Source organism: Folsomia candida, unplaced genomic scaffold, assembly GCF_002217175.1.
Source record: "Folsomia candida strain VU population unplaced genomic scaffold, ASM221717v1 Fcan01_Sc004, whole genome shotgun sequence".
NCBI lineage: Eukaryota > Metazoa > Arthropoda > Collembola > Entomobryomorpha > Isotomidae > Folsomia > Folsomia candida.
The window spans coordinates 4,477,537-4,598,656 of record NW_019091196.1 but is presented as its reverse complement, the minus strand read 5'-3'; the positions used below and the strand labels follow the sequence as shown (position 1 = coordinate 4,598,656).

Below are 121,120 nucleotides of genomic sequence, written 5' to 3'. Positions count from 1 at the left end.
ACTTTCACCATCTAATATTCATCAATATACGTACATATTTGTACCTCTGTCAAATAATGCAAGTACTTTCTCGTCATCCTCTTGTTATTGTCCTCATACGCATAATTTTTGTCCATTTTCGTTAACAAGAAGGAGAATAAAACACTGTAGCAATTCACGCAGCCCTTGGTAACTTTAAAAAATCCGTGGATTTTCGGATTTTGTAGCATAATTTTACAAACTTGTACAAAATAAACTTAAATAAAGAGACACCCTTCATCTGATCCTCGGAGATTTTTGTAAAATTTTGTAAAAGTTTACGGATTTTACAAAGTTACCAAGCATTGCGTGAATTACTTAAAGACGAAATGAGACGTTATCGAACAACCTGTAACCAGACATTAATTAAGCAAATTTACATCACATTATTTTTTATACGACATTATTTAAATATGCTCGTGGTTGGATTGTTTTAAGATTAATTTGTACTTATTAAGCTTTTAGGATAACAAGGCTACCATGAATTTTCCTTATCTAATTTGCAGTTAAAACTACATTATGAGGAAACTTTATTCTTATCGGCGTCAAATTGCAGAATTTCCTAAAAATCTGCTACAAATTTATAATTATTCCCATCCCCCAATTTTTGACGTTATGAAACCCATAGAAAAAGAATTACCTAAATGCTGCACTCGTTTTATGTTGAGTCAATTTTACACAAAATTTTCCAAATTACTTACAAATCAAGATACAAATCTTGAAGAAATTTGTGCAAATAAAAATCATGAAGATTGACATTTTTTTACGGAAGTTCTTTGAAATCTGGTTAAAAAATGGCATAAACTTTTTTACCTAAAAAGATGCATATGTAAGTAGCAAAATATGTACACACATGAAAAATAATCACATTGCGAGCATTAGTAGTTGTAAATCTATATTTATATCAAGTTTTCATCAACTTTTTAAAATCTGGTTTCTGGAATAAAAACGTGACAAAATTTTTCAAACCGTTTTTATAACAAGATTTAAAACTTAATTTTCATTTGATAAGAATTTAATCCGTAAATTTTCCTACCGCCTTTTTGACAAATTATGTTGCCCTCCTCGGTTAAACATTCCATGCACCACGACGAGGACACTGAGGCAATTCACACGGATCTTACTAACTTTATAAAATCCGTAAATTTCCTCAACTTACAATGCGATGGTATGAAGTGTAACCCTCCGATTTGGATGAAATTTCGAAATTACGTGGTTCATGTCAATACAACCAACGTTTCTTCCGGCATTTTGTGCGATGGTCAGAATTTGTCAAAATATTTAAGGGCAAAGTTGAAAAACGGGCGATTTTTTACCAGGCAGAGGTAGCAAACTCAACTTCCATTCTCTTCCCGTGCTAAAAATCGCCCATTTTTCAACTTTGACCTCAAATATTTTGACAAAGTCTGACCATCGCACAAACTGCCTCAAGAAACGTTGGTTGTATTGACATGGACCACATGATTTCGAAATTTTATCCAAATCGGAGGGTTACACTTCACACCATCGCATTGTTAGAGAATTTTATAAATATTTCTCATGAAAATTAGCTTCTAAATTTTGTAAGCTTGCTCAGATCAAGGGCGTCTCTTGATTTTATAAAAGTATGCAAATTTATTTTACAAAACTAATTTAAGGATTTTACAAAGTTCCCAGGGCCTGCTTGAACTGCCTCAATATTTGAATGGCTTGACTAATATATTTATTACCGCACCCGGTAATAAGAACGACATCCTCTGCTCAACCATATCTCCTCTATCCTTTGATCGATCCATTGATTTAAAACGCTTCATAAATAAAACAAACATTCGTTGCATTGAATAATGCAAATATTTATTTCAATATTTGTCTCCATGTTATGGTTTCATTTTCATTTTAATTCCATAAGTCAACAGAATTGGGTATGCAAACAGAAACAGTGTTTCAAAATGCTCAAATCTGCATGAAATCGCTTAATTTACTGCCAATCTTTTCCTTCATATGTTAAAAAATTCGGGGAAAAAATGATTTCATAAAATCGTATGTAAAACGCTCAGCTTTTCAGAATTTCATTCCGATATGGGGAACAAAAAATTGCAAATTAACATGTTTAATAAAATTGGAAAAGTTTATGAAAAGTTTATGAAAACAACGGAAAAAGTATTTCTGTAAGTTAAATTGAATTATTTAAGCACCATGTTTATAAGTCAATCTTGGAATTTTTTGTCAATTCATAAGCACGAAAAGCTGACAAGTACAAATTTCAAGGATTAATAACTCAATGCGTTTGAAAATTTCGATATTTTTTTTAAATAATTTGGGAATTTTGAAATCGCTTAATCCCGTGAAATTTCTAACAAGCGAAATTTTTTAGATGTGTCTGAGGGGTCAATTAATTTGAACACAATTTACTTATGGATGCAGCCACTGACAACTGGATAATCTGTAAAACATTTCCATAATTAAATTTTTTTCTTAGGTGAGGCATAGTAACCATTATCACATGAAAAAGTGCATGGTTACGGCGAAGCCTTAGTATGCAAACAGACCCCCCCTCCAAATATTCTGCCAAAGATTGCGGCAAAACGGCTAATCGTACCAAAATGGTGTAAAAGGCAATCGTGCAGACCTTGCTGGGTAGATGATGCCCGTCAGGTCTAGAGACATGACAATCTTCTTTTAACCCATTTAAAATCGATTCTAAACTTTCAAATGGCTGGCAAATTCACTTTTGCCATGCAATGGTAGTGTCGACCCCGATATTAAATGCGCGGAAATTGATAACGCGTCATTTAAAACAAACCCGAGCGAAATCGGATAAGAAATGAAGGACTTTTCTTGGTGGCATCTGCAACCAGTTACGTTACGTATATCAGTCCTCCATTACTTATCATACCTACCTAAATACGAGGTTTCCATTAGTAACCAGCATAAGAAAAACAATTGAGACCTGCACTGACGTATGTAAATATGTGTATTTACATACGTGTATATCTAACTTTGAGTCCACACCCACAACTAATTTGGTACACTTTTAGAAATAAAATAATACCGATCGGTATTCATACACGACTCTATAAAACTGGCATTGATAAGTAACATAATAGCTTGACAGCAAAATTTTACTGACCGGTATAATTTTAATACAAAGGACTAGTAACTGTTATACCAAGAAATCAGTACTTGCGTGACTATACCAGATTTCTACAGTGTATGCATTCACATTTATAGGGGAATTAATATGGTATGCAACGCATCTGCACCCACTCCCACAGGTTGTAATCATATTATATTATATGACTTATATTATATAACTCTATGGTTGTAATTAATTTGCAATGCAGTGCATCTATACCCTAGGGATATAGTAAATTTGGGAAAGACTCTTAGTTATTTGTAGACTTAAAAATAAAAAATAAATTAATTCTTAAAAAAAGCTTAGGTGAGGCTTGCTTAAAAGGGGAAAACAAGCTGTTATCATCGTGTACTAAAATAATGTGGTGCATTAGTGTTCATCCCAGAATTTATAATTTTCGGTAAATATCCCAACAAATGATATGCATTAGGGACCATTTGCCTCACCGTGGGCCGTTTTGTAATACAAAGAATTGAAGGAATTGTAAATTGTAAATTTTTTTACTGTTTACCGCATGCAAACATGCGATATAAAATGATACTGGATTTAGTCTTCCGAAATTTTCCAGTCTTTTACAAAGTCAACAACTTATACCAATTTTGTTGCCCATATTTTGTTATATTGCTGTGCGTACCTAATTTTCATTGAGTAAGAGTCATCGAATTTCGTAATCTATAATTGATTAATGATCAAACTTATGATCAATATATCCCATTACAAAAGGCCTAAATTTTTATAAAATTTTGTAAAAGTTCGAGACTTTGCAGAATGTACGGAGTTTACACTTCGTGAATAATTATAAGCCTAAAATTTCGTATAAAATACATATGTTAAACGAAAGTTTAGACGAAATATGTAATCAATTTCAAAGTATCGCCGTGAAAGTATGGAAATTTAAATTTTAGAACAAGAACAAATTCGAATCTGAACAGTAAATTTTAGAAAATGTTCATACTAGCCTTTAATAATATTAAATAACATTATAATCAAACAGTGACTAGGTTTAATTATTCTCAATTTGTCATATCAATATATGACCATCAAAGGTATATTTGTATTAAACAATTGATCACGGCCCACGGTGAGGCAAATGGTCCCTAATGCATATTATTTGTTGGGATATTTACCGAAAATTATAAATTCTGGGATGAACACTAATGCACCACATTATTTTAGTACACGATGATAACAGCTTGTTTTCCCCTTTTAAGCAAGCCTCACCTAAGCTTTTTTTTAAGAATTAATTTATTTTATTAAAGCGTTTTTAATGGCAGTTCTACACATTTTCATAACTTTTCGTGCAACTCAAATTAATTAAAAATGGTTCTGCTGGGAGATGGAAAAAAATACGAAAACTAGTTTTTTCGCAAATTTTCATAGGAATATAGACAAGATGAACGCTTACTTGAATTTACAAATTGATTATTTCCAGTTTGAGTTTACTGTTTTGGGTTTCCGTTTTAAAAAAACTTTTTTTAAATGTTTTTTTTTCAAGCTCAAATCCTAAATTACATGGTTCCGGGAAGTAATTTACTTATTAGAAATTTGCTTATTTAGCTACTTTACCCAAAATTTGGTACAAATCTTTCCATAAAAAAATAAATTCCCAAATTTTCCTTCAGATTTTAAATTGGACATTAATTTTTTCTACGACGCGGTAATAGACGGAACCATGTCAAATCCTTGTAATTACAAAATAAATTCATAAATTTCCCTTTGGATTTATAATTTTTCGACCTAATTGGACATCAATCTTTTCTACCAGGCGGTAATAAACGGAACCCTGTTGCCCGGAGAAAGCCAGACAGAGAGGGGAAAGCCAGACAGAGAGGGGAAAGCATTCTAATAAAAGAGGCGCTGTTCGTAAACTTCGTAACGCTGGCTAACCATGGGAAGATAGGGAAAAATCCCTATCTTCCTATGGTTAGCCAGCGTTACGAAGTTTACGAACAGCGCCAGAGATAGAAGAACCCAACCACCACCACCAATCCTCTTATCGCAGGATGGATATTATCCATCCATCCATGTAGCGTGTCCCAGTTTAAAGTGGTCATAGCTCGTAAGTCGCTTGTTGTGAGCCTGTCATGCTGCAGGATTATTGCGTGACAATGATCGAATCAGGGGTGGGGTGGCATTTGGGGGACATTTGCAAATAGGACGTCAACATTTCACCCTTCATTGTAACATGCTCTTTTTTTGTAAATGAAGTATTCTAATAAAATTGTTGGTAACGATTTACCGAGGATTTAACCCGTGACATTATTATTTGTTAGTGATTCCATCCAACTTAACTTGGTTACGTACAAATTTGAATTTCCTATCCAATTATTTAGCATAAAAGATCCGAAGATCGTTACAAAAAAATAATCGGATAGGTGAAAACATGGGTAACTCGGTAATAATATTTTTACCACGACCAGAAAATCTGAACTAATTTTTTACCACGACCAGTAACTCGGTAATAATTTCTTTTACCACGACCAGTAACTCTGAAAGTTTTCCTAGCCACGACCGGTAACTCGGTAATAATTTTTGTTACAACGAACAGTAACTCCATAATATTTTTTTTACCAAGACCAATAACTCAGTAATAATTTTAATTTTATTTACCACGACCACTTACAATTTCACATTACCAATTTTCATTCACATATTACCAAAAAATAATAAATATTCTGCCCATAATATATGGACGCCTCTGAAAAAAGCGATGCACGCCATAATAAATCCTATCGTGTCAGTTTACTTTACCTTTTACTCCACCAACTTTCTCTCTTATTCTAAAATCTGCAGTCTCGGACACAAAATGACCAAACCGACAAGAAAATAGGATCAATACTTGAATCAGAGAAAAGCTTTATTTAAAATTGTTGGCAGGTGGGCAGACCAACACGAAATATTCATACCCGAATTCAACACAAATACATACATATCGTCGCCAGGTATCCTTCAAATCAATCAATATTTACAATACCCGTTCCCTCCCTGCCTGCCAAGAACAAAACGACGACGGACGAGACGATGAGTGCACTCACGTGTATTTAGATGTTGGAGTGGGTCCGATTAAAAGTAGAATTTATTTCAGCCCGACATATCTAAATGGCGATGAGGACGATGTATTTTGTATGTACGACAAAGGATAAATGGGTTTAAAATGGAGGAATTAGACAGTGGACGCTGCAGAAAGGATGGGATCGGTCTTTTAGAGAGGAAATTGTAACGTGGACAAAATGGGTGAAAATATTCAAAAAATTGGGATGGAAATCTGGTTTAGTCACGTAGGTATTGATTTCTGGGTTTTAAAGTTGTTATTTACCCCCTGGTATTAAAATTATTCGTAAAAATTCGTAAAAATTTGGTACCGATATGGTAAAACTTACTACACGGTATTACTTATCAATACCGGTTGGTATTATTTTAATACTGGATTTCTTAGAGTGCACTCACGTGTATTTAGATGTTGAAGTGGGTCCGATTAAAAGTAGAATTTATTTCAGCCCGACATATCTAATGACGACGAGAACGACGTATTTTGTACGTACGACAAAGGATAAATGGTTTTAAAATGGAGGAATTAGTGGACACTGCAGAAACGATAGGGTCGGTTTTTTATCGAGTAAATTATAACGTGGGATTTGTGGGTGAAAAAAAATTGAGATGACACACTGTTGGAAATCTGGTATAGTCACGTACGTATTGATTTCTTGTTTTTAAAGTTGCTATTTACCGTCTGTCTGGTATTAAAATTATACCGATCCGTAAATATTTGATACCGAAAACTTTAATGCTAAGGAGCTATACTACACGGTATTACTTATCAATACCGGTTTGCTAGGTCATACATGTATGAATGAATGAATATACCCCCTGGTATTAAATTGGTATTTATTTTAATGTTGGATTTCCAAAAGTATATTCACGTATATTCATTCACGATTGAAACTAGAATTTATTTCGACCCGACAATGGCGACGATACAACAAAAGATAAATGATTTTAAAATGGAGGAATTAGTGGAGTGGAGGGACCCTGCAGAAAGGATGGGATCGATTTGACGGCGAAAAGAGGCAATTCGCCAACTCATTTCTAGGGATTGTTTGACGCCAATTTTTATAAGATTAAGGATTTGTTGGCGTGATTAAAACAAAGGTACGTCGTATTTGTTGATTTTATTAAATTAGAAAATTTACATTAGAGCAATTCACGTAGTCATTGATAACTTTGTAAAATGTGTAAATTTTATAAAATAATTTACAAAAGTTTTTACAAAATAAAGGGATCTGAGCAAATTTACAAAAATTTGTGAGCTAATTTTCCTTCAAAATATATGTAAAATTTTGAAGTTTACGGATTTCCAGGGGAGGAATTCAATTGTAATATGCTTAAGCATGTTTTTTGCTTAGGCAATGCTCAGCGTAAATTTTGCTTAGCAAAAAATGCGATTCAATTCATTTTGTGACATACGCATGCCTATTTCAAACATTTGCGTATTCTTGATTTCTTTTGCTTAGCTCTGCGTAACTTTTCCTAAAGGTCAACAAATTTCATTCGCGCGAGTTTTATTGTTGTGTTATTGTCTTTACCACATTCTGCTCATTTATTTAATTAATTCAAGTCATTAATTGACTTGATAATGGATCCAGTGGATTTGAAGATGGAGGATAAAATAAGTAAGTAAATGAGGAAACAAAAATTTGTCCGTATTATTCCTTATAAGGATTTGTTTAAAAAACCTACAGTGCCGACTCCATATAGCCCGAGTCAGGGACATAGACCCTGACTCAATAAGTCAGAGCCCGCTTCTAATTTTTTTTCCGAATTGACCGACATAATATCACCAACTTCCGCGTTGTGGATGGTTAAAAGTTTGTTAGATAGTTTCACTTTTTCAGCCTCCATATCAAATTTCAGCTCGATATAACGATTTTTAAAAATCAGTATGGGTCACCCCATAGGGTCGCTCCAGATAATAATTTTACCAATATCATATCATAGTCTTTCATTAAAACCCATAAACAACCTCTCCACCAAATTTCAGTTCGATATGATGATTTTTTAAAGTCGGTATGGGTCACCCCATAGGGTCACTCAAGATGAAAATTTTTCCAACTTGAAGTCATTTTTATCTAGTAGGAGCCATTAGCAACCTCTGTACCAAATTTCAGCTCTCTACTCCAGTTTTGAAATTTTGGTGCATAATACCCCACCCACTCCGATGACCCCCACCGGTCAACCGCTGGACCGATTTCGCTCATCTTCGAACTCGTTTCCTAAATTTGTCCAATATGCATATGGTAAAAATTTCAAGTCAATCGGTTCAGCCGTTTTGGCTCTCTCGTGCCGGACAGACAGACGGACAGACAGACAGACGGACGGACATGACGGTTCTATAAGCCCTGACTCGGGCTAAAAATTGTTATTTACCTCTTTTTCTCAGAAAGTAAATGACGGCCAAATTTCTCGGTTCGAGAATGTGACGCTCTTGTGGAGGCTGTTGGATTGCATTACGACGCAGTGTATAGCAAGTTCAGTTCGAGTTTGACGAACGAACGGAAAACGAGGCTTGGGCACCTCGTCGCCCAAAAAGTCAACGCAGTGACCTTGGCGCGCCCACCTCGTGACCTCGTGGAACTGAAAAAGAAGTTGCGATCATTGAAGTCCACAGTCAAGAAAGTGGAAATAACAAAAATGAAATGAGTGACTGGCGGAGGAACGGCAAACTTGCAAACTTTAGATCGGAAGAACCCAAGAGCAGTTAATACTTTTGATTTAGAAACAAAATTTAGCCTAGAAAATAGTTACGCTAAAGATAAAAGTGGTCCGGAGCACTTTTAAAGATAAGACAGTTCTGAGCATATTTTTTCGTAATTGAATTGTAATTTTTGCTTAAGTGTTTTCCTAAGTCTACTTTTAATTGAATCGCAACTTTCGCTCGCTGAGCAAAATCTGTGCTTACGCCTTGCCTATTTACCAATTGAATTCCTCCCCAGGACTGTGTGAATTGCATTGCCTCTCAAAAAATTGAGATAACATTTTTTATTTGTGCACTTTTGTAGTGAAAAATATGGTCAATATGTAAAATATGTAAATATGTAAATTATGAATAGAAAGTTTTGTCCGGGTTCGTATAGAACGGTTCTAATTGGCGTCCGTTGTCCGTGTTGGTCGGTGGAAATTACGTATTTAGTGTGTAAAAATATTCAGTCAGTTCACGAAGTCTTTGTAAACTTTGTAAATTGGGTTAGTTTGTAAAAAAAAAAGTTTACAAGGTTTTACAAAATAAAGAAACGCCGTTGATCGGAGGTCGTTTATAAAAATTTGGTATCTAAATAAGTTTTGTTCGAAATTTATAAAATTTTGTGAAAGTTTACAGAATTTACGGATCTTACAATGTTACCAACGCTTGCGTTAATTGATTTCGGGTTTTTTTTATTTGTTACCCGTGTTTTTTTTATTTAAAAATGTTAAATTATAGTTAATTTAACATCATCCTTTTTGTTTGCATTCTTCCAAAATTACTTTTCCCTAAAACTCATCGAAACAAACTGGTTCGAAAAACCTACGTTATTTTTTAGGTTTAAGCATTCTTTTAAATTTCTGTTGCGGAATTGAAAATGTGCAAATTGTGATTGCAGCCAAGAAACAAAAGTTACCAAGGCCTGCGTGAATTGACTCAATGTTTTAGGAAACATAAGAGAAAGTTGTGTACGTATTTATAAATACGTAAAAAGATTCGTTAAAAGAGTAAAAATTGGTAAAAATGTGATAATAAAAAAATGGCAGTTCACCATTTTCGTGATCAATTTGAATTTTTGTAACACAAAAATTGACACGAGAATAGGTTTCAAAATTTTGTAAATTTTTGTTGGATTTATACGCCATTATATTTTGTTGAATATGTCGGCAATCTTATTAATTACTAGATTGTAAAAATCTGTATAAATAAATCTTTTTTCTACAATATGTGTAAAACAATTTCTGAAATCATTTTTCGAAATAAAAAGACAAAATACGCAAGTAAAATTTGATTTTCAAAATTTTATAAAATTTTTGTTGGATTTTTGTATATGCCATTTTTTAATGTTTAGCATATCGTCGATATCATTCTAAATAGATTAACAATTTCCAAAACTATTTTTCGAAATTGAAAGAAAAACTTTGCAAGTATTCAGATTTTATTTTCAGAATTTTGTAAGTTTTTGCTGGATTTATACGTCATTATTTATAAAATGTTGAATATGTCGTCGATATAATCAGTAACCAGATCTTGTAACTGCTTTTTCATTCAGATTGTAAAACAATTTGTAAAATATTTTTTTGAAATAAAAAGTTTGAAGGTAGATTTTACTTTCAATATTTTGTAAAATTAAGGCAAAATACCAAAGAGGATTTAATTTTTTTTTATTTTGGTTTGATTCAAAATTAAAATATAATTTCTAAGCTTGTTCGTTGGATTTGAACGCCATTACAAAATTTTGAACATGTCGTTAAAGTTGATAGTAAGTAGATCTTGTCGTATTTCTTCTGTAATATAAATCAATTTTTGAAATTATTTTTCAAAATAAAAATACAAAGTTTGTAAGTACATAAATTTTATTTTCAAAATTTTGTAACCTTTTGTTAGATTTATACGCCATATTTTTAAAATGCTGAATATATCGTTAATCTTATTAGTAAACAGGTGTTTCGAGTTTCTCTTGCAATATAAACCAAATTTTAAAATTGTTTGTTTAGCTGAAAGACAAAATTTGCAAAAATAATTTATTTTCAAAATTTTGTAAATTTTCGTTGTTAATTTATACGCCATTGTAAAATGTTCAACATGTCTTCGACGTAATCAGTAATTACCTAGGTTTTGATTCACTGTATAGGAATTTCTAAAATAATTTTTGGAAATAGAAAAGCAAAATTTGCAAGTTGACTTTTGAAAATTTACGGATTTTACGGTGTTCAAATCCGTAAATTCGGATTTTACAATGAGGCAATTCGTACACCACCACCGTAAAATCCGTAAATTTTGTAAACTTATTTTTTTTCTTGAACGATCTAGATGCTATTGTTCAAGGATACAAATTTAAGAATTTTAAAATTCTCTGTAAATCAGATATATTAGATTCGATGTACATACATACATATTTATCAGTTTTCTGCTCAATCTGAAAAAACACAAGAGATTTTGGTATTAAATACATAACTGCAGCATTTTTGCATCTCTAAGATTTTGCAAACTTCAAAACAACTGTTAAAATTTTATTTTATTTCTAAACTAGTTTTTCATACTTGCATCATTTCTGCTTATGCAGGCTACAACATAAAATGTAGACAAGTTTGTAAAAAAAATCGTCAAATTAGTCAAATTTTCAGTAAATTTCGAAATACTTATTAAACTACACCTTTATTTCTACTCGATTGAGACTTTAGTACTGCATACATAAATTCACTATTTTTGGGTCTCCTAGAATTCGTAAAGGTCACAACTTTCCCCAAATTTACCCAATTTGCAAACTAAATAGTTTCCAAACTACCATCATTTCTGATTACAAAATACATGAAATGTAGCCAAATTAATTCATGTCAAAATAAAATAATTAATTGGCATATTGCTTCACTTTCTCCATAAATTCATTTATTCCATTCATTATTCGGATCTCTGTTTATTTTTAGAACTAAATCTTTTCTTTTCTTTGCTTTGCTTTCTCTCTCTTGAGGAGATGAAGTGGAGTGTGCCCGTCTCCACCAAATATTATCCTTTGTCCTTCACAAGGATTATGCAAGACGGAGAAAATCCCTACATTTTACAGGGTTGCGAAACACGCAGGCCTTGGTAACTTTGTAAAATGAGTAAGTTTTGTAAAATAATGGTACAAATTTTTACAAAATAAAGAGACGCCCTTGATCTGAGTAAGTTTACAAAAATCTGGGAGCTAAGTTTCCTTCGAAATTTTTGTGAAATTTTGTGAAAGTTTGTACTTACATAAGTTTACAGAATTTAGGGATTTTACAATGTTATCAAGCACTGGTAACTGGGTGAATTGCCTCAGTGGGTTTTCGGCTTTTTTGAATGTGTTACTGTTTTTTTTTAAATTTAGCTTAGAAATTGTTACAAAATTTTGAGTTATAATTTTTAGTTTCAAACCGTACTTTTTGAGTCATAAAAATACATGCAGTTTTTTGTGTTTATTATTTTTCAAAAAGGCCTTCGACACCTACTTACGTGCCTTGTTGGTTTCAGCATCTTTCTAAATTTCCTTTATGGCATTAAAAGTATGCAAAATTTGATCGAAAAATTAAGTAGAAAAATAAATATTTTCATTAAGCAGGAATATTTTCTCGAGCAAAAATTTCCTAAAATTTGTCTAAAATCTGAAATTTGTAATAAAAAATTCGCTATGCATAACATATTTCTTAATTTACTATCAATAATCCCAGCAGTTTTCCAAAATTTCTATTCATAGCATCCTTACAAAGTTCGAAGTCACCTACCTATATGCTTTTTCTTATTAAGCATTTGTCTAAATTTTTGTTACGGAAGTAAAGTTATGCATATTAAATTATGCATAATAAAATAAGAATACAGTCAAGCAACTAAAGTACGAAAAATGTTTTCATTTACCGGTATTTTTTCTTGTAAAATTTCTTGGGTCTAAAATCTGATCTTACCCAAAACACCTAAATTGTCAAATATCTACGTAATTTCTCTAATTTAGAATTTTTCTAAATTTCTGTTACGGAATTTAAAATATGCAAAACGAGATTGCCGTTAAACAACAAAAAATTGACAATAAAAATAAATGTTTTCAAAGTGCAGGTGCATTTCAAAATTGTCTAAATCTGATATTTTTATTCCAAATTCATAACATAGCGCTTAATTTTCTACACAATCTCAGCATTTTTTCGAAAATTTCTGTTTCCTAATTCAAAGCATTCAAAAAGTAGCGGAGGTGAACCTACTTAATTTTTATTGTTTAATTTTTTTTGCGAATTTCTTTTACGGAATTAAAGTTACGCAAAATGAGCTTGAAGTTAAAGAATTAAAAATTAGGTACAAAAAAATAAGTCTTTTCATTAACCAGGTATACTTTCTCATGTAAAAATGTCCCAAAATTTGTCTAAAATCTGATATTTTACAACCCAAAATTTCCACTATGTTTTCAAGCATATCGTTAAATTTATAATAAATATGACAAGACTTATATTTTCCAAATTTCACACTAAAAAAACAATTCATACATAGTGCAAAAAATACAATTTCTCAAAAAACCCATGATGTCTCAGTCACCCTGTTTTCTCCCCTCTTGGAGAAAGTTTTGGGGTGAAAGTCGTATAACAATAAGCATATTATTGTGAAATAGGTATTATTCTGTATTTCAATCCGCTCTGCTCTTCTACCCACGCTGCACAAAATAATGATCTTCTCCTTCTTCCACCTCCATTATAATTTATATGCTGACGATGAGCAAACATATGCACATAAATATTTAATTCGACTAATGAGTAGAAGAACAAGACTTGTTCCAGAACATGAAAGATTTCACGTCCCCTCAGGATAATTCACATGTTTCACACAAAATAAGCCTAAATTCAGCTTATAATAATTTGTATCTTTCTATGAACAAATTTAGTGATGCATGGTAAGTTATTAAGGTGCTATAGGATGAAGTATTGAAGCGTAATAGATTTTTAATCTCATTTTACCCCGGATTTTTAAATGAAAATTTCTAAAATGGCATTAGTTTCATGAGTTTTGAGATGAATGTAACTTTTCAAGCTTTTATTTAAACTTAATTTTTGCTAGTAGAAAACTATCGATTTGAAAAAAATTGTATTTCATTTGCTATTTTTTCATAATAAATGTCCTCAAGAATGTTTTTTTTTTTCAAATCATAGTTTAATAGGGGAAAAATTACCTTAGCATGAAACTATGAAAAGTTGCATTTATCTCAAAACTCAAGAAATTGATGTCATTTAACAAATTTTCATCTATCCCAAATAAAATTGTCATCCTATAGCACCTTAAGATGCTAAGATGTAAAAATAAGTTTCTATTTTCAGGGCATCTAAAGAACAATAAAGAAAACGGGTCAAGTTACCTGTTGCGTATCGGATTTCACTTCACTGCCACCTCGTCAATCGGGTGGTGACGCCACGGCCAGTACAAAAATTCGGTCGATTTTTTCACCCCCATTGCTGAGTTGGAGACGAGGCCATAAAGAAAGTCTAGTGACTCGCTGTTTCGTCTTTAATTTTAAAACAATCAAATCACTAGTCTTCCAGATGGACGGGTCTCTCACAAGAAAATCGGGACACCTTTCGTTTCACGACCCCCAAATTCCACGGGTTTTCTTCTCCTCGTCAAATCCTGGCAATAAAATCAAACCCAAAATTTACTAAAAAAAATTTATACTATGCAAAAATTTGTAAATTTTGATAAAGAAAATTTAGCCACATTTATCTCACCCGATTTTTCTGTGGCTAAAAATTGGTTGCACAATTTCATTTATAGATACCAAAACTTATATACACAATTTTTAATGGCCCCTTAAGTTTTTTAGTAACAATTTTATCTGTGTAAAATTCTCGTAATTTTTTACAATCTCGAAAATTTACCCACAATTATCTCACCCGGTTTTTTTGTAGCTACATAAAATCGTCACAAAATCTTCTTTACAATGGTTGATGGTACCAAAATTTTGCAAAATTTGTATGTACTTTAATCACCCCTCAATTTTTGTAGTATCAATTTTCTCTGTGTAAAATTGTCACTAATTTTTAGGTAGCCACCATTATCTTACCCTGTTTTTTTTTGCAGCTACATAAAATTATGGCACAATTTTATTTACAAAGATACCAAAATTTACATATACCCATTTTAGGAACGCTACAATTTTTGCAGTAACAATTTTATCTTCTGTGTAGATAAAATTGTCACAATTTTTACCCATAAAAAAACCGGGTGCGAGATAAATGGCACGCCACATCCAGTCGGGAAAGTGGCTCGTCGTCTAATGAACCGTCGTCCTGCTCTGTTTTACGTATTTATTTCTACAGCCGAAGAAGCAAACAAGTGGACACGGGACAAATGACTAACGGGGGACAAATTGCATGAGAGGGGTGAACAAATACCCGCATAAACACGCATATCGGTACGTTATGCACTTGCGGGTAGTCTATACTACCCGCAAATACACAATTATTCATGTAGGGCCGGCCCGTTGCCAGAGAGAGCGAGGCACATCACACCAAAAATGACCACCACCACCACCACGAGCTTTCTCTCCTTATCATATCTCCGAATTGTCCACTGACTGACGGACACGGAGACAAGATACCTGTGTCCAGAAATAGAAAATACGGGCGTTACCACCATTACCACCACCGCGAATACGGTTGACGGTTACTTTTACTAGGACAGAATTACTAGGTACATAAATGCACGGTTGAAGGAGTCTTGGACGTGTCATGATTGATTAGCTAATTTGCATAATATGCTAATTATTTACATAACGCCCTTGGGAACCACGTCCCCCTTAAAATTCGAAATCACCGTCGACCACCATGTCGCAAACGTGAGTCGCAAGCGTGGCGTCAGTGGTTACGTTAAAATGGACCACCCAACGGTCCAGCATGCACGCCTCAGTCAAGGTTTGAATCTTGGAAGTGTCCATGAGTCATGATTGATCAGCTAAGTAGTAATTTGCATAATATGCTAATTATCTGCATAACCCCCTTGGCAACCACACCTACTCAAAATTCGACACCCCTGTTCCTCCAAACGCAAATCTTAATCGTCCGCGATTACGGAAACCATGAGTCACCCTGTTAATCCTCCACCTCCCCCTAAGGGAAATAATGCCCCTGAAATTACTCTCACTACCGCGATTGATGACGATAATCCAGTCTCAACGTCCGGTATTGTCATCGTCAAGCCAAGCAGTCTTCCAGATATTCATATCACTGGTAAATAAATAAACCCTTACAAACGAATATAAAAAAGTAGCGTCAGAACGATCGAAATTTTCTTAAAAATTACATCATATCTGACAATTATATATTTTTGACCCCTGACCTCGTCCTCATGGTCATGAGGTCAAAAATATTAACGTCCTTGAAATCGGGGTCAAATTTCCTTTAAAATGACACCCCATATGACAATTAAGTATCTTTTTGACCTGTGACCTCGTCCACAAGGTCATGAGGTCAAAAATATTAACGTCATTGAAATCGCGGTCAAATTTCCTTTAAAATTACACCCCATATGAAAATTAACGTGAATTTAATTTTGGACCACACCCCCTGGCGCTGTGGGGGGTGGTCCGATTGACCCCATTTTCGAACTCGACCGAGAACTAAAAATTAGAAGAATAATGGCGAAAACAGGGTTCGATTATGTTAACTCGTTCTGGAGATATCCTGCTTACGGACGGACGGACGGACAGACGGACAGACGGACGGACAAAACGATCACAATAAGTAGCTGACGCTACTTAATAAAGATCTTGTCAAATTCCCTGATTTTGACCCGTGCGTGACCTTTGACCTTTGTCGTCTTTTTACAGGGAAAGAGACCGACCAGGATCTCGTGGATCGGTTCAATGAGTACTATCGACGCCACAAAAGGCACGCCGTGGCGGTTGGCGATTCACTCAGCTCTACTGCCGTGACACATTCGGGACTTTTGAGAAGTCGGGAATGTCGTCGAGTCACGATGAGAAGGATTCTCATATTTATCTCCCTCTTCCTCTGGGTAGGAACAAATTGATAAATTTCTGAAATTAATTTCTGAATTTTCTATGCAAAAAAAAATATAAAAAAACAAATCGTTCCCCACTAAAAATTATCTTGCACGAAGGACAGAAGGATAGCTTTCTCCATTTTTGCAAAATCAGCTTGTAGTTTGCAAATTCCGTGCAAATTTCAAATATTCAAATGCAATTTTTTAATTTTTCTAAAAAATATAATGCAATTAATTAAATGTACAAAATATCGTTCCCCAAAAAAACTTCAAAATGAATTTTCTCCATTTCTATCAAATTAATAGACAATGTTATCTCCATTATATACGGATTTTATACCGATTCGGTATAACTCCTCCCGGAAAAAGTTCACAAATTTGCGGATTTTGTTTTTTAAAAAGTGCTGTAATTATCTAATTTTTTTTGCAAAATCAGCTCGAAATATGCGCCCTAACGAAGCCTACTTACTAAAATATCCACTCTGATAACCCGTCTCCCTTATCATTTCTTAGGGCATAACCTTGCTCGAGGCGGCCCTCTGGTTTGAACTAATTTACCGTTGGCCCCGTCACTTTGCCGTGAACGACTACGCGAAGGAATTCTACGGCGTGGACATCGACGACCCCGGAATTCACTTCCCCATGCTAGGCATCATCGTCCTACAAAGCTACGTCGTCGGCTCGTGGGGCTATCTTTCTGCGACCAGCGCGCAAGATCGCGTTCTTAAGCGGGTACGTATTTACATACATAAAATTCAAACTCTGGCGACATTTGCATAATTATTATTTTCGCATTTTACGCCAAAACGGTGAGCAAGAAATCTGGTACAGTAACGCAGATATTGATCTTCCTGTATTAAAGTTGCTACGGTTTGGTATTAAAATCGTACGAGTCCTTAAAAATTTGCTACCGATATGGTAAGTTTTACCGTAAAACTTTAATACCGACCTATTACTACACGGTATCAACTTATCAATACGACTTTGATGGAGTCATAGATGTATGATTACCACTTGGTATTATATTACCGGTAATAGATATGTCCTTATCTTAATCTTGATAATTTAGTTCATGCTGACGGCCCCCTGGTTTCTCCCGGTGTCGCTGGCGTGCGGCTTTTCCGCCATCACGTTCGTGGGTGACCTCTCCCAGCAGAAGTTGCAGAGGACGATGCTGCACCATCAAGCGTTTTACCACCACCCCCGGGCCGACAATCTTTCACGGGATGGCTGGGATCTCCTCCAGCTTTATGTATGTAAAATGTAAATAAAAATAGGAGATGAAATTTGGTGAAATTTTTCATGAAAATTTTCACAATTCAGTGTCGATTCCATTTAAATTTTTAAAATGTTAGAGATCAGATAAAAGTTGCATGACGTTTTTTGCAAAGTCAATATATGTATGTCCTAAAATTTGTGGAAATTTTAAATCAAAATTGACACAGAACAGTCAATTCGTTACAATTTTATATAGAATGTTAGAGATCAGATGAAAATTATTCATGACATTTTTAGCATGGAAATGTAGGCACTCCAATTTGGTGAAATTTTACATGAAAATTGAGTCTGTCAATTCCTTCCAATTTTTGAAGTGTTAGATATCAGATTCTTTCATGAAATTTTTCATGAATTTTTTTGCATGGAAATGATTTCTTGCAAATTCCACTTTCTCTCTCTCTCTCTCTAACTATTAAGTTACGCTGCTGTGGCGTTGACTCGCCGGATGAGTGGGTCAATATAAATTACGACGGAGAGGATAAAGTGCCGTGGAGTTGTTGCCAAAATTCGCACGGGAGGCGGCAGGTAAATATGTCTAAGCTATATTTGCGCCAGTGTTATACTTTAACTATGGCGCAAGTTACCAAGAGTATGTATAAACCTACCTATGTATATTTCTTTGCTACTAGTCGAACTTAACCCTCGTCGCGCAATGCACAAGAGACATCGACCTCCACGACGTGTTCAAAGCGGGGTGCAAAGAACGCATCTTTGAGTTCCTCACTTATGCCGGCGCCGGCGTCACGGCGCTCTTCTCCGTCGTCACGTTACTTATCGTAAATGCAAAAAATCGCAATGTGTAAAGTAATTGCACACAAATCTACACATTCTTTCCATCCTCAATTTCCTCTAGATCTTCGCGACAATGGTTTCCCACAAGTTTTACGTTTTGAAAAAGTACGTGAACTTTGACCTTTCCTAGCGTAACCTTGACCTCTGACCTCTCATCTATCTCAGGAAAGCCCGCCTCGGCCATTACCGCTACCCTTTGAAGGAATACCTCATCGATTTCTTCTACCTGCGCAGTTGTTTCACCTGTTTCCGCCGGAGGAAAAAGTTGAAGCGCGCCCAGGCTCGCAGAAAGAACAGCGCAACAGTCGCGACAGGAGGTGCGGTTAGTCTGGGTGGAGGCAGCATTGGGGGCAGCGCCTCGACCCTCGATGAAGACGACTACGCCGCCATGGAGAAGAAAGTCCGCGCCGAGGAGAAAGAAGCGGAAATCTTGCAGGCCAAAGAAGACCAACATTTGGCTGAATTGGAGAGAAAACGGGTCAGCCACGTGTCGCACAGACCAAGTCAACGTTTCAGCATTAGAGAACCGGTTGAAAGGATGTCGATAAGTCAGGATCCTCATCATCATCATCACCACCACGACGATAACGTCAAGAAGAAGACGAAGAAAAAGGAAGATGTCAATCTTTTGTATAAGAATCCAAATACAGGAGGAGGACTTGACATGGCGACGACGACGACGATACGGCCGGCACAGAACCCGGTCGAAGTCAAGAGGAGTGTCCAAATTTTTGAAGGAATTGTCCCCGAGAGCAAAATGCCAGCTCCAGCTCCACCACCGGAAAAAAGTAGTGGCAAGAAGGACAAGGGACACGATAAGGTGTAGATAAGCCATCATCGATAAGGTTAGATTTTTCATCTAGTTAACTACTTGCATATTTCGAGCAGGCAGAATTTTACTTTACTAAAAATAAATAAATAAAATAAGTTTTAAATCCGCAAAAAATTAAAATATAGAATTTATTGAATCAAATTATAAAATAATAGTTGTTAACAAGAGGTGGAAAAGCAGGTTGAAAATTGTTCTAATTTTTTGATAAGCACTTACATAAGTCGTGCAAAATTATACAAATTTACAAGTTTACAAATTTATAAACTACTTATAATTTTGATAAGTACAAATCGTGCAAATGACTCTTTTAAGGAACTTTTTGGCAGCAGTATTTAAAATGGAGTATTATTCTTATCTTATCGAGAGATCGCACCTCATGGAATCACAGCTTGTTCACTTTCTTTCATCACGGCGCTGGCACCACTACTTCCGGTTCCATTGTTTCTCCCATCGTGACGACGGGGAGAGCTTTAATCTTCTCCCATAAATCCGGCATGGCGACGGGGTCCCAGTTCTCGGAGGCGAAGACATCCTTCTCGTCCCAGGAAGTAACTTGATATCCGGATATCTTGGCGTAGTCTTCGTTAAAGAAGAACATCCCACGGAAACTTGTCCCCTAAATAAAGTACAATTCGTAATTTCGCAATTTAAAAAAAATGCAGGGTTTTTGTCAGGATATTTACATACCTTGAAAAAGAGGGGGTACCAGATCCTGTCATCCGGCCACATAAAGTCGTACGGGACATCGGCCTTGTCCCACCATTTGGGGGCCATCTCCTCACTCTCGACCAGTTCACCGGAGAAAGTTTTCGTTCCAAAAACATGAACCTCGTGGACGCGGGGATTGCCCTGATAGAGAAAGTGGATCAGGCCGAACTGCTGGAGATCAGTGGAGCTCACAGTCAACCCACATTCTTCATTCAGCTCCCTATTTACAAAATACGTTAATTAAATTAGATTGATATTCACAAGATTTATGGAACAAACTGACACAAAATTAAACGAGGCATGAAAATTGCAGAGATTTTTGTAAACTATGTATGTAACTTTACAAAGACTGAAATTTGCAATTTCGCAAACTTGCATACAAGTAAACCTTGTCAAGTTTGAGAAATTACATACAAAAAACTGTACCTAGCTTACAAATCTTGCCATACCTTATGATAAAGAGATAGTATCTCTATGGCTTATCTATTTCCTCACCTTGCCGCCGCATCCCTCACATTTTCTCCGGCCTCGACTTTTCCCCCAAATCCGTTCCACCTTCCATGACCGAACCCCCTCTTTTTCATTCCGAGCAGGACTTGATCCCCTTTTTCGACAAAGGCGAGGGTCAATACTTGTCTGAAGGCCATTCCTCCTCCTGCTCCCGCCGTCGCCATGATTTCTCCTCCTTCTCCTAAACCAAGTATGCAATGCATGCTTATCAATCAGTCAAATCTGAAAAGTCAGGCAGATGATGAAATTCAATGAAATGAATGACCTCACCTTATCTCTCCCCCAACTCTTCTTCTCTTGACTACTTGGCTTCTTACTTGGGTGATGGAGAGTAGTTGTTGCAGAGAGAGAGACACCACGGCGTCAACTAATCCGAAAAACCGAGCCGACGTCTAAAATCTAAAAGCGAAAGGAGTGTTTGCCTTTCTTTCTGCTGCTACTGCGGACGGATCGATGGTCGTCTCTCAGCAGCACTTGACTTGCAGGCCTCTTCTGCCGCAGTCCGAAAATACCCGAATTCGGAGAAAGAAAAAGAGCAGGGTACCCACCAGACCACTCTACAACACAACAAAGCAGAGCAGACAGACTACCCGGCAAGCAAAAAACAATGCTCGAATTTTCTCCCGTTTTTTCTCACTCGTTCTTCTCTCTCGCTCGCTCCAAAATCTGATCTCGATTGCCCCGAAGGTTGCCAAACTCAAATGGAAAAAGAGACGAAATTTCGTCGCTCGGTTTTGTTCTCACGTGGGATTCGGATTTAGTTTGGGGTTTGAAATTCGACAAGGTTTTCGACAAGGTTTCGACAAGGTTTTTGGTAAGGTGTTCGACACGGTTTTCGGCAAGGCAAGTATCCAAATTCAAAAGTAAGTTTGACCTTTTAACTCCTCAATTTTATTATCAAAATCAAGTTTAATTTTAATCTTGAATGATGAATTGTTCGTTAAAATTTGAAATTGATTTGATTTCCTGTTTTCCAGAAACTATCCATAATCTGGCGGAACTTGACCTCATCAATCATGGACGCCAACCTCCCCAAAGAAATTCCAGTCGCCCTCGAAATGCCGAACATATCGGAAAAGATGTCGAATCTCACCGCCACCACGTCGACATCAACGTCGTCTAGTGACCCTGAAGCTGCCGCCATGCTCGACTCCGCCGCCGCCGCTGCTGCTGATCACAACGGTCCTATTGTTCTTATCGTTGTCGGGATGGCCGGCTCGGGAAAGACGACGCTCACTCAACGCCTCACGGCAGAATGTATCCAGCGGAAGTCTCCTCCCTACATAATCAATTTAGACCCAGCCTGTCATAATCCGCCTTATCCGGTCAACATTGGTGGGTAGTGGATAATTGATAATTGACCTTTATCTTTAAGTATTAATGATAATTAAATATGATAGATATTCGGGACACGGTTAATTATAAGAAGGTCATGCAAGTTTACAACCTCGGACCAAACGGAGCCATCGTCACGTCCCTTAATCTCTTTGCGACAAAGTTTAACCAGGTTGAGCTCATTAGGCTAAAAAATTATCGATATTTGTTTCACTAAATTCATTTTCTTAAATTTTCCTTACTCCATAAATTTCCTAAAAATTCAAAATTGAATTTACGACTTCTTTTTATCCAGGTTTTATCCCTCCTCCTAGAAAAGAAGAAGAAGCATCAATACATAATTATCGACACTCCCGGACAGATCGAAGTCTTCATGTGGTCCGCGTCCGGTAGCATTATCACCGAATCGCTGGCCGCCCTCTTTCCCACTGTGTTAATCTACGTCACCGACCTCATCACCAACAAAAACCCGGTCACATTCATCTCCAATATGACGTACGCATGTTCAATCCTTTACAAGACCAAGCTTCCACTTGTCATCACGCTCAACAAGGTGAAAGAAAATTTGCGAAAAATTTCTCCAATTTCGTGTGTTACTAATTTACCTTTCCACAGCGCGACCAGGTCGACCCCTCCTACGCAACGGCCTGGATAACCGACTTCGAAGCGTTCGAAGATGCTGTAAGAAAGCGGGACGACTACTCGGCAAACCTCGCCTCCTCCCTCGCCCTCAGCATGGAAGAGTTTTACAAAAATATCGACTTCACCATTGTCTCCGCCGCGGATGGATTCGGAATGGACGAATTTTTCAATTCTGTACAAAAAGCTGTCACCGATTATGAAACGTAACCTAAATTTTTAACTAAAAAAATACTATCGCATGGGTCATCATTAATTTTAATCATTAATTTTAATTTTAAACACAACTTTCAGCGTGTATCGCCCCATGTACCAGAAAATGCAGGAAGACCGCATCGCCGCACAAGAAAAGAGGAAAGCGAAACAGATGCAGAAATTGAGGACGGATTTATCTTCGTCAGCACGTAGTACTAGTGACGACGCTGCTGAAGAACCGTCCTGTTTCATTCGTTCTGGACATGACGCCGGGGCAGGATTGTCACTCAGATTGGATGATGAAGATGAAGACACGAGTGACGAGGATGCCGAGAAGGAAGATAATTTAGGGCTTCTTAAGAGTAATTGATTAATTATCAATTAAAGATTAACCAGGTTGTTACTAATTTTTTTTGCTGCACAGGAGATGCAGACCAGGATGAGGAAACATTTGGCGAAACTTTTACGCGACATGTGGAGAGTAAAAAGGACGCAGCATTGACAAAAGATCCCACTATGGGGAAGAAGTAAATGAGAACGACGGTAATAAATCCTGAAGAAACTCGATTTAATTTTTGTATACAGAATAATTAAAATTAATTAAATACATATTTTGTAAAATTACTTGATAAAAACGTTTATAAAAGAATTACTTTATATATAAAAAACGTTTATCCTTGATTAATGTGGCGCTGAATGGCTATTAATTCCTTGCGAAGAAGTCGGCATCGTTGGCCCGGTCACATTTGGGTTCTGCTGAGGGTGACCTTGACCTTGTTGACCTGCCGCAGCTGCGGCGGCGGCCGCTGCTGCTGCCATTCTTTGCCTCTGTAAAAAGAAAAATGTTCTTATCGTACTTATTTCTTGTTGGCGACCTTATCTTAATATTTTCTTACCGCAGCCAATCCAGCCGCAACGAACATGTGATTCCTCCCCCTCTCCAACTCGATGACCTTCGATCTCATATGTTCACTTCTATGCCAGGCCATTTGTAAAGTCTTCTGCGCCGCGTAACTCGACCCTTCGTGCGCCTGACCGGTCGAAACTTGCGTCAAATAGTTGATATGCTTACCCAAATCTAATTCCACGGTGTTTAACGTTTTGATAAATACGTTCGTGTGTATGTCCACTTGCTTCTGGGAGGGCTTATCTTTACTCATTTCCGTCAAGACTTGTCCTGCACGAGAAGGACAATTTTAAAATTTCAGATTAAAGTTTTGTAAACTAAGTTAGTAATGTTACCTGCACTTTGAAGACAGCTTAGAATATCGTTTTCCACTTTCTCCAGGCCGGCAAGTCTTTCCATCGCCATGATGATGATAACTACTTATCGTAAAAATGGCAAATTTATAAATTACAAATAATTGCAAACTTTACGCTTCTTCTTCTACTTCTGGTTCTGATCAAGTTGCCCACTAAAAGTCAAAACATTGAACAAGTTTTGCCGGCGTGTCTCATTTTCCACGTGAGTCAGTCAAAATTTCTGAAAAATCGTGTCAAAATTTCGAAATTTCTCCCACGATGGATCTCCAGTACAGTCTCGTGTGGGAGGAGGAGAACAGTCTGGTCAGAAAATTGTATCGAAACGTGACAAACACAACCCAACTTAGGAAACTCATCTTCTCCGCAAAATTGCCATTTACTCTGTTGAATCCAAAACTGGTAAGTAAATAAATATCTTATCTTTTACTCCTTATCATCACATTGATTATCTCAGATCGTCGACCAATTCCAAGTCTCCGTCGCCGTGACCAAGGCTCTCTTCAACGTGAAAGAAGCCACAATGACGACGCGATCCTTCCCCACGGAAATCCTTTATTCTCTCAGCCCCTCAAAAAACGTAAGTTTTCCGCAAAACTACAGTTTTTCTTGAAATAACTAACCAATTAAATATCCCTCAGATTTCCGAATCGCTCAACCTCTTCAGCGCGCAAGACGGCGACACGGACATTCTCATCATTGGAGAAAAAGCGCTCTGGGCCAAAGTCGGGGAACAAATTCTGGGCGAAGAAGTCAATCTGGACCAACTCTCGACCTTCACAGATATTCCCCTGGTCAAAAAAGTGTATCAAGTCGGGGAGGAGGAACTCGCTTCGTCAAGTCTCCTCGATGCGGTCGTTACTCGAATGGCGTGCAAAGAATGGACGTCCAGCGCCGTCACGATGTCGTCAAAGCCAAACGCCAACAACAACAATAAGTCGACCCCTTCTTAACGTTCACTACTCGCCAATTTTTTTTTTACCATGCAACTTTTTTTCTCAAAATAAATCAAACCATCAATCCTTCAATTTTGTATGCTGCTGCTTTAGTAAAGACCTCGACCTTTGACTTGACCACCATAATTAATTACCTCTCCAGGCTGGTCAAAGATCTCGGCATTTTTATTTTATTTCTGATCAAGTTTTTTCACATTCAAATTCACAAAGTAGGTTTTACACATACTTTTTTTTAAATTTTACAACATTTATCACTTACTTCTTAGTTTTTCATTAGTACACAGAGGACACGCAATATGTATGTATATAAGTAAGTAATAACAATTTATTTATTTTAACGAGATGATTTTTCATGATGACATTTCACATGACATGACCTTTGACATGTCATTCTCCTTCGTTTACTTCATCTTTTTTCTTCTTCTTTCTTCTAGCTAAGAAACATCAATTCAACGACAACAATTATTCAATGACGACGAGGACGACGGTCCCCGTAGAGAGAGAGAGAGACACAGGATTTGCGGGTGGCAAGGGAATACGACGACAACGAATAATAGTCGCGCGCACCGTCGTCATCAATTTGACTGACAATTTAAGCGACTCACAACGACAACGGTGGGTGGGGATGATGTAAATGAGGGGTTACGTACGTTTACACTTTTTTTTCTTCTTCTTCTCACCAAGACGAACATTGACGAAAACATTTTTTAGACGAAGACACGACTCAGCGAGAACTTCTTGTACTTTGGCGAAGGTTTTGGTGACCAAAAAAATTAAATATTAGGCGGAGATGAAGATGAAGACGAAGAAAAACTAAATTAATGTTAAAAAGTACTCCGTGTCCAAATTATTAATTAATAATTAATTAATTATCTACTACTTTTTTGACTAAAGTAAACTTTCTAAACTAACTCGAACGAAGACATAAAGTTTTTTTTAAGTACGTTTCAGTTTCATAGTTATTTTCTTTCTCAAAATAATTAATTTAGTCAGTTTTCGGTTTCGTTTCGTTAAGTACATAAACAAAATGCGATTGGATTTTAACTCGAAGTTTACGAATTTTAATATAAATCCGTGTTTAAATTTTCCTTTAAAAAGTTCAACAAAAATAATTACAAATATGTACGATTAGAATAAGAAGACGGTCAAATTATCAAGGTCAAGAGGTCACCGCTAACCACCACCAAGTAAAGTACGGCATATTATGAAACAGTTCAGTTTAGTAGATAACCGATGATTGATGACGAAGAGAAGTTATCTTTGATGAGATCCTGTTTCACACTTGATTTATGACTCGATGAGTGGCGAGAAGGTGAGATTCTCCCTTCCTCCACTGCCCGGGGGAGATTGTCCCCCATCCGCCACACCCATCAACGTCTTTAGTCTCGTCTGCTGAGGTTGTTGCTGCTGTTGATGACAGTATTGTTGCTGTTGTTGTTGTTGTTGCTGTTCTTGTTGCTGCTGTTGGAGTTGAAGTTGCGAAATGCAGGACAGATTTTGCTGTTGTTGCCGCATCACGTTGACGTGTTGATTGTGATGGTTGTGGTTTAAATGGTTGTGATTAGCGTTTTGTTGATGTTGCTGCTGCTGTTGGGCGTGATGCGAGGTGTAATCCGATACGGCGAGGAGTTCGACGTACTTGGACCGGATTTCTTCCAAGTCTTCCTCCTTCACTTTTAGCAAAGTGTCCCTGCAAAACAAATTCATATAATTTCAGTAAAAATTTGGCAAGGATTATACTTCTATCATCGTATTTACCTTATCGAGAGCTGTCTTCTCGCTTCGCCCAGGGCGGAAAAGAGATCCAATTTCAGTCGCGTTTCAGCCCCCAGACTCGACTCGAGGTGAGCGTTCTGATCTTGCAGTGCGGACAGGAGAGAGAGTAGCTTGGCCGTCTCGGCAGAAGACTGAAAAAAATCATATCATTATCCTATCTAATTTTCACCTTATTTTTTTTAATTTGATAAGCACCTCCTTATTTTTCTGTTCCAACATCAACGTTGACTTGACATTTTGAAGCTCACGTTCCAAGCGGATCGTTTTATCTTCAGAGATTTTCAAGTCCCTTCGCAACCCGTCCTTCTCCCTATCAGCGTCGCGCAGTTTCCGTTTGCAATCACCGGAACATTCAAGCGATGCCTAACAAGAATGTTAGTTTAGTTAATTGGTCGATCTATTAATTAATATTTACCAACCTTGGTCTGCTTCTTGATTGCGCTGTCCTTCTGACGACGCTCTTCCAGCAACTTTTTCTCATAACTTTGCCTCTCCTCCTGACTCTTTGACTGTAAAGCTGCGTACCAAAAATAACAATTTATTTTTCTAATTAGCATTTCTCCCCTCATTTATATCAATTAAACATTAATATCTGCTAACCTGAGTATTTTAGTTGAAGGGCTTCGTGTTCTCCCTGCATAAACAAACAAACCGGACGTTAATTTACGTATGTCCAATTAATTTACATCAGTATTCACCTGAAGGAGTGCCACGTCCCCCCTGAGATTCCTTTCCGACGTTTGCACCGCACTGATCTGCCCCCTCAAGTCGGATTCAACGGAACGAACACTGTGCAGATCGCTTCTCAGCCTTCGAACTTCAGACTCCAGCCTAAGCACGAAAAAATAACAAAATTATGTATCTCTTTTTCAGTCACAAATTCAGAAAATGAATAAATTATCAACTGCAATCGTACAAAATTAGTTTAATAACTAATTAGTTAATTAATTTGCTCCACTCACTTAATACAACACTCCTCCTTCTTCTTCTTTGGCGCTAACAACGCCGCCGCACAGGTCGGACACGGGCTCGCGTACTGAGAAGACGAAGACGCCATGTGATGACTGCTGTTGCTGAGTGGAGACGCTGCCGATGAATTATTTGCCGCTGTTGCTGCACTACTCTGCGAGCTGGCTGCTCCAGAAGACGACGACAAATTCGAATTAGAAGAAGCGTTGTTGTTATTCACATGGTTGTGGTGATTGTTGTGATGATGAGAATGAGAAGACTGCTGCTGCTCCCGTGGCGAAGACGACGACGCCATAGCGGCCGCCACGCCGTTGCTGTTGACATGTTTCGTCGTCGTCGTTGTTCCCCCGTTGAGGAGAGACGTTGACGAGGAGGATGGCGACGGTGATGGCGATGCGTTATGGTGGTGATGGTGGTTATGATCCATGAGAGATAATGGCGATAAAATGTCCCCATTTTCAAATGATTTCCGCCTTGCCGTGGTCGGGGAGACTTTTCCCTTCACTAATACTGCCGACCCGTTCACCACGTTCTCATTGTTGTTGACGATGGCGGGTGACGACGTCGTCATTATGGTGAGAGGAGGTGGCGGTGATGGCGACGGAAGCTGCAAAGGTGGCGCCAGGTTCGGAAGAGCGTCCCATAGGATGGAAAATAGCATGTCGTTCTGTCGCCCGACATCATTTCGGGTGCGCTGTTTTAACTTTGTGCCGAGAAAAGACTTCACCGCGAAGCCGAGTGAGACCAAGGGGAAGCCCACGCTGAAGAAAAGGAAGTTAAAATTTTAATGATGATAATTAAATCTTATTATTAAATTAGTAGGTTTCCTCACCAGTGGGCGGCAAGAGGACTAATTGGTTGTGTAGGGAGCGGTCTTATGCTCTTCCCGTCCAGATAAATGAGCGTGGGGATGAGGAGGAAGGGGCCCAGAGGTGTTAAACTCCACCCCACTTGACCCCACACTGCCAACGACCCCAGCAAAAAGAGCCACGCCGGCGGAATAGCGCCCAAACATATGACATCCACCGAAACCACGATGCACACGAGGAGGAGAGCGAATGCCTAATTAAATTAATTAATTACTTTCACATTTAATTAATCAACTAATCACTCACCACTCCTTGAAACTTGTACGCCTCGTACGCATTGTGGACCAGAAGATAAATAGGGTAAAGATATTCCAAGCGGAACTCGAGGAGGAAGTCACCCCCCATCACGGCAACCCAGAGAAGGACCAACTTTACGTAAACAACCAACCTAAACCACCAAATTTCCATATTAATTAGTTCCCCTTAATTAATTACCATCATCAATTAACTCTCAATTTTCTTTCACTCACCCCGTGTAAAAACCGTCATACAATTTAGGAATCTTTTTAACAGGTCGGCGCGTCTTGGTCGCGTCAACATTCCGTCGCTTCATCCCGAACACGGGCGAAAATTTTCGCTCATTGACAATCACCTTTCACACCACACTTCCGGTTTTACGACTTCAAAAATATACACTTTCAAAAAAAGACGATTCTTAAATATTTCTCTTAAAAATAATTAGAGTTCTTCTCTCCCTCTTCTTCAACCAATAAATATTGCACCGAGATAAAAAAAACGTATAATATCACAACAATAATTAATTAACTTTTCGATAACCACCAATCCACGTTTTTCAATTAATTGTCAAAGTTAAAAGAACAACAAACAAGAAATAAATTCTTCGCAATTAAATATAATTAATTACTTTGACCAAGTCAAGAAGAACCAGGTTCGTGTCGATTTCGTCGACGTGTCCGAGTGGCGAAAAATAATTGTCCCACTGTTCGGAACAGGAAAAGAACATTATTTCATTATTGCAATCCTTCGCTTCGTGGTGGTGATGTCGACGACGACGGAAATATGGTGTTGCTAGATCTCGTATCGTATGGTTTTTGGTTGGTGGAGACAAAATCGATCGATGATTCTTGGGCTGCTGCTGCTACTGAGAAGGGGACGGACATAAATGATGGGGATAAAGTTGGGCACGATCTTGATATATTTTTAGGATAAAGTTAAATTATGTAAGTTTTTATGTACTCTTTAACAAATAATTAATTGTTCATCTGAACCTATTTAGAACGTATTTAAAACTTATGAGTTTATAATCTCAGCAAAATAAAAATTTCGCTTAAGTTTTTATGCAGTGAAATTTTCAGTTCTAAAATAGGGAAGTAAAGTAGGAAACGTGTAAATTGAGAATTTATGCTGGCCTTCATCTACTCTGTTATTACGCTTAAAAAATGTGAGAAATTTTAAAATTTTAAAAATTTTACAAGCTGAGCAGAAAGCTTTACTCGTAAATTCAGAATCTATGATGCAACTTCTACTCATTTATTATGCTTATCCTTAAAGTGCATTACAAAATTGACAAATTTTCCAAATTTTTGAAATCTTCCTAGAATTTTTTTGACCAAATCACACGTCTCCCTGCTTTTATAAACTGCGGCTTTTAAAAGGATATAATATACATTCATCACCACGCTTAAACGATGTTCGTATCGATAAGTGAGGTTATCTGACGGAGGATATGAGGGTGTTTTTTCCTATCGTAATTTTTGTACAGTCCTTTCGTGTGCAGTTGAGACGAGAGAGACCCGACAAATCGAAGCGGCAAGAGTGGTGGTATTCTCAACAGAATAATAACAAAGACAACTACACGAGGAATTGTGGTATGTTTTTTTGGATAAGAAGAGCTCGATAAGGGGTAGAAATTTGACTTATCGAGTGGTTAAGTCAGGACAAGCCAGTTCGTCAGGTCACGGGACGATTGTGCGGTCGTGCCAAGTAAAAGAATTGTAAACCTGACCTGTTGCTGACTGATTGATTGAGCCGGTCGAGTGTCGAGAAGACTGACAGTCCTTGCCTGGTTTTAGATAAGTGGAAGGTCGATAAGGATAAGACTTGACAAGCGGATAACTCGGAGGTACCGACTTTTTGTGGTGTGGGTCAGATTTCGCAAAATATTTTGCATGAAATGATTGATTGCTAAATATTTTACTGTTTAGATCTGACCAAAGAAAAAATGGTTTCTGGAAACTATGCCATTGACGGAATGCCACTTCCGGTCCGTGTCTTCCACCGTGAAGTCGGTCGGGCGAGAAAGCAGGTCCCCGCGATGAGGGGAGGAGGTCCAGTCGTGTCATTTTTCGGTGAGTAGTTCTAAACGTTCTAAATTATTCCTCTTGATAACCAACTTATCTTCTTTTTTCAGACGTCATGCAGAATTCAATGTCCTCACTTTCCTACACGTCCGACCAGACTCAACTCGTCCAACCAGATTCGACTCCCACTGGCCAAATCCCGATTTACTGTCTCGCCAAGTATGGCCCCACCTCGACCTGCCTGCTCATCGGGGATGAAGCTGGTGACCTTCATCTCATCAAAAATTGGTTCAATCTAACGCCACCGAGTATAAATTATGTCGACTACACGCCAACGTCGCTGCATATCGCGCAGAACTCTGGCGTCACGACGATACGATGCGTAAGGGACAAGATCTTGGTAGGAACGGGGTCCGGCCACATGGGCGTTTTGGCCATTTCCAATGATTCAGAGTTCGTCGTCCTTAACAAATTTCAAGCTCATTTCAAAGCCGTCAAAAAAGTGGATTCGTTTTATGGAGGTAATTGACTGGTTATCGATTTTTGAACGGGCTTAATTTTAATTGATTTCTATTAATAATTTTAATTGTTTTTTTTCAGACGTTATCGTCTCGTGCAGCAAGGATAACAAAATTTGCGTTTACGACATTCGCATGAAGACTGGAAATCCGGTCAACATTGTTCATGAGGTGCACTCAGTTCCAACTCAATCATCCACCGAGGGAACAAGTCCGTCTTCTGCGGGTGCTCGTGGGAGGGGACGGCCTTCGAACAGGGCGATCAAACAGAAGGAAACCACGTCCAGCTCAGTCTCAGATTTCGTCTTTTTGGACGAACACAGAATTATTTCCGCCGGAACGTCGGACGGGTAACGAAATATTCAAAGCTTTTTTTAAAAAATTCTGGATTTTCAATTTGTAAACATTTTTTTAAAACGATTTTCAGTCGCTTGAAAGAGTGGGATCTCCGCCTGAGTTACAAACAGTTCAAGAAATGTCACCCCGTCCAAATCATTGAGTATCCTAGTCTCTCCAATGTCCGTGGGTATAGCTGCCTTCATCTCGCCGGCTCCAAACTCTACGCATCCTCCGCCCACTTTGACATCTTCAAGTTTGACATCCCCAGAATGGAGTGTGGTACGTGACATGAAGGCAGAATTGTCCATTAATTATCAAATTTTAATTAATTAACTATTTATTTTCAGACATGACGTTTACTTCGCCCACAAAAATCTCAAACTATACCAAGATCGATGTCAGTCATGACGGAAACTTTTTAGCCTGCGGATCAGACGAACCTCTCGTTCACCTTTTTTCCACCCGTCCTCAAAAACAAGAAGGGGAAATTTTGCCATTTAAATCGCTAAATCACGCTGCCATCTTCTCCGGCACGCTTTCCGGCGTATGCTGTCCGCTCTTTAGTCCATTTGATGATTACTCGGTAATATGTGTTACTTAATTAAAATTAATTAATTAATTCTGAAACAAATTAACTGCCTAATTGTCTCATTTTCATAAGTAATGGCAATTCGTTCAGTATTTGTTTCATTATAATTTTTTTTCGTCTTCTAGTTGACCACTGGTGGTGACGCCTGCATCGTGACGAAATGGACCCCCACAATCTATGTCCAATCATCCCGCGAGCTTGAGAAGGAGGCCCGCAAGCAAGAATTAGAACAAGAAAGTGACCAACGTCGAGCCCCCATCAAGACAGAATTCCTTCCCATAACTCGACCTCTTGTTCCCATCGCCAAAAATATCGACAAGGAAAACTCCACTCTACCACCACCACCACTTCCTCCTTCTCCCGTCAAACGTGAACGCGTCTGTTTCGCCAAACTCGACTCCTTTCCAAACTATGTCGTCGATGGGATGCGTCTCCCACACGTTTGCCCTCCCAAGCTCAGAATCAAGTTGAAACCAAGGGGTGACACTGCTCTCACCAAGTGGACTTTGACTCCCATCGCGCCACTCAAGGTCTCCACCGATAACGATGCTACAACCCCGCTGCCCCAAGAAACAAAGGCGACAGACACGGTCGCGTCGCAACTAAAACTGCAAACTGCCAAGGATAAGACGCCCACGCGAAGTAGTACCACTAACAAATCTTCAGCTTCACGAAAACGCAAAAAGTTCTGTGATGAGACGCTCTCACCGAAAATCATCACGTTCTTTTCACCCATCGCAAAATCACAGGAAGCCTCGTCGACAACCTCACCAACAACTTCCACGTTGGAGAGAGTACAAAATGACACGCTGACCTCACCGGTCACCTCGCGTAAAATTCAAAAGACTGACGACGACAATAATGATGTCGGAAAATCATCGTCATCAGAATAATAATTTCCGAGCTTAGTTAATTCAGCTTTACTTAAATACTCGTCATAGAATGGCATCCTTGTTTTTTCGTCGCTTAAAAAAATCTCACATTTTCATGTTTCCTTTCTCTTTAATTGCTTGATTTTTGAACTGCTCTTAATTGTGAACAGTTATTTATTACTAATTTAATACCTTTTGAATGCGACAAGCCTGTAATTTGTATAGTTTGTTTTGAGTTGTGACGTCGTAACCTGAATGATAACTAAGATGCTTATTATCTAAACAAATACCTGTTATTTATGTACAATTTCATTTAATTTCAGATTAAATACAAATCTATGGTTGAAAATTTTTCTAATGTCCCCTCAGAAATTTTCATTAACAATATGTATCCATAATTTCAGCTTGATAAATATCATTATTTCGAAATTTTGGTGCGGATTACTTCACCCACCTAAATAACCCCCCACTGGTCAACTACAGATGTTGCCCAATTTCGAACTCATTCAAGCCCTTGTTGAGATACGTCTTTTAACACCAAGTTGGTCAAAACTTGGTTCAGTGGTTCGTCCAATGACAGACACACACAGACATACGGGTTCCATAAGCCCTGACTCGGGCTAAAATAAAACGTGTGTATCATTCATTGTACAATTACAATTATTTATTCATCTCATCAGTCATAATAATTTCCCACATTACATATACAAAGTTATAGTCAATATTTGCAAATATATGTAGCTTTTCCTAAAATAAATATCTTGCACTAATTTACTTATTAGACACGTATCACATTATTTCAGAATAACAGGAACAAAGACTCCTAATTAATTTTCGGTCATACACAAAAATACATTTCACATTCATCCCCACTTTTAGATTTGAACACGGTCAAAATCTGCGTCACTCATTTGCGAACTTTGTACGACTTTGTAAACTAGCTAATTCCCTAAAATTTACAAAGATTGACATGCTTTTCGTCCACTCAAATCCCGAACGACCTTACATGACTAAAACCTCCATTTCCACCGGTCCCCCCATTTCTGGTTCCCTCTTCGTCATCATCCTCCAACTCAACCACCGTTTTTAACGCATCTTCCTCAAACATTTCAAAGATGACAGTGGTCCCATCATTAAAGGAGAACGACAACCCTCCATCAATCACCATGCAGGCATCGAAGCACCTCGACTTGACCTCCATCCTCTGGGCGAACGATCTCGGCTGAATTTCAGATGCACACGGCAGCGTTGAATGTGACACGGGGTCACGAATTGTGTACAGCATCTTGCCCGATTCTGGAGGAAAGGTTAACGCTTGGTTGTACGCGTGTGTTATCTTGTCAACCATGCCTTCATTGGAGAGGGACGTTTGCATGGAGGCGATCTGACCTAACACGGGATTTGCCTGCATCGCCGCGAGGTCACCTTTTAATTCGTGATCGACCAAATTTAACACTTCTTGCACCGTTTGGCGAGAGATTTTTGAAATATTGTGACTCCACGAGGTCGACCCGGTCCCAGTCGCGATGCAGATGCCGGCATTCTTTGTTTTTATCCTCTCTCCGTGTGGTGTCGTGTCGGTGGAGACTTCAAAATAGGAAACGCGAGCGGAGACGCATTCGCCTAAAGAGAAAAAAATATAAAAGTTAGTAATATATTTCTGCCCCTTTTTTATAAAACATGTGGAGATTTTTGGAATCATCGTAATTTTACGGAGTTTATACAGCGAATAATTTTAATCTGTGAGCGTACCGAGGTAAACCTCGTTGAGTGCAAGGACGGGGAGGGTACGAGTTTTTAGTTTGGAGTTTTTGAACTGTTCGTCCCCCACGGTGAGCGGGGTGGTAGGAACGGCTTCTTGGAGGCATTCGAAAAAGCGGTACTCGGGTTGTGATAGCTGCTGATCGTGCAATTCAACGGGAGAGTCGTACACAGATTCGCCTAAAGAGATAATTAAAACGTCAAAATTTGCACAACTTGCCAAAAAATATCATTTCTCTTACCAATCATCGTGATCCTCATCCTCTTTCTTAGCGTCCATTTGAACTTGTTTTGAAATAGTTTATTCACCGCGTCCTGCACGTTTATGGAGTACTTTTTGGCGAGACAGAGATAACCGATGGATCGTGTGGGGTCCGTATTAAAGCCAACAATGGGCTTTTGTCGATCCTGAATTCGACACGCGGCCATCAAAAATGTTCCGTCTCCTCCCGTCGTCACGATTAGATCGGCCCAGTCTATGTTCTCCTGGGTATAGTTGAACCTACGACGGCAAGAAATTTAATTACATCAATTTTGCACACTTTGCAAACGCAATTTACGCCACGTATCAACGCCAAAGTTTGTAATCTGTGTGTAAATTTTTACAAAATTTGCTATCGACCTCGTGCTAAATTTAACAAAATTGCACACAAAACTTAACAGATTTTCGACAAATCTTCTAAAATTTTCCGTAAAATTTACACACTAAACGTTGATTTTATTTACCTGCTGACCAGTCTTGTCTGCACGCCAAAGTCTTGGAACGCTTTGACGACACGGAATTCACACCCTTTGTGGATATAGTGATGATAAAGGAGCGTGTTGTAGTCAGAACCTCGCTTTTTCAAGAGTTGTTCCAACTCATGCTCGTTGGCGAGGTCGGGATGTCGCAGTTTTTCAAACTCGTAGCGACTCAGCTTTGTCAAAATGAGGACGCGCTTCGGGTTAAAATTGATCTCCGTGGAGGCATCGCGTGGGGATGGCGGCGGCGGCGTCGTCGTCGTAGAATAAAAACGTGTCGGCATTCGGAACCTCGTCGCACGACAGTTCGACAGCGCCGAAACAAGCGTTGAGACGAATTGAAGTCGCATATTTTTTGAGCACTTTTGAATACTTTCCAAAGATTTTAACACGAATTTAGAGTCGCTTAGAATCTGGAAAAAAAGTTTAAGTGTGAAAATTTTTGAACTTCGCGATAAAATTTGCATTATTGAGTGAGCTACCTTTCTTCGTCTTTTTTCCTAACTTATCAACCTTCTTATCCTTAGTTTTGCTGGACAAAAGGAACACAGCGAGGCTCGTTCTCCTTTGCGTTAACATCATTTTCCAAAGTATATTTTTTCCAAAGTTAAACAGGGAAACGGTACCAAAAATATCCCCCACTTGAAAATATACACCTTCTTAGGATTAGCTCTCCTATTTAATCAATAATTAAGAAAAAATAATTAATTTCTTTTAAAAAAATCCGATCCAGTCCTGTCCTGCAGATGATTGAATTGTGAATGAAAATTTACATTCATTAAATTAAATGTCAACTTCTTGTCAAGAAATTGCAACATAACCAACAAATTGCTCACCAATGATTACTTAAATATCATCATATTTCATTCCTTGATTAATGGCTGGATGGAATTCTGGACTCTCTGATGTGGTAATTAATTTACTCTCTGGTCCAGCGAGCGAGGGGTGACCTCTGACCCTGCACCCGTCCGTCCACCCCAAGAATTAAGAAAAAGACGTAATCCTTCCTTAATTTACATGTTGATTAGTTAATCGCTCGATTATCTAGAGAGTCACTTCCTTCACATCTTCCAGAAACAAAATGAAAAAATTAAAATCAAATACTTCAATTAACAAATAAATCGTTTTTAAAACTATTTAATTAAACTTACAAATTAATTATATCCGTAATTGTTTTTTTAAAAAACTTGATTAATTAGTTAAGTGCCACAAAAGTTTACCAAACATCTAATAAATATTTTTGAAATATAAAATCTGTTCAGATTCACTTGTTGACATCAACCTCGTCTTCAAGTTTGGTTGCAGTCGTCTCATTTTATTTTTTTCTCAAAATGTGCAAGTTTCCATTCCATTTAATGATACATTTTTTCTCATAATCTTCATAATTAAATCGTAATTTAACTTTATCTGTAACTCCTAGTCAGGTAGGTATTATGGACCAATTGTTTCCCAACTTTTTCAGAAATTTCAATTCAAAATTTCTCAGACAGATTGATATACCGGTCTCATTTTTACCTCATTTCTTGGTGGCAAGTGGCAAGCAAATGTCTCACTTTGCAAGCTGATTGATTCACTGGTTGGAAATTTAATTACAAATTATTCAAAGTAATTAATTGACAAGTTGTTCTCGGCAAGTTTTTAATTGTACCCACATGGAACTTCCCGACATATTCTACGACCGACCGGCCTACGTCGAAACGGTAACGGGATCGAATTCAAAAACTTCAATATTTCTTGTTAAAATCTTAATTACTTATTTTCAGGCCTCTGGGAACAAAGTCAGTCGAAACACGGTGCTTTGTGGGTCACAAAATATTGTCATCAATGGAAAATCAATCGTTCGAGAGGGGGTAATTATTCGTGGAGATTTAGCCAACGTTCGAATCGGGAGACAGTGCGTTATCAATAAGGAAGTCGTTATTCGGCCCCCTTTCAAGAAATTTAGTAAAGGGTGAGTTATATAAGTAAACAACCCCCCAATTAATTATGCAAAATTGGAACTTTTGTAAAAATAAATCGCAGCACAAAATCTGTAAAATTTCGGAAATATTGCCAAAATTTGCTATATAACTTGGTCAAATTTAATGACTAATTTTCTACACAGGGTCGCCTTTTTTCCCTTGCACATTGGCGACAACGCGTACATCGGAGAGGGTTCCATCGTCAATGCTGCCGTCGTTGGGTCGTACACTTACATCGGGAAGAATTGCATTATTGTAAGAAACAAAAAATAATGTCGCCATTCCCGATTTTCTTTCCTGATTAACGACTTTTTTTCTTATCAGGGTCGTCGCTGCGTACTGAAGGACTGCGCCATGATTGCGGATAATACCGTCCTCGCCCCGGAAACGGTGGTCCCTTCGTTTTCCATTTATTCTGGATCGCCCGGCCTGCACACGGGCGACCAGCCCGATTGTACGCAGGATTTAATGATTGAATTCACCAAAAGTTATTATCAACACTTCAACCCCAACAAGTGATATACTAGTCAGTGGGATAATTAATTAAGTAAATAATTAACTAATTTTAGTGGGCGAGGTGCTTCCGGATAATTAAGTATCTACAAATATTTCGCAATTTTGTACACTTTTCTCTAAATCTTCTTGTTCAAAAAGTATGCATAGACTTTTTCAATCTTTTTTTGGGGGAAATTTTGACCAAAATTTACATAAATAATTCTATCATAAAGTTACATTGGTTAGGTAATTAGTTAATTAATTAGAAATAATTAAGATTTTCATCGTACTGCCCAATTTTATTTATTCGTTCTCATTTTGTTTACAATATTTTTCTGTTTGTAAATGATACCAAGTTTGTCGAAAATATACCAATTTTTCCTAATTTTTCTGAAAAATGTGTCCAAATTCATGCATTTAGAAGAAATATTTTTGTATAAACGTGGACCCATCCGCCCCCACGAATTGGGGGGAATAATTGTAAATCAGATATTTATTCTCTTCCTCTACCGTGGCGAATTTGTGCGTGTTTCGTCTCGCTAAAGTGGGGAGAAAAAATAGAATCTTCATTATTAATTAGTCACCTCTTATTAAAAAAATAGCATCTCATTTTATGATTTAGTTTACAAATAACTGATTATATTACATTATGCACTGATCAAAAGCTCATAAAATAATCTGAGTACACTTTTAATTACTCAAATTAAAAATCATTTTTCGGGGTAAACATTTTACACCCAAAATTTTGAATTTCTCTAATCATTTTTAACGCAAACTTCTAAAATCTTGATAAAATTTATGAAAAAATCAAGAATATTCACGCAATATTTTTGATCCACGCATAAAACTATGAACTTTCAGGTTTTTTTGGTGCATTATAATTTTTAATTCAACTCCATGAATTGCTTTGTACTCTAATATTTTTTAACTTTTACGTCTATTCTTGTCAACATTTTTGGAAATTTTTTTATGGGGGGGGAATTTTGATTGTTGTTTAATTTTCATTGTGGAAATTCTACAACGACTCGAGGGAAACCTAATTGTACTTGAATATTGCTGAATATTTGAAAATTAGTTTGCAGGAGTAAACACTTGAAAATTATTCAAATTATTCAAATCATGTTTAACGCAAAAATTTAAGTCTTCCTATTTCAGGAACAGTTGAATCCCAAAATTTTAATTTTAAAGCTCACTTATTTCGCTGCCCTGTTTCGAATTTTATGAATTATAAAATTCTAAAATTTTTGCGAAATTTTACAATTTGTCAAGTTAGTACGCCAGCAAAGCAATTTTCAAATATTGAAAAATTAACAAGCACAATTAGATGGGTTAGCTCTCTCTGGTGGTTATTACAGATTATTGCGAATCGCAATGTAAAAATTAATTACAGGACTGAGATAATTGAAAACTTTGCAACTTTTCAATTTTTGCGGAAACAAATTCCTTCACGTCGAAATTAATCCTTATTGCAAACTTGCGCCTATAATGCAAAAATTTTCAGCTATGGCGCAAGTCTAAAAAGCTTTACCTTGGGCGATGAAAAAATTGGCGAAATATTGTCCCACCGCGATCGCTTTGGCGGAATGGGGCAATTTTTCTTTTGTCGTCCACTCATAAATATTTTTCTCTGGGTGGAACTGCACCGCGTAAAATGGGTAGTGACGATGGGCCACGGTCGAAATGTAGGTCAAATTCGAGGTCGAGTCGTAATTGATGCTTAACGCCGAGTACGACTTGGACAACCCGAACGTCGTAAAGTTCTCGGGCGTGAGGCACAATCGGTGAAAGTTGGCTGTCAGTGGGAGCGACGATAACGAGTTTACGATCGCCTTTGGCGCAGAGGAAAATAGGTTGGAGGTCATCGTTTCTGAGTGGGATACAAAATCAATAGTTTTCAAAATTTGCAAAAATATTGTCGCAAATTTTTTACACAAGCTATCTTAATTTTTTAAAGGCATTTTTGTAAAGAGTTTCTCAAGTTTTGGATTATCTTACATATTGTTGAAAATTTCCTATTTCGTACAATTTTTGTGCAATTAATTACAATAAAAATTTGGAATACAATTTGATTACAATAATTTATGTACATTTTCATTCTTATATGTCAAAAATTGCACAAAATTTCGTACCTTAAAAATCTACACATTTAAAAAATTTACATTAATTTTGGTACATTTTAACTCACGTTTCATATTTCAAAAATTCTACAATTTTTGTCAATTTTACATTTTCATCTGCCTCTACATTCCCTGAAATTTCCCGTTAATTTTTTCAAAACTTATCTCCTCTAATTTCCTCATTAAAAAATGCCCAATTTCATAACATTTTTTGCTCAAGTTGTTTTCTTTCCTAATGTTTTCCAATTTTCAAAATATTTACCTTTCGTAAATTTCAGTTTTTCCACGACATTCCACGCGCCACAGGTCGCTCGTGGGTCGACGCCACCGTCCGCGTCGAGATACATCATCAACTCAAAGCCGAGACAGGTCCCCCAAACGGGAAAATAATCCCCCGCGTCGTTCGCCTCTTTCGCCAACTTGTACAAAAGACGCCCCGTGTCGACATAGCCCCCAGTTCCGTTCGTTGGGGAAAAGTATACCCCACCCCCAGGAAAAAGGACGCTATATTTTGTGCAGAAAAAATTCAAAATTTTTTCACAGTAATATTTTTGCCCCATAATGTGTACCAATTTTTGAAAAAAATACCCATTAATTTTGGAGAAAATATCTCGTACGTAAGACTCATTGCGGTTTACGCTATTTAGAAAAAAAGTTTCAAATTAGATAAGTAATTCAAGCTTTTGCAAAATTGTAATTTTTAAATCAGGGTAAAAATTAATTTGAGCTTTAATATTTTTTTACCAAAATCAAATTTGCAATATGTTGATTTTTTTAAATCATGTCTAAAATATTATTTGAAATTGTATAATAATCTAAAAATCCCTGCGTAGAGTAGCCTCATCTTTAAGAATTTATAAATAATGTGAAAATTCCAAATAATTCTGATTTGTCGTTCACATTTTACATTGTTTTACAAATTTGATTCCGATACATTTTGGAATAAAATAATTTACAATTTAAAAATAGTTATTTAAAATTTAGATTATTTTAAACAGTTGGCAGTAAAATTATTTTTTTTTACAAAATCAAATTTGCAATGTAAGTTCTACGTTGATTTTTTTTAAATCGTGAATTTCACCTTTAGCAATTTCTAAATGATGTGAAAATTCGAAAAAATTCTGATCTGCCGTTCACATTTTACATTTTTTTGCAAGTTTTAGAAAGTAAGTGAATAATTCGGTAAAATGTTCTTCATAAGTTTATTTTTTATCTTACAAACTGTTCCAGATAAAATAGTGCGCTCCATGATAATACTAAAATTTTAAGATTCTAAAATTTTAAAAATTTAACTAAAATTAAAAATGTTAATATATTTTTTTTAATTTTTAAATTTTAATACGAAGCATGTAAACTTATCTTTTTAAATTTAAACATTTGTAAATAGATCATTTTACCGAATTAATAATATCCGTGTGAGTTAATTTCTATAAATTTCTTACAAAATGGGGACCACTTGCGCTCCAGCACCTTCCACAAATTTCACGTACGAAGCCGCAATATACGTCTGATTAGAATTAGAATCTGCCGACAATTCCTGTGCTAGGATTCCTGCGAAACACAATTTCAGAAATGTCAATCTAAAAAGAAATTTCTAACTGAAATTTTTGAAGAGAAATTAAAATAAACATTGAGAAGTAAATATTTAATTTTAATTGCTCAATTTTTACAGTGGCGTTTAAACAATTGTGGAAATATTGTCAAGATTTTTATATGTATATAAAAATCTTTTATATGAAAATATGTAAATATCGAGGAAATACGTATTTAAATAATACGTGAATGTTTATCAAAGTACGTAGAAAGAATGAATTTTTCCCAAAAATTACCTTGTGAGTAGTAATTTACTAGTGTGTGTGCATATATATGTCAAAATTGCTAAAAACAGAAATTTCGACGCCAAATTAGCTTAATTTAAAATTTTAATTTCGCCTTTATAGTTGTAGAGATCGGTTAACCAAAATTTCGACCATTTCAGGAAAAAGCACATCGTAAAAATAACAAGAAGTCCAAATAAAAAGAATTTCGGTATTCATGATTTGTCTCAATTTTTATTAAACTTGATATTTTTGAAGTAAAATTAAAATTGAAATTATTTAAAAGCACACTTTGAGAAGCAGATATAAAAAACAAAATTAAATGCTCAATTTTTTAGCGTAATTTTAATTTTAAAACAATTATGGAAATATTTACTAGATTTTTGTATTTATACAAAATTGATGAAATATTTAGTTAGAGGTTTACCAAAAATACGATAAATATTAATAAATAGTTTCCAAAATCACTTTGTAATTTTTTATTAACGTCAAATCTCGACGCCAGATTAAGTTATTTAACCTTAAAATGCTTTTAATTGTAATTTTTTATTAAGGCTGCCTGGGAGCCAGGCACAAAAATAATTTCTTAAAAATGATGTTTAGGCCTCATTTTTGGACAGAATGGAAAACGGATCGGTAATTCTGTGGAGAAACCCAGTCCCCACAAAATTACCGATCCGTTTTCCATTCTCTCCAAAAATGAGCCCTAAACATCATTTTTAAGAAATTCACTCTCCCAGGCACGGTTAACGTCAAATCTCGACGCCAGATTAAGTTATTTAACCTTAAAATGCTTTTAATCCTCAATGAGTAAAGGTGATCTTGTTTCAATTTCCGAATTTTGAAAAAAAACTCACCATTTATTTTATGCCTTACATATTTTTTAAATTTTCAAAATTTCCATACGTACCAATAATCGGTCTCTCATTTACAACCCACTCCGTCTGAAGGCATGTTCCACATTCTATAAAAACTGAAATAATAATTTGAACCACCAAAAAAATTGAAAACTGAAAATTTCTACACTTCATAATTCTCTTTAAAAAGTTAAAACTTCTTTTTCACCACAAAACAAATCAACTTAAACGTCCAGAACGAAAACTAAAGTGTAAGAAATCTTCAACTTTAATGAGTCAACATTTCTCTTAATTTTAATCTTAACTAGCAAACGTTCAGTTAACTAAATATCTAAATATTTAATTATAGTGTCCAGTTTAAAAGTCCAGTTAAACTGGATTATTAAAAATCACGTGATCTTTGAGCATGTTTAACTACTGATAAATAATTCACGTTATAAACTTTCTGGAATTGATTACACTTTTAACTCAAGTACATAGAATCGATCAAAAGACACGATTTTTACTTCACCATGTTATTATTTACGACGCCTTTGTTGCTGCAAGCTTGTCCATGAATTTAATATGGAAATATCAGTTTTCATGAAACTGTTCATTTCATGGGAATTCAGTTAAAAAATAATTTCTTCAGATTTTGCTGCTTTCCGTTTTAAAGTAAATTTTAAATTAAATCCTTAACTGTACACCCAAAGCATATAACCTAAACGAAGATTTAATTATTCAACTCTAAAAAAAGCTTTATCTGGGATGAAAACATGACAAAAATTTCCAAACCGCTGTTTTATTTATTTACATATATTACTTAAACCGAAATTCTTATATTACAAATCTTGTAGTAGTTATTTGTAATTAATACAATTTTATGATGTTTTAAAAATTAATTTACTACTTGAAATCGAAAATGATAATTTACACTTATTACAAACATCCCGAGCGATGAAAAATATATAGTAATAATTTGATTAACCCAGACATTAAATTGTATGCAATCTAAATTACGAAAATATCAAAAAAAATTAAGTAGGTTTACAAAAATTTAAAAGTTTTCTGTCAGACAGTAACATCCAAGTTACATAATTAAACCTGAAACCTAGTACAATGTCTTGCTTTTCCTTACTGGCGTTTCATAAAACGAAACTGTTACAAATTATCATGAAAAATTTTCAAAGTATATAGTGCATCCAAAATCGGACGATTTTCTCAATCCCTATTTTACCAAACACCAGTTTAAAAAATCAGAATTTCCTACAATTTTTTTAAAACTGTAAATATACTTATACTCAGGTGGAATTTAAAACGATAAGAATTGAACCACAAAATTTGAAGAAATAACAAACAAATTTAACAAAATAAATAATTATTTTAGAGTTATTTCAAAGAGTTAACATGATTAGTAAAATTGTCAAGTATATTTTTAAATTCTTCAGAATTTTGCAAATGGCACGGACAAGTCTTTTTATTATAAATAAATTTAACTCTTCAGAGCAAAAAAAACATTACAAATTTTGTGACGAAGTAAATTATTTTCCCCATAATGTATACCAATTTAAGAAAAAATATCCGTTAATTCTGGAGAAAATATGTCGCACGTAATATTTACAAAGCAAGTTTATAACCAAGTTTGTAACGCTGTAATATTTTATAAATAAGACGAACAATGTGTTTAAAAATTAGTTTTAACTAAATTTATTCTTTTTGCAGTACAAGTTGTACGCAAATTTAAAAAAATGTTTAAAATGCTTAAAATAAACTTAAGAACGTTGGTCCTTACGTATGTCCAACTAATTGTAAGTTGTAAATCGATGATCATTTTGATTAGTTTTTTTTACGACTTTGCAAAAAAATATGTCTTAATATATAAATATTTATAAAAAAACGTTGGAAAACTCAATATCTAAACTTTGAGGTTTGAAGAACATATAACCGGAATTTTCCATCTTCATATATTTCTAAATAATGTGAAAAGTCGAAACTATTCTGATTCGTCGTTCATATTTTTCTAATTTGATTCTACTGAATTGTAGAACAAAATTTTAAAACACGTTAAACACAATAATTCTGAACTGTTGTTCCGATAAATACAGCTATTTTAAACTTGTCTTAATTCGAACACCGTTATTTTTTTAGCAGGGATAATAAAATTGTCAAGTGTATTTTGGGAGTAGGAATTAATATGAGCTAAAGCCTTGACAAATTTTGCATGAAAGTGCAAAATTTGTCAATTTTACAGCGTGTTTTCTCCTCTTCGGATGGAAATATCTCTGTCAAACATGAGCATTGGTAAACTAGTCTCAATCGATGACAAACTTAATTAGTATGAAATTTGCAAAAAACATGATCTCCCAATAGGCACGTTTAGCAGAGATTTTTGCGCCCGAAGAGGAAAAAACGCGTCTTAAAAAGTTTACACTTTCAAAATTTACTGGATGTTTTCCCCTCTTCGGATGCAAATATCTAGGCTAAACGTAGCCATTGGGAGATCGTGTCTTTTGCAAATTTCATACTAATTAAGTTTGTCATCGATTAAGACTAGTTTCGCTAAAATCCGTGAGCATACGTTGGAGACCTCCATTGTCAGATGATATTAAAGATCCATGTGGATTCAGTAAAATGGACACATTTCTGTCATAATAGGCGAAATAGATGAAATGAAAATAAAGGACAGTAAAATATTTTGAAAATTGTAATTCCCCTTTTTAAACAAAAATTTATTCCCCAATTTACTTTTAAAAAATGTCCACGTTAAACGCCGGTTATCGATAATGGATTTTATTTAATTGGCCAATTACGACTTAGACGACTTAGATTTAGTTGTCCCTTGGTCAAATATTAAATTTTGCTAAATTTTCACTTTCAAACTTGCTTTGGATTTGCCCTTTGCTCTTTGCCCCAAAACATCATGGAAACATGGAAAACTTCCTGATATAAAAAAATATGTAATTTCGTGCTTGAAACAAAATAATCCTTTGATTTCCAGATATTGAGACAATTCACGCAGTCATTGGTAACTTTATAAATCCGTACGCTTTGTAAAACAATTTTATAAACTTTTCACAAAATAACATAAAGATCGAAGCAAGTTAACAAAAATTTGCAAATTTAAATTTCTTCGAAATATTTGTAAAAGCTTCTAAATTTACAGAATGTACGGATTTTACAAAGTTGCCAAGATCTACGTGAATTACCTCAATAATTTATTTCTTTCAATAAATATTTGAAATTTAAATTTGTGTCCAAAATTTCTTCTGACTCAAATTTCGTATTTTTAAATTTTATCCGTAATAGCTTCGCCAACCTGTAAATTATTGCAAAATGAGTATTTTTAGAGTTTAGAGAAGCTAATCAAATCCCAAACTTTTCCAAAGTTACATAAATCTGCAATAACTTTTTCAACCCTTATTTTCTACTTAACAAAAAAAATATTACCAAAATAGGTAAACAAAAATACTTATTTTGTTAGTATTTTTTTAGATTTAGGCTAAAATCTTAAGCTAAAACGACGCGATGGATATTTTTCGGGAAGTTAATTCATAATGATTTTTAAAACAGATAAAGCACGCCTGAGAGGAAATCGGTTATAATTTATTTAAATTTACTTCAAAAAATACAGCGAAGGTTAAATTTACGATAACCTTCGTAAATTTACGTAGTTACGGGCTTACGAAGGTTGACGTGAGTTGCCTCTTTGTGCAATAATTTTTACAAACTTTTCACAAAATAACATAAAGACACCCTTGATCCGAGCAAGATCACAAAAATTTGTAATTTAGTTTTCTTCGAAATATTTGTGAAAGTTTGTAAGTTTACAGAATTTACAAAGTTAGCAGGGAGTGCGTGAATTCTATTAAATTAAAAAATTCTCACATGCCATTAAAACCTCGTTAAAATATTAGTAACTCCTTCACACAAAATTTTATACAGTAAAAAAATCCAATTTTATCTTCTTCCTCTCTTTTGTTAAGTAATTATTACAAAATAATAATAACTAACGAGCCCCTTAACACATCATGATTGTAAAAATACAAAGGAAAATTACACATCCTTCTCATGATTATTATTACCGTGATCATGAATGTGGCAAAAATTCGAGTCAAGATTGGTGTCAAGTTCTCCATTCTTAAAAAACAAGACGCACTCATCTTCTTCTTTTTTTTAGGAGGGGGAAGGTCGCTGTTCAAATTTTAATCCAAACTTCAACTCATTAAAATCCTATTCAGTCACAGATTAATTACCAATATGTCAAACTTTAATCGATAAGAGAGATTTTGAGGGGGGTGCGGAATGGATGTCATCAATTTCTTATAATGGTATGGATGCCTCCCAGCGTATGCTCTCAGATTTTTGGCCAAATTGATCATAAATTTATAAGTATGAAATTTGAAAGAAGACAAGGAGGCAATTCACGCAGACCTTGGTAAAATTGTAAAATTCGTAAATTCTGTAAATTTACAAAATTTTACTCATATTTCGAAGGAAAATTAGCTAATAAATTTTTGTAAACTTGCTCAGATCAAAGGCGTCTCTTTATTTTGTACAAGTTTGTACAAAAGATTATTCTATGAATTCGAGTCATACAGAATTTTAAAATTTGAAACTTTGATTCTTTCTGAGCAATTTAAAAGAAAAACAGAAAGTTTGCAAAATTATTTTATAAAACGCATGGATTTCACGAGTTATCAATTAAATTATCAACTGAATTAAATTGGCTATTAATAAATGATAATCAGTTTACAAAAGTTACACAGATTGCAAAGGTTTTTTTTTCATGATAACTTTGTACCTGAATTTGGAAAAGTTTAATGTATTACAAAAATGTTAAAACATTTTTTTTTAGTTTTGTTAAACCTAAAACCTAAAACTAATTTTATAAATTAGTGACACCACCAGTGGGATAGATGGGACCAAGATAGATCAATGGGGGGGGGGGGTTGAAGAAAGTATGAGGCGGATTAACGCCAACTTTATGTTTTTCGGAAACCTTGCAAAATTATCAATACTAATTTTACAGATAATATTGAGGTGATTTCGAATTTTTAAACAAAATAATCAGTCATTCGAATATAAAAACATGCATACACCGATTTACAAAGGTTTTACAATTACAAAGGTTTTAACGAATTTTTTAATATTTCACACTAAAAAATGAATTTACAAATATTACCTGAATTATTTAAAATAATTGCTTATAACGTTTAAATCTTGTCTTTCATAAATTTCCAAAATTAATTTATATTAAAATATGACGGAATTTAACGCCAGTTTTATTTACTGAAAAATTTATATGGAACAAAGTTCTTAGATAACGATAAATTTATTTTTTATGATTAAATTCATATACAGTTTTTAACATAGCAAAATTTTCCTGAATTGTTTTACAAATAAAAAATAATCGCCCATTAAAAACGTTCCGATTAAAAAAATATACCAGTTTATACACTGGTTGGATAGTTTTGACTTTTGAGCAAAATTGATTTATATGACGAAATTTAACGCCGATTTTCATTTTACCGACAATGTTTTAGGAAACGAATTTTCAATATTATGTAGGGTAACTAGATTTTATTTTTATATTGAAATTTATAAAATATTAATTAGTAAATGCAAACTTTCCAGAATTAAAAAATAATAATGCCTGAAAAGCGTTTTTTCTAATATTTCGAAAGAAGAATTACGTAGCATTTAAATTTTTGTAAACTTGCTCCGATCAAGGTGTCTCTTTATTTTGTAAAACTGTGAAAAATTATTTTGTAAAGGTTACACATTTTACGAATTACATACAAATGACTGCGTGAATTGCCTAGCAACTCCCAATGCAAACGCCTCTGTCAAACTTCCGCATTGGGAGATCGTGTCTTTTGCAAATTTCATACTAATTAAATTTGCGATTGATTGGCACTGATTTGGTCAAAATCGGAGAGCATACGCGGGGAGACGTCCCTTGTGAGAGATAGCTCTTTTCCAGAAAATCTGGTGTACCCTCTCAATTTTTTACTGCATCCTTCATCAAATGTTTTTAACTAGTATCGCATCATCATTAAATAATTCGTACTAAATTCACACACTAAAAAAACGACTCCTTCCAAGAAGTCCAAACTCAAGTGCATAACTGAAGGTCTGAATTCAGCCACGTGACGTGGCCAAAAACTTATATATATTTCTCAAAATCGGGATAAATTCATGTAAAATCCTACGCAAAAATTGTTCGGTTAGAAATAAATAATTAGTAAAAAAAAGTATACATGATTTAATTTCGAAGGAATTTATTTAGCGTGTGAATTTAACCCAAAAATAATTATTTATTTACATAAATTGTACAAAATTGTTGCTTCTTTTCGTTTAATTAATCAAAATTCCTCGCTTAAAATCTACAAGAAGCTAATGATTAACTTGAAATTTTTTCAAATTAATTTTCGTCGTTAGGTTTAGTCGAATTATACAAATGATTATTGTGAAATGGTTAAAGTTAAAATACAACATTCTCGGGCAATATTATCTATTTCATAATTAATTTCCGGATTAAAATTTATATCATAATCATTCCGGCGTTTTACTCTTACCTTAAATTTGTTCAACTCGAATTCAAAATAAATATTTAGTTAAAATGAAAATATACGAGATTTTATTTCGAAATAATTTTGCGTGTAAATTTATATTAAGAATAATTAATTAGCTAAATAAATTATAAATTGTATAAAATTGTTGTTCCTTTCCGTTCAATTAATAAAAATTCCTCTCGTAAAATGTACAAGACGAAATTGCATCTTTTTTTTTTACATATACTTATTTCTGGGGAACCAGATTTTATGATTTGATATGATTTTATTTGTATGATCCATTTATGATATATATATTTCATCAGGGGAAATTAAAAAAATCTTTTTTGTTCGTTTTAGTGTAATTTAAATATGTAAATGGCTTGGTTTGTAATAATTAAAATGAAGTCAAGAGCTTGAGACATATATTTCTATAAATCTTGATTAAAATTTATATAAAAGTCCATCCTGCCGGTTTGGCTCTACGATGAAATTGTTCGACTCGAACCAATTTTTAAAAAAATACAGGGTTTTAATTTCAAGGAATTTTACGCGTAAATTAAAATTAAAATTTTAAATCAGGAAAACAAATTCTGTATTTTAATTTTAAATGTATTTTAAACTTGCCGTTGTTTGTTAAATTAATAAAAGTTGCTCTTTCGTAGAATTAACAAGAACATGAAATTGTATGCTTTTATGCTTAACTAGGGAAATTTTTAAAATCCGTTTTCATAAATTTATGTAAATATGGTTTGTGTAACAATTAAAGTAAAATAGGTCAAGTGAATCTCTTCAATTTATGATCTACTTATTTTATTGGGGGATAAAATTTTTATAAAAATACATTCGGTCGTTTTACCTCTACGATAAAATTGAGCAGTTAGAAATATTACTGTTTAAAAAATATGGGATTTAATTTCAAAGAAATTTTGTACATAAATTTAAGCTAAGAATATTTAATTATTTAAATAAATTATTGAACATACGTAAATTGTATTTAAACTTGTGTTTTTTTGTTTAATTAATAAAAATTTCTCATAAAATCCACAAGAAGATGAAATTGTATTTTTTTATGAAATTTTGTAATCGATTTTCATTGTTAGAATAACTATTACAAAGCAGTTCCAAATCGCTGATCTAATTCTTTGCATTGGGATAAAATTGATATAAAAATCCATTTGGTCATTTCAGCTTTACATAAAAATTATTCAGTTCGAAATAAATAATTAGTAAAAAAATAGGGAATTTAATTACAAAGGAAGTTTGTATATACATAGTCCGACCATAAGTTCCCGTGAATGCATTTCCGGTGATAAAGCCCAAAGTATTAGAGCTATCTGATAGAAATTTTTGTGGATGAACAAGGTATTAATCTTGTTTAGAAATCATAACTTCGTTTTCACAATTTCCTCCACGGGCTTGTACACAAGACATAAGTCGTGGCGAAAACTGCTCGATCGCGGCACGCACGGATTTCCAGGGAAAAGCGCCAGATCTTCAGTAAGTGCGACCTCAGCCCTTCCACACTTGGGTGAAATTTAGAGCATACTTGTACCTATAATTTTGACCACCAGTCATAATTTAGGGGATTAAGGTCTGCAGATACTGAGCACCGTTCTACGGATGAAAAAAAGTCATGAAAATTCGTCTGAAGCCAGTTTTGGACAATTTTGCACCTTGCGCAGGAACAGGGTCTTGTTAAAAGGTCCAATGTCGATTTTCGGAGGGTCCAGGGTTCAGGTTATTAACGTTTGGCTTTAGGACACTCTGAAAATAATTCTTGGCTTCAACTTGTACCCTTTGCGGTAAAAAACAGAGATTTCATTTCTCCAGCCAACTTGCTCCCATGCACACCACGGTGATGACTTCGTATTGACTTCCGCATACTTAAACGGATGTCAGACTTCTGTACAACAAATATCTGGCCTTTTTTCTATTAAATTTTTTGCCAACGGTGAAAAGTCTGAAATACTTTTTGCACGAAAATTGGCGCGTACCACGATCAACCTGTGGCCGTCACGAGTTATGTCTTGTCTAATTGCCCGTGGACGAAATCTTGACAAAGAAGTTATGATTTCTAAACAATATTAATACCTTGTTAATCCATAAAAATTTCGAACAGATAGCTCTAATACTTTGGGATTTATTACCGGAAATGCATTCACGAGAACTTATGACCCCACTATGTAAGTTTGACATCAGAATATTTAATTAATTACATAAATTATTGACTATAAATTATACTTTTTCGATCAAGTAATAAAAATTTCTCTCATAAAATCTACAAGAAGCTGAAATTGTATTTTTTCATGAAAGAAGGGTACCTATTTTCATGGTCATTTTGGCCAAGCGTTTGCAAACCGCTAGAACCCCAATTTTTGCACCATTGCATAGTACAACTATCCATGTTGAGATCACGAAAAAAATAGCCTGATCCCTATCACCATATTTTTCCAATTGGCATTCGCATGAGCACGATTTCGCCCATTTTTGGGTCGAAATTGGGGGTTAAATGATCACTTTAAAAAAACAAGCGTTTGCATGATCTCATTTCGATGATGTTAATTTTGCTGCATAAATCAACTATCCGAGTATTTGGTATGAAAAAATAAAGATGATCCCTGTCACCGATTTGCCACAAAGTCGACTGGAGTTGGGTAACTTTGGGTTTGTGTAAAAATCGGTGCACAAATTCTTAAAATAAGGCATATTTTTGTTGTCATCAGTGATTAAATGACCAAAAAACAAAATAACAAACAAAAGCGGATGGTTTTCAACCAATGTTTACATATATATTTACATCTGCTTGGACATTCGCAAATTCCGTTGCGACAAGATTTCGTCATTCTTGAGTCCCAGCTTATCAACTCAACTCTCTTCTCAACAAATTCTTGTCGGAGAGCCTTTCGCCCGTGTCGACGCCACCGCGCAGCGTAAACCAGCAACAACGACCACCGGAAAACTTGTTTACCAGCACTGTCGCGGAGTTGGTCACTGTCAACTTAACAAGAGGTAAACGCGATGCAAATTATATTCGCCAGTCGTGATCATAATGTTTATGTTTTTAGAACGTCCACCGTGGCACGGCCTTCACGAGTCTGGACCAATGGGGAAAAATCGAAGACTGCGAACTTTAAATGGGAGAAAAAGGCGAGTGGACCTTTCCCATGTTAAGAGCGCCACCATTACACGTAGACGTCGAAGTCCACACATTGATGTCACTCTGAGAAGCATTAGATTTTATAATTATTTATATAAGTATCTACTTATTTTTTAATTTTAGGCCCATGAAGTGCACCGCAGTGGACATGGAAAATGTAGCTGTTGTGAGAGACGGATTTCTTCGAACCAATGGAGCAGAGCGATTGGGGGAGTTGGTCCCAACGAGAAATTGCTGTGGGACATCGTGACGATGAAGCTTGGTCACACTGGGAAAAGTTTTACCCCCACCGACCTTATTTGCAAATCCTGCCACGCAAGACTGCGCTTTGATTACGAAAGGAACGGTTTTCAGGATTATCGAACTGCACTATCCAAATCTTCACGATTAGCTGTTCCAACCGTCTCTGATTTATGCGTAGCCGATACCTGCAGCACGATTGAGGAATCGCAGGAGCCAAGCAGCGTGGCGTCGACATCTCAATCCTCTTTGGACTCCAGTTTAACAGTCAATAGTCAGACCTCCCTGTCCATCAGCTTTTCATCTACCCAATCGGTTTGTAGTACACTATTTTACTTAAGCTCGATTATTAAAGATCAGTAATGATTTTGACTAATTATACTGCAGATATCCCTACTCAGCAATCATGCCAAAATTGATATCCCAACCGTGTCAAAAAGTGAACGGAGATGCTTCATTTGCAAGTCAGTTACTGGAAGGAAACGTGTGCCAGATTCAGCCAATCTTCAAGTACTACAACGTCACTATATTTTCATCCCTCCCAAAAATAGGACTTGTGCATCTCATCTCGAGAATAACCAATTCACAAATGAAGCGCTCATTCAAATAACTGCAGACAAGCAAAGTTTTGAATTATCTGGTCCAGATATAACAAAATGGATAGCTCAACTCCTCAAGCACATTGATAACAAGGTCACCATCCTGGATTTTGGGAAAAATTCTCACATCAAACCAGAAGATTACCATCTACTTCTTGGTGTAACTCGTGACCAATTTTTGGAATTATTAGAAATATGTCGACATCACATCCATTCCAGCAGCAACAGAAGCGTTGAGAATGCACTGGCATTGTTTCTGATGAAGATGCGTCTCGATTTACCACAGAAAGTTTTGGCACTACTGTTTGGAATCGATGGGCAGCAGCGAGTAAGTGAAACAATTACCCGTGTCGCCGAAGTCTTGGATCGCGAGTTTGTTCCATACAATCTTGGATGCGGTGAAATGCATCTAAACAGAGAAATGGCAGAAAGTCACGATTCCGAGTTTTACCATCGTATTCTGGACACTCCACCGAAATCCTTGCACGTTACCTGTGATGCAACCTATTTGAATATACAAAAGCCATCGAATTTTGAAGTCCAGAGGAAGACATTCTCACTCCACAAGTTCAGGAATTTAGTCAAGCCCATGCTTATTGTCTTTGCTGATGGATATATTTTGGACGCCGATGGACCCTGGTTTTCAGATTTCAAAAATAACGACGCAAATATTTTAGAGAAGATCGTTAATCGTGCAGGGGCGGGTACACTTCTCATTCTTCTTCAGCCGGGCGACGTATTTATCCTTGACAGAGGATTTCGAGACTTTGTGGAGAAATTGAGGGCTCTCGGCTTCAAGGTGTACATGCCGGAATTACTTAAAGGGAAGACTCAATTCTCAGCAGACGAAGCGAACCAGTCAAGAAAAGTGACAATGCTCCGGTTAATCGTGGAGGTAGTCAATGGTCAAATTAAGCTTCGCTTCCGGTTCTTCGACTCCATTATTCAAGCCACCTACCTGCCAAAAATAGCAATGTTTTTTCGAATTGCTTGTGCCATCCACAACAAATACGGGACTAGGTTTAGAAAGTCCCCAGAAAATGAAGACTACATAATCAATGAAGTAATTGGTGAAATGGATCGAGCCAACACGTTAGAGATGCTGATCAAGGACAACGGCCTGCTCAGAAAACAAATTATTTGGACTGCACCAACTGAAGCTGATTTGGCGAACTTTCCAATTTTGTCTATTGATGATCTTAAGAAGATAACACTTGGGACCTTCCAGATCCGAATGGCTGACAGCTATACAAATCAGCATCTCCAAGAAGAAGGTGAATATCGTCTTTTCATTCACAAAGAAAACTCGTCCCTATTTCGTGTAAAGCTGCAAAGCCGATTCAATCGACGAGCGACCCATCAGGTTTGGATTCAGGTTGATATCGGAGAACATGGACACAAAGCGATCGACTCCTACTACTGCACATGTAAAACGGGATCCAGGACATTGGGATGTTGTTCGCATGTTTGTAGTGTAAGTTTTAATACTATTAAATTAATTGCATGGTCACAGTAATTATTCCGTTTAACATGCATTTTTGTTAATTAATTAACAGGTGTTTAAGTATTGCGGATATGATCGCCACCAACCACCAAGTACCCAGAGGAACCATCGAGCCTATTCCTTCCTCGACGCTGCCGTGGACATTGCGGGGGAGGAGGACGACGATGAATAATAATGTGCATTTTTATTTAAATTCTGTGTGGAGTGTTAAAGTTACCAGTTTTATAAGTTTTTATAATAATGTTGTGCATTTCATGTGTAAGTGTTGAGTGCCAGTTTAAAATTCATAGTTATATGCATTCCTTCCTCTCTGTAATCTTTTTCAATATTGTCACCTTCGTTAAATTCTCCATTCGTCATTACAATGTAACCTGTTCGTTGCACATATATTCATATACAGGGTGGTTAAAATGTCACGCCACAATGGAAAATTTTTCAATGTATATGAGAAGAGCAGAGAATAAATATTTTTTTTGATATTTAAAATTATTTCCCCAAGTTACAAGTTACTATGCATGCCAAAGTTCCCCAAAATTGCGAATTTTACCAGTGGCCCAGGAATTATAATTAAAATCAAGGGGGCGTGGCCCAGGGGACCATCGAAACCAGGTACCCTTCTTTTGTTCTGTTTTCGTCATTAAAATGCTATATTGCTAGGAACCATGAATCAATTTCTTTATATCGGGATAAAATTTATACAACAATCAATTTTGTCGTTTCAGCTTTACGTAAAAAAATATTAATAAATAATTATTTTTAAAAAATAGGAAATTTGATTTTTTAAATCAAACCAATAAAAATTATTCCTCAAAACTCCCCAAAAAAGTTTCCCATTATGTAATAATTTTGTAAAAACACTCTTTACTAATTAAAACCTAGATATTAATAATTTTACACTAGCGTTAATTAATTATGAATAACACATTAATTAGGCGCCTAATAATCTAAATTAATTATTAATGAAGTAATTCATGCTTCATTAATAACATTAACATTATAAAACCCATAAACTTTTACAAATATTTCAAAGGATAATTGGCTCCCAAATATTTGTAAACTTGCTCATGGTCAGATCAAGGACGTCTATTTGTAAAAGTTTCTAAATTATTTTCAAAACGCACCGATTTTACAAAGCTACCAAGGACTGTACAAATTTCCTCCATGATAAATTGCATAAAAACGTGAAATAAAAATTGTGACAACCTATTCACACACCAATTTTTAAAAAATATACGCATAAATATCAACTTTTTTTATAAATGTCCAAAACCCATGGTAAAATTACTAACTTCCGAAGTAAGAAGTATGGATTTCCAAATATTACTCTATCCCTGATGGTGACACGAGATGAGCAGTGTCGAAGGCTTGAAAAGAAATTAATTTTCTTCCTTCAATCATGTCGTCCGATTTAAATTCAGAAGTTACCTATTTATTTATTATGCATTAAAATTTAGAAAAAAATAAATTTCGTCGCTTTACTTTGCAAACCTCGTTAAAATCCATCTCATCTTTTTCGCACTGCCCTCCATTTTGCAAAAATATCCATCCATGCAAATTCCTCTCTACCCCACCACGCACTATTACATATGCAGAAATCAATTAAAAGATCTTTGTCTCATAGAATAGATAATTGCACGACGCTTGCTTATAAATAAATTCATTTCGCAGTAACCTTGGCCTTTGCGCAACATTTCATCTCCTCCTGAGAACCGGTCACTTACTTTCCTTGCCATTTATTTTGCAAACACAAATATTACCACGTGCAAAAAAAACCAGGGCTTGGTCCCAGCCAGCTAAAGAAGAAGACACCACCAGACGAAGATGAGCCAACTTGTCGACCTTGAGCAGGTGAACATATGTATGTTTCTGCGTCTATTCATCCATCATCCAGCCCATCACGTTGCAAATATGCTGTTAATAATTTGCAAAAAATTACCATATTTTTCCATTGTGCAAATATTCCCACAACACAAAAGCCACCACAACGAGCGTCACGGTGGTCAAAGTTAGTCTTCTCCTTTAAATTAAATGAAGACGATAATGAGACTGAAGGACGACGAAGATGATGCTGAATTGACACAGGCGTTCATTTATCGTGGTCGATGGACAATTACCAATTCAATCCGTACACAAAGAATGGCACACAAAAGGACGGCATACTTGAAATGATTGGGAAAAAATTGATGGCATTTTCTTAATGCCAAGTATTACACGATTTATTTTTGGTTGAATTGAAATGTGGTAAGACACGCATGCAAGTTTTTTAAAGGGGATGAGGAACGACGTGCAGAAAATATGTGGTGTTTTATAGTATCTAATTCGGATCCGGAAGTGCTTAATGGTTCTATTTTTTTACTGCTGAAAATGAATTTCGTTTTTTTTGGTTTAAAAAATACGAAAAATATTATATAATTCCTGTTCTAGTAAATATCAAGCGAATTCACCCAGTCATTAGTAACTTTGTAAAATCCGTAAAGTTATAAAATAATTCGACAAACTTTTACAAGATACAAAGACGCCAACAAAAATTGTGAGCTAATTTTCCTCAGAACTATTTTTTTTTATTAGTAAACATTTACAGAATTTACAATGTTGCTATTAATTGTTCTCAAAATCAACGAATACCCAAACTTCACAATCTAAACCTCTAAACTAATGTTCAAAATTCACAAATTTCTACAAAAGGCGTTTCATTCTGTCTAAATCTACAAACTAAATGTAAAAATTTTTTTTTATTAGTAAACATTTACAGAATTTACAATGTTGCTATTAATTGTTCTCAAAATCAACGAATACCCAAACTTCACAATCTAAACCTCTAAACTAATGTTCAAAATTCACAAATTTCTACAAAAGGCGTTTCATTCTGTCTAAATCTACAAACTAAATGTAAAAATTTATTGAAATCTAGATTTTGAGCTAGACTTTGGAGGTAAAAAATTTCTCATAATTTTTTAAAGTGAAGCAAGGTATTCACGCAGTTATTAGTAACTTTGTAAAATTGGTAAAATCATTTTTTTGCTAACTTTTACAAAATCAGGAGACGCCCTCGATCTGACTGAAGAATGTTACGAAAATTTGTACGCTAATTTTCCCTTGAAATATGAGTAAAGTTTTGTAAAAGTTTGTAAAATTTTACGAAATTTATGGATTTTACAAAGTTACCAAGGCCTGCGTGAATTACGTCATTGAATAATCATTTCAAATATCATTTCTGCACGGGGTTTACAACTCGCTGGAATATTTTATCTTGTGTTTCGTAACAGTTTTTCAGACATAAATTAACCACTCTTTTGTCATGCGATCTGTGTACTTAACCAATTCTGGGTATGTTCCTATACAGTAAATAATTCTGTTATTTACTCGTTAAACCGTAACTTCCTGTCGTGTGTGTCGTACATATTTACTTATACGAGACACAAATTGATTAAAAGCAGATCCTTCTCAGAATTTCTTAACTTGTCGCCTCACCTCATTTAGTGTATTTATCTTAAGAAAACAATGCCACGAACCAAAATTTCCATGTTACACAAAAGAAACCAAAAATACCTACGTATCCGCTTAAAATCACGAGAATTATTTCCAATACGTAATTTCCTATCCAGTTTTTGCACAAAATTTGTACAAAAAAAAAGCATAAATTTTACGCGACAAAATTCAATCTGTAAGTAAATATCCGCTTAAGTTCATAAAATCACGATAATTATTTCCAGTACGTAATTTCAATTTCCTATAAACTTTACACGAAATTTGGGACAAAAAAATTTGGAAATTCAATCTGTAAATATCCGCTTAAGTACATAAAATTACGATAATTATTTCCAATACATACCTAATTTTTCATTCTTCCCACTTTACACACGTCCCACGGAACAAATCCATTAAATCAGTTATCTTCTTCTTATCAATGCACTTTGTTCTTATCAATTTCTCAAAATATCCTGTACATAAATGCGTTTCATAAATACTCAAATTCTCCATTATGTATTTAACATCTTACTTAATTGTTCCTTAATTGTTCGAATTGTTAGCATCACAAATAATTAATGGCTTAACATCGTCAGATGCATTTTGTTCTTATCAATTTCTCAAAATATCCTGCACGTACATTTCATACCAAAATTATCCATTATTTCACATCTTAATTGTTCCTCCACGATTCATAAATACTTACTTACCAGAGTAGCTCGACTCAATTTGTTCGCATCACAAATAATTAATGACTTTACATCGTCATTGATCTTCTTCAAGATAATAATGCTAAGAAATAATCGTCGTCACGATCATCGCTGAATTAACAAAGGTCTCTTCTCAACAATATCCACCTTTGTCTCTCATCTCATCTCATCCCTACTAAAACTAACCTTGCCTCAAGTACAATTAAATAAATACGTAGCGATAACTAACATAAATAAATAACTAATTACCAATTCAATAACTTCTTATGGCGAGGTAACTACTAAACAAGGAATGGAACGAGACACACCGCAGGGATGGATGCACAATTAACTATATAATCGTTAAGACGTCGGCTGTTTACAATTAGTGAATAACTACCCATAAATAATGATCATCATCGCTACTAACAATTTATAATAATAATCATCATCATCACACTATACGGATGACTCGATCAATACAATTTTGAGGGTTGTGCATTCAAAAATTGCATTTATTTCACTTTTACATGTCAACTCGTACATATGAAAATCTGCAGAAGTTTGCATAAGTCGTCTTCATAATGGTAAAACTTGGCATGATTTTGTAGAAAATTTCTGCCTGGCGTAGTCTTCAAAAGTGTTTGTGTATAATTTTTCATAGTTTATGTATATGTCGTTCTGCAAATACGAGTTTTCTGTAGAAAAATCCGTAAAATTTCAGCAGAAAATCAGGCAAGTTTTCTGAAATTTAAATTTTCAAATGAGAAATTTATTTTACACACTCTTTTTCTAGTAAAATCGGTAAAATTTTTGCGTAAAATCTTAGTAAATTTCTGAAATTGAAATATGTTCATACGGGGAAACTTATTTAATCCACTCTTTTTCTGCAAAAATTGGCCAAATTTCTGCAGAAAATCTGTCCAATTTTCTAAAATTGAAATTTTCACACGTGGAAACTCAAACCTGCCCTGACTGACCACGTGCTTTTTGCACATGTCCCCCAATAACACGTCCCATCATCATCATGCACCTGTCTTGGCTTCTTATGCTTCTCTTAATGGGCAAAGAAATCATGTGGCCTGGCATCTCTTTGTCTGCTGCATATTTCGCCCTCCTCGCGAATTAAGAATTCACTCCATGCCCGCAAACAGAAGTCACTTAACTTTTACATACATCGTTAACTGCGTAATGTTACGACGGCAATGTTATGCATCTAAAGTAGTGACCATGTATGCGTAAATGATGTGACCCATTTTTGGAGAATTTTTCTACGCATTTCACATAATTTTGGAAAAATTATACATTTATGTTTTTAGTTTTTTTTACTTATTTCATGCAATTCTAAATTTTTGTCCAATTTTAAACTTATTACAAATAATTTCTGAACTATTTAAAAAATGTTAAACTTATTTCTTACATTAAGTGATAGGCATTTTTTAAATAATTGTTTTCATAAAATTTTAATATTTTTTTAAAAAGTTATTTATTCCCATATCATAATTCCCATATTTCATAAATTAAAAATTTGCTTTCATAATTTTTTTTCAATAATTTTAAACTAATTTAAATTAATTTTTCTTCCTAAGCCAGAATTCACCTTATGAAGGACCCATTACACCTGCACCCTTAAGAAAAACACCCTCAGAATCCATCACATCCTTTTCGCACGTGCTCACCCACCAGTTTTCCACATCTCTCAACCTCAACAACCATTTACTTTACTACTTAACACACCACCACCAAACCACCAAACCAGGTAAGTACTTACTTACATACAGGCAGCGCAACTAGCATACCATAAACTCCTCCCATTTATCTTTTTAGGGACACTCAAGAACGGATCCAAAATGTGAACATGTGCGATCGACTTGAAATTCTAAAGTTAAGGGTTTACTGACCTTAAAAATTTATTTAGACTATATTTTCATCGCCATGACCTTTTTTTCGACACCATATGACCTGACTGGGTAAAATTTGGTGATCGACTTGAAATTCAGTATTTAAGGGTTTTGTGACCTTAAAAATTTATTTCTATTTTATTTTCATCGCCATGACCTTTTTCGACACCATATGATCTCATTGGCCAAAATTGGGTGATCGACTGATGATGAATTTTGGCAAATCAGGTCATATGGTGTCGAAAAAGGTCATGGCGATGAAAATAAAATAGAAATACATTTTTAAGGTCACAAAACCCTTAAATTTTGAATTTCAAGTCGGGCACCCAATTTTACTCATTCAGGTCATACGGTGTCGAAAAAAAGGTCATGGCGATGAAAATATAGTCTTGATAAATTTTTAAGGTCAGTAAACCCTTAACTTTAGAATTTCAAGTCGATCGCACATGTTCACATTTTGGATCCGTTCTTGAGTGTCCCTAAAAAGATAAATGGATCCAGGGAGGAGTTTATGGTATGCTAGTTGCGCTGCCTGCTTACATACATAAACCTTCACGTAATTCATTCTTAACATGACATAACCTCAACTTAACTTACCTTACGTTAACTCGCATACGAATTTAACCAACAAAACAACTTTGCAAAATCTTGTATGGATTGGATTTCATTTTCAGCTCAGCGTCTCAGTCTCACTGTTCGTTTCGTCAGGTAAACTGCATGCGAAACCATTAACTTTACGTTTTAAGACTCACTTTCCATCATAAATGTATAAAATTTTACCTTTTTTGCATAATAATTAATTCTTCCAGACACTAATTAACTAATTATTCCAGTTTTTAGTTCAGTGTGTCAGAAATTTCTGCAATATTTTTTGCATAATAATTAATGTGCTGCATTCTTCTTCCAGACAATAATTATTTCCAAGTTAATTAGCTAATTATTCGAATTTAGGAAAATAAAATCGAGTTCGGTGTGTTGAAAATTTATTCGAATTTATAATATCGAGTTCAGCGTGTTGAATATTTTGACCTGCATAAAATAATTAATGCGTTATGCGTTGCATTCTTCCAGCCAGACACTAATTATTTCCAAGTTAATTAACTAATTATTCCAGTTTAAGAAAATAATATCGAGTTCAGTGTGAAATTTTTTGTGACTTGCATGACAATTAATGCGTTGCATTTTTCCAGACACTAAATACTTCTAAATATATACACGTCACACGTACGTCAATTAACTAATTATTCCAGTTTTTAGTTCAGTGTGCCAGAATTTTTGTATTAATGTGCTGTATTTCATTCCAGTTCCAGACTAGACGCTAATTGTTTCCAAGAAAAGAATGTTAACTAACTAATTACAAAACGGATCCATTTTCACACTTTAAATGAACTGTTAACTAATTACTTAAGTTTATTGTGCCAGTCGTAATGTGACCTCGGTTAAGTGAGGTTTGGTTTTTGTGAGTGAGTTAAGTTATTATGTGATCCCTAAAAATATTTAAATTAAAGCGTGACCTTGGCTGACCTCTAAGTTTATTATGTGACCCTTAAAATAAGTAAATTATATCAGTGTGACCTTGGTTTACATTTCTGGAAAAACAAGATGCCGATGATGATCGCCTTCGAAAAGGCGAGTTATTCGCCAGGAGAGGTGGTTTCCGGTCACGTCGTGGTGATAAGGTCCACCACGCCGCAGAAGGTGAAAGGCTTATCGATCAGGATTTTAGGGAGGGCAAATAGGATATTATCGGAGATCGAAAATCCGATAAGATCGAGTAAAAAGGAGCTATATTTTGATGATAAAGTGGACATTTTTGGACATGGTGAGTCAAATTCTCATTTAATTTCGTATTACAAAATTATGAGTAAAACAATAGGGTGGTACATAATTACTGAAATAATAATGTAATATTTACGAAAAAACGCCAAAATATTTACGAAGAATATAAAAATAAGAATTTGTCTATTTGAATTTACATAATGCTCTGGACTTTTTTTGTGGTTGAATTTCTTAGCAAAAAGTATCGTCTCATCATTCGTCATCATTCGTCTCACATCTTTGAAATATTTGCAAAATGTGTATGTACCTATATTTTTAATTGTCTAAAAAAAATTGAAAATTGTCGAAAGTTGACGCCGTTTACAGCAAACGATTTATTTTAAGACAAAAACTGAAAGCTTAGATCTATAAGAAGTCTAACATTTTATAAATTAGTAATTAGCAAGAAAAACAAATGTTCCGCACGGTAAAAAAAATTCCCCTAATAACTCATAGCGAATAGCTTGTAGTTCTTATCGAAGGCAAAAAATCAAGATTTAGTCCAAAATTTGAAAATATTGCTAAAAATTTGACAACGTTTAGTCGAAAATTTAAAAAATTGCACCTAATTGGACCACATTTAGTCCAAAAATTAACTACATTAGAAAATATTAAGTCCAAAAAATATTGACAAAATATTTCCCCCATTTTTTTCTAGACGGTCGCGACTCCACGCTTTCATTTAGTCGAAAATTTAAAAAATGCATCTAATTGGACCACATTTAGTCCAAAAATTAACCACGCTGTAAAATATTAAGTCCAAAAATATTGACAAAATATTATCCCCATTTTTTCTAGACGGTCGCGACTCCACACTTTCCGTGGGCGAAACCTTATTTCCGTTTTCCTTCACACTCCCACACGGCCTGCCCTCGTCCTTCGTTTGGGGGCGTGGCAACGTCCTCTACTTCGTCGAAGCCCGACTCACTCGCTGTGGGTGGAAAGACGACAAAAAAACCTCGGTTCGTCTCAGCGTCGATGGCGTCCACGATCTCAACCTTGACCCCATCGCACCACTTCCGGCGCAAGCGTCCGCCTCAAAATATGTGAATCACCTCCTCACAAAATCTGGACCGTTTGGATTTTCATTTCTCATGCAAAAATCCGGATTTGTTCGAGGACACGCGGCCACGTTTCAGATCAGTGTGAAGAATTTGTCAAAAGTGGATGCGAAACGGTTGAGGGTCACGTTGATCCAGGTAGGCACGTGGCTTATTTTGTGTTAATAAGTTGCATCACGTGGGTGCATATGCAAAAAAATATTCGCAAACCTCGCAAATTTATCCAGATCAGTATACTTTGCACGTGGTCAAGTCATGCTATATTTTGTGCTAACAAATTGCATGTAGGCACATACATTCGCGAAAAAAATATGTGCAAAAAAAAATACCTCACTCGGATCAGGAGACCGGTCCATCTAAAAACTATGTAAACTTAACTATTTTGATCAAAATATTAAATCCGACGTTGAGGCGAGTACACGAAATTAAAATCGTAAACGATACCACTTGGTAAAAATGATAAATTTTTACCAAGAAATGGGACTTTTTGCCGTGTTAAAATAATGCTTTTAATTGATACATAGTTCGAACATAGGCAAATTAGGTCGATGAGCAATTTATTTATGCGTAGAGTTGTACTCGTGCCGGACGTACCCTTTTTGCCAGGAATTAAAATGATAAAATCTCTTAAATTTTTCCAGATCAGTATAATTTCACACGTGCGGAATTCGTGCTTTATTTTGTCTTGATACGTTGGATTAAAAAATATTCGCAAATCTCAAAACGAGCCCCTGATCAGTATTTGCAAGTTTTATGAAATTTGACAGATTTTGAGTGAAAAAACGATCCGTTCTATTCCAAATAATTTAATCCAAAAATGGGCATATTTTTTATTTCATAAGTTTTTAGTTTGCAAAATTCCTTGCCAAAATTGTATGGCTACGTGGGTTTTGTGTTTTTAAGTGTCGTAGTAAGCTGCAAGTTCGAATTTGATGTAAATGAGTCAGAGTCTCGGAAATTTAACGAGATTTTGGAAACATTGAGATAATTCATGCAAGTCTTGGTACTAACATTGTAAAATCCATAAATTCTGTAAACTTACAAACTTTTCCAAATATGTATTTCGAAGTAAAATTAGCGTACACATTTTTGCAAAAACTTACTCACATCAAGGGCGCTTTGGTCTCTTTATTTGGTAAAGGTTTGTCAAATTATTTTACAAAATGTATGGACTTTACAAATTATTAATAACTGCGTGAATTGTCTCATTACAAATTTAACCATGGCACAAGTTGTTAACGAGTTAAAATTCGCTATAAAATTTACCGAATTTCATATGCAAATATGAAACCGCGAAATTTACACAGTGCTTATCAATCCTTATCATTTGCATAGGAAATCGTTCAAGACGGGAAACAGTCGTCTTCCTCTGTGATTGAAGAGGTCCGTGGTCCTGCCGTTGCGTCCGGAGAGGTGAAAAACTTTCAAAATTACTAGTTTAATTAGCAATTTAATTCGCAACTTTAACTGTATTACAATTATCAATCTATTAACTATTTCGTCAATTATTTCAAAATATTTAGTTTATCCATAGAAATAAAAAGAACAATAATATTTTCAGATTCAAATATGGGATGGTCGCCTCAAAATTCCGGACAACATTCCACCCACAAATTTAGGAAATTTACTCAATTTCAGTCCCGTCTTAAGTCTAAACTATTTCATGCAGGTAGAAAAAATTCTGATAAATTTTCTAAATTTATACAGATGCTATTATTTTGCAGTACAATTTACTTACAGCTTATCATCTGCAGATTTTTTTGCATATAAAAAAATTTAAAATGTGTGTATGTAATATGTATCTATTAATCCATAAAAATTTGCACTGTTGTAGGTACAAAATTGCGCAAAAAATTATAATTTCATCTATCTAGGCATAAAGGCTTGCAAAAATTACTGCTTTTCACCTGCAGATTTTTGCATAAATATGCAAATGTGCATATGCAAAAATCTACTAATTCAGCTTAGCTTTAAGAAGTAATTCTTATTATGAAAAATGAAAAAATGTGAATATGTACCAAAAATTCATAAAAATCCACACGGTTACATACGAAGTTATAATTTGCATAAAGCCTTAGAAAAATCTGTCCCCACTAAATGTTCTAATTTTAACCTTTATCAACTTTGTCATAGGTCGAACTTTCCCCAAAATCCGCCACAGTTGACCCTTTAACGACCAAAGTTCCCATAATTATTGGCACAATTCCCCTCATCTCGTCAAGGTCACGATTTCGCCACCATCACCACGATGACACTTGTCCCATGAGTAGCACGACCCCTCCGACGACGAACCCGTCACAATTTTCGCCAGGATTTTTGATCCACCACCACGGTTCGTCTTCGTCTCTTGTGGGCGGCACGAATGAAGGTCAAGGTCAAAATCAAGGTCAAGGTCATCATCCTTGTCGACATTGTCCCCCTCCTCATATTTCCCCTCAAGCCCACCATCTTCACCATCACAACCACCACCACAATTACGGGATCTATCGGAGACTCAGAAATTTGCAGAGCCGGAGGAGACGAGAATCTCGTATGTTACACATTTCATTATTTGAGGCAATTCACTGAGGCAATTCACGCAGTCCTTGGTAACTTTGCAAAATCGGTGCGTTTTGTGAAATAATTTTGCAAGCTTTTGCAAAATAAAGAGACGCCCTTGATCTGAGAAAGTTTACAAAAATTTGGGAGCTAATTTACCTTCCAAATATTTTTAAAATATTGTAAAGTTTTTAAGTCTATAGAATTTACGGATTTTAAAATGTTACCAAGGCCTGTGTGAATTTCTTCGCTTTAAAGTTGCATCAAACATTTTCATTTTCATGACAAATATATCAGATTTTTTCCAGATCATTTCTAAGGAGGGTTTTTATTTTTGCTTAAAATTTTACACTAAAAGAAATAAGAATAGCACAAAATTTGGTAAATTTCTAATGGGTATACGTACACGAAACTGCAAAACTTTTACGAACCTTAAAACTCTAGAGAAAAAGACACCGAGCACCTAAATTTGTTCATACATAGCTAATTCTTATAAAACATTAATTTGGCTGTAAAATGGTTCAATTTTATACAAAGAAATATTCAAATTTCCATTTTTAAATATTAATTACGAGATTTATCAGAGACACGCCCTTGACCTGAGTAAGTTTACGAAAATTTGAAACCTAAGTTTCCTTCTGAATGTGAATACAATTTTGGACAAATTTGTAAGTTTACGGAATTTTAAAAAGTTACCAAGGCCTGCGTGAATTGCAATTAAAAATCTACATTTTTCACTATTAACAAATTGGTCAGATTTTTCCAGCTTAATTCTCAACCCTGTTATTTTTTTAAATTTTGCTTAAAAATCTACACTAAAAGGGATTAAGTAAAACAACACAAATTGGTAAATTTCTGATGTTCATGAAGCTCCAAATTTCCTACAAGCCAGATAAACCCCATAAACCTAAATATTTTTGAATCTGAGTCGTTTGTTCATAACTATACAAATTCTTTTAAAACACGAATTTGGGTGTAAAATGTTGCAATTTTAGACCAAAAATTTTCAAATCTCTGTTTAATTTTCAATGTAAGATATAAATTACGAATTTCACGATGTGACTAACGAGGGAACCTCTTATAGTGCCCGGAGCTCCCAGCATAACCACTATGTACATTCGACGTAGATTTTAATACTAGTCCGATGATGTGACAAAATTTCCGTGTCAAAATGACATTTCGTCAAGTGGTGACGACTTTAGTGACGCGCCGAACGGTCACTTTCGCCCATGCTTTCAAAAGAGGAACGCTTTTCACCACTCGCTCCTCACTCATCTCACTTAACTCTCAACCCATTTTTTCGACATAATTTCGCATACGATGGATGGATTTATAATCACGAACTTTACTATACCTTCGCCTTGTCTTTTCTAATTTATATTTTTTGGCACGATTGTAGAAGTTAAGAATATTCACCATCTCTTGATAGGTAAAATTTACACCGTCGACATCGTCTTCCTCCCATTCCTGGGAGGTTCGTTGCGACAGACTTGCAGAAGCTTCCTCGACGTCTTGCTCATCTTCAGAATCCTCGTGAAATTCATTTATTGTATCACTATCACTAATTAAATCGTATGCCTCGACATAAGTGTCAATATCACAATCATAATCAAATTCTAAAGTAATAGAAGATTCAAAGTCCGTATTTGAATTATCAACTAAATCTTCCACAAAACGCAAAACCCGGTCAACAATTTCAACATTGTTAACTGGAATTGATGAAGCGTTCGAATCTCCCGAATACCTGTCCTTGGCGATTTTAAGAACAGACTCACAAATTGATACAATTATAGACATTCTATAATTTTTAAACTCCGAATATTTCAAAGTAAAAAATAATATTAAAAGGCTACAAATAGTAAACAAGGATCATATTGTCAAAACAGTTAAATTGGATGCGAGTTTACTCAATGAGTAAATGGGTTGAGATTTAAGTGAGATGTGTGAGGAGCGAGTGGTGAAAAGCGTTCCTCTTTTGAAGGCATGGGCGAAAGTGACCGTTCGGCGCGTCACTAAAGTCGTCACCACTTGACGAAATGTCATTTTGACACGGAAATTTTGTCACATCATCGGACTAGTATTAAAATCTACGTCGAATGTACATAGTGGTTATGCTGGGAGCTCCGGGCACTTTAAGAGGTTCCCTCGTAAGGCCTGCTTGAATTGCCTCACTTTTTTTCGTGAAAACTGAAATCTTCAAAAAAATATAACGTTCTTTAATAGAAAAATTTCCCATATTTCCAGCCCCACCGAGTTACGATGACGTCGTTTCTGAGGCAACTCGACCCCCGCAAAATAATAATTCCACGATAACCACGATGCAAACTAATGAACAGAACGCTGCCGTCACCCAATCAACTAGTGCCAGTACGACTCCCTGCCAAGAAAACAACGAGGGGGAAATTCCCCCCTCGAAAAACCAACCAGCCAAAATTACCTCAACCGAACCGGAAGTAGGAGAAGACAAAGTGACCATAATTACCTGCACCCCGTCAACTAGTCATCACAATCAAGTTGACCAGGTGACCACAACAACCATGAGTAAACAGCACCACGTGGTCACCGTCCAAATTAAAAGTTGTGTAGATGAAGAGTTAGAATAATTATGTATGTTTTGTTCCTAAAAATTTATATATTTCCTAAAATTCTTGGTAAACTTTTGATTTTCTTTTCTGTTCTGATTATTCTTTTCCTTTAATCGCTTAATTTCTTTGGGAAATTGTATTACTCGAAATTTTGGTTATTTCCTATAAAATTTAGCTAAAAATTTCCTACATTCTAGGTGACTTAAAATTTCTGAGAACTTCTAAATATCTATATGCATAAAGAGCTATTGTTAAGTTCTGGCTGGCTGGGTCCCTGTGGCTCTCAATGCAACTCGCCCCACTACTATTGAATGGAGTTTACGCAACCAGCGTGTGCTCCGCTACACCATTGAGCGTACCCATGATGACTCTGCCGCGACACTTTGTCTCTATCTTCTTGCAGTAGAATTGTAAACATACCAGCAGCATAAAATTCATATCCTATTCTCTGGAATTTTCACTTTTTTGCTATGCAGTCACCCCTCCCTCTGGAAATTTGAGTTTTTTGTTAGTTAATCACCCCTCTCTCTGGAAATTTAAGTGTTTTGTTTTTTAGTCACCCCCTCTCTGGAAATTTAAGGTTTTTGTCATTCGGCCACCACATCCTGTGGAAATTTAAACGTTTAGCTATGTAGCCACCCCCACGCGACGGGAATTTAAGTAGTTAGCTATGCAGCCACCCCCACGCGACGGGAATTTAAGTAGTTAGCTATGCAGCCACCCTCACGCGACGGGAATTTAAGTAGTTACCTATGCAGCCACTACAAGAGGGGGAAGTCAAATTGTTCCGTGATCAGGGAAATTGAAATGTATGATTTGATACACGTACATATGTATTATGACAATGGACAAAGTCTCCACTGGGAATTATTTGAAGTGTAGCGTAGGGGATTTTGCGCTATGGGCACACCCCCTCTGGGAGCCTAGAACCCGTTCTTGAACGGGCCTCTACTCTAGTATTATCATAATTTCTTTTATTTAAATACTGTCTCCAAAGTCTTCAAAATTTCTATATTTTCATCATTCTTCCATTTCCTGTCTCAAAATTTTTCAGAATTTCTATATTTTCATAATGTCTTCCATTTCCTGTCTCAAAAAATCTTCAGAATTTCTATATTTTCATAATGTCTTTCATTTTCTGTTTGAAAATATCCCAAAATTTCCATATTTTCAAAATTTCTTCTATTTCCTGTTCTTCGAACCCTTCAGAATTTCTATATTTTCATAATTTCTTCTTTCTCCTGTCTCAAATTCCTTAAAAATATCTATATTTCCAAAAACCTACCTCTCAAATTCAAACAAAAATAGCTCAAAATTCCAAATTGCTCAAAAATTTCCAAAATTCCTTCCATTCCTTCCCATCCTTTCTCAACCAGCTCAAGAAACTTATTCATCCCAAAGTTCCTTTTACCAATGTGTATACAATACAAAAAATACAAAAGGTGGCTAAACAGCCATAAACATTATCTAATTAAATATCCCACTCGTAACTTAATTAATGTAGCAACGATTTAAATAATAAATAAATAAATGTGCAAATTTAACAGCATCTCTTAAACGAATTCACACGCGTGATGAGATTCACACCAAATAATTTCGCATACATCTATGTTATGAAATGATTCATTTAACTCATCAGTGCTGAACCGGCAGACTCGCAAAAAAGTGCACATACACAAATTAGCAAAAAGAATTTGCAAATTAGCCACACTTAAAAGTTATCAATGCAAAAAAACACAAGATCAGAATCACTTTCCTTTTTTCATGGGATTTTTTTTCTCAACAAAGCGTTTAAAAACCCAGCCAAGTATGTAAAAGTGAGGGGCCGGGCAGGAAATGTGTCAACAATTGTATGAGTTTATCTGGTAGCAATTTGTTACCGGGCGGCGACCATGTGTCCATTTTGGTAGACCTGGTAAGGTCTACCAAAATGGTATTAGTTACAGATATTCATGTGGTCGTTAATACTTTGAATACCAGAATTTCTGGGCACATATTATGATTATCAAGCAAGCTATAAAATGCTACCAAACTTGGTAGTTTTGGTCATGTTGGTAATATGGTTTATTATCGAGTTATTTGTGCTACCAAATTACCAAATTACCGAATTGATCATAAAATTGACGAATTATTTAGCAAATTGTTTACCGAGTTACCGAATTATTTACCAAACTTTTTACCGAATTTTCGAATTATTTACCAAATTGTTTACTGAGTTACCGAATTATTTACCAAATTGTTTACCGAATTATTTACGAATACAGGTCGAAACCATCCCACCCTTTACGCACATCCCTCCTCAACTCCAATAATTTGAGATCTCAGCTCAGCCACGTTTTATTTATCTTCACTCAATTTCAACACGAAATAATTCTACTTCATTTCAACCCCAGTTTTGCATTTGGCATACTCTTTTCCACCAAAAAAGCTAGAAAAACTTTAATTAAATTACTTAACTCGTTGCAGCAATAATTTTGACAAAAAGTTGGAGACCCACATTTGCATTAGCAGATTTGTACGATGCCAGTACTTGCCTTTCCGTACGTACGTAATAAGCACATTGTGCGATTTATGTCCTCAAACGAAAATGCCAGGTATGTATGGAAATTTAAGGCGTTATTTAGGCATTAATTGGTATTTCTAAGCATTAAGTTTTCTTTAATTGAGCATTAATTGGGATTTGTTTGGCATTAATTTTGCTTTAATTGAGCAATAATTTGGCATTAATTGGTATTTATTGAGCTTCTATTTTGCATTTATTGGGCATTAATTGAAAGTTTGTTGGATACTTATTAACTGCTACAATTTTAATCTTCATTCTATTTAATTAAATAAAACCAGACATATTTCAGAAATCTATAAGTAAAGCTACTACATAAAAGGAAAAATTGATTTAATTTTCTAAAAACTTAACAATTCGAAAATCAATTCAAAATTCCCTGTTTTCAAAATTCTTGTCAAATAGGGCAAAAATGCCTGGGCGTGAACAACTCTACGCATTAGTAAATTGCTCATCGACCTAATTTGCATATGTATGTACGTATGAATATATCTATGTACGAACGAGGTATAAAATAAAATCAGTATTTTAACAGAAAAAAATCATATTTTTTTTGTCAAAATTTTTCATTTCACAAAATTGTTATCGTTTCCGATTTTAATTTTTCGTGAACTCGCCTTAACGTCGGATTTAATATTTTAATTAATTCGTTATATCTTAAACAATCTTCAGATTGTTCACTTTGTGTCATCTTGGTAAATAGTTTGACGAGTTTGAAAGTTTGTAAACTTAGCAATTTTTGTTTACTAAAAATTGCATTAATTCAAGCAAAAGATTTTGATCAGGGTCCAAAACGAATTTGTAAATCGTTTCTGAACTGAATCTGAAATAATTATTTATTATTTCTGTATGTAATAAAAAGTTTGATGAGTTTAAAACTTTTTAATCTGTGTCAATTTCATAACTAATTTTATTATCCTGGCAAAATTCTTTAAAAATATTTGAAAAATTATGTAAAAGTTTTAAGTTTATGGAGTTACGAAGTTTATCAACTTTTGACGAAACTTAGGAACATTTTGAATTCGAAGGTAAATAATTTTTGCTTACGAAGTTACAAAACCTTACGAAAATAAAAAGCATGCTTTTGGTTCGTAAGCTGATCTTCGTAAGGTTACGAAGGTTGTCGTGAAATGACTCAATGAGGGAACTCACGTCACAGTTTGTAACCTTCGTAACTGCGTAAGGTTTGTAAGCTTACAAACTTTTACAAACTTTTACACACATTTCTAAGGAAAATTGACTTACGAACTTTTACGAAACTTACGCACTTCAAAAGCATGTTTTTGGTTCGTAAATAAAAGTTCGTAAATAATTCAAGTGTTTGATATTTGCATTTTCGGTTGAAATTGTCTTAGAGATGAATTGTCTATTGTAAATTTTTCATCATCATGCAAATTAATTTAATTACTCAAACAAAAGATTGCTCCAGCGGAAAATATTGGTCGCTATCCGACCAGCCCCCAAATGTCAAATCCGGGCTAAATTGACACACTTCATCCAGTGGGGTGTCAATCGATCGGTCTTGATCATACGATCATTTTGGTATATTATAGAATTTTATGACTTAAGAAATGGCTTTGTAATTCCTGAAAAACTGATATTTTGGGCAAAAAAATTCAAAAATAATTGCATTTTATTTGGTCTAATCTAGGATAAAGTTGGCTAGCAACATTTTGATGACGTTTTATGTACGATATTTTTTTCACTAAAAAATGTTTACGAAAATGTTTACAAACTCAACTCACGTCAAGAGTGTGTAAACTTACAAACCTAACGCAGTTACGTAGGTTACGAACTTGACGTGAAATCCCTCAATGTTACAAAGGACTGATTGAAATGTTTTATAAAAAAAGGAAAAGGTTTTTAACATATAATTTAAAATTCAAATCTGAATTTCAACAAATTTTAGCAATATTCATGAAATCATGAATGGATTTAACGCCAAATTTGTATTGTTTGTAAATCTTGTAAACGAAATTGAATATCAGATGATCTCTTAACAGTGGCCTACTATACTAGAATTTTTAAGCTTGTGCAGATTTCGAAGTATGATTTGTATGGTTAGGTTGAAAAAATACAAAGTTGTAAAATGTTGGATAATGTAAATTTACCAAGAATTGTCAAGCAAAATAATCGATAATCCAAAAAAAATATACACCGCTTTACACAGATTACAAAGCCTTACACGAGTCACCTCAGCACACTTTACAAATGAGGAAATTTCCGCAGTCCTTGGTAACATTATAAAATCGTAAATTCTGTAAGTAAGTAAACTTACAAACTTTTAAAAAATTTTATAAATATTTCGAAGGAAAATTAACTCGCAAATTTTTGTAAACTTACTCCGATCAAGGGTGTCTTTTTATTTTGTAAAAGTTTGTAAAATTATTTTACAATACGCATGGATTTTACAAAGTTGCCAAGATTTGTCTCAATAAAACCTTCAATTTACAAAGGCTACGTGAATTATGTACCGATATACGTAAAAGAATGAAGGACTTCACTTCAACTACGCAACTGCGTTAGATTTATCAGTTTACACACGCTTGACGTGAGTTCACTTCGTTCATAAAGATTTTCATAAGCATTTTCATAAGCATGCTAAAAAATTTCTCGTTCTTGATTTCAACTGAAAATTCAAATATTAAAAACTCCAATTTCGTTTATGAACTAAAAACATGCTTTTGAGGTGCGTAAGTTTCGTACGCGTTCGTAAGTCAAATTTCCTTCTAATGTGTGTAAAGGTTCGTAAAATAGCTTACAAACTTTACGCGGTTACAAAGGTTACAAACGTTGATGAAAGTTCAGTCATAATATTTAAACCATGTCTTAACATAAAAAAAGTTGGTCAAAAGCACACTTTTCGCCCGTTTACCTACACACCTTTGTTTACATTTTGATTAAACCACGTGCGTCGTCTCATGTACGTGCACAAAGTGCATCTGTAATGTAACACTTGACTGAGATTTACTTATTCTGTGCAAAAATTCATACAATTATAAACACAAAAGCCCGTAAAGAACGGATTGCATATTTCTTTGGTATACCGTAAATAAAACGCACGAATTTTATGTTGTATAAAATGGCAGAGCGGGTCACAGAAAATACACACGTTAAGCTACGCAAGTAAAACGTGCGTTTACCGCACAGTGATAACGCACGTATTATGGTATGCAAGATGAAAATAAAATGTGCGTAAATATTTCCCAACCACGCAAATAAAACGTGCATAATTCTTGCTTGCTGTGTATGCATTTTACCCAGATCATTTAACATGCAGATTACTGATTAATGTACATAACATCCTTTATTAATTTTAATCAATGATTTTTAACATTGGAATGCAAGTAAATGTATCTACACTATCTAATTGGCAAGGAATTAGTACACACTTATTTACAATACTCTGCACGTTAATAATAATAGTTGAACAATGCTTTATGGATACATTAACTATTCCAAGAAGTGAACTATCAAAAGGATAATCTGGAACTGATGTGATTTTATCGAACTTTTTACATCTAATCATTACGTCATCCTCGAGTTTAAATATTTTATCAACAATTACGATATCATTATTTTTTAAAATGAAGCAATTGTCACCCATCTTGCATGTTACCCAGTACGACAAAATCCTGTATCTTTTGAGTTCTGTCTTTTTTGACATTTTTACAATATTGTTGGAAATTTTCACAGTATGTTCAGCACTTTTAGAAATTTGACATTGCCCCCACTCCATCACTCTTTTTACAACTTGCTGTAATGGTAAATTATTCCCTCTAATTAACTTTTTTATAGAAAACAAATAACTTTCAAATGCGAAAGCACTAATACTGTCTAATGAACCAAATTTAAGTGCATCGTCTGCAATATGATTCATCGCATGTACATTATAAACTATACTTTTACGACCATAAATTTCAGCCATTTCTTGAACAAATTTGGAAAGAAGAGCTTTAGCGATAGAATTCCATTTAATATTATTTGCATTAGGAGATAATAAGATATACGCCGCAGTATGAAAAAGTAAGAAATGTTTTAAGTTTTTGCCAGGCACAACATTTCTTAAAGCACATTGACCAGTATATAGAAGAAATTGTCTAAATTCTGTGGCTTTATATCTTTTTATTTCAGCTAAGCCTCGAGGTCGGCGTGAGAATTCTCGGGGAAAATTTTTTCTTATTGACGCTAAATAATCAGAGATCATCTGCATCATTCTAGAGGATAGCCTACACGACAACGGGCCGGAAATAAATAGATATAAAAGTCTTCGCATTGTTCCTAGACAAAATAAATGCATATAGTCCAACACGAACTGGCCAACCAAATCTAAATCTAATCTTAATAGGGGTGAGTCAGACTGGTGATGGTCAGGGTCACATTTGTTACGAAAAGATTCATTTGTTCTTAAATTCCCTACCTCAGTTTGGAAATACACATGACCATCATAAAATCCTTCGATGTCACAACGTTCACAAGAACTATAGCCTGAATGTCCTTTTATACATTTTAGGAAACTACGGGCAAGGGTGTCACAAACGATACAATACAAAACTATTTTTACTTTTTTTTCGCTAGTTAACTGAATTTCACTTTGTTGTAAATGATAGATTTCATCAATGAATTTCTCTAAATACTCCCTCAAAGACGTAGGCTTTGTTTCTCCACAGAAAAGTCCAACTAAAATTGGCCTAATTTTGGTAAATTCCTTAATTCTAAATAAGATTGGCCACATTTGAGTACTCGAACTTTCAGTAACTGGAAACCCATCACAGCCAAATAATAATGAAATTGATTCGAAACTAAAAATTAAATTATTTGAATCATACAAGGATTTTATTTGGTTTTCTATTCCAAAATAAAAATATTGCCCTCCAGCAATATCTTCAACTGAAATGATTCTAGGGGTTCTCAAAAATGTTTTCGAACAATTAGGAAGCTTTACGTCAGGAAATTCCGAGTTAACAATTTTAAGTAAATCACTCAAAGCTGAATGAGTTATATTGTGCTGAAGGCTCCATAATTTGAGACTTTCTTTGAAATCTAGTGTTCTGGGCACTGGTTGAGGCTGAGACTCAATATCAATGTCAATATCAATGAAATTAGAATTCTCAACAAAGGAAGTAATATTTTTGTCACCTAAAATACTAGTTTCTAAACTAATGTTGATACTATTATCTAAAACTAAAGTGTTACTAATACTTTGCTCGCTTTCTTCTTGTTTTCCATTGCCTAACGCTGATTGAATTGATTGAACAAATCGCTCTGTCCCCTCATTGATCCTTCTTCTTTTGCTTCTGTACGACGACATTTTTCGATGGTGGACACTGTCCAGCAAATTCCCTTTGATTTCGAAGCCAGTTCTGAATGTGCTTCGCTACTTCGGTAACGGCAGGCAGCTCTGTACTTTGTTCTGTCTTTGTCGCTCGAGCAGCAGCTAAAATGTTAAATAATAATTCGTAAATATATTAGGGATAGTCAAGGTTAGCGATTATGTGGATTATAATCGATTCCTGATTATAATCCGGTCAAAATTCTCTATGGGCGATTAGATTATTTTTCGCAAAAAAATGATCGTCTAAATACACGATTATTTTGGATTATAATCGTCTTTTCAAATTAACATTTAAAGCGAAGCAACATCTCCATGACCACAATTTACTTGTGTATTTTCGTTTCTTGAAAAAAAAAATCTCGTTTTAATTGATCGGAAAAATTAATCGGGGTACTCACAGTTTTGAATTATAATCGGAAACGATTATTATTCACATAATCGCTAACCTTGACTACTCTTATTATTAATGATGCTCATCGGATAAATATATCGCAGCATGACTTTACCAATGACAACTTTGCAGAGGTTTGAAATTTCAAAGCGAATTTTTTCGTTGTGTCCGTTCCAATTGACTTTTGCCGCGAGTTCCTTGGAGAAAATCCTTTTCATAATTCCTGACACGACTTTCTGTATGGATTTCCCTCCGATTGCACAGAAAATGTGTTCCTGAAAACAAACCATACTTTAATCACAATATTACTAAAAAAGTCGTGTTTAAACTAATCATAACATAATCTAAGGTCAAACTGTACCAGTTTTTTTGAATTTGTCGCATCTTCCAGCCAAGTGTCAAGTTCAGAAAAGTCAGCAGCACATGTTAAAGGGATGTCGACTGGAAGCAAAACATTTGGCTCTGAATCCTTCCCTCCCAAATGTCCCAGAATGCTCCTATTATCGTCTTTAATTGCAGCAAATCCTTCACCCACCAACCGCTCTAATGCTAGAAAAGATAAGTTCAAAACCCGGCTGTACTTTCTATTATAAATATATATAACCATACCAAGCTGTCGTTTCAAGATTTCAGAGAGCAAATCTTCACATGATGTTGGAATCGCTGCCGCGGAGGATTGAGCTTGATTATTTTCGACAGGTCTTGCTAATGGTGCTACGCTACTTCCTCCTTCCTCTGAATTATTCGAATCGTGCGGGAATGTGGCGTTGTTGAATACGTCTACTTGAAAAATCTGGTCCTCAAATTGAATCAGACCTGAATGCAGTGCAATATTTATTTATTAAATGTGTATTATTTTGTATTCATTAATTATTTACTTGTGGACTTTTACTAAACTGGACTTACTTGATGATGGATGATTGATTCCCTTAATGGTTAAGACATTATCCGCCGGATTAGATAAGGTCTCGTTCATGCATTGAAAATTGTCAGTGCTTATAATAAGTGGACTTGAGTGTGCAGCCGCGTTTGCACTTGAAAGTGACGTCGTTTCAGTATCCGTTGTATCAAGGTCAGATGTTTCCCTTGCGGCCTTCTCCAGATTTCTGGCTTCGTTGTAATTATCTAGGGGACATATAATTTAATTGAGTATAAAATATTTAGAATTATATAATAATTGGTTACCTGTAGCTTTCCAGAATTTCACTTCCAGCTTTGGCCATTTGCTAGTGGGAACTTCGTGCTTTTTGATTTTTGCTGTTGGATTAGAGTTCGGTCCGGGTGGCCAGTGGCAGTATTTTTTGTCGTCACTCAACCAATTTGACGACACAACTTGTACGGAATTATCAGTTTTGAATTTGACGACGGAGAACATGTCTGGTCTTCTCTGCTGCTACGATGAAACTAAAATACCCGACGAAAAGTTTTCCTTGCGTCGCACTTCACTTAGTGATTCATATTATCCGCGTTTTACCTTTCATTTTAACGAGAGCAGCTTTTAGAGGGGACTAATGTATATTTTACACACTCAATTTACTGCGGAGAAAACTTGGGAGTTTTATGTACATTATACCTGTGTAAATATGTTGCCTCCAACACACGCGTGAAAATAAAATTGTCACGCAACTTAAACGTGTGTAATATTCTCAAAATTTATGCATATTTTTTTTACTCTCGTTTTACACGACTACTAACAAAATATTCACGAAATATGAAGGTCTGTTCTCTACGGGAGGCTGAGGTCAGTTCATGGTGAGCAAGAAATGAGTTTATTAATAAATTCTATTTATGTTAAACCGTGACTTCATAAATGTGAGATCAAAATGAAATAATTTATGAAGAGTATTTTCAAGATTATGCATATATTTCCGAACTTTATTTTATTTTTTAAATTTCAGGATCGTTTAAAAAAGTTAGAATGTTAATTCTATATAATGTTTTTATTGCATACTTTTTTACTTGGGAGCAGGAAATCCATTATCAGAAATGACTTGTGATAAATATAGCGCAGAAGATTTCGGTGTCCTAACCATATTTGCAGAATTGACCGAATGAACTCCGTATTTAACTGTTTGAGAAAAATTTAAGAAACATGTAAATATTTTTATGAATTGAATTAATAAAAATGAACGCGTTTAAAAATAATGGGCTATTCATTACGAGTTCGCATCGCAGCATAATTTTTTTTAATTGCGAATTTTGCGAAGCAACGAAGTGAAGACACTTCGCAAATAAAAAAGTTCGGAAAATTTGAGGCAATTGTCTTAAATCTTGCAATGGGAAAAATTCGTAAATCTCTATTCCGAAGTTTTGCGTCTGAAACTTGCCAAATAGGAAATTTCAAAACGAAAAACTTCGATAATTAATAGAGATTTATAGAATTTTCCACATTGAAATATTTGTGAAAATTATTTTTCGAACTAAATACTAGCCCTGTAGATGCTCAAGTTCGTAAAAATTTATTTTCAAGCCAAATTTTTTTGCGAACTTGTCAAACTTATTTTTTTGCGAACTTGTCAAACTTATTTTTTTGCGAACTTGTCAAACTTATTTTTTTGCGAACTTGTCAAACTTATTTTTTTGCGAACTTGTCAAACTTATTTTTTTGCGAACTTGTCAAACTTATTTTTTTGCGAACTTGTCAAACTTATTTTTTTGCGAACTTGTCAAACTTATTTTTTTGCGAACTTGTCAAACTTATTTTTTTGCGAACTTGTCAAACTTATTTTTTTGCGAACTTGTCAAACTTATTTTTTTGCGAACTTGTCAAACTTATTTTTTTGCGAACTTGTCAAACTTATTTTTTTGCGAACTTGTCAAACTTATTTTTTTGCGAACTTGTCAAACTTATTTTTTTGCGAACTTGTCAAACTTATTTTTTTGCGAACTTGTCAAACTTATTTTTTTGCGAACTTGTCAAACTTATTTTTTTGCGAACTTGTCAAACTTATTTTTTTGCGAACTTGTCAAACTTATTTTTTTGCGAACTTGTCAAACTTATTTTTTTGCGAACTTGTCAAACTTATTTTTTTGCGAACTTGTCAAACTTATTTTTTTGCGAACTTGTCAAACTTATTTTTTTGCGAACTTGTCAAACTTATTTTTTTGCGAACGTTACTAACGATGCGAACTCGAAATGAATACCCTCAATAATTTAGATAATTTCAATTTACTAAGTACTCACCGGTATACCCTCCACTCCACTCAAAATTATCAATCAAACTCCACGCCGTAAACCCCTTGACATTTGCTCCATCCAATTTGACCGCTTTTAAGCATTCGTTGATATGAATTTTGAAAAAGTCTACCCTGAAAGTGTCGTCCGTTCCATCCACGCCTTCCACTTCGCCACATCCGTTAATCAAGTAGATTGGGAGGGAAGATCCGTAACTTTCTTTCACGTAATTTAGCAATTTTCTCATTCCAAACGGAGTTATTGGTAAACCATCCCCCGTCAAGTTCCAAGTGGGGTCAAACTCGGTGGCAAAGTAGCCATCACCGTCGACACCACCATTATTCCCGATGGTGGATACAACGTTGACGGTAAAAAAGTAGTTGAGCCCGATAAAGTCGAGGGAACCTTAAAGTAAAATAAATACATTGTAGTGTTAATTAGTACTAGGGCATGCAAAATCGGTTTTACGATTTTCCAAAAAACGGTTTGCAAAAAAACGGTTCTCGGTTTTTAATAAAACATATTTTTTTGAAGCTAATATTTAACGCTTCTTATTGTTGAGATAAAAATTAATTGTTCTGTAATCCCTTCTTCTTCTTATTCCGAAGTTTACATTTAATTTTAATTTTGTCTTGAATTATTTGGTTATTTTATGTGCAAACTTTTTAAAGTTTGCTTTAAAACGCTTTGATTTAAAAAACCGGTTTTGCACAAAACCGGGTTCCTAAGATATTCCAAAATACGATTAACAGAAAAACCGATTTCGTAAAATTTTCCCAATCCAATTAATCAAAAAACCGATTTATCAAAATTTTCCGACTTTGGACGCCCTAATTAGTACCATTTTTTAAATCATCAAAATGCAATTTCTAATTTACAATTACCAATCAGTTTCTGCTTCCATGCATCATCGAAGCTTGGCAATCGGGAAGAATTTCTCCCCTCAGCCTCACTCTTCTGGTCAATAATGCTTCTCATGATGGGGTGATAATCTCCAGTGTAAATGGGGTGAAGGAACCACCCAAGTCGAAATGCGAGTAAACGCTCTGCTGCGTCAACATGAAACGGATCGCTGGCATTTTTTGGCTGAGCCCATTCGCTATTCAGAGTCAAACCGACTTGACCAGAAAGGCCGAGTTCGTCCTTAAAAATTTTGTAGGCGGTGGCATGCGCTTTAAGAACATTATGGACACAGGTGTACTGTTTGGTGGGGGGTTCGTCGAAATAATCATGAACTCCAAACGTGGCGTCTGCCTGACATGAAATTAACGGCTCGTGCAGGGTGGCCCAGAGGTCGACCCGGTTTCCATAAAATTGGAAAGCGATGCGAGCAAAGTCTCCAAAGTTTTTGACGATTTCTTCATTATTCCAAGATCCACTGGTAACCTTTAGGAGGATATAGATGTCATTTAGTTGCTGAATATATGCATAATTACTGTTCAACCAGTATTAATATTCTCAATTCATTGGAAATTTTTCTGTGAGGTTATTTGGTTTTTGGAAAATAATGTAAGTTATCTGCCAGGAAACCTTTCAGATTTTTTTCAGACTATTAATATCGGCTGAACAGTAGTGTTGCCGATGAGTTTTCAATTATTTGGCCTTAAATTCACTATAATTAGTCGTGCAAAATTGATACTCATTTTTCGACTCCCAAATAAATTCTGGATGGAATCATATAAATTCCAATGAAATAAAAAAATTTCGTACTTTTCGAAATTTACACTTTGGTCTCAAATTAAAAAAGTTTAAAATTTTGTATGTATTTGAAATTTGCACTATTTCATCCAAAATTTATCTGGGAGTCCAAAAAAATGCTTAGAAATTCAATTTTACAAAAGTTGGTGACTAGTTATAGCGAATTGAAGGCCAACTCATCTTCAACTAAACTCAGCGGCAACACTATGCATAATAATTATATAAATATGTGCATAATTAAAAAAATTTGTTGTACCAAAGGGAGAGGAAGGTCCCACTGGTGGAGGGTGACGAAGGGTGTAATATTTTTTGCGAGTAAGCTATCAATAACTTTGTTGTAATGAGCAATCCCTGCCAGGTTGATTCCGTCAGAGGTTCTCCCCGTGGGAACAATTCTTGGCCAGGATAACGATATTTTGTAAAAGTTGGCCTATCCCATTTAAGGAGAGGAACAATTATTTACGTAACTATCATAAATATTTTGTAACATTTTGATTTGAACACTCACTCCCATGTCAGCTAAAAGTTGAGTGTCGTTTTCAAATTTATTATACGAATCGCAAGCGACATCCCCATTCTGTCCGTCAACAATGTTAGATCCATTGTTTTCATGGGTCCATGCATCCCATGCGGAGGGACCTTTACCTAATATTTTTTTAAATAATTTTTAACATTGCGTAATACTCGACAATTAAGAACAATTAAGTGTTACCATCAACATCGAAAGCTCCTTCTGTCTGATAAGCTGAAACGGCCAGGCCCCATTGAAAATCTTCGGGAAAAACGTCATACAGAAATTCATCCTCTTCTTGACGCAAATTTGGAATATTTCCTGCCATTATTCCTACTACAATTCCAATAAGAAGAGTAAATAGGATGAAATAAAGTTTGGGTAGAAAGGATAATAATTTCATCTTGCCACTAAATATTTTAAATTCCAGGCTTCTACTTTGTGTTGAATATTTAATATATATTACTTTTCTTTCTTTTATTTGTGGGGAAAAGGTTGTAACGAATTCAGAAAAACATTATACAGTTTAAAACGAAAGCATGGCTTTTTATACGCGTGTTCAAGGGTTTGTATCATAAGTAAACATGTTCTAATTTAATTGTTATCAGGTTTTAATCAAAATAACACGATGCGCTCATGTAATATTTGTTTGTGTGATGCCATTAATTTATCATGTTCTAGCATCGCATCAGTCGATATTAATTTGTTATGGATTCAGTGACGTTCACGTTCACATCATAAGTACCGACTCAAATTGAAGAAAAATAAACCGTTGCAAACGAAATACAAATATAGCAAAGGGGTGAAGCGACAGAGTTACACGGTCATGTCACGTAAAAACTATGTCTATTTGAAATCCCGTCCAAAACAACGTCTAAAACGGTGGAAACGAAAAATTTTACACCTTTGACCGTTGGCGTCATCACCGTGGCGCCGTGACCGTATGTCCTACAACGTCCATCTTCAAATTCATCCGTACTTCAAAAATTAGAAACTCGTTGGCGAAAACCGCATGTTGAAATTCAAATCTGTTCTAAAGTTATCGTGGACACAGACGGACGGACGGACAGACAAGACATTTCCATAAAGGGGTGCTCAGCCCTTAATAATAATTCATGATGGCACCAATTAATTCATGATGCGCTCATGTAATATTTGTGTGATGTCATTAATTTATCATGTTCCAGTCAATAATTTTGTATGGATTCGGTGACGTTCACATCATAAGTACCGACTCAAATTGAAGAAAAATAATAATTCATGATGGCACCAATTAAAAAACCACTTGATCTTTATGCCGTCATCAAGTTGGACATGTAGCAATTATAACGTCACCATTGATAATATGTAAAAAGTAAAAAAAAATCATGCCGACAACTCCTGACTTGATTGTGTCAGGTTCTGAATGTTAGTAAAAGTTTTCGTTATATTTAAGCATTTACTTTTCCCATTGTAAAAATATACTACCCTAATTTGAGCAACTATGAAAAATCTTACTTTATTAATGCTATGACTCATAGCCTATGAGTTACTGCCAATTGTGATTTTTTTTAAGTTCGAAAAACTAAAACGAATTACAGGTTAAAATCCTGAGTAACAGTAATTCATTTGCTGAAAATCTAAAAATTAGAAATTCTGAGTAGTTTCCTTAGAAATTCGAAACAATAAAACGAGTTGCAGATGAAAATCTTGGATTAATTAACTTACCGAGAGCTTAATGAATTTCGATTTCTGATCGTTTAAATTTTAATTTATGATATATTAAGGGTTTAAAGAAAAGAAATATAATATTTCCTATTTTTTTCCTATTTTTTGAAAATGCGTCCGAATTTTAATTATCAGAAACATACCTACTTAATAAATGTTATGATAGATATACTGCCAAATGCAAAATTTTTGCAAAATTTTGAATTAATTTCTAAAAATTGTAGATAGACATTTTAGATAAGTCGAATTAGCTTTCTAAATAATATAAAATTGGATTTGATGGAGCGCAATATTTCTGAATTTTTGAAAATGCGTCTGAATTTTAGCGACCAAAAATAATCATGCTTAAAAAATGTTATAAGTTACTGCCATTTGCGAATTTTTGAATATTACTCAAATAAAAAACGAATTCCAGGTGAAAACCACGGCCATTTCTAATTAACTTGTAGAGATTCTAAAAACATTTGGATTTCTGAGCTTTTTTTAAGTTCTGATGTGTTTTGAATTTAGAAAAGTGTAATTTCTGATTTTCTGAAAATGCGTCTGAATTTTAGCGACAAGACAGTATTTATGTTATGAGCTAATGCCAATTGCGAATTTAAAAAAATTAATTAGTTGAACGAATTCCAGGTGAAAATCCAAGATAGTTCTAACTAAATTACACAGGTTTTAACAAATTTGGATTTATGAACGTTTTTTAACTTTCTGATATATATACATATTATGGATTTCAAAAAGTAATATATTTCTGAATTTCTAAAAATTTTAGTGATCAATCTATTGCAGATTTTGTCCATTCTAGTTGTGGTGTGATTTTTCAAGAATTTTCTCGGTACGATATCAATGTCTTACGTAAGCCAGAAATAAAACCGACTTGTTTCCCAAACGAACCAGATCATTAAAACAATTCACGCAGGCCTTGGTGACGTTGTAAAATTCGTAAACGTTTACAAATATTTCGAAAGTACCAAATTTTTAGCTACCAAATTTTTAGCTACCAAATTTTTAGCTACCAAATTTTTAGCTACCAAATTTTTAGCTACCAAATTTTAGCTACCAAATTTTTAGCTACCAAATTTTTAGCTACCAAATTTTTAGCTACCAAATTTTTAGCTACCAAATTTTTAGCTACCAAATTTTTAGCTACCAAATTTTTAGCTACCAAATTTTTAGCTACCAAATTTTTAGCTACCAAATTTTTAGCTACCAAATTTTTAGCTACCAAATTTTTGTAAACTTTCTCAGACCAAAGGCGTTTTTTCATTTCGTAAAAATTTGCAAAATTATTTTACGAAACTTACAGAATTACAAGTTATGAAGGCGTGAATCGCCTGTTTGTGAAACTATCGCGTAAATGGTTACATTTTTGTACGTAGTTTTCCAAATTTCTTTATAAGTTTGTTGTTTTTAATAGTTTGACTATGCGACAGCCAGCATCCGGGGCTCAAATCTCAAATTATTACGCGTATAAATTTATAATTTTTTTTGCATTTATTGCCGTTAAAATCTAACAAATTTAAAAACGGTAACAAATATTAGAATAATGTTCAAATTTTTAGAAAATTGTAACAAATTTTGGAAAAATCGCCTCGATATTTTTCAAAAATTTGCCACCTACACATAATTCATTTGGTTAAAAAAACTCCCAAATTCTATAAAATCCGTCAAATTTGCATCTACCTCTACTTCAAAAAAGTAAACCAGACTTTCATTTCCTTCCTCCTCCGGAGATGGGAAGTTTACAAATATAACCAAATATTTTACTTATCATCTTTCCACGTAGGTAAATAAATACCACTTTATTTTCATCCTTGCACATTCATTCATTCCTCACTTCCTTCCTTTATAAATACGACTCACTCTCACATATTTAATTAATTTGCTCACCTTATCATTTGCACACACACACAGATTTTACCATGTTATCAAGCCAACAGCTTTATTCACTAATGGGGGGCCCTACATAAAGCATGTGCTTCATGTTGTATGGGGTATATAACACCTATTAAAACATCGCACAATAATTATTTGAGGAAATTCATGCAGTTCTTTATAACTTTGCAAAATGCGTAAATTATATAAACTTTTACAAAATTTCATAAATATTTCGAAAAAAAATTAACTCCAAAATTTTTGTAAACTTGCTTAGATCAAATCAGGGGCGTCTCTTTATTTTGTAAAAGTTTGTAAAATTACGGCACAAATTTACGGGTTTTATAAACTTACCAAAAACTGTATGAATTGGCTGATTATTTAAAAGCAGATTTTTATGAAAATTATTTTTGCGAAATGTTTTCAAATTTATGGACATTATTATCCACAATATTGAGATTAGACTTTCCCCACATTGTACCTAAATTTTATAAATTTATGAAATAAATTCATTATATTTTGCTAGTACCGACGTCAAACTGTAACAAATATTTTCAAGCACAATTCTAAATAGGGCAAAACGACAAGCATTTTTGAATTTGGAACTAAATTTTTCCACATAATTTTCACACGGTTATTGAAACGTATCTAAGGTTACGGTGTTACCTTTGCCTAATTGATGATAAATTGTGTCGTAATTAACTTAAAATTCAGTTGCAATTTGCTAACAACTGAAATAAAAACAAAAAACTGCCCAAACTGTATCTAGTCCGAAAATACATTCTCATCTAAATACTTTCCATTTTAACGACGTCGAAATGTAACAAATTCTAAAACGTGATGTAATCTAATGAAACCCATTGTATAATTTGAAACCATAATCTCCGAGTTCGAGCAATTCCCCAGTCCCATCCTTTACGAAAATTTTTCTGAAATCGGTTACATCTTTTACGCAAATTCTCCAAAAATTGACCACATTTTCTACGCAAATTCTTCAAAAATCGGTTGCATCTTTTACGCAAATTTTCCAAAAATTGACCACATCTTCGCAAATTCTTCAAAAATTGACCACATCTTCTACGCAAATTCTCCTAAAATTGACCACATCTTTTACGCAAATTCTCCCAAAAATCTATCCCATCTTTAACGCAATCCCCCCCTTAAATAACAATGCTATACATACATCCATATAATCACGATAATTCACATTCCGCCTGTGCATTTATGTAATAACCTCACAAAAATAATAAGAAATGATTTAATCTCTAGCTGCACAAATCTCACTTAAAGTGCATTTAATTTACCTCTTAAATGCTGTTTCATTTAGTAAGTGAATAAATTTATTAAACCAACCGCACACACACACATCACATCTCTGTAATTATTATTATTATCGTAATCTTTTGTCTGACTGTGTTTTTTTCTGCGAGCATAATAATGCGCAAATTAACGTGTGTGCGAATTTATGAGGGCATGACGATAATACACAATTCTCTGTTCTGTTTTTTGTTCTTTGCAATTAACGTGTGTGATTCAACTTCCTTTTCTTCAGTCTTAACTCGTCCTAATTTCATCCCTGTAATTAATTCAAATTGAGACAATTTCCAGTCTGTTTTAGTACGTCGGACGAAAAGGACGAAAGCCAGTCTAGTTCAATTATGTAGTTGGAGAATGTCGTAATTTGCTTTGATTTTACAAAATCATGAAAAAATGGGGTTTATTTTAATAATTTACATAGCTTAAAGCAAAATGAAATTCACGCAGGCCTTGGTAACTTTGTAAAACCCATAAATTCTATAAGCTTACAAACTTTTTAAAAATTTTACACATATTTCGAAGGAAAATTAGCTCGCAATTTTTGTAAATTTGCTCAGATCGAGGGTAGATCTTAATTTTGAAAAAGTTTGTAAAATTATTTTATGAAATTTACGAATTTTACAAAGTTACCAAGAACTCTCAGTTAGTTGAGACGAATTGCAGATTATTTTACACATCACACAGTAGTTACTTTAAAACACGTCCTACTTTTGTATAGTACGTTTTAGAAATATTTCCAACTAAAATTCCGAAATGATAATTATTCCAAAATTTTAAGATGGGTTAATCATTTACAAATTCATAAGTGTGGGGCTGTGATTTATACATTAAAGCTAGACTAGATTTTAGTTTTGCAATGGAAACGTTTTCAAAATTTTACACATTATTTTAACCATTTTTAAAATTTTCATCGTAAATAAGACAAGTCTTAAAAGGTAAATGAATTTTTGTCAAATTCTGGAATTACGAAAATGAAAACAAATGTATGACTTTAATATAAAATGAGACATTTAATAAATTTTTGTAACTGGCACCTCATAATTTTTGTCAGTTTACATGCATCCATTTACATAAATTTGCAAAAATTACGAGGAAAATCTGGTTACAAATTGTATGTTTAAGTCACGTTTTAAAATTTGTCACATTTGGACGTCGTTTAAAACGAAAAAGCCATTTAAACGACCATTTCATTTGTTTTAGATCGACTTTTGATTGGAGGTGGATGTGATCACTTGTGATTTCATTTCGGTGGGTTCTATATTGCACTATTTATCTTGTTAAAAAATTTCCCTTGTGTGCGATCATGATTTCATAATTACATCCGATAGGAACCAATTCAAATTTTCGTGATAAAAGACGAGTATTTATTTCAACCAGGGTCCAGTCCAGTTGTTTTTGTCGAAAACCGCAAAAAATCCACTTTTTAACATTGGTTGGTATAAGAAAAATTCGAGAATTTGAGGTGAAAAATATTAACTTTCTACCAGTAAGCTTTTTGCAAAATAACAAAGAAATACTCCTAGTTTTGAGAAATTTTGACAAATCTGGAATGATATGACGTATTTGGTACTCAAGGGACAGTCGTCGTATGGTGACTTTGATATGCAACGGATTGTTTTTGATGCATCATATCATGTATTTAGCCTTTTATGAACATGTTTTGAAATACGTCATATCGTAAACTTCAGGGAAAAGAGGTTATGTGTGTTTAAAACAAAACTTTTATTAACTTATTACACGATTTCTATAATATCTATAATACAATAATCTTACAACGAAACATTTTTTCAAGCTATACCGAGATTATCTAGTGAGCTATATCAAAAAATCAAGCCAAAACTTGGAAATCACATGGCGCTAACCTTTCTGTGAACAAACATTTTGGCAACAAGGTTCATTTTTTGAGTAAATTTTCTCTCCATTTTTTCTCCAAAACCAAGGCGTGTGACCTTTGACCCCCAATATTTGTCTTTAAGGGGCCATTCAACGGAAAAATAAGCCCTATGTGATTTCGAATTTTTGGCTCGATTTTTTGGTATAACTCGCTAAACTCTTCCGTTGTAACCTTCCGTTGAAAAAGGGTTCCATTGTTAGATACGTTTCGATAAGCGTGTGATGATTATGTGGAAAAAATCTAGTAACGAATTTAAAATCTTAATAACTTATTTTCAAAAGGAACGTCTTTTGCTTTTGGCTACATTTTGACGTCCATGCCAACAAAATATATTTATTTATATGTATACAAACTATTTAGATTCGACGTCGGCAAATTCCAAAATTATTTGACACTTTATCACTCTACAAATATAAGGTTACGCTAAATGCCCGAGTTACAAAATGAAATTTCATTTTAAAATTGTCGTGGGTTACAATTTATTTTTTAAATATTTTTGCTTGAGAATTTGTTTTTTCACCCATGGGAGAAAAACCAATGTTCAAAATAATATTTTTTTTTGCAACTCGACCATTTGTCACAACCGTTAAGGGAGAAGCGTTACCTAGATACTTAATGTCAAGCAATCGTGAGCATACTTGTGAATACGTTATAAAAGTTGTGACCCTATGTGGTTAATATAATCTCCATTTTGGAAATATTTCGCAAAAATTATGTGAGCAAAATCTGCTTTCAATTAATGAGGTAATTCACGCAGTCATTGGTAACTTTGTTAGATCGGTAAGTTTGTAAGATAATATTGCAAAATTTTACAAAATAAAGAGACCTCTTTGATGTGAACAAAGATAGACAAATTTGTAAGCTAATTTTGTACCGAAATATTTGTAAAAGCTTATAAAAGCTTGCAAGTATACATGCCACAATTACATTTTTATGGATACGGATATCTGAATATTAGAGGACGAGTAGTGTTGCTTTGGTCCATAGACGTAGAATTATTATTTGGTTTGGTCCAAGTGTTTGTTCCAGGATATATTTTAGAGTTTTAAGATTAGATTTTTAAGTTAATTAAATTTCCCCCAGAAATATAATTAGCGAAGAAATCGCAGGGTACGAAAATCACATAAATCATACCTAAATCACCAAGGGTTTGAAGCATGATTATCACAATTAAACCCTAAAAGTTAGTACTAACATGTTGCAGTCAATTTCTAAATGAGTGCAGGATAAATTTCCATCTCAGATTTTCAAATTTGTCGCATTTGTCCGTCATTTACAAGAAAAAAGTATTTATTTTTTGCAAAATATAAAATTCAGATAGCATGTTGCAAGCATAAGTAAAGTAAGGTTCTAGTAATCTCGTAAATTTGGAAATTTTTGTAATTTTCGTAATTTACTTAATTTTTGTTCACCTTCAAATTAAGCAAAGTATTTTCGTAAATTTTGATTCAATTCACACTGAAATTTGTAAACGAGTAAGAATAATGTTCGTAACTGCTTGCTACTAAAAACAATTAGGTTAATTTAAACTTTGTCGCATTTTAATGCATTTGACAACGATTTGTTTGTATGTTTAAATGCTAATTTTATTATTTTTTATCTAACATTATTTTATCTATGAAGTTTAACCAATTAACAAAATTTGACCTGATTCACGCTCAATTTTGTAATCCCCAAAAAACTTGCAACATAAAAAAAAGGTCGTCTTTATTGATTCCCAATTTTAGCCATTACATTTGAATTACAAGTGAACCAAACCTCACATAAGTGAGAAATAGATGGTCACAGGTTCCTAACTATGGTGCTCGTAGTGCAATGGACACCGCACAGACCTGTGCAACAAGTCAGAGAGGAAAACCACAAGGGAAAAAACTCTCTGCCAGTACTGGGAATTGAACCCAGAACCTCCATTCGGCTTGAAGCACAGTGTGATGACCACTCGGCCACCACTGCCTGCCAACATTTCAATAATTACTTACTAAAAAATTTCCAAATTATTTTACTAAGCGGACAGATTTTACAAAGTTACCAAGAACTGAGTGAATCATATCGATATAAATATCAATCGCATTACATAAATTAAAATTCATAACTAGTTGGTCTTTGACGTCGTTTGCAATGAAAACCGTTTATAACATTTAAACTAGACCAAAGGTTCTGAACATTTTGTACGAAATTCTGGCGAAATTTGTACAAAAAATTAGACATACGATACATGTTTGCTGTTCCTCACAAATAATATTTTTGCACCAAAATAGTTAATATTAAACAAATTAAGGTTTGCAATTTTCAACCGATGAATTAAAATTAACAAACATCAATTTGCCAAATTTACTCACAATCTAACTTTTACGCAAAGAAAATATTAATTAATTGTTTTCGCCAATCATCGTGAAAATTATACATCAAAAAATTACAAAAATAAGAGCGTGGACAGGATTTTTTTGTACTCTCTAAAAAAGCCAATGACAAATGTAACCACCGGCTCTAGTAATGGGGTTGTTACCATTTCGGTGGTAATATGCTTCCACTTGTCACTGAGCCAGTAGTGATTCCGTTGGAGTAACTGAGCAGTGACATATATCACCATCCGGTAAAGTCACATATACTCACCGGTCCTGCTACGATAAAGTGACACAAAGTTAATAAATAGAAATTTTATGTCGATACAAGGTTTGACAGATATGGTCCCAAATATTTGAAATTTCGACATAAAATCCAGCATAATTTGTAAAGAGCTTGCCTTGTGCTTGACAATTTTGCGACTTGAGACTATGAAGGAAAACTACGTTCCAAATAAAATGAAGAATTATTTTTTAAATAGAAATCTAAAAGTTGACCGATTTTCGAGTCGTTTATAGCGAAAATTATTTATTTTATGGTTTATATTTGGTGTTTTTAATACTTATCTTCTATGGAGGTTATCCAGGTTTGGAAAGTCACAGTGGTTCGGTAATTTATGAGATTTCTATGGAAACTGGATTTACTTCGAGGGGCCCGACACAAAAAAATAAAAATCTGCATAATAACGGCCGGCGCGTCATAGCATTGGCGTCATACGAGTAGTACACAGGCTACTGTTAGTTCATTATTATTAGGGTTGGTCCCATCCAATCCTATAATATCCGATCCGTCGGATCGGATATTTTTATCCGACCATTTGCTACAACATGGTCGGATAGTATCCGATCCGATCCGACGGATCGGATTGGGTCGGATCGGATACATGTTATAGTAAGTGGTCGGATAATCTCGGGTAATCCGATCGGATCGGAGGACCAACCATAATTATTATTAGTTACAAAAGTCCGATAATTTTTCTAAGAAGGTACTTGGCCATAGATTCAATTTAATATTACTCAAATAATTTCGTCACTGACAAAAATAGCAAAACTATTGTAAAATTTCGAAGCTGTTGACAACCAAACAATTTTATCTTATCTGCCAGGTAACGTTTCAGAATTTTTTGCGACTAATAATACTGGATGAACAATAAATAGATTTTCTATGAAATTCTTATATAATAAACTAGGATGTTCAGATTTTATCTATAAAATCTGTTTTCATTCTATACATGTTTTCCAACAACTTCAAATTGGCTTTAAATCTCCTCATATTTTCATGAATGATCTTCTCTCTTTCCCATTTGGTGTCACTAATTTATAAAATTATAACTCGGTTCAGACTGAAATTAACTTGAGATTGTGAAAGAAAATAAAGTTACAAATTAAATACAGATTTATTTTTTTAAATGAAAATTTAAAAGTTGTCCTATTTTCAAGTCGTTTCCAGTGATAATTATTTATTTAATGCGTTTGCATTAATGTTAGGTACATTTTCCCCCACTGCGCGATTCATCGAGAGGTTATCAGCGTTCAGAAAATAACATCAGTGTTTTTTGTGTGATTTGTGAGATTTCTGTGATTATGTGGCAAAATAGAACAACTTTCTTTAGCTTTAGATTAAAACTAGCTAGATATTAGGATTCAGTACAAAATTCTGAGGATTTTCAATTATGCTGTTCGATATGCTTTGACCTTCATCTTTAAGATATAAGCCAAATGTAAAATGCAACTTTGTCCTAATCGGTTCAAATCAGATAGAAAAATGCTCAGCACCATTTTTCACATGACACCATTAATAATAACTTCAATCAATCAATCAATCAGAACTTCGTGCCGAATCAAAATATCAATTTGGTTTTGTCCTTTTAAACAAATTATTTTACTTTTCCCCAGTAATATCAGAAATTACAATCACGCCTAAATCACAAAGTGTGATAATTGCCGTTCAATCAAACCCATAAGGTTACACTCAAAACAAAAATTTGTCAAATCAACACCGCCGGTGTCAATATATGACTTAACCGCCTTGGTTACAATTGTGGTTCCGAGTGGTATGAAATTTTTTCCGTCCGGTCATAATATTATAACTACCGGTATCAAAATCATGATAACTCGGAATCAGAATTGTAACCAAGGCGGTTAAGTCATATATTGACACCGGCGGTGTTGATTTTATAAATTTTTGTTTAGAGTGTATTATTAAAACATTAAATTAAGTTAAATTTAAATTTAATTTAAATTACCTCTTTTACGAAATTTTACCAACTTGCGAATTGACAATGCAACTGATACTTCCACCAAACTCAATTTTTAAATTATCACGTTACGAAATTTGTATCGTTTTGATCGTTTTGACTCGGGTTTTAAAATTTGTCACATTTCGGCGTCGTTTAAAATAAAATGTGTTCATGGGAATTTAAGATTAAGATGATGAGATGAGATAGGATTTAAGAGATGTACTGTCATTAAGTATATCTGTGGTGCCTCGTCGACCGCTTTGGATCATCCATAAAAAGGTCTAGCACATAGCGCGTCACAAAAAGAAATTCAAACTTTGCCAAAATTTAGAAAATATTAATAGAAAATTATTTTTCTTATAAAATTTTTCGATATCTGACCTCTGTGACCTGTTTTTTAGGGGCGAAAGTCATTAATTTGAAATACGTTTGTTTGTCTGCGTGCACATTAAGTGGATAAGGATTTTAATCGAATTTAGCGAGAGATCAGGTTTGATGGGCTGGAAGTAGAAAGTTGACATTGTGTAAAATATTTCTGCCATTTTTTTGAAATTTTAACACAACAAACAATGCAGAAAAGTGGGATTTCGGTGGAACTAGATTTCGGGCTGGCGGAGGAAACAAGGCGATTTGATTTTGACGTACAACTTATACAAATTCGTGTCTGAAATTTAGGAAATTGAATAAGTTGTACGTCAAAATCAAAATAAAGTGATGTAAAATAATATTTAGTGTAGTCCTCCGAGCTCCCAACCGAATCGCCTTGTTTCCTCCGCCAGCCCGAAATCTAGTTCCACCGAAATCCCTACTTTTCTGCATTGTTTGTTGTGTTAAAATTTCAAAAAAATGGCAGAAATATTTTACACAATGTCAACTTTCAATTTCCAGCCCATCAAACCTGATCTCTCGCTAAATTCGATTAAAATCACTATCAACTTATCGTGCACGCAGACAAACAAACGTATTCTTATTAACGAGTTTCACCCCTTAATAACAGGTCACAGAGGTCAGATATCGGAAAATTTTATAGGAAAAATAATTTTCTATTAATATTTTCTAAATTCTGGCGAAGTTTGAATTTCTTTTTGTGACGCGCTATGTGTTAGACCTTTTTATGGATGATCCAAAGCGGTCGACGAGGCACCACAGATATACTTAACAGCAGTATGGTTCCAAAAGAAATTACGTTTTTGACATTTTCATAAATTTTGATTCAGTTCACTACGAATTTTGTAACCAGGTAATAATAATATGCATAATTTTGGAAAGAGTACCAAAAAAAATTAGGTGAATTAGGTTACCTTTTTCACATTTTGACGTATCTGACAACGGAAAAAGTTTGTTTATGTGGGTTTAAATTATTGTTTAAAGCGCAATTATTCTAGTTATTCGATTTATTTTTACCTTTGAAGTTTCAAAAAAATTTAGACTTGCATAAAATTTCATACTTTTAAAACATGATTTTTTTAATTTTTGTCCGTGTATTTCAAAATGAAGGTTTAAAGCGTTATTCCACCTTAATAGATAAATTAATTTATACACATAAGGTACAACCCTTTTTTGTCCAGTTTTTGAGACCGTAGCTTGTCCCCTTAATAAATTTGCACATTTTATGAAATTTTACAAAATTGCGAATTGACAATGCAAATGATGCTTCCACCAAATTAAAATCTCCAATTTTTGTTGAGTATTAAAGCTGATTTGTAAAAAAATAGTTTGTTATCACTCTACGATAAATGCAGATGCAGATGCAGATATTTGTCGGCCCACTACTTTACGCACGCAATTTTTATCCATAAACTTTTATGGAATACAAAAAGCGAGGTAATATTGCAGTCAGCAAATATTAAGACCTTGGTACACTGTAAAATCCGTAAATTCTGCAAGCTTACAAAATTTTAGAAATATTTTCGAGGAAAATTATCTCCTAAATTTTTGTAAGCATGCTCATCCTCAGATTAAGGGCGTCTTTTCATTTTGTAAAAGTTCGTAAAAATATTTTACAAGTTATCACTAATTAAGCGAATTGTCTCAACGTATGTATTTAACTTGATTTGTGTAAACTTTATAGCTCTATATAAGCTTTAGAGTTGTGAACTTTAAAGTTATCTATTTGATGGGACGACAATTTTTCATGCGAGATGCAATTCAAGCATTGGTAACTTTGTAAATTTTGGAAACTTACAAATTTCTTGAGACCCAAAATTCTGGCAAACCTGTTCACCAAAATTTTGGCAAACTGTAGCTGCTCACATCCATATAGATAGGTATATTGACCACACCCTTTATTTCATGAACTGTTATCGTTTATCTAAAAAATACAACTATAAATTTCCTATAAAGTTAAAAAAAATAAAAAATCCAGCTTTAAAAGGCTACTTTATCTAAAAATAAAAAAATACAGCAAGAAGAGTCAATTTAAAAAATGCAGAATGAAAAGAGTCATCAACGCCATTTTATCCTTTGAACAATAATATAAATTCACTAATGGCACGAATCTCTAACAATTTTAATATTTTAAAATATCTAATTATGTACAATTAAATAACCATAATAGGTTCAAAAATCTGATATTTTACATAATCAGATAAATAGTTACAAAAAAACTTAGGTGAGACCTTACTGAAAACAACTGAAGAAAACGAGCTTTCAAATTTTTATAAATTTACTCAGATCAAGGGAATTTCTTTATTTTACATAAATTTGTAAAATTATTTTACAAAACACACGGATTTTACAAAGTTACCAAGAACCGCGTGAATTGTCTCATTAATTGTGACATTATTTTGCATCGTATTTCTACTACTACAAAATAGCTTTTTTATAGTTACTTTAAAACACGGCCAATTTTTTTTATAATACTTGTTTTGGAAATTCCCAACTACTATTTCAAAATGATATTTTTCGGACATTTGAATTGGTTTTACATAAATTAATAATTCACAGATTCTAAAGTCTGGACCTATGATTTACATTATAAATTTGTACATTAAAGCGGAACTACCAATAGTAGAGACGTGTGCGAGACGTGGTGGTGTGAGGTTGCTCTCTCCGAGACTCTCTTAGACTTTACGTATAAGTGGGCGTATTTAGTTAATTACGAAGAAATTACTGTCTTGAAACTCTGTAAATGTGTCTTATCAATTACGCATTGAGAAATTATTGTTTGTGACAATTAGACTGTTTTTAACTTGTTTGTTTTACACATTTTGTTTAAAAATTTGGACTTGAAACTTTCATTTAAGCTGGTGAGAAATTTATCCCATCTCAAGTTGAGTGTGTACGTATTTTGTAATTGTATGGAAATTTATTATCAACTTGTTGTAATGTGAAAATCGTGTAATACAACTACGTCGAGTCATTCTACACTTCCCTGGCTGCCGTCCTACACAACTGCAGAGGATTTTTTGGGTGGTGGGGATGGGGACGCCCTACCTGCCACATCTCGTCGACCTTGAGGGGACGCCCAAAGGGTCATCCGCTGGGAACTATTGGGGCTCTGGGGACGCCTGGTCGCACCCATGGAACCTGGCATTCATTATTGCTGTAGGAAGCTGGGGGTGGAACATTCTCGCCTGTCACATATTGGGATTCTGCTCTCACCATGCCCGGAATGTGCTGACACCGTCTGGACTTTGTACGCCCTCGACTGCATACATCTTATTTGAATATGTTTTTTTGTAAAGTGTGATTACACTGACATTATGAGCAACCTCGCACCACCACGACTCTTCGCTGAGGAATTTTGCATCTGTTATTATTAATGCACACGTCTCCGGTTACGATGTTATATGTATTACGTTGTAATGTTATAACAATTAAGATCTTGTAACTGTATGCTTTTATCGTACTTTTGCGATGTTATTTTGTCACATTGTTATGTTGAACTTTGGATATATTTGAAGCACATTGGAACACCTTGTCACACAGAATTTTGTACTGTTTAGCATGCTAACTTACGACAGGTACGGCGCTCGAAAAAGTTATTTGCTATGAAGTGGTTTGTATTATCACATTGCTAAAGTAGAGCTTTTTACCAGTACCTAGTTTGAAGATAATCAAATTTCTGTTATTACGCTTTGACTTTCACATGAGTAGTTGGAAATTTGTAATTGATAAAATGCAACTTGTTACTATGCTGTTATGATGTTATATCGTAAATTGTTACGTAGAACTTTTGTCATTTATGACATCAGAATATGTCACAGAACTTTGTTCTACGTTACTGCGAATGATGTTATATTGTCACATTGAAAAGTCAAATTTCTGTAATGTTTCGGCATCTACGCGATTATTTAGAAAATTGTAATGGATACAATGTAACCTGTTATATTGTTAAATCATGCTGAGAATTAACCTGTAATTCTATGGGCCACGAGCCTTGAAAGAATTATTCATTGAATAAATTATTATTATTATTATATACCAATAGTAGATTTGGTAGATTATAGTGTCCCTTTGAACAATTTTACAATTATTTCATCGTAAGTAAAGCAAAAGGGATAAATTTCAATTTATAGGATTACAAAAATGAAAAAATATGCAATTTTAATATAAAATGACACAAATTTACTACATCCTTCACAACAAATTTACAAACATTATGAGGAAAACTTGGGTTGCAAATTGTATCGTTACACAGGGTTAATTAATACACGATTTAAAAATTTGTCATATTTTGACGTCGTTTACAATTAAGAAATATCTATTTTATTACAAAATTCAAAGTTTAGATGGGCCTTCGACAATATCAAAGTGATATAATTTATCGAAATTTTCACAATTTGTATTCAGTTAACTCTGAAATTTGTTATGTATTTTAAACAAGTTACTTCACTTTCCCCAGTGATATCACATCACACAAATTACGGAAATCATAATTGACGAAGAAGTCACGAGGTGTGAAAATGACAGAAATCAAAAAGTTTGATTATCAAGGGTTAAACCTTGAAGGTGATGATTAGCAAATTGCAGAGTGAATTCTTGAATTATCACGTTACGAAATTTACATCGCTTAGACTCGGGTTTTAAAATTTGTCACATTTTGGCGTCGTTTACACTATAAAGTATTTATTTTATTCGTAAATATAAACTTCAGGTAGCACATGCGCTATGCGCAAAGTAGAGTTTTGATGTTTTAATTTGATTTCATTCGTTTATGCATTTCATCAATTTTGATTGATTGAATCAATCAAAATTTATGAAATGAATCAGAATCAATATTAGAATATCAGAATCAATTTGATTCTGATATTTGTATGGTTTTCTATTTTAACTCGGATTTTAAAATTTGTCACATTTTGACGCTGTTTATAATAAAATGTATTTATTTATTGCAAAATAATAAAATGTATTTATTTATTGCAAAATAATAAAATGATACAACCAGAAGGTAAACCTATGCGTGTATTTCATAAATTTTTACGGATTCACTATCAAATTTGTAATGTGTGTAAATTTACATTTGCAACATTTCAAAAATTATTACGTGATTACCAATTTTATAAACGCTTTTCCTTTGAAACCATAATTTATCCATATTCCAAAAATTGTTGCGTTTTTTAGCGCATTAACAGAAGATACTTATTTATGCATATTCAAAAATATTAGAATTTTGGATCATTAATTTTAAGTTCAAATGCACATTTTTAGGTGGTGTATGACATTAAATTTGAAAATTCTGACTCGATTCACTCTGAAATTTTTAGTGTCCATAAGTCTGCAAAGTAGTGCAAAGTTTACTAAATCATAAATTTACAAAGAGGCAATTTACACAGTCATTGGTAACTTGTCAAATCCGTGCGTCTTGTAAAATGATTTTACAAACTTACAGTGTATAAAATAGAAAGACGCTTTTGAGTTGAGCAAGTTTTCAAAAATTTGGAAGTAATTTTCTTTCGATATATTTGTAGAACTTTGTAAAAGTTAATAGAATTTAAGGACTTTGTAATGATACCAAAAACTAGGTGAATTGTTTCATTGTATTTTGTGGAAAAAACGTAACCTATAAAATTCACATATTTGACAAATATTACATCTTTTTACTGAAATTAAATGCATATTCAACTAATCTAAATCTTTTAAAATCAATCAAAACTGCACGATTTTTGTTTTCGTCGCCCAAAAATGCAAAATATTAAACTTGTTATCACGATCTCGCTAACTAAATATTCTGACAAATAATTCACCCGGATTCTTGTAACGAGTAAAATTTTCCTGAATTCTGGTACAAATTGCCAGAAAAAACACGTTTGGGGCTGTTCATAAATTATGTAACGCAAAAATCGACTTTTTTCAATGTTCAATTTCCTTTTCTCTAACATATATACATATATCGGTGTTCCATATTTAAAGTGTAAATGGGCTAACGTGGGAAATTTTCAAGAGCTTCGACCAAATATTGTTCTTCGACTTATCTCTTCGACTTACCATCAACGAATTGTTCTTCCATCGACTTGTCCGCCATCAAACGTCCCTGGACGATTTACAAGCAGTGTCGGTGGTAAACAACAAACAGGGTTGGTGGTAAATCTCGGGTGTGACAATCATAGCCGTACCTGTTCAGTTTTATTCATATGACTGATTATGATGGTGAATGATAGTGAATGAAAATGAATTTCGTGTCATTTGATTGAAAATAACTGAATGATTCCGTCATTTCAGATGAATGATTGTGAATGAAAGGATTTCTCACTCATTTCATTTTTCACCCTGTGCTTAATACATGGGGCGAAGTAAGAAATTAAGACCGATGAAATGAAATGAATTTGAAAGAAAATGATTGAATGTGAATGAAAATCTTCCGTCAGAAATCGATGATGAGTGACTTTTGAATAAAAACTTAATTTTTGAACAGGTATGAGCATAGCAATCACAACCGGACCATTGAAATCACTACCATTTTATCTTTGTCGCTAGTCAATATTTGCACAATACTTCAAATTCACAAATGGCACGAATCTCTCACATTTAAATATGTTCAGAAAATTAATACAATTACCGTAAAACCTCTATTTATAGCCCTCTTCTAATTATAGCCGGTCTCCAAATATAGCCGGGTCTAGAGACCAAGATTTCAAAATTTTAGCAGGGTCTCTAATTATAGCCGAGTCCCCAATTATGGCCGGGTCTCTAATTATGACCTGTCTTGTCCTCTGTGTCCCTGTTCATAGTCCATTAAAGAAAAATGTTGCACATTATGCCAATCAACGAATAAGTTGAACTACTATTTTGTTTCTATTAATTTCAGGTTAATAATGGATATAATCATGACAGAAAATTTAAAAAACCTGCTAAACTTCGTTTCAAGATGTAGATTAAAAGTGACTGGGTTACTTATGGCTTATCTTGCTAAATTAGAAAACTCAAATTGAGTCAACATGAATTATATTTGATTTTGTAACATCTAAAATTTTTGGGCGGAACAAAATTTAGCCGGGTCTCTAATTATAGCCGGTCTCTAATTTTAGCCGGGTCCGTGACCCTCAGTTTTGGATTTTAGCCCCGGCTATAAATAGAGGTTTTACGGTATGTAAAATTAAATAATAATAATACTTTTACAAAATTTTACGCATATTTCTGAAGCAAATTAGAAATTTTTATAAATTTACTCAGATCAAGGGCGTTTCTTTATTTTGCATAAGTTTGTAAAATTATTTTACAAAATGCACCAATTTTAGCAAGTTACCAAGAACTGCGTGAATTACTTCATTAATTGCGAAGAGTTCCAAACTATTTTTCAACGTATTTCAATTGCCGAAAAATAGCTTTTTATAGTTACTTTAAAACACGTCCAACTTTTTTACACTACTTTTCAGAAATTTGTGTAACTAAAATTCCAAAATAATATTTTTTGAACATTTTAAAGGAATTAATCATTTAAAGATTCAAATGTATGATTTAGAGATTGGTACATTAAAGCGAAACTATAGTTTAGTTTTGCAATTGAAATCGTTTCAAAATTGTACACATTATTTATTTTAACAATTTTATAATTATTTCATCGTAACGACGGCAAAAACGATAAATGAATTTTTGTCAAATTATGGGATTACGAAAATGACAAAATGCGTGACTTTAATATAAAATTACACATCTAATAGACCTTTGAAACTAGTAACTAATAATTTTTGGTAATTTACATAGATCCTTCTCCATAAATTTATAAGCATTTGGAGAAAAATCTGGGTTACAAATTGTATGGTTTCACAGGCTTAAAACACGTTTTAAAACGTTTGTCACATGTTGACGTCGTTTACAATTAAAAAGTGTCAATTTTATTAGAAAATTCATGTTCAGATCGTCGTTGGACAGCTCAAGAGTGAAATTATTTTTCAAAATTTTCACTAATTTTCATTCGACTTACTCTGAAATTTGGTTTTCGTTTTTTAAACAAGTTATTTCACTTCCAGTGATATCACATCGCACAGATCACGAAGATCATAATTGACGAGGGGTGTGAAAATCACAGGAATCACAAAATGTGATTATCACAGGTTAAACCCTAGAGGTTAATACGTTACAGAGTCAATTTTTAAATTATCACGTGACGAAATTTATATCACTTATGAGTGGAGACCGTGTACTACCAATTCTCGGATCTGGATGCCTTTTGAATATGTTGTAGTCTCCCATGAATGAACCCCCACGTGGTTTAATGCCATGGTTACTTTTGTGCCAGCCACACCCACTCAAAGCTGCCCAAAAAACGGAGAAAGTAGCGCTTTCACTTATTTAAATCCACGTCAAAAATCCAAATTATTTCAATTTCTGATTAATTGACACTAATTTCGTCAAAATCAGGACCAGTCACTGGAAGACCTTCATTTTATATAAGATGAAAGAGGGATTTGAATGTTGTAGATAGTATTTTACAGAATTAACGTAGCTGTGTACATATGTAAATTCAAGGTGTTATTAAAAGAGAGAGAGATGCTAAGGTAATTCATGTAAAGGTTTGTAAACTGTGTAAACTCAAGTAAACTGACATGTTTTTAACAATCCGATTTTTAATGCGTGATTATCTTTTATTTGTAAAGCAATTCTCGAAAATATGCGTTTACCAAATTTTGTTATGTGTTAGAAATTTAGAACACAACTAAAATTTTAATCGTAATCTAGGAAATTTGTAGGTGTGATATAAAAATCTTAACCCTTTAGCATGTATGATTGACGACAAGAAAATGCATTAAATCGGGGACACTATAAGAATGTTGTGGTCATGGCGCGGGAGGAGAAATTCAGGAGTTTTTAATAAAACTCGGAAAACTGAAAAATCAAAAATTTAACATTGAGTTGTATAGGGAAATATCCAAATTTTTGGGAAGAAAATCTTCAAATTTAGCATTGTGTTGGCATAGGAGAAATGCCTCAAAATTGCAACAAATTTTAGGTCGCGGAGAGAAAATGGTGAAAATCAATGACCTCCTAGAAACGACAATTGTCGTCCTTCCGCGCCATGACCACGATTTTTCAGGACGACTTTTGTCGTACTCCCGAATTAAACCATTTCTTATAAAACGACTATTGTCGTCGTTACAGTTTAAAGGGTTAAGTAAAATAAAATTGGCGTTACACACAGATCAACGAATTTGTTATGTACCTAGAAAATTTTTTATGTATAAAGATTTTCAGTGAAATAAGATTGGCGTTAAATTCCGTCATATTTGAGAAAGAATCGATATTGGAAATAGGTATATGAAAGTCGAGATTTAACTGCTGAATAATTATTTTACGTACGTAACTCACATAACCCATGTAAATTGAAATTCTTGTTAAGGTTAGGGTTTTTTAATGTACGGCTCCTTGTAGTAAGCTTTTCCTACGTGTAATGTGTATGATATGATAACGTGTGTGCAATTATAATGTGAGAATAAAAACACAATTTCCATTAATTATTGTTTTAGTAGAGATATTAAGGTAATCGTTAAAACCTTTGTAAACTGTGTAAATCGATATATACATATTTTTTTGTATTGGAACGTTTGAATGACTGATTATTTTGTTTTTTTAATAATTCTTTCAAAATTGACATTATCTAAAATTTTACAAAGTAGTACAAAAAAATCAATATTGAATAACACACTGTTTGCATAAGCTTAAAAAATGTGATTGCTAGATTAAAATTGCTAGATTATTATTAGGTAATATCTATACATTTTTTTGTAATTGATGATAAACAAATTTCTTTATGAGTTACCGATGATCTGCAAAACATGTAAAACTGATTTTCTCTCTTTCCAATCTGGTGTCACTAATTTACAAAATTATTACTCGGTTCAGACTGAAATTAACTTGAAACTTTGAAAAAAAACAAGTTACAAATTAAAGATATTTAGACATTTAGACCCCAGTAATATCAGAAATCACAATTGACAAAGAACTCACGGGGTATGAAAATGACATAAATCCCAAAGTATGAGTATCACAGGTGAAACCCTGCGGGTTATTATTGATACCTTGCATAGTCAATGGTTTAATTATCACGGGACGAAATTTGTACCGTTTATATTCGGGTTTTAAAATTTATTGTCAATTTTGACGCCGTTCATAATAAAACTTATTTGCTTTATTACAAACACAAAATGAAGATTGGACATTTCGATTAGGGTTGCAATTATGTCTGCGAAATAACCATCAAGAAAGTTGAGTTTGATGTTGGATATAAGAAAACAACTATCTGGGAACATGCCTGTTCAAAAAACCTTTTTTCATTCAAAGTTCAGCCATCCCGATTTCTGACTGAAGATTTTCATTCACACTCAGTTATTTTCCTTCAGACTCATTTCATTTCACTTCATTTCTTATTTAGTCCCATGTATTAAGCATAGGGTGAAAAATGAAATGACTCATTTCATTTCAAATGAGTGAGAAATCCTTTCGCCATGCACGACCCCCTCCCCCACTCTTCAAACAATCACTCCCCACGGTCACCACCCCGATATACCAAACAAAAACCTACCTGGGGAGTCCCTCCAAGGCGTAGATCCTCCTGTGCACAAGGTCCAGCGAATCCATCGTGGCCTGATGGCTCAGCTTGTCGTTGCTGGGACGGGTGTGGCAGGGGGTGTCACCTGGCACGCAGGTGGGGGTGTGAGTGGACGAGGGTCATATGGCGAAAAGGCCTTAGGACACACTTTACTTGCCCTGGCACACCCGCGACCCAGATGGAAGAGGATCCAGATGCAGAGCGAGAGAGAGATACGTGAATCACAGGAGAATGCCAAGGAAGTATTGCATTTTAGATCAAGAGTAATGCTAGCGTTTTAGATTAAAATTAGCTTGATGTTCGGATTCAGCACAAAATTCTGAGCTTTTTCATATGCGACTCGGCGTATTTCTTTTTGATAAACTTTCATCGTTAATCAGACACAAATCAAATGTAAGATGCAACGCAGTCCCAATCGGCTCAAATTATGCTCAAAATTTCTTACCAAATCCATACATAAAGTTAGGTTTGTCCCAGAATGTATTTTAGAAAATCTTATTTCGTAATATCTACTTTCTATGATTTTAGACAAGTTAATTCACTTTCCCCTAGAATTATATCGCAAATCACAATTGGGAAATAAATCACGGGGTGTGCAAATCACACCTAAATCACAAAGTGTGATTTTCACAGTTCAAACTCTGGAGGTTATAATGAATGCGTTGCAAATTCAATTTTTAAATTATCACGTAATGAAATTTTATGGTTTAGACTCGAGTTTTAAAATATTTTACGTTTTGACGCCGGTTATAATAAGTCGTATTTATTTTATGGCGAAACAAAAATGAGGATCCACCCCGTTGATGGATTCTTTTTGCACCTAATGTCATTACTTGAAATTAAATAAATCATGCATTTTACCCGATTCACTCTAAAATTTGCAAAGTCCGTAAATTTGCAAAACTAATTATGAAATTGCGAATTTTATAAATAGTTGTCCTTTTTAACACCGCCTTTCAAAAATTGTCACGTTTCTTAGCGCATTAACAACAAAAACTATTAGTGCCCGTTAAAAATAAATAAAATCAAAGTCACTAATTTTAGATTCATATGCGAAATCTTCAGAATTAAGTTTTAAAATTCGAAATTTGTATCGTTTTGACTCGGGTTTAAAAATTTGTCAAATTTTGGCGTCGTTTACAATAAAAGCATTTATTTTATTTAAGCACACAAAATTTAGATATGTTCACTGTTCCATGAAAAAGTACGTTTTTGACATTTTCATAAATTTTGATTCTGTTCACTCCGAATTTTGTAACCAAGTAATAATAATATGCATAAATTTGGAAAGATTATTAATACCTACACTCTTAAAAAAGATGACCAGATTCGGTGTTAAAACTAACAAAGTGGCGTGTTATAGTTGCTCCCACACTGAATCTAGTCACTCACAGTGTGACATTGGAAAAGTACCGCAATTTACTCTGGAAAAGTATGCGAGTTACTCGGGTAGGGTTCCAGATTGACTTTGAGGTATTACACTGATTTGAGTCACATTTAACACCAGAGCCATTCGCAGCATACTTATCATCGTGTTACTATTTAACTTTATGGGTGGTCAAATAAACTACACTGTATTTAGCTTACCATTTTATTTTAATTTGTAATATAGTGTCATAAATAAAATACACAAATAATTATGGCGTAACTTAAGTAAATATTCAAATTGATTTCTGTAAATGTTCTGAAAATGTTTTAAATATGACTTCCTATAAATACAAATAGATAAATTGCTCAATGTATGTAACTGTTAAGACCGTCAAAACAAAATATCCAACGGGTTGAGTTTTTATATTTTAACCAATTTTTAATATATAACAGATTACTTTGTAACTCAGGAAAATATTTTTTAATCCGATGAGAGAAGAATAGAAACTTTGAAGAATAGAAACTTTGTGTGACTAACTCAAAAACAATACTGGTTGCGGTGATGCAGCCCGCCCAAGTCAGAAAAGTAAAAATTGACACTCGCCATTGTTACATTGACACTAATTTAGTACACTGAATTGAGCAGCTCACTGTCTTACACCATGGTTAGTCACGCCAACACGACGACGGGTTATATTCACCATTGTGACTCACTAACGTGTATTTTGATGGTTTACTCTAATACGAGTATGCAAAATGACTCGTTGCACACTCAAATTTTACACTGATAAAGTAGGTTCGATTTTTACAACTCATAAAGTAACCAAGATTTTTAACAGTGTAGGTTAACTTTGTCACATTTTGACATATCTGACAAGGAATTAGGTTTGTTTATATATAGGTTTAAATTCTAGTTTAAAGTGAAATTATTCTAGTTCTTCTATTAATTTTTATCTTTGAAATTTCACTAATTTGAAAAATTTTGACTTGCATAAAATTTCATACTTTTAAAGCATGTATTTCTATGCATTTCAAAATGAAGGTTTAAAACGTTTTTCCACCTTAATAAATTACTAAATACACATAATTTATATCCATTTTTTGTTCAACTTTAGAAACAATAGCTGGTCCCCTAAATAAATTTGCGTATTTTATCAAATTTTACAAAATTGGGAGTTGACAATGCAAAAGATACTTTGACCAAATGAAAATTTCAAATAGTTGTTAAGTATTAAAGCCGATTTGTAAAAAAACATATTTTATTATCACTTCAGGGTAAATGCAGATACAAGTTATCCTCAAAATAAAATGTTACCATGTAACATGCAAAACTGCAATTTTAATGTATCAACTTTTATGAAATACTAAAAACGAGGAAATATTGCAGAAAGTATTGGGACTTGGGTGCAACACTGTAAAATCCATAAATTCTGCAAACTTACAAAATCTTAGAAATACTTCCGAGGAAAATTAGTTCCCAAATTTTTATAAATTTGCTCAGATCAAGGCGGGTGTCTTTTTATTTTGTAAAAGTTTGGAAAATTATTTTACAAAACGCACGGATTTTACAAGTTACGAAGAACTGCGTAAATCGGAGGCCATCGTGTAAATGGTTACAGTTTTGGGAGTAGTTTTGCATACATTTCTGAGGAAGACGCCTATCCTAACGTTTATCCTTTGAAACCATAATTTATCCATATTTAAAAAATTGGCACGTCTTTTTTTAGCGCATGCACAAGAGAAACTATTTTCACCCATTCAAAAAATTATAATTCTGATTCATTAATTCTAACCTTATATTCACAATTTTTAGCTGGTGCATGACATTAAATTCGAAAATTCTTACTCGATTTAATCTGAAATTTTTAGGGTCCATAAGTCTGCAAAGTTTACTAAATCATAAATTTACAAAGAGGCAATTTACAGTCATTAGTAACTTGTAAAATCCGTGCGCTTTGTAAAATAATTTTACAAAGTTACAGTATACAAAATAGAAAGACACTTTCGAGTTGAGCAAGTTTTACAAAATTTGAAAGCAATTTTCCGTCGATATATTTGTAAAAGTTTGTAAAAGGTAATAAAATTTACGGATTTTGCAATGTTACCAAAAACTACGTGAATTGTTTCATTGCATTTTGTGGAAAAAAAGCAGCACGCAACTTATAAAAGCCACATATTTGACAAATATTAAATATTACATCTTTTTTTGGATTTCAGTGCTGGCATTAACTCATCTAACTTTATTATAATAAATCAAAACTGTACAATTTTTGTTTTCGTGGCCCAAAAATGCGAAACATTAATCCTGTTATCATGATCTCGCTAACTAAATTTTCTGAAAAATAATTCACCCGAATTCTTGTAAGTTACAACTTGTAACTTACAAGACAGGGTTGGTGGTAAATTAAGGGTGTGACAATCACAGCAATCACGCTGGATGATAAGTGTGATAATTGCAGTTCAAGCCCTTGAAGTTAATATTAATACGTTGCAAAGTCAAATTTTAAATTATCACTTTACGAAATTTGTATCATTTTGTCTCGGGTTTTAAAATTTGTCACATTTTGGCGTCGTTTTTCCAACATTCGTATTCCGTAAAGATATTTTTCGAACATTTTCAAAGGGTTAATCATTTGCAGATTCGTAAGTCTCGAGATTTATACATTAAAACAAAACTAGAGTTTAGTTTTGTAATTGAAATGTGTTCAAAATTTTACACATTATTTTAACGATTTTTAAATTTTTCATCGTATGTAAGTCTTCAGAGATAAATGAATTTGTGTCAAATTATGGGATTAGGAAAAAAAATGCGTGGCTTTAATATAAAATGATGTATATAACCTAACCTAACCTTTATAACTTGTAAGACATAATTTTTATCAGTTTATATACATCCTTCTCCATAAATTTACAAACATTATGAGGAAAATCTGGGTTACAAATTGTGTCGTTAATTCACGTTTTAAAAATGTTGTCATATTTTGACGTCGTTTACAATTAAAAAATATCTATTTTACTACAAAAGGCATATTTAGATCATTGTTCAAAATTTTAAGAGTGGAGAGTAAACTTCGAGAGTGAAATATTTTTTTGAAATTTTCATAAATTTTCATTCGGTTCACTCTGAAATTTGGTTTGGTATTTTTAACAAGTTATTTCAATTTCCCCAGTGATGTCACATCACAAAAATCATAATTGGCGAAAAAATCGCGTAGTGTAAAAAGCACAGGAATCACACCTACATAAATCTCAATGTGATTAAAATATCACAGATCAAACCCTGGAGGAATACGTTGCAGAATAAATTTTTGACTTATTCCAGGCTGAAATTGGCAGCTCAGTTTTAAAAATTAGGTTTCATAATTTCATACATTCTTACGTCATTTACAATAAAAAGCATTTGTTTTAATTTAAAATATAAAACTAAGATCACTAAATCCCGAAGCGTGCTTTTGATATTTTCAAAAATTTTGATTCAGTTTACTCTTAAATTTGGTTTGGTATTTTTAACAAGTTATTTTACTTTCCCCAGCGATGTCACATCACACAAATCATAATTGGCGAAGAAATCACAGGGTGTGGAAATCATAAAAATCACACCTACGTAAATCACGAAGTGTGATTATCACAGATCAAACCCTGGAAGTTATTAGTAGTACGTTGCATAATCAATTTTTAAATTATTCCAGGATGGAAATTTGCATCTCAGGTTTGAAAATTGGGTTTTAAAATTTGACACATCTTAACGTCATTTACAAAAAAAATCGTTTGTTGTAATTCAAAATACAAAACTAAGATAGCTAAACCCCCACGTATGCTTTTGATATTTTCATAAATTTTGATTCAGTTTTGAGTGTACTCTAAAATTTTCAACCAAGCAATAATAATATTCATACCATAATCATAACCTTGCAAAGATTTCCAAAGAAAATTAAGTTTATTTAAACTTTGTCGCACATTTTGACGTATCGAAAATAATTTGTTTGCAGGTTTAAAAGTCAATTTTAATAATATTCTATTCATTTCTGTCCGTGAAGTTTCACTAATTAAAAAAATAACTCAATTCACGCTATAATTTGTTATTCCCAAAAAATGTGCAACCTTTCAAAAATTCATTACCAAAACTCAATCATTTTATTATTTTAAAAAATTTTCAAATTTCCCGCAGAAATTATGAATACTTTATCAATTTGTTTTCATTATTTATACATGCAATAACAAGAAATTAAACGGATTCTTTACTGCTGTGTTAAAAGTTAACTATTTTATTTATATTTTCCATTTTTACATACAGTTTGCTTGTGATCAAATATTTAGCAGTTTTATTAAAGCTATAATTTTTTCACTATAATTAAATAAATAATTTTATAATTAAAGCCATCTAATGGACAGTTCTCACTTTATTTAGTAGCAAAATATCATAACCAATTAATTTGAATAGAGTATTTTCATCAGCAAGCTACAGATATTTTTTGCAATACAAATTTCTGCGAATATTTTGCACCGTAATTTTTTGAGTTTGCTAAAGCCAAGCTGTTTGTGAAAGACGGGTGCAAATTACAATTTACATAATGATTTTCTACAAGTTAATTTGAACGTGCATTTGTATGCGTTTTTTTCAGGTTACAATTTTCGGAAATTTCTAGGTACATTTTTCAACAAGTTGATTTGAACATTTTTTAACATTTTGCACTAAAGCCCGTCTACAAGATAATTTTTAGTTAATTAAATCGATAAATAAACATTATTTAGAATATATATATCCGCGGAACAGATTAAGTTTTAAAATAAATCAATAAAATTAAAACGCTTTTATAAAATTATGTTTAAAAAGAGGCTAATTTTCATAATGCAAGTTTTCATAAATACTGATTTTTAAAAATAAATTCCATGTTTTTATGTATGTATTAAATTTGGAAATCTGTAGATCATAAATATTTAAGATGGCTAAATTCAGAAATATTTAATAATGACCAAAGATTTCTACAAATTACAAAAAATCCTAATTTTCGGCCCAATGTTATGTAAATGTACTTCCCAAAATAATGATTTCAAAAAATAACTAAAGTACTTGATAATAATCTTAATTTAAAATTTACTAAAATACACAACTTACACAAATTAATGGCAACTAATCTTAATACAAATTTGCTCAAAATTTGAGTCACAGAAGAAAAAATACTGAGTTTCAAATACTTTTGTACCTTGGAATCAATTTTATCTTAAATACTTAACGGCAGGCGGAGTGCATAAAGCAGGCATTTTCATCCCCAATTAAAATTTTGAGTATATTTTCACGTCATCCTTTTTGCAAACTGTGCAACAAGATTAAGAATTTAGTAAATTCATGATCGCCCAAAAATTAAGATACATCTACGTGCTAATTTTTTGTAAACAATCGATTAAAATTGATTGATTTTCATAAAATTTCGCAAACCTTGCAAAATCTTAAGTTTACAATAATTTTCTTTTTTGCAGGCTTTAAACCAAAAAATGCAAGAAATTTTATCCCAATTTTTTAAAGTTTCACAACTTCATTCCCCATTTCAACTCCCCAAAATCTTTTACACAGTTTACAAAAAAAATTGACGCGAAAAAGGCAGCAGGTCAAAGTCTGTTCTACATAAAGATGTTTTTCAAGCACATTTTTATAAGCAGCTCTCCCCCTCAGATTTTCACATTCTACGCGATCATCGCGTCCCCTTCGCCCTTCGCGTCCAGTTTTGGACTCGGCGGGATGACGACGGAGGTGCAAAAGGCGCACCGTTTCGCGGCCTTGCTGATTTTCGAGCAGCACTCAGGGCACGATCGATTAGCGTCTTCCTCCTTTTTCTGCACCTTCGCCAAAACCCAGTCGCTCGGAACCTGTGAAAAATATTCAGGGAAATTTTACAAAGTTTCAAACTTGTGTGCGAATAGAAATAAATAGATACATGTATTTGCATACTACTTGTATATTAAAATATGCGAATTTTTGTGTGCCAAAATAATTATTTTATTTTATGCCCTCCTATATAGATTCAGTTTAGGAACGATTTACTACTAATTTGTCTTTGGTCCGTCGTCAAATTTTGTGCTTCAATGAATGCATAATATGCTATTGTAAGTACAAAAATTTACACAGTTTACGAAGTTTCCAACTCGCCAAACTATTTCAAAGGTTAACCAGGAATGCCCTATCATCTAAAATATATTTAACTACTGCTATTTTCATTGAAATATCAAATTCGACGTTGAGGCGAGTATTTGCACGAAAAATTAAAATCGTAAACGATACAAATGGAAAATTAAATGGAAAATTTTGACCAAAAATTGATGTCAACCATTTTGTTAGTTAAGAAATTATATAATTTCAAAATTTACTACATGTGTTTTCTCCTCTTCGGATGCAGATATCTCTGCCAAACCTGTGAATTAGGAGATTGTTTCCAAATTTTTCGTTTCCAAATTCTAAATTAATTACAGTAAATTTATGATCGATTGACGTTAATTTGGTCAAAATCAGAAAACATTTGCTGGGACCCCTCCATGTTAAGACGCGATTTTTAAAAATATTTTTAAAAATATATTTTTAAAAATTACAACGTGTTTAATCCATTATTGTTCTTAGTTTTTCAAATAATTCTGGAAAATATGCATTAACTAAATTTTAGAATTGTTGAAATTTTACTTGAATTCGAAAATAAATACGAAAATGAACGAGGTAGTATCTATAAAATTTGTTTGATATGAAATCTTCGGTAAAATAAAATTGGCGTTGAATTCCTTTATATTTGAATGAGGATCGACGTTTGAAATATATTTATGAAGACGAGATTTAAATGCTAAATATTTTTTTTTACATAAGTCACATAACCTTTGTAAATTGAACATATTTTTAGTAAAGTGAAATATTAAGGAAACTCGTTAAAAGCTTTGTAAACTGTGTAAACCAGTATACCTATATTTTTTTTGCATTGGAACGTCTGAACGACTCATAATTCTGCTTGTTAAATAATTCTTGTAAATTTGACATTATTTAAAATTTTAGAAAGTACTCATGAATTTAAAAATAACATAAAATCGAATAAAAAAATTCGGAATAAGTTTAAAAGTAAGCCGTTGCTAAAATCTATGAAATTTTTATAAAATTTAGAGTAACGAAATTGGGCGTTAGTATTTGGCCGAAGACCTATCTACGAAATTTGTATTTCTACTATACGAGTTTTACAAGAAGCATAAAATTGGCGTTAAACCCTCTTTAATTTTCATAAATGACCTTCTCTCTTTCCCATTTGATGTGACTATTTAAAAAAATTGTACCTCGGTTGAGACTGAAATTAGCTTGAGATAATGAATCAAGTTACAAATTAAATTGAGATGTATTGTTTAAAACTTAAAAGTTGGCACATTTTCAAGTCGTTTACAGCGAAAATTATTTATTTCATATATTTATATGAACATTAGGTTTAGAATTCTACATTTATCAGTAGGTGGAAAGTGGAAAATGACTGCGTGATTTTGTGTGATTTCTGTGATTATATGGCAAAATGGGACAACTTCTGAGCATTTCCATATCATACTGCTTGATGTGTTTGTTCTTGCGTCTTTAACATGTCATGTCAAGTCAAATGCAAAATGCAAGTTTGTCCTCATCGGCTCAATTCGAATAGAAAAATGCTCCGAACTTGATGCAGAATCTAAATATTTGGTTGGTTTTGTATAAGAATGTAATTTTAACAAGTTGTTTCACTTTCTCTCATGATTACCATATAAATCACAATTGGGTTAGAAATCATAGGGTGTAAAATTCACAAAAATGACACCTAAATCACAAAGTGTGATTATCACAGTTCAGACTCTGGAGGTGATTATTAATACGTTGCAAAGTCAATTTTTAAATTATCACGTGACGAACTTTATATCACGGATCGTGAGACTCGAATTTTAAAATTTGTCACATTTTGATCTCGTTTATAATAAAACGTATTTATTTTATTGCTAAACACAAAATGTAGATACGACCTGTGGATCCTCAAATGAGTGTAATAATTACAAGTTTGATAAATTTTTACTTAATTCACTCTCAAATTTGTAATGTCTCTTAATTTGAATTTGTAACCTATCAAACATTATTATGTCATTACGAATTTTATAAATATTTATCGTTTGGAATTTCAAAATTGTCACATTTTTTTAGCACATTAACAACGAAAGTTAGTAGTGCCCATTAAAAAATAAAATCAAATTCATGAATTTTAGATTCATGTGCGAAATCTTTAGCTGCTACGTGGCATAAGTTTTGAGGTTCTGACTCGATCCCCTCGATTTTTGATGTCCATAAATTAGCAAAGTTTACTAAATCATAGATTTATTAAATCACAACTTTGCAAGAGACAGGTAATTCACCCAGCTTTTTGTAACTTTGCAAAATTGGTAAATTTTCAAAAATTTGGAAGCAATTTTCTTTCGAAAGATTTGCACAACTTTTTAAAAGTTTACAGAATTTGATTTTACAAGGTTACCAAGAACTACGTGAATTGACTCATATTTGCTAAATATTACACCTTTTTACTGGATTACAATCTTGGTAGCAGTTAATCTAACTGTTTCCCTACAAAGCAAATTTTTTCAGAAATAATTATAAACTTTTGTTCAGTTTGTAAGTTTACAGAGTTTACGGATTTTACAATGTTACCAAGGTCTGCGTGAATTTGCTCAAAGTTTACGTCATATGTATGTCACAAATTATTGGGGGTTTTAAATTTTAAAATTATAACTCGGTTTGCTCTAAAATTTGCAATCTTCATAAATTTGCAGTCATAAAATTGCAAAATTATTCACATAAATTTGCAAGTCCACGAAATCATAAATTTGCAAAGTTTACCATATAAAATTATGCACATACCACGACGACGTAATAAAGGACGAGGGCCGTGATGAAGAACGTAATCAGCATATCGATGACCCATCCCCACCGGAATTCGGATCCGTTAACGACAAACTTGTAATCCGAGAATTTTGGTTGCCCCCCAAAAATTCCAAGCAGTGGAGTTATCATTCCCTGAGTCAGGGCAGTCACCACGTTTCCGAACGCCACACCAATAATGACAGCAACCGCGAGTTGGATAAGGTTCCCGCGGAAGAGAAAGTCACGGAAGCCCATGATGAATGAATTATTTTAGCTAGAAGAGAAAATAAAAATTTGGTCAAATATTTGTCTCAAAAATTTCAAATTCTGGAAAAAGATTTTGAAAAAACTTTCGCGAAGTGCTTGGTAACTTCGTAAAATACGTGCGTTTTGTAAAATAATTTTACAAACAGTTACAAAACAAAGAGACGCCCTTGATCGGAGCAAGTTTGTATTCACAAATTTGTAAGCTAATTTTGTTTGAACATATTTTTAAAATTTTGCAAAAATTTGAAAGTTTACAGAATTTAATGATTTTCACAATTTTACCAAAGCCTGCGTGAATTGCCTCATTAGCAAAGTGACATGAGGTTTTGTTACGTTTTTAATGCGTGATTATCTTTATTTGTAAAACAACTCTGGAAAATTTGCATTTACTAAACTGCAATGTTATAAATATCAAATTAATTTAAACATTAGAATAATAATTAATTAGAAAGTAATACTCTGTCAGATATCTACGAAATTTATTAGATCTAAACATTGTCAGTTAACTAAAATTGGCGTTAAATTCCATCAAATGTTTACAATTTGTGTTGGCAATATATAAAAGACGAGATTTAAAAAGATTCCCGAAATTAATTCCAGAATAAAAAATTCCCGAATTTAAGGGTTCCAAACAATTTATTTCATTAAATATTTAAAAACAAAATTCTTCCCCATGCAAATTCTACTCAAAACCTGCTCGAAAATGGTTATGTCAATTAACAATCAACACCTCACATTGTATTCGACTTTCTTCACCTTTTCCACTTTCTCATCTTTTTGCAAAAAAATTTGTAAATAATTTTGCCAACAATTATAAATATCCAGTACTCGCAATCGAGTATCTATTAAGCAATAGAATATCCTTAAAAAAACTACCCAGATTGTTAAAACTTGTCGCGCAAAAAAATCGTTTCCAAATTTCTCAAAAATTCTCACAAAAAAAATAATTTTCAAATTTCCACAAAGTTCTTCCCCATTTTTGAAAATAAAATCCCTCCTATGCAAAGAACTGCTCAAAAACTGACCGGAAATGGTTATGTAACACAATAAAGAGCGTTTTTACATAGCCATGTATTCACCTTTTTTTCCTGTTTATCACAAACAAAAATCTGTCACCTTTCCTCCTTATCTTATCTTATGTATCTATTTACCTTTGTGCAAATAATTGTACAAATATTTTCGCAAAAATTATAAATATCCCATCCTCGCAATCGAGTATCTCGCAAATAAAATAGCTTCAAGATTTCCCAAAAATGTTCCCCTAACAAATTCTTTAATTTATAACTGTCTACAAAATTATTTCCCATTTTTCAAACTAATTTCCAAAAAATCTCTCCTATGCAAAACATTGCCCAAAACCTGACCGGACATGGTTATGTAACAAGGCAAACAGTGTTTTACATAACCATGTATTCACTTTTACTCACCTTCTGTTCTAAAATGTCACATTTCGTACTTATCTTCTCACCTTTGTGCAAATAACTTTGCAAAATTACAAAATTACAAATATTTTTAAAAAAATTATAAGTATCTCGAACTAGCAATCGAGTGTTTTCCAATGAAATGCCTTCTCAAGCTGTCCAGATTTCAAAAAAATTCGCGACCAAAAAATTCCTTAATTTCGAAATTTCCTCGAAATTATTTCCCATTTTTCAAACTAATTTCTAAAAAAATTTCTCCATTTCAAAAAATCATTACTCAAAACCCGACAGGAAATGGTTATGTAACAAAGCAATAGCTTATGACTTTGCCTTTACTCACCTCTTTTGTCCTGTTCCTCACACAAAAAGCACAAAAAATCTGTCACCTTTCCTGCTTATCTTATCTTCTTATACAAATAAATTTGCAAATATTTTCGCAAAAAATTATAAATGTCTCGCACTCTCAATCGAGTATCTTTCAATAAAATATCTTTCCAGATTTTTCAACAATTTTCACCTAAAAATTCCATAATTTCTAAATTTCCACAAAATTCAATCCCATTTTTCAAACTAATTTCCAAAAATAATTCTCTTATGAAAAACACAACTCAAAACCCGACCGGAAATGGTTATGTAACAAAGCAAACAGCCTTTTTACATATCCATGTATTCGCCTTTACTTACCTCTTTCTGCCCAAAAATGTGTCACCTTTCCCTCTTATCTTCTCTTATCTGGTTACCTTCGTGCAAATAATTTTCCCAAATATTTTCGCAAAAAATATGAATACCTTGCTTGGAGAAAAGTGTATACGTCTGAATTTCGTGTAAACAAGCGATCTCCTCTCGTAAACAAATTTACTACTGTGAGACGACACGATTACACAACTTTCCAGACGAGACGGGGAATAGCAACGCAGAACGTACACGCAGGGCAAAAAGTTATGTAACCCTTTCCTCCCTCTTATATAAGCGGTTGGGGGGTAAAAAATCGATTCGGTCGGAAAACTGGACCAGAGTACGCTGATTCCACACCGTGCGGACAGAATGTCATGAATTATGCACTGGTAAATATCTACTCCGTACTGGTATTGATTTGGTAATAACTTTTTACCGGATTGGTAGTAATTTATTATTTAGGGGTAAATTTTTCTTTACCAAGACATTAGTAAATGATAATGCTCGTTACTACCGTGCTCCGGTTATTAATGATTTAATACCAGATTTCTAAGAGTGTGTGGAAAATTGAGGTCAAGGGATCATATTTGTGGATAGGTAAATTATGAAATTTGTGCATATTGGGGCCAGAGGTCATTATTGGTGGCATCAGGTATGTATGGTCCCCCAGAGGGAATTTAACAACGGAAACGATAGGTCTCACGTTTCTCTCTTTCTTTCTCTACCTCTGCGGCCACGTTACACCTCATCAACTACGATAAAAGTATAGATGGAAGGACACTCTTAGCAATTTGGTAATTTTGGTTTGCGTCAAGTTTTACCGGTAACAATTTTTTCTAGTAGCAATTTTTACCAGTAACTATTTTTTGTACCTGTTTTACCAGTAACATTTTTCCCATAAGAATTTTACCAGTTTTACCACTAACAATATTTACCAGTTTTTTTTCAGTCGCGAAATAACGATAAATTTATGAAAAAATTCTTTAAACATGTGACTAATAAACTAATAAAATTTATAAATACATACATATATCTCCGTAAAGAACGGTACCGAAATCTTAATTTGTTATCAAACCGATAACAAATTACTCCAATATTAACTTTGATAGTAATTTTCAAAGCTAATAACATTACCCACCCGAAATACATAAATACATACACATGTATTTAGGATTAGTTTCCAATACATTTTTGTTAATTTTCTAACCAATTTTTGTTACCAGTTACCAAAATTCTTACTAATTTATTTTTACCAATTTTCTTACCTAAAATTATTTAGAGTGGTTCGTTACTTTTAACGAAGCTGTAATCACCGGTCTCCCGAGGGCTTTTAACATCCGTTCCAGGAATGCAACACAACAATGGGATCCGACGCTAACAAATCTGTTATTGCGCCACGAAAGGGCAAAAAACTTTCTATTTAAACGCAAAAAATACACCCACCAAACCAAATTATGCTCCATGCACGAAATAATAATGAAAATAATGCATGCCTGCACGGTTTAGCGTACAATTACTCTCGAGTACAGAGTGCATACTAAATAATATCAGTAATTCAGTCGTGTACACGACAAAAAATCGAACATGTAACACAATGCGATTAATTTATGACAAGAATTTATGTATAACGCGACCAGACCAAGACCACCACCACGACAGACCAAAATATATTAAATAAATGTACATATGCAATGAAGTATCGGAAGCCTGTTATGACCTGGTCACTCCACGTGACCTTTTTGTCCCGTAATGAATTGTTTTAAAGATTTGATGTCAATATTTACGAATTCTCATACATTCAGAATTTCAACAGGTGAACATGTTCAAAAGTTAGCGTGGAAATTTGGTAAGAAATTGTAAAATACGAATATTTGCAAACGATGACATTTTTACGATGAAAAATACATAGGTATTCCAATTATGAAAATGAAACTGGAATTTAATAAACATTTTTTTAGAAGTGCTTATCATACCGTTTATCATACTTTCGAGTACTACATATTAATATCAGTATTTCAGTTGTCTACATAAAAAATTGAGCATGTAACACAATGCGATTAATTTATGACAAGAATTCATAACGCGACCAGACCAACATCACGACAGACCGAAATATATTCAATTAACATGTTTAATAAAGTATAGAGAACCATTGTGACCACGCTACGCCACGTGACCTCTTGCCTCCTTATTATCTTTAAAAATTAGATGTCGATAGGTTAATGCGTTCAAAAGTTATCAAGTCAAACCATTGCCACCAATTTTGGAAACACATTTTAAGATTTTAACTTAAATACGAAAATTTTGCAAAAGAGGAAATTTTCTCATTCGAATTATTGATGTAATTTTAGTAAATAATCTTGTAAACTGTTTATTATTATCATAAAAAATTCCACTAAATTTTTGACGACGAATTTATCGGACGGAGAAATCTATTATAATAAGTATACCTAAAATCGTTATTGATTTACATAATAATGCCGTTGTGTAACCCATTGTGCTAAAAATATTGCGAAAATGCAGCAACCAAATATACACATTTACTTCGGAATGCGAACTGAGTTATTTTTAAACTACGAACTACGAGCAAAACAATTAACGATAAAGCAACACTCTGAAAAACAATGGTTTTCATTAATTTGTGACAAAAATTCATAATGCAACCATATTACCACCACCTTCGATACAAATGCGTATCAATATTCACACGTAGACATTCTCCATGATATTGACACAAATACGAACAGAATGCTAAACCAGATATTCTTAAATTAAGAACAATTGACAATAAATAAGTTACACTTTAAAAAATAATTTGTTAAAAAAATATTCGCAATAATTATCGAAATACTTAATTCTTTCGTTATGTCTCCAAAATTATGACGTAAATACGTACAACATATTAAATCTACTTGCGATCAGAGATATTTTTAACTTAAGAACAATTAGCAATAAATAGCATGATTAATGTGATAATAATTTGTTAATGCGATATTCTCAAAAATAATTTTATTGTTTTTTTTAAAATTAATGTGCATAAATGAAGGTGGTTGAGGTTAGTT

General features: G+C 33.9%; 14 protein-coding genes across 23 annotated transcripts; 6 read left to right on the top strand and 8 right to left on the bottom strand.

Moving 5' to 3' along the window:
- Positions 1–19,870: 19,870 nt before the first annotated feature.
- Positions 19,871–21,576, bottom strand: LOC110849535 (7,8-dihydro-8-oxoguanine triphosphatase). Its single transcript, XM_022096954.2, has 4 exons — positions 21,256–21,576; positions 20,971–21,166; positions 20,455–20,695; positions 19,871–20,383 (listed from the first exon to the last, which is right to left on the bottom strand). The coding sequence occupies exons 2-4, from the start codon at positions 21,147–21,149 to the stop codon at positions 20,174–20,176; spliced, it is 630 nt and encodes a 209-aa protein (XP_021952646.1). The 5' UTR covers positions 21,150–21,166; positions 21,256–21,576; the 3' UTR covers positions 19,871–20,173.
- Positions 21,577–21,695: 119 nt separating this feature from the next.
- Positions 21,696–23,822, top strand: LOC110849533 (GPN-loop GTPase 1). Its single transcript, XM_022096953.2, has 7 exons — positions 21,696–21,848; positions 21,963–22,320; positions 22,386–22,492; positions 22,616–22,873; positions 22,936–23,165; positions 23,254–23,516; positions 23,579–23,822. The coding sequence occupies exons 2-7, from the start codon at positions 22,002–22,004 to the stop codon at positions 23,683–23,685; spliced, it is 1,284 nt and encodes a 427-aa protein (XP_021952645.1). The 5' UTR covers positions 21,696–21,848; positions 21,963–22,001; the 3' UTR covers positions 23,686–23,822.
- Positions 23,706–24,604, bottom strand: LOC110849536 (mediator of RNA polymerase II transcription subunit 11). The gene is made up of 3 exons (XM_022096955.2): positions 24,397–24,604; positions 24,051–24,331; positions 23,706–23,982 (listed from the first exon to the last, which is right to left on the bottom strand). Exons 1-3 carry the CDS (start codon positions 24,464–24,466, stop codon positions 23,836–23,838), a joined length of 498 nt encoding a protein of 165 aa, XP_021952647.1. The 5' UTR covers positions 24,467–24,604; the 3' UTR covers positions 23,706–23,835.
- A 35-nt stretch (positions 24,605–24,639) lies between these two features.
- Positions 24,640–25,442, top strand: LOC110849532 (EKC/KEOPS complex subunit TPRKB). The gene is made up of 3 exons (XM_022096952.2): positions 24,640–24,816; positions 24,872–24,994; positions 25,056–25,442. The coding sequence occupies exons 1-3, from the start codon at positions 24,676–24,678 to the stop codon at positions 25,365–25,367; spliced, it is 576 nt and encodes a 191-aa protein (XP_021952644.1). The 5' UTR covers positions 24,640–24,675; the 3' UTR covers positions 25,368–25,442.
- LOC110849531 (macoilin-2) lies at positions 25,443–30,058 on the bottom strand. The gene is made up of 10 exons (XM_022096951.2): positions 29,455–30,058; positions 29,231–29,372; positions 28,948–29,177; positions 28,109–28,876; positions 27,845–27,977; positions 27,747–27,780; positions 27,566–27,663; positions 27,342–27,509; positions 27,129–27,277; positions 25,443–27,060 (listed from the first exon to the last, which is right to left on the bottom strand). Exons 1-10 carry the CDS (start codon positions 29,535–29,537, stop codon positions 26,658–26,660), a joined length of 2,208 nt encoding a protein of 735 aa, XP_021952643.1. The 5' UTR covers positions 29,538–30,058; the 3' UTR covers positions 25,443–26,657.
- Positions 30,059–30,758: 700 nt separating this feature from the next.
- LOC110849297 lies at positions 30,759–33,914 on the top strand. 2 transcript variants are annotated; one of them, XM_022096699.2, is made up of 7 exons: positions 30,759–31,067; positions 31,150–31,293; positions 31,356–31,766; positions 31,846–32,113; positions 32,191–32,381; positions 32,450–32,685; positions 32,817–33,914. In XM_022096699.2, exons 2-7 carry the CDS (start codon positions 31,167–31,169, stop codon positions 33,582–33,584), a joined length of 2,001 nt encoding a protein of 666 aa, XP_021952391.1. In that variant the 5' UTR covers positions 30,759–31,067; positions 31,150–31,166; the 3' UTR covers positions 33,585–33,914. The 2 variants fall into 2 exon arrangements, with proteins under 2 accessions (XP_021952391.1, XP_035706725.1); XM_035850832.1 differs by having other exon boundaries at positions 30,759–31,083.
- Positions 33,915–34,212: 298 nt separating this feature from the next.
- Positions 34,213–37,363, bottom strand: LOC110848149 (NAD kinase 2, mitochondrial). The gene is made up of 7 exons (XM_022095288.2): positions 37,217–37,363; positions 36,902–37,132; positions 36,548–36,740; positions 36,051–36,478; positions 35,567–35,826; positions 35,316–35,504; positions 34,213–35,186 (listed from the first exon to the last, which is right to left on the bottom strand). The coding sequence occupies exons 4-7, from the start codon at positions 36,413–36,415 to the stop codon at positions 34,549–34,551; spliced, it is 1,452 nt and encodes a 483-aa protein (XP_021950980.1). The 5' UTR covers positions 36,416–36,478; positions 36,548–36,740; positions 36,902–37,132; positions 37,217–37,363; the 3' UTR covers positions 34,213–34,548.
- Positions 37,364–37,580: 217 nt separating this feature from the next.
- On the top strand, positions 37,581–38,906 carry LOC110848152 (dynactin subunit 5). Its single transcript, XM_035850833.1, has 4 exons — positions 37,581–37,765; positions 37,829–38,016; positions 38,170–38,281; positions 38,351–38,906. The coding sequence occupies exons 1-4, from the start codon at positions 37,718–37,720 to the stop codon at positions 38,543–38,545; spliced, it is 543 nt and encodes a 180-aa protein (XP_035706726.1). The 5' UTR covers positions 37,581–37,717; the 3' UTR covers positions 38,546–38,906.
- On the bottom strand, positions 38,806–52,691 carry LOC110848151 (gamma-glutamyl hydrolase A). Its single transcript, XM_035850987.1, has 7 exons — positions 52,646–52,691; positions 42,468–42,485; positions 42,081–42,189; positions 41,227–41,277; positions 40,901–41,142; positions 40,050–40,388; positions 38,806–39,060 (listed from the first exon to the last, which is right to left on the bottom strand). The coding sequence occupies exons 1-7, from the start codon at positions 52,689–52,691 to the stop codon at positions 38,939–38,941; spliced, it is 927 nt and encodes a 308-aa protein (XP_035706880.1). The 3' UTR covers positions 38,806–38,938.
- A 2,245-nt stretch (positions 52,692–54,936) lies between these two features.
- On the top strand, positions 54,937–55,707 carry LOC110848965. Its single transcript, XM_035851666.1, has 2 exons — positions 54,937–55,318; positions 55,401–55,707. Exons 1-2 carry the CDS (start codon positions 54,944–54,946, stop codon positions 55,518–55,520), a joined length of 495 nt encoding a protein of 164 aa, XP_035707559.1. The 5' UTR covers positions 54,937–54,943; the 3' UTR covers positions 55,521–55,707.
- Positions 55,708–61,068: 5,361 nt separating this feature from the next.
- On the top strand, positions 61,069–70,970 carry LOC110848964 (arrestin domain-containing protein 1). Of its 2 annotated transcripts, XM_035851125.1 has the most exons (8): positions 61,069–61,264; positions 62,081–62,630; positions 62,711–63,228; positions 64,023–64,423; positions 65,621–65,698; positions 65,847–65,954; positions 66,419–66,815; positions 69,068–70,970. In XM_035851125.1, exons 3-8 carry the CDS (start codon positions 63,009–63,011, stop codon positions 69,424–69,426), a joined length of 1,563 nt encoding a protein of 520 aa, XP_035707018.1. In that variant the 5' UTR covers positions 61,069–61,264; positions 62,081–62,630; positions 62,711–63,008; the 3' UTR covers positions 69,427–70,970. The 2 variants fall into 2 exon arrangements, with proteins under 2 accessions (XP_035707018.1, XP_021952030.1); XM_022096338.2 differs by lacking the exon at positions 61,069–61,264 and having other exon boundaries at positions 61,944–63,228.
- A 4,279-nt stretch (positions 70,971–75,249) lies between these two features.
- Positions 75,250–79,479, bottom strand: LOC118435367. 2 transcript variants are annotated; one of them, XM_035851353.1, is made up of 6 exons: positions 78,880–79,479; positions 78,601–78,819; positions 78,304–78,510; positions 78,056–78,243; positions 77,810–77,969; positions 75,250–77,405 (listed from the first exon to the last, which is right to left on the bottom strand). In XM_035851353.1, the coding sequence occupies exons 1-6, from the start codon at positions 79,067–79,069 to the stop codon at positions 77,242–77,244; spliced, it is 1,128 nt and encodes a 375-aa protein (XP_035707246.1). In that variant the 5' UTR covers positions 79,070–79,479; the 3' UTR covers positions 75,250–77,241. The 2 variants fall into 2 exon arrangements, with proteins under 2 accessions (XP_035707246.1, XP_035707245.1); XM_035851352.1 differs by having other exon boundaries at positions 78,056–78,510.
- Positions 79,480–79,548: 69 nt separating this feature from the next.
- LOC110848719 (lactase-phlorizin hydrolase) lies at positions 79,549–83,631 on the bottom strand. Its single transcript, XM_022095999.2, has 6 exons — positions 83,280–83,631; positions 83,076–83,212; positions 82,824–82,997; positions 81,754–82,255; positions 80,879–81,274; positions 79,549–79,762 (listed from the first exon to the last, which is right to left on the bottom strand). Exons 1-6 carry the CDS (start codon positions 83,479–83,481, stop codon positions 79,650–79,652), a joined length of 1,524 nt encoding a protein of 507 aa, XP_021951691.1. The 5' UTR covers positions 83,482–83,631; the 3' UTR covers positions 79,549–79,649.
- Positions 83,632–112,048: 28,417 nt separating this feature from the next.
- On the bottom strand, positions 112,049–119,525 carry LOC110849221 (large-conductance mechanosensitive channel). 7 transcript variants are annotated; one of them, XM_022096604.2, is made up of 3 exons: positions 119,324–119,525; positions 115,693–115,969; positions 112,049–112,670 (listed from the first exon to the last, which is right to left on the bottom strand). In XM_022096604.2, exons 2-3 carry the CDS (start codon positions 115,948–115,950, stop codon positions 112,488–112,490), a joined length of 441 nt encoding a protein of 146 aa, XP_021952296.1. In that variant the 5' UTR covers positions 115,951–115,969; positions 119,324–119,525; the 3' UTR covers positions 112,049–112,487. The 7 variants fall into 7 exon arrangements, with proteins under 7 accessions (XP_021952296.1, XP_021952295.1, XP_021952294.1 ...); XM_022096603.2 differs by lacking the exon at positions 119,324–119,525 and adding an exon at positions 118,172–118,319; XM_022096602.2 differs by lacking the exon at positions 119,324–119,525 and adding an exon at positions 118,068–118,314.
- Positions 119,526–121,120: the final 1,595 nt, after the last annotated feature.

What these genes read in the sequence shown, in the direction of transcription:
- LOC110848719 (XM_022095999.2), bottom strand. Translation starts at nt 83,481, where the DNA reads ATGAAATTATTATCCTTTCTACCCAAACTTTATTTCATCCTATTTACT. An exon ending in AACTTTTAGCTGACATGGGA is followed by an intron (nt 82,998 to 83,075) that starts GTGAGTGTTCAA and finishes TAAATGGGATAG; the next exon opens with GCCAACTTTTACAAAATATC. An exon ending in GGGACCTTCCTCTCCCTTTG is followed by an intron (nt 82,256 to 82,823) that starts GTACAACAAATT and finishes ATCCTCCTAAAG; the next exon opens with GTTACCAGTGGATCTTGGAA.
- LOC110849535 (XM_022096954.2), bottom strand. Translation starts at nt 21,149, where the DNA reads ATGGCGACGGCGGGAGCAGGAGGAGGAATGGCCTTCAGACAAGTATTG. An exon ending in GTGAGGGATGCGGCGGCAAG is followed by an intron (nt 20,696 to 20,970) that starts GTGAGGAAATAG and finishes TTTTGTAAATAG; the next exon opens with GGAGCTGAATGAAGAATGTG. An exon ending in GGTACCCCCTCTTTTTCAAG is followed by an intron (nt 20,384 to 20,454) that starts GTATGTAAATAT and finishes TACTTTATTTAG; the next exon opens with GGGACAAGTTTCCGTGGGAT.
- LOC110849532 (XM_022096952.2), top strand. Translation starts at nt 24,676, where the DNA reads ATGGATCTCCAGTACAGTCTCGTGTGGGAGGAGGAGAACAGTCTGGTC. An exon ending in CTCTGTTGAATCCAAAACTG is followed by an intron (nt 24,817 to 24,871) that starts GTAAGTAAATAA and finishes TGATTATCTCAG; the next exon opens with ATCGTCGACCAATTCCAAGT. An exon ending in CTCTCAGCCCCTCAAAAAAC is followed by an intron (nt 24,995 to 25,055) that starts GTAAGTTTTCCG and finishes AATATCCCTCAG; the next exon opens with ATTTCCGAATCGCTCAACCT.
- LOC110849533 (XM_022096953.2), top strand. Translation starts at nt 22,002, where the DNA reads ATGGACGCCAACCTCCCCAAAGAAATTCCAGTCGCCCTCGAAATGCCG. An exon ending in TTGTCATCACGCTCAACAAG is followed by an intron (nt 22,874 to 22,935) that starts GTGAAAGAAAAT and finishes ACCTTTCCACAG; the next exon opens with CGCGACCAGGTCGACCCCTC. An exon ending in GCTGTCACCGATTATGAAAC is followed by an intron (nt 23,166 to 23,253) that starts GTAACCTAAATT and finishes CACAACTTTCAG; the next exon opens with CGTGTATCGCCCCATGTACC.
- LOC110848965 (XM_035851666.1), top strand. Translation starts at nt 54,944, where the DNA reads ATGCTGATCAAGGACAACGGCCTGCTCAGAAAACAAATTATTTGGACT. An exon ending in GTTGTTCGCATGTTTGTAGT is followed by an intron (nt 55,319 to 55,400) that starts GTAAGTTTTAAT and finishes ATTAATTAACAG; the next exon opens with GTGTTTAAGTATTGCGGATA.
- LOC110849536 (XM_022096955.2), bottom strand. Translation starts at nt 24,466, where the DNA reads ATGGCGATGGAAAGACTTGCCGGCCTGGAGAAAGTGGAAAACGATATT. An exon ending in AAGCTGTCTTCAAAGTGCAG is followed by an intron (nt 24,332 to 24,396) that starts GTAACATTACTA and finishes CTTCTCGTGCAG; the next exon opens with GACAAGTCTTGACGGAAATG. An exon ending in TTGCGGCTGGATTGGCTGCG is followed by an intron (nt 23,983 to 24,050) that starts GTAAGAAAATAT and finishes TTCTTTTTACAG; the next exon opens with AGGCAAAGAATGGCAGCAGC.
- LOC110848151 (XM_035850987.1), bottom strand. Translation starts at nt 52,691, where the DNA reads ATGACGAAATCTTGTCGCAACGGAATTTGCGAATGTCCAAGCAGAT. An exon ending in GCGCAAGTGGTCCCCATTTT is followed by an intron (nt 41,278 to 42,080) that starts GTAAGAAATTTA and finishes TTTTCTAAATAG; the next exon opens with CGTAAACCGCAATGAGTCTT. An exon ending in ATTTTCTCCAAAATTAATGG is followed by an intron (nt 41,143 to 41,226) that starts GTATTTTTTTCA and finishes CACAAAATATAG; the next exon opens with CGTCCTTTTTCCTGGGGGTG.
- LOC110849297 (XM_022096699.2), top strand. Translation starts at nt 31,167, where the DNA reads ATGGTTTCTGGAAACTATGCCATTGACGGAATGCCACTTCCGGTCCGT. An exon ending in CATCCCCAGAATGGAGTGTG is followed by an intron (nt 32,382 to 32,449) that starts GTACGTGACATG and finishes ATTTATTTTCAG; the next exon opens with ACATGACGTTTACTTCGCCC. An exon ending in GTCCATTTGATGATTACTCG is followed by an intron (nt 32,686 to 32,816) that starts GTAATATGTGTT and finishes TTCGTCTTCTAG; the next exon opens with TTGACCACTGGTGGTGACGC.
- LOC110849221 (XM_022096604.2), bottom strand. Translation starts at nt 115,950, where the DNA reads ATGGGCTTCCGTGACTTTCTCTTCCGCGGGAACCTTATCCAACTCGCG. An exon ending in TCCTTTATTACGTCGTCGTG is followed by an intron (nt 112,671 to 115,692) that starts GTATGTGCATAA and finishes TATTTTTCACAG; the next exon opens with GTTCCGAGCGACTGGGTTTT.
- LOC118435367 (XM_035851352.1), bottom strand. Translation starts at nt 79,069, where the DNA reads ATGTTCTCCGTCGTCAAATTCAAAACTGATAATTCCGTACAAGTTGTG. An exon ending in AATCAATCATCCATCATCAA is followed by an intron (nt 78,511 to 78,600) that starts GTAAGTCCAGTT and finishes CACTGCATTCAG; the next exon opens with GTCTGATTCAATTTGAGGAC. An exon ending in CGACAAATTCAAAAAAACTG is followed by an intron (nt 77,970 to 78,055) that starts GTACAGTTTGAC and finishes GTTTGTTTTCAG; the next exon opens with GAACACATTTTCTGTGCAAT.
- LOC110848964 (XM_035851125.1), top strand. Translation starts at nt 63,009, where the DNA reads ATGCCGATGATGATCGCCTTCGAAAAGGCGAGTTATTCGCCAGGAGAG. An exon ending in AGTGGACATTTTTGGACATG is followed by an intron (nt 63,229 to 64,022) that starts GTGAGTCAAATT and finishes CATTTTTTCTAG; the next exon opens with ACGGTCGCGACTCCACACTT. An exon ending in CTGCCGTTGCGTCCGGAGAG is followed by an intron (nt 65,699 to 65,846) that starts GTGAAAAACTTT and finishes TAATATTTTCAG; the next exon opens with ATTCAAATATGGGATGGTCG.
- LOC110848149 (XM_022095288.2), bottom strand. Translation starts at nt 36,415, where the DNA reads ATGCGACTTCAATTCGTCTCAACGCTTGTTTCGGCGCTGTCGAACTGT. An exon ending in CAGACAAGACTGGTCAGCAG is followed by an intron (nt 35,827 to 36,050) that starts GTAAATAAAATC and finishes TTGCCGTCGTAG; the next exon opens with GTTCAACTATACCCAGGAGA. An exon ending in ACTCAACGAGGTTTACCTCG is followed by an intron (nt 35,187 to 35,315) that starts GTACGCTCACAG and finishes TTTTCTCTTTAG; the next exon opens with GCGAATGCGTCTCCGCTCGC.
- LOC110848152 (XM_035850833.1), top strand. Translation starts at nt 37,718, where the DNA reads ATGGAACTTCCCGACATATTCTACGACCGACCGGCCTACGTCGAAACG. An exon ending in GACCGGCCTACGTCGAAACG is followed by an intron (nt 37,766 to 37,828) that starts GTAACGGGATCG and finishes ACTTATTTTCAG; the next exon opens with GCCTCTGGGAACAAAGTCAG. An exon ending in TTCAAGAAATTTAGTAAAGG is followed by an intron (nt 38,017 to 38,169) that starts GTGAGTTATATA and finishes TTTTCTACACAG; the next exon opens with GGTCGCCTTTTTTCCCTTGC.
- LOC110849531 (XM_022096951.2), bottom strand. Translation starts at nt 29,537, where the DNA reads ATGAAGCGACGGAATGTTGACGCGACCAAGACGCGCCGACCTGTTAAA. An exon ending in TATGACGGTTTTTACACGGG is followed by an intron (nt 29,373 to 29,454) that starts GTGAGTGAAAGA and finishes TTGGTGGTTTAG; the next exon opens with GTTGGTTGTTTACGTAAAGT. An exon ending in AGAAGACAGCTCTCGATAAG is followed by an intron (nt 27,061 to 27,128) that starts GTAAATACGATG and finishes TTTGTTTTGCAG; the next exon opens with GGACACTTTGCTAAAAGTGA.